At 46.5% G+C, this 144,179-nt stretch overlaps 1 long non-coding RNA gene across 1 annotated transcript; it reads left to right on the plus strand.

Moving 5' to 3' along the window:
- Positions 1-7,654: 7,654 nt before the first annotated feature.
- Positions 7,655-107,918, plus strand: LOC146869976 (uncharacterized). The gene is made up of 3 exons (XR_014968438.1): positions 7,655-7,788; positions 106,656-107,039; positions 107,312-107,918. It is a non-coding gene; the product is annotated as an uncharacterized LOC146869976 (long non-coding RNA).
- Positions 107,919-144,179: the final 36,261 nt, after the last annotated feature.

A 144,179-nucleotide genomic window follows, 5' to 3' on the forward strand; every position in this document is an offset into this window, starting at 1 on the left:
AGAAGGGCATCCCCTGGAGGTGAAGAGGTGCAGTTGCATGACAAGTGCCTTTACCAATGTTATTTCTATGGTGGGACTGTAATTCACATGTGTAATGTGATTTCATAAGCAAAGTTGTGTTACGTTGCTGGACATTCCTGCCAGGGTGTCTGGCTGTATATGCTTAATCCTGTGATTATAACTGTGATGACTTTTAGGGGCTGTGATTGCAATACCGTACAACTGTTATCAGCAATGATAAGTACCTCATTTAAAGTGATCCCCAAACATGTATTCTTGCTACTGCGTTAGAGGAAGGACAACCCAGACTGTGAGCCACTAAGATGTAGAGGTGCATACTGTATGGTGAGTATAAGATACTCAGTCGGGGTTAGGTGTCCCCAGGGCAGGTGTACCTATTTTTAATGCTTGTTGAGATGATGTGGTGGGTCGCCACTGGGATTGTGCTACTTGGTAAGGCCCTCGCTCCAGGTTGTGTAAACCCACTACATTAGGGGGCAAGATGAAGTGCATACATAGGAGTGGTGGTAGTAGACCCCACCCCCTCTGCGGGAGGAGTGATGTTATGCAATGTCACAAAGTAATTTCAACAGCTTATGTATATTTGTAAATTGTTGCATAGTATGGAGTAGTGTATGTGTTCAATAAATGTACTCCTACTTTTATATGGCAAAGTACAGACTGGACAATCAATTATTGAGTGTTATTCCTGCGTACAGGTAAATGGCGATTACTAGCCTACACCACCTCCCTTGAGTAAGCCTTAGACTGTTCTGTAATGCTACCCTCTGAGAGTCAAGCGCTACAATAGGGTGTTTGGCTCCCAGTGAAGGACAAATGTGGCATGATATTTGTGCAGGCCTCACAGCTACTGTCTCGTTTTCCAACAGACACCCATTTACATACCCATTCAGACACTGTTCTACCCATTCACATACCCATTGAGATACTCATGCCCATTCACATACTCATTCAGACACTGTCACACCTATTCACATACCCATTCGCACACTGTTGCCCCCGTTCTCATACCCATAGACACTCTCACACCCATTTACAAACCCATTGAAACACTCTCACACCCATTCACATACCTATTAATTCACTCCCACACCCATTCATATACCTATTCAGACACTGTGACACCCATTCACATACCCATTCAGACACTGTCACATCCACTCACATACCCATTCAGACACAGCCACACCCATTCAGATACCCACACAGTCACTCTCACACCCAGTCACATACCCGTTCGGACAATTAAACACCCATTGAGATACCCATTCAGAAACTGTCACACCCAGTCACATACTCATGCAGAGACTATAACAGCCATGCTTGCACCTACACAGACACTTTCACACTCACTCACATACCCATTTAGACACTGCCACACCCTTTTGCATACCCATTGAGACAGTTACACCTATTTATATACCCAATCAGACAATCTCACACCAACTCTCACGCCCACTCACATACCTATTCAGATACTGTCACACACATTAACATACCGATTCACACACTGTCACACCCATTTGCATACCCATTGAGACACTGTTACAACCAATTACATACCCATTCAGACACTTTCACAGCCATTCACATACCCATTCAAACACTGTCACACCCATTCACATACCCATTCAGTCACTGTCACAGCCATTCACATATCCATTGAAACATTGTCACACCCATTCCCAAAGACATTCAAGCACACTCACAACTATTCACATACCTATTGAGACACTGTCACATTCATTCACATACCCATTCAGACTCTGTTACACCCATTCACATACCCATACAGACACTGCCACACCCATTCACATACCCATTGAGACACTGTGACACCAATTCAGACAGTGTCACCACCCATCAGAGCTGCAACTACCGCACCAACCCTCTGGCCAAGTCCAACTCCTGGACAGTGAAGGTGGCACCGCTGGTGGACTTTGAGGAACTACGTTTATTAATGGTACATATTTCAAATACAATAAAAATGCAATTTATGTATTCCGATTGTGCTAGCAGCTGTCTGATTTAAGCAAACGGCACAGATACAGGAAAACTGCAACATGGCACATATAACATTGTGTGAAAAAATGGTCTCATAAAATTAACATGCGGGGCACACAGGAATTGCTACAGCAGCCCATCCGGAGCCCCAAGTTCCGGATTTAAACACAGAATATGGTCCCCACGTCCTGCCTTGTCTGTCTTTATGGAAAATTAGGGGTTGTCTCCAATCATGGTCACAGCAGGACTGTTTTACAAATATGCCTGCTGCAAATAATTGTTTTACAAACATTCCTGCAGCAGTATTATTTACCAGCATATCACAGGGTTGTTTTTAGGTTTTGCCTCCACAGGGCTTGCCTGTGCTTGTGAAATCTATTGTTTTTAACAAACTTAAAAGGGGCTTGCATCCCACCTCCTGTGTGTGCCACTTACTTTTCCTTCATGTTTTATTGGCTGTAGCATATATTCCTGCATTTACCAATGCTTGTTCCTCATCTGCTTCTCTTATCAGTTTCCCGTAGCCGAAATACTGTTAACATCTGCTTTGTTGGAACTATTTTTTAATAAAGTTTTGCCTCTTTTTACATTTCTGTTTTACAGCAGATTTATATAGCAACTTATGGAGAGATTAAGTGATTTTTCCAGAATCACAGAATGTTGGGCAGCCGAGACTCGAACCAGGAGCCCCACCTCTCGAGTCAGCAGCTCTGTGCGCTGCGCCACATCCTCTCCACTCCTGTTTTACTTTTTAGGGAGCTCTTTCTTTCAAAACAGCTTTTTATTCATCACATAACAGAAACCGATGCATTACCAGTGCTTGTTATGTATTCTGCTATCCTTTTGGCCATGAACACCTCTATTAATTGTTCATATGTGGTCCTTTGTATTTAATTATTATTCTTTTTTCTTTTAATTCATCCCTGTCTCTTTGTCATTTCCTTTCGCTTTGATTAGGATCGTTTTTTACGGTTTAGAACCATCCCCACCCTCGCCCCTCCCGTTCCTTCATAGCCCATTGTGCATTTTCCCCCCATCATGTCCGATGTTTCTTACCCCATTGCACATCGTGACTCATGCGTGGTCTAGTGACCACTGCTCAGCGGGCTTTTTAGCTGCCAGCACGAGCCAGTCACCTTCTATTATAAGTAGACTTTCCACACAGGCCGTAGCTTCCGGACGGGCTCTGGCACTCCGTTATCATGGATCACTTCTACTAAGTAAGCGTGAGAGTATCTTTCACCCATTGTCCGCCCCAGTCTTAATTCACCGTTATTGGATTGGCGCCTCTGTCTCCACACAGTGATTGTTACGCCTGCAGAATCCCTCCCACTTTCAGCATCCTGCACTGCCCGCATTCAATTACCGTCTATCCCAGGTAAGCTTGATGGCACCATGTTTTGTTCGTACACAGGTTCTGCTTCATATTGAATTAAGGAGCTTATTAATTGTTCATTCTTGGTCCTCCCACTTTGCAGGAATTTGTAATGCTGAGCGCCGATACTGCACCTCATTGGCTGCCATTACTCGTGCCTCCAATGTCCTGCGTGGATCGTGCCCTGCTTACTGGCCTCACTTTACATTAAGAGGTACACATGGTTTATATTTCTGCCTCACTTCGGCCTACCTTCAGCTTAATATACCCACCCATCAAATGTCCTTGCACAATATTTATTCACATGTCCTCACATTTTATCCAGCTCCTTAAAGAACGCTGGGCCACCTCGACACATTGTGGATGCTGACTGTCATTTTCATTAGACTACCAGGAACGTACCCATAGCACCTTGGATCCCCTAGGTACTTTCAATCAACAGCCTCCTTTTTAGGTTTCTCCTGCACAGCACTTACACTGTGCTTGTGAAATCTTTTGTAGTCAATATAAATCTTAAAAGGGGCTTACATCCCACACCTTACTTTCCTGGCTCTTCATTGGTTCCTATGTTTGTCACTTACTTTTCCTCTAATTCTATTGGCTGTAGCATATTTCCCTGCATTTACCAATGCTTGCTCGTTGTCTGCTTCTCTTATCAGTTTTTTGGTGCCGAACTACTGTTGTCATCCCCCTTGTGGGACTTTTTTAGCTGGAGCCTAGGCAACGCTTGTGCTGTTTCGAAGATCTGCAAGTACCACTTAGATCAGAGGTCTTCAAACTTTTTTACTCTGAGCCCCCCCTAAGCAAAATATTTTGAGGTCGGGCCCCCCTCCAAAACTTTATGACAAGGATTGGGGGAGCGGGAGGGACATGGCTGTGTGCAGGGAGCAGGGCTTATGAGATGATTTCAGAAATATTTTTTCGATAGCTTATGAATTGCACCAAATATGAGACTTATAAAACAGCAAAACCATCAAACAAAAACGGATATCCCAAACAAACTGCTCCACATAATTGGGGTGTTGTGAGCCCCTCACACTCTTTGACTCCAATGCAACTATACCTGCTGCACTAATGATAACTGCAGTCCTGAGTATCAGGCTATCTCCTTTGCCTTTTTTACCTCTTCCCCTTCAGGATGGATCATCACCTCTGTCCTAATGCTTGAAAGGACAATAAGCTCTGATGCCCCTTTTTTTTAAAGGTGGACAGTCATAATTGTGATGCATATGTGGCAAATGCGGGAAAACCATAACTATGCGTTGTGAGTGCAGGGTGAAAGGGAAGGGTGGGAATGAGGAGTGAGTTGTCTGAATGCAGGGTGAATTCCCAGACATTTGAAGTTAATCAGCATGTTATTGACGGGGCATAGGGTTTCAGATATAAGATAAACTATTGCTATTATGGAATTAATCAGGGAATCGAGGGTGAAGGAAATAAATAATGTGCTGATCCTGCAGCAAACTTCCAGTCTTATGATTAGGGTTGCTAGCTCATTATTTTGATGTTGCAGATGGTACAAAAATAAACAGTCACCTAAAGTCCTATTTTCAGAACTTAGCTGTGCGTACTCCGAGAAGCAAATATAAAGCCCTTTTAAATGTGTTCTAGGGCTGCCTGAATGTTTCATGACTGAAAATAAAGGGAACAGACAGAAAGTCAAATTACAAATTAATACATACTTTTTTTATTTAAGACCCTATTTAGTATCAAAGCAAGGTCTTTGCAGGCTCTTTAAACATACATGGCTGGCATTTTTTCTATTGGCAACCCTTTTTTATATTCCTTTTCATGAAATGCATTTTCACACTACAGCAGTAAATTTACAATACAAATGTAAGGAAGAGGCAGGGCCCAGGGGGTACTGGAAAAAGAATAAAACTAAGCCTCTGTAACCAGTTTCCAAAGGTGTGCATATGGTCTTTAAAGACCTGTGAAAAACTTGCATGCTGGAGTCTTAATAAGACTCCAGACTCTGCCCAGCTGAGCCCCCAGCAGCACACCCACTGACCTCTGGCCCCACAGCACTCTGAGGGCTTCAGAGAAAATGAAGACAGCCTGGAAATGCAGCAAATAAACATCGCTGCACTTCCAGGCGTCTTCCTCTAGGAACCCATCCACGCCCCCCCCCCAGGGGGGCGCGCCCCACAGTTTGAAGACCTGTGACTTAGATCATGCTCTAAAGACACAGTAACGGTAGGAGGAGGAACAGGAGCCCTTTTGCTCTGCCGAGGTCTTCACTGCTCTCAGAAAGATACAACAGCTCACAGTTCAGCTGCTCCACTGACTCCACAGCTTTCTCCCACCACCTTCCTCCAGGCTGTAGGCATTGTGCAAAGAGGGCATTAACCACCGTGCAGTGCGCTTCTCCTGAGCAACTCGTGGAGCACCCTGGCAGTAGTACCACCGCTTCCCCTCCCCAAGCAGGAAGTCTCCTGGCCGTCTCGTCTCCCTCACACACACGATATTCTTGCAGAACTATAACAAGCATTGGCATAGCCAATAGGTCTTGCCTTTGGGGCGTTATAAGTGTTTAGATAGAGCTATTGGCTTTGTTAACGTTTTTAATATCTGTTGTAGAGCAATGTGAATGTTGTGCAGCATGTTGAAAATGTATAAGCTATAATAAAAATAGTGTTATAACCATTTCTGGCAACTTATATAGAACATAAAAAATATTAAATACAACAGAAGTATCCTACTAAAAACCAGAATTGCACCAAAATTGTGTTGTAGTTTATCTGTTTATGCAATGCTGTCAATTTTACCTTGCTTGTTTTAATTTTTTTGTTATAGTTTTTATTGTTAGGTGCGGGATATAAACAACGGGAGGGTGGATGTTGTGAAATAGTACTTTAATTAGACAGGAGTAGTGGGAAGTTATTGTGAAAGCACGAGGCACTATGAACGTCCGCCACTCACAGGTAACAAACAGTGAGATTAGCCCGGGCCACAATAGCCTCAGCTTTGGAATCTGCTGTTTGTACATCCCAGGTTGATGTGTAACGAGGGACAATCAGCGGGAAAAAAGAAATCAGCCTGCCTGGGCGCCCCAGCATATAAATACAAACGTGCTGGTGGATTGTAGCGCCCAGCCTCCACATAGTGCTTAGAAACTAAGTAGGCCAAAGGTCTAGACTCCTATTTATAAAGTTATGTAGCTCTGCACAACTACACAAACTGGCACCAGGGCTGAGCACAAAAAGCCGCATGTTCAAGACACCCTACTATAATTTACTGCCCCCACCCCCACAAAAAAAAACTGTTCACCATTCTACAGCTATACACTTGAGAATTAACAGCAAAATAAATATGAACCTTCTTTCTGGCACCCTCGGTGCCTGGAGATTGTTGGTGGTCACCTAAGGTATGTATGCCAGGGCCCACTCGGGCTTCTAAGCCGTACAGGACCAGCAGGGCCCGGCTACAGACACAGCAGGTCCGGTAGAGAGGTCATCATTCAACAACTTCAGAGGCCCAACGATGCCACTTATCGGTAACAGCACAGCATCTTCATAGCACTTAGAATGGGCTGAAGTGCGTTTCAAACAAATAAAGCCAGCAAATAGAATGCAAGCAACTGCGAGTCACAAACCACAAAGCCAATAGTAAGCGAGGGGCAAAATGCATTCCCAGGGAAGCTTTCACCAGAATGCCCCCAAAATGTCCTAGGCAAGGCTTCCACCTAAACATCTGTGATTTGCGTGTTACCCAGTGTGCTCTGCAGGAAATGCATTAACCCTCTCTGCTACCTCATGAGGCACAACTGTGATTACTCACCAGCAAGCGCATTAACCACCAGTGCTATCTTACCATTATTATCCTCTGACATTTGCATGGCACACAAATATCTCTGCAGCAGGTACCAAAACACCATAAACTATTTTAAAATGCAGCCTTTGAAACAGATAGTTACATTCACTTTGTCACACCTTGAACTCCAGTTTAAATTTTAGTATTAGTTTCCAATACCGTGCCTCACGTGTATACTTCAACAATGTTTGTTCGGTTTATGTTGCCAATAAAGCATTTTTGTATTGAACAGCGAGTGGACAGGCCGCGGGGGTTGGACTAGGAAGACACGGGACGTGCATTGTAAGAAGACCATTCTGTGAGTGAGAAGGCAGGAGGGAGAAAAAGAGCAGATTGGAGGTGGGGCTTGGAGAAGGAGGTGGTGAGGTGGGTTAGACTGCTTAGTGCCGGAAGGAGGCGCAAGGAAGGGAGGAGGGAGTCACTCCGCAGAGAGGCTTGCACAGACTTGCACTGATTATACTGCGACAAGCTGCTTTCCTGTCTCCTGCGGCTCCATCGGCCTGTCAGACGCAGGCGGCAACAGCAGGCTTCCCGGGCTTGGCGCGAGCGAGTCTTTGTAACGGAGCTTCAGACTGGTGAGTCATTCCTTACGCCTCTCCCTGTTTCATTTCCTTCTGATACTCTTGCCTGCTGTTCCATTCATTTATCATGGAGAGCTATAAGATATAAATAACACGCTGCCGACGCCAGGGTTTTTCAAGGTGTAGCAGCACTTCGGTTACAAAACTGTACGAGTTTTTCACTTTCCCATTGAAGAAAATGTCATCCCATAGCGCGTGTGCCAGCGGAAGAGGGAGCTAGAGTTAATGCTGCATTCAAGCTTCTCCGATCGGAGTTCTCAGATGTTGGAAAGTGGGGCAAAGGACAGGAGGACTGGCTGTGGTGTGTAACTGACTCCTCTCCAACCCCGCTGGCCTCTCGGAGGCATCTGAATGTCAGGAAATCTCGCAGGTGTGCTGTTCGTAGTATGGTTTGAGCTGCCACACGTACTGGCCAAAGAAGAGTGTGCAGGGAAGTGCTTGCTCACGCAGCTTGGCATCCTGTCAGAGTTTCAGACCTCTTAGGATCAAAAGCACAGCAGCCGCAAAAGGAATGTGAGGTATGCAGCTGGCACCCGACCACACTGCTGCTCGCTCCCTAGGCCAGGGGAGAGAGAAGGCGGGACATGCACCTGCCTTTGGCCAATTGCGTGCTGTCTTTCTTAGAAAGACGCACGCAAAGGCCAATAGCGTGGGAGCAACAAAAAAAAGCACACGCACGAGGGTGTGGTCCGAGTTGGAAGTTCTTACTAGAAGCCTCACAGAGCAACCCATGTGCGCTGGCTCAGGCGAGACCTAAAAAGCACCCACAGTTGGAGAGGCTTGGATGAGAAGCTCTCTGTGCTTTCATGAGTACAGATAGCTGTGCGGAGCCATAGAGACAGCAGGCGCTATAGCAGTGGGGCTGCACATATGGAGTGCCTTTCTAATGGAGCCTACACAGTGCTTGGGCTGTTCTTTTTTAAATCTAATCTCCCCTGCATAGTAGTAACATAATCATTCTACCCCCCAGCGGATTTACATATTTATTTTACTCCTTGCTGCACACATTTTATGAAGTGTGAATGCCAGATCCATTTATTTTTCTTTCATTTATTACACGAGGCTTGAAACACCCCGCGTTCCAAGCCTCGCTTTCAGCTGAGCCCCCCTCCACAAAGCCTGCAAGTTCACATCCTATCACCTTACCATTTACTCATTTGAGTCAGCTTACAAGGCATGTTTTCTTTGTAAACAAGCACTTTCTGCTAATGCATGTTATTTCGTAGCTGTGCTTCTTCGCCTCTTTGTGTTTATGCTTTAATTCCACTTTTTGTCATCTGTGCTTCTTGTACTTTTTATGATCTCTACCTGTTTCATGGACTTTTTATTGCGAGCACTATGCTGTTTATGTTTTATTGCCAATTGTTTTGTTAGCTGTGCTTTTTATTGCAGGCTACAGATGGGGCTGGGCTGCCTAGCTGTGCTAGAGACCTCTTTCTGGCTACCCTGCTCCCACCACGCCAGATACTTCCCCAGTCCGAATTCAACATCCCACCTGGCCTCTCCCAGCATTGCCGAGCCTCTGTGCTTTGCTCGTCCTATCCTGCAATCATCCATCCCTAGAGAGGACAAACCCCCAGACTCAAGAGCTCTGGACAACTCACACCCAAACATGGTGAATGAGGGACTTGCATTGATTGCCTGTCAGATCTTTCTTTGATTCCTTTGCACCATGCAGTTCCCCAATCAGGAACACAAGATAATAGAGGGTTGATCGCAGGACAACACCGCCCGATCCTCCGGTGCCTTATCCATTTGCATCCAGACAAATGGGTGTATTTATACCCAACTGCTTTATACATGCTTATACCCGGTGCAAGATCCTGAGCTCCAGTAACTTCTGCATGCTGCCCCTTTCCTCAGGCATACAGGTACTGCCCCTGTGTACTCTGCCTCTTTCAGCCTTCCCAACTAAGTTATGGTGGCTCCGGGTGTCCATTTATCTCCCACTACACGAGTGCCCTATGCATGCTCCCTCTGCCATGTGCACCTTTTTAAAAAACAATTTAATATAATAATACACATAGTCAAGAAAAAGATGAAAGTTGTAAAGCATGTCCAAAAGGCATTAGCAATACCTTCAATGGCTAAAACTGTTGGCTTTGCCAGTGCTTGTTTATATGGATAGCTCAGTGTGTTACTGATTTTTTTACAGACATTTGTTCATACTTCTGATTCCCTTGCAGCTGTCACTGAGGTGCAGGGTGTGCTTATTAATAACTTAGGGGTTTAAAAGCACTTGCTGTACAGTACCTTACTTACAGCAATGTTAAAGCAATTTAAAAAAATCAAAGATAACTGATTATTAATTTTGCTCCTGCAGAGAGATTGTACTTTTTACTGCCCATAAATTAGCACAAATGGCTAATGTGCCTGCAAAAAGAGTTGGTGTTTTCCATCAGATGCAACATCTTCTTAGAGTTTCTCATTGCTCAATTAAACTTCTCATATTTATCTGTTTAATGGACTATATTTTTTGGGGAACTAGTCTGGCGCTTGGGGAAGATTGTAAGGTAAGGAATCAACAGCTAGATGTCTCTATCAGATGCACAAGTTACTTATCTGGTAGAGACATCGCCTAACCACAGATTGCTTATCACTCAGACACTTGCACACCTACTCACAGATTCACACAGGCACTCCTACACCCACTTACACACCCATGTACACACAGATACAGTTACTCACACACCCACTCAGTGACCCATACAGCCACCTACACACCCACTCGCCTACTGTCCAGCCACTCACACATCTACTCTCAAAGGTTACAGGTTAGGAAATAAAAATGTAAACAACCTTAGAAATTCACTGAAAACAACAATGGTTACAAGGATGTTATAGTTAGGAAATATAATTTTTTTAAACCGTAGAAATTCACTGAAAAAAACAAAGGTTACAGGGACTTTATTGTTGGGCTCACACTTCACTTGTATAAAACCATAGAATGTCAGCGGTTATAGTTACCCCCGCACCTCTGGTGTGTTTCAGTGAATTTCTAAGGTTTTTAAAATTCTGTTTCCTAACTATGACGTCTCTGTAACCTTAGCTTTTTCAGTGAATATATATATATATATATATATATATATATATATATTCCATCATCCTTGTCTCTGAATCTCCTGCCTCTTATGACGGGGAGCCCGTGGCAGGGTAACAAACCCCACAGTCTCCTCACTTCCCTCAGAGAAAGAAAAGCCACGACTGGATTCCTTCAGCTTGTGTTTATTTCAATAAGCAGCAATAAACACCCAACGCATTTCAGTGCTCTCCGCTCCTTGCTCGTGGGTTCCATGAGCAAGGAGTGGTGAGCTCCGAAATACGTTGGGTATTTATTGCTGCTTATTGAAATAAACACACACTGAAAGAATTGAGCTGTGGCTTGTCTTTCTCTGAGGGAAATGAAGAACTATGGATATATATTACACTGCCACAATCCCTTACATCTTCACCGCAAGATTGAGGCAGACACCAGTTGCAGTTTACGTTACTTTATTTTCCTTTGTTCACCATGACGAGTTTCGAACGTTGCTGCAGTCTTGGTCACATGACATGGCTGCGCTACCAACAATGTTTATACCTCGTCACATCATTTTCACACCATGAACATAAAAGAAATTTTATTATTTCTGATACTTTAATTTATTTGGTATCGTAAACATCACCATTTATCTAACACTCGAGACTTTACAATTCTTCATGGATACATTTCATTATATAAGACAAATGGCACTTTCTGCCGTTTTTCATTTTTAGTTAGACACATTTTGCCTTATATGATATTTAGTATGTTGAAACTTAAATACACAGTCGCTTGGCAGTCTTCAATTATGTCATTTATACAGTCTGCCACAGTGGCTTTATCTTAAATTTACTCTATATTTTTTAAAACATGTCTTCACTGCCAAAGCACTGAGATCATATATTCACACATTGCACACTTTTGTTACACCCATGTGGGTAAATAGTTTGTGCATTCTAATATCATATATATTCTGCACATATAGTATGTAATACTTGCAGGTGCATATTATTAATTTATAAGATGATTGAAATAAAAATCAAGAAGCAATCAACGGTATGTACAATTACTTATATAAAAATCCTCATATGATCGCAGTACGTGATTATCTTAAATAATATCTTTACACCAATACATAAAGCAAATCAGGCCCATTTCGGAGGGCGGCGGCATTCTGTAAACCTTTTGCAATTATCCATTATGGGCTTGAATATTATTCCTCATTCATATTTAGGCCATTCTGTGAATTACAGTCCAAATTAATGATATATTTCATTTCCAGCTCCCTCAGCTTCTCTACTCTGCCCCCTCCTTTTCTGTTGGGTAATCTCGCATTGGTCACAAAATATGTAATCTGATTTGGATGATATACTGCACAGTGCCTTGCCACTGTGTACGATGGATCATTGTTTACAATGGCACGCATATGCTGTAAGATTCATTTGTACACTGGTAGTGTAGTGCTTCCAGTGTATCTTAAGCCACATGTACAAGTGAAAACATAAACGGAGAATTCCGTTCTGCACTTATAAGTACCTCCAGACTACTATATACTACTGCATCTGAGTGAGTGAGGGAGGGAGCGCATCTGTAGGTAATTGATGGCCACCTGGGTCATTTGTGGCCATCTGGGTACAAGGGTGCCTATAACAGGGTCTGCCTTTACTACGGCAGTGCATTGTGGGGGCGTAAGTTATAGTTAGCTCAGGTAACTGTAACTACTGGATTTCTATGGTTTTGTACGAGTGACATGTGAACCTAATTATAACGTTCCTGCAACACTCAGTTTTTTCAGTAAATTTCTAAGGTTTTTTAAATACTATTTCCTAACTATAACGTCGCTGTAGCCTTTGGTTTTCCAGTGAATATATAGGATATGTATATATAAATATATATATGTGATCAAAACCGCGCTTGAGTGGTCGAAACGCGTCATGTTAGGCACTGGCCTGGATTAGACTATGTGCTAATCTTTGTTCTGAAATAAAGCACTTCAACATTTGACAACAAACGCCTTGTGGTCTGTGTGGTATCATCAAGGATATGTGGTGAGCCAGGATTGTGAGTGTGTATATATAGATATATATTTTTTTCATTTTGACATTGATAAAGTGAGTACCATTGAGATGAGCGAAATTATGAGCATTTATAAGCCATATCCAATTTACTTTCTCAGTATGATGTCCTGTAAGATGTCATCCGTAGTGTTATCAATGATATCATTTAACATGACAGAATTGATGTAATATGTGTGGTTATAAGCAGTGTATTGCGTGGGTGAAAGTTATAGTTAGCTCAGTAAACTATAACTGGTGAATTTCAGCATTTTCTGGGTTATTAAACAGATTTTATTACCATATGTAACTATAATGTCACTTTACCTTCAGTGAATTTCTGAGGTGGTTTTTTATCATATATTCTGAGCTACCTGACTGAGCATAGGTTTTTACCATGCGCAGAGTGGGGTTGGCTGCTGGATCTGCCTACGACCAGGCCCTGAACCCAGCCTACCTTGGGGGCCAACCTTCCTGCCACGCATGTCCTTAGGTGTGGCGTTGGCTGCAGGGCCTGCAATCAATGCCCCATTGTAGGCCAACGCCCCTCAGATCTCCGCCCTACATTTTCCTTTTTTCCTTGTTTTTTTTTTTTATGTGTTTGCAGTAAGGCAGCTGAAGGGCCACCTGTGATACCACCAGGGCTGCACAAGATTCATGTGTTAAAGCTTTGTGGTTTCATGGTACCATGGCTTCTGCGGTTGTCCTGTGGGACCAAATAAGGGCTGCGATTAGTCTGCCGGAACTAGTGAAGTAATGTTTCCTTTTAGAAGAAATTGTAATTGAAAACTATAGCAATAAAGATTCCAGTTGTGCACCAAGAGTAGAGGCAATGAGCAAAAACATCCAGGAGCAGGTGATAAAAGCAGTCTGAGTTACTGTGCTTCAGCATTGTCATAAATGAGTCAAAAGACGCATGTGATGTGGCCCAGTCATTAATTTGGGTGAGGTATTTGGAGCAATCATTTACTTCAAAAGAAGAGCTCCTGTGTATTTTACCACTGCAAAGGCACATAAGAGGAGAAGATATACTGAACTTCTTTGAAACGCATCAAACTCTATTTAATAATCTTGTCAGCATCACAATAGATGGGGTTCCTGCCATAGTAGGCCATGAGAGAGGATTTGTATCTGTTTTAAAAGAAGCTCACCGGGAATATCGTCATAGACTTCCCCTGTATTATCCATCAAGAATTTCTGTACACAAAAAATAAAGTAAAGAGAACTGAAGATTTTAAAAGTGAATATATAGACCTCTGGCTGCACACTGAAGAATGGTGGCTACGCAAAAAAACACTCTAGAGCAATTAATAGCTTTGCTTCCTGAAATGTAACCCTTTGTAACCAGTCAAAGTCACTCCTTCCCAGAAATAAAAGATATGGAATGGCTCACTATGCTCCTTTTTCTTTTGGATATATTCACACATTTCTGGCCTGATACGACGGACTAAACAGGGCCGGACTGCCTACCGGGCGTTTTGGAATTCCGCCGAGCAGGGTGCTGATTTCACTGCGGTGGGGGCTGATTTCGTTCATGGAGACCTGCGTGTACTTCGAAATAATTAAAGCAAAACGAATTTCGTTCAGTACACCAGGTCCCCATCAACGAAATCAGCCCCCAGCTCAGCAGCATTCCAAAACGCCCGGTTGCCAGTCCGGCCCTGGGACTAAACGAGCAGTCTCTACCACATGTGAAGAAACTGACCAGGTGAGGCATAGGGTGAGCGCACGGGAGCACGGACGGCTTCCCTGCGGCACAGCGTGGCCTCACGGAGAAAATAGATGAGGGGCTAAGACTGCACAACCTCCCGTGCACACTGCAAATATTACCCTGTATGGGTCGGACCTGGTTGCACCCCCTGCTCCCATGTTGAACATTGGGGCGAGCAAGCCACATCCATTCAGGGCCGGACTGCCTCCCGGGCGTTTTGGAATTCCGCCGAGCAGGGGACTGATTTCACTACGGTGGGGGCTGATTTCGTTCATGGAGACCTGCGTGTCCTTCGAAATAATTAAAGCAAAACGAATTTCGTTCAGTACACGCAGGTCCCCATCAAAGAAATCAGCCCCCAGCTCAGCAGCATTCCAAAATGCCCGGTAGCCAGTCCGGCCCTGCATCCATTGCTGAGGGGGGTGCTGCGGGCGCACGCATGCTGGGGACCTGACTGCCTTCCTGTGACTCAACACGGCCCCACCGAAATAGACAGGGGGCGATCTGGCCTGTAAAACTCACCCGCATACACTCTTGGAATTTCCCTGAGTGGACCTGGCCTAGTTGTGACCCCTGCTACCTCCTAAAACGCTGCGCTGGCTGGGCTCCGCTCGTCGCCGAGATCGGGTGCCTGTAGGCGAGACGAGAACAACGCAACGACGTGGTGCTTGCGGTGACTGGGGCCGCTGCTACAGACGAAGAGCTACCATCCCCATAATTGCGGTAAGGAGCCAGAGACCCCCTGGGAGAAACACCTAGTACACCACTCAAAATGCGCTGGGCGGGGGCGGCAAACAAAGCGGCTGCAAGATATGAACATGTAAATAATATAGTGAACAGCAGCAGGCTTAGGGAGAGATCTGAGCCATTTCGGACGCGGGGGCGGAGTCGCGGGCTGGACCGCATCTCAGCCAGACCGTTAAATGTGGAGGAAGAGATAGTACAAAACAAAACAAGCATTTGCATTGCAATGCAATAGGTCTCGCATTTGCCAAAGTTTGAGCTATTGACATTATAAATGGCAATGCCTTTTATTTGTGTTTTGAAAACCTGCAAGCGGTGCATAAACGCTCTCTTTGTACTTATAGTCGTTGCTTATGAGAAGCAAGGCTGGCAGTAAAAGAATGTTACTGCAGCCTTGCTTCTCATTGGAAAGGACTATAAGTAAAAAGTGTGTGTTTTACTCACTGCTTGCAGGTTTTCAAAACACATAAATAAAAGGTGTTGTCATTTACAATGCCAATTGTCTCTTGCAAATGCGAGACCTATTGCATTGCAAATGCTTGTTTCGTTCTAGGTATTGTAAATCCACCAGGGACCTCTGGTGACACCAGGAATTTGAGTGGACCTGGTCTTGCCAGGGTTCAGACCGAGCAGCAATTAAAAACTGACTTTGAAAAGAGTCCCTTTTGGGGTCCTACATTCAATCATGACCATCATTTCAAAGGAAAAAAACATTCACTGATTTCCCAACAATGACTGTAAAAACCCTTAAGGTAATCCAGGTCAGTCTTTGTTTACATATTGGTAGGGTTTACTACATCTTGCATTCCCTAAGAGTATTTGTTTTTCCCATATGTTGTGTTTCTTTGGGTTTCTTTCAATTACTCGTGCATAGTGCATGCAGTGAACTCCATCTCCTCCCGGCGAGTTCAGGCAGAGGGAGGCGGTTTAACTGGGCTTCATTAAAAGCTTAAAACCTGAGGCTTAAGGCATTCAGACTACATGCACATCCTACCTTTGGCCTCTCTACAGAGCAAGACAGCGTTGGCCATTTCTAATTGTGTTTCTATGGGAAGGTGTGGAAGAGGTGCCTAGCTGTCCAAATATTGACAGCATCAAAGGAATAGAAAATGGAGTTCTTACAGCTGAGTGAGTGGGTTGTGTGTGGGGAGATGGTGAAGTGGAAGAGATGACTACTACCCCTTCCACAGACCTCAGTCACTGCTTTAAATGGGCGGGTTCTCACCAGAACTGAGTACCGGCACTTCTCAGTGTTATCCCCTTGAGCACCTGAACTTCTCCTTCTGCTAGGAGAGTATCCGTACTCGGAGTGGCCGCTGGGCTCAGACTCTGAGGTATGGATATGTGCAGAGCAAGTGCTGCTGAAAACGAGGTTTAAGGAATGAAGAGTGTCTATGAGCTGCTCTGACTGTCATTAGTCAGTGTATTCGGGTGCAGGGTTGCTGCTCCAGCCTTACATTCTAATTGGCAGTTCATCAGGAATGTGGAAATGTGGTCTAAAGGCAAGAGGTCCCGACACTGAAACTGTTGCGCTGCCAGAGTGTAAGGTTGCAGTTGCAACCCAGCGCTGGAATACACTGCTTGGTATTTGTGCCGAGATACCCCTCTGAGGGTGATTCGCGCGCGTTTAAATTAAAAAAACATAACTGCTATTGACTAGGTCCTAACACCCTTCAGCCAAGATTGAGTTACATATGGAGTACGTAATTGGTACTTTTTTGTAATTTTTTTTTAGAGTGAACTTAACCCGACAGCATTAAAGCACTTTACGAGAGAAGAAAATTTCTACATGAAAGCATTCTTTTTTTGTTTTTATGGCATGGGGAGGTCAAATCCCAGTGTCGGGTCAACATCCTGTGATTCTGGACAAATCACTTAATCTCCCAGTGCCATAAAAACAAAAACAAAAGTATGCTTCTGTGTAAAACTTCTGCTTTGTATGTAAAGCGCTTGAATGTCCTCAGGCCAAGTTCCCCCTACATAAAGCTACAAAAAGCATACCAAGTGCGTCCTGCGCACGTGAGTCCAACTTGGCCGAAGGGAACTACAGCGCTTTGCATGGTAGAAAAATATGCTTATATTAAATATCTGCTTCCCAGCCACGTCCCCTATCGCCATCAGACCGTCCCCTATCAGAATTCTCAAGACCCACCCTAATCAGATTGGCATTTCTCTTTTTCCATTTAAATCGCTGACCTCGGTAATGTTTAGCTCACAGCAGACTCATATTTTCAGAAATGAAAACATTTCAGTCGTGATCATTCCCAACACTGTTTTTGCTCATTTCATTGGTATTTCCAGCAAGCACTGACAGACCTAAAAAAAAAAGGTCAGGTTTATGATGTCCATTGCTCAGGGGCGGCAGGTAGTGACAAGTGTAGTGGGCGTTGATCCACCAACAATGTACAGTAAGAAAAAAACCACTGAGCTGCTTTAACAAAAGGCTCGGTGGGTAATCAGTCTCCAGCAGTAACCGAAACTCTCTTTTTTGGAGTTTGAAAAGGGGATGCAGCTGCGCATGCGCAAGGTTGGGTGAAAGATTACTTGCCCTGGAGGTACAAGGTGGTGTGATGACGTCCGGGTGGTGGGCACGGCATTTATTAATGCCAGTGTCTTTATTTGTTTCTGGGCGTTAAAGTCCTTTGGCCTGGGGCAGGGTCCAGACAGCATGAGGGGCAGTGCTGACCAGGGGCGTAGGAGACGCTAAATTTCTGGGGGGGGACAAGGACAACCTTTTGAACTTTCCATTGACCCTATACAAATCGCCCATTGTCTGAGAGCCGTACGCTCCATTAAACTAATACAATTGCATAGTTTTGTATTGAAACATTGATAAAGGCAGGCATGTAGTCACAGTTTGCGAATATGCTTTAATTGTTATTTACATTCCCAAAGTAATTAGACCAAATGTGAAAAACATGTTTTTATATCTTACATTTTCATGCACCAAGCAAACAAAGGTGGGACGAAAAAAAGGAAGAATAAACTGAATGCTCTTCGCGACATTCCTAAACCTCAAAATGCAATTTGGACTAATATTGGAGTGTATTGGAGAAAGACTATAGGCACCGAGAGTTGTAAGAGCAGAGAAATGTCCACTTTGTAAAAGTAGCATATCTAAAATAGTAATATGAAATCCAACCGCACCAGTAAAGAGGATTTATCATTGCCATTCAAAGATGTAAAACATGGGACAGCTACTCCTTTCTAATCAGAAATTACAGCTTAAAAGAGTGTATTTAGGAATTCCCAATATTAATCTATGAGAGGAGTATACCTCATAGTAGTGAAAAATTAATGTAGGTGTTTTTCACTACAAGGACATGCAAAACTTAAAAGTACATGTCCTATCTTTTAGTACCATAGCACACTGCCCTATGGGCTCTAGGGTCCACCTAGGGCCCACCTTAGGGGTGACTTACGTGTAATAAAAGAGAAGTTTAAGGCTTGACAAGGAGTTTTTTACTACCGAGTCGACATGGCAGTAACACTGCACACACAGGCTCTGCAGTGCAGGCCTGAGACATGTTTAAAGGGCTACTTGTATGTGTGGCACACTAAGTGCTGCAGACCCACTAGTAGCATTTAATTTACAGACCCTGGGTATATGGCATACCACTGTACCAGGTACTTACAAGTAAATTAAATATGCCTGGTGTGTATATACCAACGTTACCATTTTTAGGGGAGAAGCACATGCACTTTAGCACTGGTCATCAGTGGTAAAGTGCTCAGAGTCCTAATGCCAACAAAACAAAATCAGCAAAAAGAAGAGGTAAGCAGGTAAAAAGTCTGTGGGAAGACCACCCTAAGGATGGCAGATCTAATAGTATAGTATAGGATTCTGTTTGTCTGAGTATTGAAGTCAGTCGAATCCCTTGCGGAAACCCCTGGCCTAGCGGGGCACAAGAAGGAGAGCGAGAATAGTTTCTGAAAAACTGGAAGTTTATCACCTGCATTCTTGTGGCTGGAGGGTGGAGAAACCCTCAATGCATCACAAAGTATACAACACAATACAGAAACGTGTGTTGTCTAATCTATGAGAAGCGTTATTGCAGATGGATGATATGAGTGTAGAGTGCACTCAAACCACATTATCTTGCACAAAAATATTAAAAGCTCCATGAGATAAATTAGCAATAGGAATTAGCCTTGTGTGGGATGCTAAATGAACAGTGTTTGTGTGGAAGATGCTTACCAATGTAAAAAAGCATGCTGTGTGAAACACATATGAGATGCTCACAGAAGATAGGTATAGTGAGATATGCAGAATGAGGTGTGAGGAAAAGCTCAGATATGAGGTGCTAGTGAAGAACACCAGAAACATAGTGTTTGTGTGTGAAGCTTACAAATGAAAACAAAGGGTGGAAGGTCACAAATGAGTAGTGCGTGAGACGCATTAAAGCACAAAAACGTTGTTATATGGGAGGCTCACAAAAACTATAAAATGCTCAAAACTAGCAAATATGCCTTGTGCTAGGATTGTTTGAGCCAAAATATTGAGCATTTAATTGAAACAATGATTGAAGGTGTGGAGGCCGTGCTCAAGACTATGATGATTTATTTACAAGTGACATTTGGAGAGTTGCGTATTAACAGTGAAGTAATCTTTGGTGGATAGTTATTGTTGTCAAAGAAGGCAGATGGGTAGGATAACTTGAATATGGGCGGTGATGCTCCAGAAGATGAGCCAGGGGTGTCCAACACCCATGACTCTGCTTCGGGTTCAGGGGAGGTCCAGGTCCTCCTCAGTTAGTTCTACCTTCTAAGCCTCTTCAATACGGACCTCCATCTCTAGCAATAGGGAAGATTCTTTAGAAAGGGGATACCACCTGCTCAAACTTGAGAGAGCCAAACTCAGAATCAAGAAGCAACAGTTCACCCAAGATAAGGAAAACCTAGAAGTCCATAGGGCTAGGAAGAATTTGGGATTAGAATCCCATGGTGGCAGCACTAGTGGCAGCACTAGTGAACCTAGATTTAGAGAACACTCCTTTGACACTGGGAACTTGAGCAGGATAGTCCCTCCTAACCAGGAGGGTGATGAAATTCATAAGTGGATCACTGCTTTAGAGAGGGCCTGTAAAGTTCAGAAGGTTCCTCAGGAGCAGTGGGCAGCTATCCTGTTGTTCTCTTTTGCTAACAAAGGTAGAGACAAACTCTTGACTGTAAAGGAAGAAGATGCAGACAATTACAAAGACTTGAAGATTGCACTCGTAGATGGGTTTGGGTTAACCACTGAGCAATACGGGGTTAAGTTAGGGACACGCATCCTTAATAACTGTCAAAATCAGCAACTGCACCAGTATTTGGTGGACTCGGATCTGACCTCTACCCAAGATTTGGGAAAGAAGGCAGACGAGTGGGTCCACACCAGGGTGAAACAAAAGTCTCATGTGGGGGGGACCAGAAGAAGCAAGATTCTTATAAGGCCCAAGAGAAAGGTGGGGAGAAATCTAGAGAAGAAAAGAGTCTCCTGAAGGTCACCAAAAATCTTCCTCTGGGGGTAATACCCAATCCTCTTCCTCCTCTAACATGAAACCTTGGTACTATTTTTATAAGGAAAATGCCATTGGGCAAAGGATGCCAATTGCTCTAAGTCTAGCACCAATACTGCTACTAGTACTCCTAAACATCCTAGTGCCCCTAGTAATAGCATTGGTAGCAGTAGTTTTTGTTTTGTTATGTTTTATATAGTGCACACTAGACCAGAGACATTGGGTATCGAGCGCTTTACATAGCACCAGTTTCGTTACATAAGGAAGGACACATTCATTTTTGGTAGGCACGGGGAGATTAAATGACTTGCACAGAATCACAGGATGTTGAGTGTAGTTGCCGAGACTCGAACCCGGTTCCTCAGCTTCGACGTCAACCGCTCTAGCTGTGAGGCTACATTCTCTCCCCAGTAGTGTTCCCAAGAGTTTAGCTGGGTTAACCTTGGGTACTGAAGTGGGTTCTGTCCCAGTCAGTTAGTCTGTGATGGTGGCACTGAGCTTGTCATCCTTATTGTAAGTCCCACTAACTTGGGCAAATACAGACAACAGGCTCTCATCAATGGCCAGGACAGATCATTCCATGGCAGTTGTCAATCTCAGCTGGGGATGGGTAACTGGCGCCAAGAGAGTTGTGGTATCCTCAGACCTACCTGTGGACTGTCTACTGGACAAAGATTGGGAAACGTCAGCCTGGCCTGAAGGGGAGTAATAGACTCATGCAGAAATTATGGGAATTTCAGTCAGTGTGTTGTCCCTAGGTCTAAGGCCAAGAGGTTAGACGCTAGGGGAGCCCTGGATCTTGAAAATAATGGACCAGCCAGCTCCCAAGAGATGGGGCAGGAAAGGTAAATATGTATCCTCCTCTCAGTCTCCTCCAGAGGGAGATGGATCTCAGAACCTGTGGAAGAGCTGTCACAGAGGAGCTTGGGCCTGACAAGGCAGAGCTACTGGGGCCAGGGGTCCTTCCAGGGAAGACTTGAATCTGGAGCAGAAGGCCTGCCCCTCTTTTGAACAACTCAGACAGTAAGCTGCTGCTGAGGAAGCAAGGAGTGTCCGTGGGTCCCACAGGACTTACTGGGTAGATAGGCTCCTGTTTTCTGAAAGTAGAGGCCCAAGCCTAGTACCACCAAGAGGGTGGTCATACCTCAGAAGTTCAGGGGTTTCCTATTAACCCTGGCACACAACATTCCCCTTGCAGGCTATCTTGAGCAAAGCAAGACTTGGGACAGGCTTGTCCCTCACTTTCACTGGCCCCACATGTCTGAAGACACCAAGGAGTTTTGTCGCTCCTGTGTCAACTGCCAAGCCAATGGTAAGTCAGGTGGCACACAAATGCCCTCTTAATCCCACTACCAGTGGTTGGGGTTCCCTTTGAGAGGGTAGGGATAGACAATGTAGGTCCCTTAAACCTTCCAACAGCATCTGGACATAGTTGTATCTTAGTGGTGGTGGACCATACCACTAGATATCCAGAGGCAATCCCCCCCCCCAGGACCACTACAGATCCTGTAGTGTGTCGGCCCTCCTGGGAATCTTTTCCAGAGTTGTGTTCCCTAAGGAGTCCCAGTTTTGAATCAAAGTAGCATAGAGGGTTAATATGTCTCCCACAAAGCACATCATGTCACACACAGGTGACAGATTTGTATTTTATGTAGATGGGTAAGTGGGTTACTGCTTTTAAAATAGTGCTTGTGATTCATACATTGTAATCCTTCTAATTTAGCACAGTGAACTATGACGTAATGCACATGTGACTCCTACACCTTGTAACCCTCACTATCGTATGTAACCCATCCTGTAAGTTTACACACACATGATTTATTGTCAAAGTATAATGTGTATGAGTGATGTAAAGCACTCTGACAGTCTAGATGGGGTTGAGCAGGGCTATAAAAGAAATAGACAAAATAGTGGTATTTAAAATGTTATTTGTGTAAATATTAGGACAGACCAACACACCTGACACAACATAAGGCAAGATGTGTGCTTAGACTGAGGCTGATGCTAATTTGTTCTCATGTTCCTGGGTGAGCTTCAACTGCTTAAAATAAACATGTTATCAAAACATTAGCCTTTGAGTGGCTGAATTGTGCAGACAGTGTGAAATAGTCAAATAAGGTTGGGTCAGGGCCAGAGCCGGTTTCTTTATTGGAGCGTGGGGGGGCGTTGTCCCCCTGTTCGTATTGTTGCCACCCGGACAGTGACCAAGCCCCATATTAAAGACGGAATTCGTTTTCCTAAAAAAAATGTACCTGTGCATGTGCAATGGCTTGAACACAGTTTACTTTTAACGGCAGACAAACGTGAGGGAAGGGGGCAGACTAGGAGATTAACAGGCTCCTAGTGTTGAAGTGCGCATGTGGGGTTGGACGGGTGCCTTGCTCTGTCCAGTCCGACATGCGCACTTAAACCCTCGCCTACCTAAACTATTGTAGTAGCGCTGGGGACTGCTACCACAGTCCCTAAGTCTCCTAAGGAGCGCTGGCAGCGCCTGACCAAGCCAATCAATGTGCTGCACTAATGTTGTTTCCTAACATAAACAGCAAGGGAGCAATGAAATGATTGGCTCAGGAGTCGGGAGTAGGACTGATGACCGAGCTGGTAATCAGAAGTTCCATGCAGCCTGGAGGGAAAATCACAAGACAAGTGTTCTCTCTGCGACGTACCGGGATCGGACAGTAAGTCACTCTTGTTTTGTGTCGTTGTCACGTGAGTACTTGGAAAGGGGAATCCACAAAGACAGTATGTTATTTTTTCGTTCCTTCTATCTGTGTGCTTCCCTTTTGGTGGAGGTCAAAAAAGCAAGATTATTAGAATACGAAAATAGCTGCTGGGGCACAAGAACACTGTGTAATGGTGTAGAAGAGGCGTGAGTGTGAAAAGCATCACCGTGAATAAATGCAGTGGGGGCTTGGAGTTCGTATAAACTCGTGAGCCAGCTGATGTGTGACCTGTTACTGGGCAATGCATGTACACGGTATGTGGGTTCTAAGTGCACCCATGGCCTTTGGGATCTGAACACCATCAGGAAAGGCTGGCCCATCTCAAACCGTAGCAGCACTAGGGTTCAGTGGTGCACAAGACATGTGCTTGGATAACTGTGCCTGCACCCCACTGCTGTAACCCAGGAATGGAAATGTATACACAGAGAGCCCTACACCAGAGGGCAGGAAGTGAGGGGCCTCCCCTGCTAGATGCAGTGAAAGTGGAAAGTGGGAATGGGCTGTGAAAAAAAGGAAGGGAGAGTAAGAGAGCACGCTTGTATGTTTTTGTGTGGAAGAGGCGGCAGAGTGAGGAGGGGGAATGATTGAAAGGAAGAACTAGTTAAGAGGGCGACAGTATGGAGGGCATCAGAGAAAGGTCTCAAGTCTGAGAGGAAGAGAGTGAGAGTGAGATGGGGGAGAGACTAGAGGGCGGGAGTGAGGGAGCCAGAGATATATTCATTGAGAGAGAGAGAGAGACCAAGTACAGAGCACGAGAGAGGTAGCCAAACAGAGAGTTGGGGATAGAGACAGAGAGGGAACGAGAGAGCTTGTAGAGGGCACGAGAGGGAGAGAGGACAGAGATGGGGCAGAGCGAGAGTGCAGAGGGCAAGAGAGGCAGCCAGAGAGAGAGATGGGGATAGATACTGTGCCTCGTTAAATCACATTGGCTCCAGTCTTTTGGCACAGTGTTCAGAAGCTGTCCTGAAGGTTTGCTGTTCCGCAATGATGTGTGTTGAAACGGCCGAGCACGCATGCAGATGGAGATCTGCAGTGTAACTGAAAGGCACTTTCTCCACTTGGTGTTTACAGACTATCATAGGCCCCTATGTTTTGCTAAATCAGGTGATTAAACAAGGCTGAGGATACTATCAGTTAAAGCATGATTTTCAAAGCGCTCGACTGTTTTCAAGGCGCTAGAATTGGGTCACGCAGCAACCTCATACGAAGGAGACCCACTGTCCCACGAGCACCACTGAAAGTGTGCACTGCACAGCAAGTGTTCCCAATGCTTCCACACACACTTTTCTATAACCGGTCACAGCAAGTTTGGATTGGGATCAACAGTTTGCCTGGGCTAATGGGCCAGTCCAGCGAGAAACATAACACCTCCGCCCGGTTAGTAAAAGGGAGATAAAAACAGAGGTTCTTCTGCCTCTGGGAAGGCTGTTCAGGCGCCCACGCTGAGCTGATCAGGAGTGGGGAAGGGCAGGGTGCAGACAACAATCAACAAGCGACCTCTCTCCCTTTGTCCTGGAAGTGCAGGCTGCGGTGGCAGCCAGAATGAGGTATGAATTCATTCCTGGAGCTTTGCAGCACAACAAAAGGGAAGGTCACAGGTCAAGTGCCGGGCCATTGGCATATCAAAGCACTAGTGATTTGATGTGCCAATGACTCTGCCACTAATAGAAGAGAGAGGGGAAATTATGTTATCCCCTCGTCCCCCCCACCCTTGTCCCCCGTGTCCCCCACAGTAGAAAATCTGGGGGGGGATATATCCCCCTCGTCCCCCACACTTCCTACGCCCATGGTGCTGACTCGTGTCACAGTGCCCGCCCCTCCCTCCCTGATGCTGCTGTGCTGCTGCTGTGTTGGTTGGAAGAGGATGGGTTGGGGACGGAGTTCACACGCAGGGTGAGATGCGATCTCAGAGCCCTGGCGCCCAGTGAATGTTAACTCAACAGTAGATGCTTTGCTCCGTGGGATCGCCCTTTCCAATTCTCGTTCCTCCTGGCTCCGTCTGTCCTGCACAGGAGCAGGAGGATTCCAGAGGTGCCGGTCAATGTCCCACTGTTCTGCAACTACGTTCCTGGAGTGGACCCTGGCAGTTCCCTGACCGCCAGAAGTTGTGCAGACGTAGGTACAACAAAATGAATCTGTCTCTTGCAACTATGATAATCAAAGCAGTGCTTTAAGTGGGCTGGGTCTCACCGGTGCTGAGCATCGGCAGTTTTTTTTCTAAAGGGGGTCTCGAAACGGGTCTCCATCGGGCCATGTTTTGTGCCCAGAGTTATACAATAATGGTGTTAACCCAGAATGTTACTGGGACCTGGGTGAAATGCGGTACAATAAGGGGGTGGGCCCAGTGAACGCCTTATTGTACTGTTTTGTACCCTGGCACAGACGGTCCGTTTTTTCCGGACTGCAGTGAGAGAAGGCACATCGCAGTGCCCGTGCTCACACTGCTCACTTCTCACTAGTGGAGAAGTTACGGCATGACATCTTGCCAGGTGAGCCTTGTTGTAGTAGGGGAAAGGGAATCCTTAAAGAGTCATTTTCTCCCTGGATTTCCCTTCTCTTTTTGAGACTCAGGAGCAGCAACATTGTCGTGGTGTCACCAGGGCTTTAAGTGGAAGCTTTTTCATTATATACAAGCCATAGTTGCTGCTTATTTAACTTATGCAACTAACAACCATTGGCAAAGCCAATAGTGCCAATATCGGCAACAGTTATCACAAAAACATAAGGACATAAATAAAACACACGACACTGAATGTAAGTGGAGAAATATTGCTGCAGGTTTATTAGCATAAGCAATATGCAAACATGGTGGGTTATCTTACGGGCGATCCCAGGGCAGGCCAGCCCCTATGCCGCCTGCCCGTCTGATAAGCCTAGAGTCACCATGGCAACGCCAATTGGTGTATACCAAATGTTGGGAGGGTCCCCCCCCTCCCATCCGTGGACCACCAGTCCACTTGCTTCACACGCCCCCCCGTGATGGGTGGGCGGAGCATACATGGCAGACCCCGGTTGCTCAGACCCACAACCGCCTGTCGGATAGCGGGGCGCCGTCGGTCTTCCAGTGGACACGCTAAACATCCCTGGGTATCCTGGCTTAGCACCACGCGGTGCTGCTGCATGCTATACCCCTTGGTATGTGCAGACCCTGGATCGCCCTGTAACTCCTCCACAGCCTTGGGAGTGGCCACCGTCACTACCAGGGCCCCCCACCAAGGTAGACCTATTTCCATACAACCTGCTGCAGCCAAAGCTTCCCCTAAGTCCAGTAGAAAAGATCCATGCCTAAACTAGAGAGGAGCACCCCATCTCCCTCTAGGCACCCTGTGGACTTGCGTGCATAAGACCATGCCTGATAAGGCCAAGACCTCTTTGCTCTGCACAACCGCGCATGGCTCCAGGTAGTCCTTTTTCACCTACCGAATGCTGATATCGGGCTTCTCCCAGGTCCAGCCAAAACAAGTCTATGCCCAACCGGGCCAGCGGCCAGCATGCACCATCCGGACAGGTTCCCTCATCCTTTCTAGATTCCACCGGGGATTTAACTGAAATGACCTTAAACCTAAAATAGGCGATGGTCCCAAGTTGCCTTTGCATGGCTTGCAATTCCCTTTGACAAGACACTCCTGCCTGGCAGTGCCAATGCGGGAGGTGGTAAGCGTTGCAACCCCCTTACTTCCTCTTTCACTCAGTTGGAGTACGCCCATCGTATTCCATCAGTCACCACCAACTGTAAAGCCTTGCCCTCCCAAAAATCTGCTAGTATGCCAGGGAGAGACAGGACAGAGTGACCACGGAGGAGAACCACGTGTAAATTTCTTCTCTATTTTGAATACTGGGAAAGCCAATTAGTCTCCTGCTAATTTGTAGCTATAGAAGTGTTACCCCTGGGTTTCCCTTAATCATATGGACCGAATCTCCCCCGTTGGAAGGCCACTTCCACCACCTGCATAGCTGCCAGCCAGAGCTGGAGGGCGGGAGAAGTTACCCGGTACCGATTCTCGCATCAAAGGTACCTGTTTCGTCGAACTCAAGGGCGGGCAACTAAGTGAGCAACCAGGCTCAGCCCTAGTATCCAGAGGTCAAACCCAAGCTCCTCCAAGTTCTGCTCCTTCACCTGCCTGTTAACACGAATCCCAGGGCAGACCACCGGCCTATAACCCATGCTTGGCCATGCCTGAGCTAAAATACCTCTGAACAGCATGACAACAGGCTAACCACCAGCATTGCGTTCTGAATGTTTCTGACACTGCCAAGAAACATGCGCATAACTAAAACCACTGGCCCCATGCCCTAAAGCATCAATTCAGCCTTCTATGAATGCAAAATGTGCCCTTGTGGCGATCCGAGTAGTGCTCCCTCCAAGCCAGCAGCCCTACCCAGGCAACCCGCACCCTCTTGGCACTGGCACACCCCCGCCCTAGCTGCCCTAGAGTGCCTGGTAGTGTGTAGCCACAACCTCCGTTTCATCATTGACGTTATATCGGGGTATGATGACACATCTAACTCTACTGCTGAGTGCCCGTTGCACCATCGCAAGTATGCCTTTGCCTGCTCAGAGTCTGGCTGCAAAGTTGGGTGACATAGACACCCCAGCCCAGGGCGAAAATGGCAGCTTTACAGTTTCTGGTGCTATAGACGGTCCCTGTACCCTGATGGAACAGAATGCCATTCCCTTGCTCCTGATGAGCACAAACCCAAAACCAATTGCTCACCATAGTTCAATACCTTCCTGGGGCTAATCATTTCTTAGCAGAATGTTGACAAATCTATGTTCTGCAATGGCACTACTTCGCAGCCTGCACCATTCTGCCAGTGCTGACAAGACCTTTGTCCTGCTGCCTGGCCTAAGCAATCTTGCCCTGTTGTAGAAGCGCCCGCTTCAGCCCTAGAGCAAACAATTCGCCAGTAACCCCAAACTGGCCCTGATGCGAGCAAACCATGCCAAGGCACACAGGTGTGTGTAATAACTAATAGCAGGTCAACAGGGTCAACAGGCATCCTCAGCTTACAATAGGCGTGATGGAGTAGGGGTTTCAGTGAGAATAAAGATGACCGCTTCCCATCTGACTCACCGTGGAGGGAACCACTCCTGTATGTTCTAGCACAAATGCTCCCAGTTCACTAGTCCCTGCCTGATGTACGTGACCTAGGGGCATGGTCCCCTTGCAAGCGGCATGCCATTGGGACCAACATCAAGTCCCCGATAAGTACCACTATCCGCCTACACTACAATCTTGCCTTGCGTTCCTTCATGCCCAGAGGTCTCATGCGAAGAGTGCTCTCCATCAACACCATCCCGCATACACCCGAGGATGACCCAGGAAGTAACCAATCGTGTAACAACCGAGTAACTACCCACGGACATCCTTTCCGCATCTGAAGGGCTAGCCATTTCAGAAGTAACCTGGGACCCCAAACCCAAGCATCACAGCAGGCCTCGGCACCTGTGGCGTGTGTGATCATGGCCCACTTCCGTGTGAGCCAGGGCCCGCGATGCATACTTATTTCCTGATCGCTGAAGCACACGTAAACCACCCTCGCTGTACCTTGCCGCTAGGTCATCCTACCCTAAGGGGCCCCAATGAACGACCCAGGCATATTAACTCACACTCAACACAGGAGAAACCCTATTCTTAGCCTAGGTGATGGATGCAAAGTGACACCTCCCCCTGCTCCCGACCATAGTGGTGAAGCGTCACAGGAGTGCCCGGCTAATATACCAGACCCCGACAGGCCAAGGGAGCCCTGCGCAGCTACAAGTGTTTGCCAGAGTACAACTGGTCTGAAGGGCTAACCAGCATGCTCAGGCACTGGCTATGGCAACTGACCGGCCACCAACACACCGCGCATTTACTATGTGTTCCAAGTACACTCGGTCTCATAGCCAATGAAACAAAGCATCGAAACCAAGCCCCTGAGACGGGTGCTGACCCAAGCAGAGTAAACCTCCCGCCTCACCTGTGAGGACCGCACAGCCAATCCACTCCCGCTGTGCTGACCAGAGTACGCGGATGACAGTCTCAGCAAGACGCCCTGACCATCTATGTACGCACGCCCCATCAAATTAATCTGGGATTGGCCGTAAGCGACAGAACAACAATCAACAATCTTTGCTGATGCTGAACTGTGTCAAAATTCCCCCGATATGGGTGCTGACCCAGGCAGATTACGCCTCTCGCCGTATCTGAGAGGACTGCACCGCCAAACTCAACCCACTGTACTGCCCAGAGGACATGGTTGACAATCTCTGCCAGGCACCCTGCACATATATGAAACGCACACCCCCACGCATAGTCTGAGATAGGCCGCAAGATGACAGAAAACATCAACACCATATCTAATGTCGCGTTGACCGCCGACTGCGAGGAGACACGCACGCGGCAGCCCGGAGGACACCACACCTCAAATCGTTCCAAGACCGCGAAACATAGCCAGACAGGAGCATGTTGCACCCGCTCCCCATGCTCAATATAAGGGGAATCGGGAACACAAATTAATGACTAGTGTAGCCAACCGAGTCGGTAGCTGTGCTGAACACCCAAGGCCTCCCCCAGGGCAAAGCCGGTCCTCACCCCGGAAGCGTGCTTTGCTTTGCAGGCCGAGGCACCTTGTGCGTGCTTGCACCCCGTGACCACACCCGAGTGATGCACCCGGTGTCCCCTCTTGTGTCGCTGCAACCATAAAACATCATGTAAACCTGTCCCTGGTGACACCCTGAGTACCTGCACCCGGGTCCCCCTGTGCTTGAGGAAGCTATTCTGTGCCTAGGTGACGTCCCTCCCGACTGGTGATTTGCTGTTTCTGTAATTGCATGCCGATATATGATCCAGCAAGACATCCCCGGCACGTCAGGGGTGTAGGCTTAGTCAATGGTAGTTAGTTGCCTAAGAAATCAGCAGCAACTGGGCTAGTGAATAAAGTTGCAACGTTAGCTTAGAGCGCTGACTGTTGCTTAAGATGCAGGCCCCTGCCTAATATTGCTGCACATACCAAACATGATACCCCTAGCCATACATATAGCAGCCGGGCCGTTATGCCACACCCCTTCCCCGGCTGCATACCTAATTTGTCTCAAGTGCAAACCTATTAAAGACAAGAGCCTTCAGAGTCCAGGGTCTATAGAAGGATTGCCTCATATGCTGTGGCAACAGACGAATTTCCCCCCAAACAGTGTGCCACCCAAGAGAAAACTACAGCACCGCCCAGCAGCACTACACTCCTAGATAAGTTGGGCAAATACTCCATTATCTTTAGCTTAATAAGGCGGTGCAAATATAAATTGAAGCACGCATAATGTGGCACCCTTGTCACGTACTAGCCCTTAAACCCTAGCTTAGGCGCTGCCACCCGTGAGCTGTGCAAAACCACCGATCGATCCCCGTACCGGCTGGCCGTAACAACCGTATCACTAAGAAGGGATGGAAACGGAGCGCTTTATATAATCGTGGGTATTCCCTAATGCCCTATCCATTCTTCAATCTCCAGCTGGACTCGTTCTCTTTCCGAGCGAAGGTCAGCAGTATCACCCTGACCTATAATAAGAGATACAAAGAAAGCAAGTAACACGATGTGCACGTGCTGGCTCAGACCCAACCTACACCAGAGGAACACAGGAGCCTTGCACCAGGTCTGATGCTTCTGATGTTGGTGTCTGAAGACGTCACCATGCCTCCCGCTACGGTCTGGCCAGCTCCCCACTCCGAAAACGCCGGCTGACTTCACCGGATCGTGCTACCCTATCTCGGCGTGTACTACAGGACACCAAACATTCCTGCTTTATCATCAGCCCTCAGACGCTAAACCGACGGTGGAGCCAACATTAACCCCGACCGTGCCCCATGCCTGCCGCACCCGCCTATGGGAGCGGCCTCCTAATGCCGGAAGTTCTTAATTGCATACTCCCCCCTCATACTAGAGCGGATTCCTTCCAGCGTGGCCCCATGACCGTATAAATGCCTGAAAACCAAAACTAACTGCCATTGCAGCGGCCCCCCCCCTATATGGGAGCGTCCTCAGTATGCCTACAATCTATATCGCGCCTGACCCAATGGGGACTGAATACCATACCCCAGCGGCGAGGCTTCCGTGCCGTGCGCTAAACCATTGGAGTAATTCTTTATCTGAACGAAGTTGCAAGAGAAATCAGATTCAACGAATGAAGTATGCCTCCATTACAAAAGATTCGCTGTACACTACCTCCTGCGGCACACAAGCGCCGATCGCACCCACACATCATGGCCACTAAATGCAAGCATCAAAAGCTGTTTGTTCCGACACCCACTCTTGTCTGCATCAGCGACTTACGTCTTGGGCATATAGTCACCATCCATTCGCACACAACATGGTTGCCGATAGTTTACCTGTGCCCTGAACTCTGCCATGCTTTGTACAGCTAGCCTCCCGAAACTCTAGCGTGCGGCCTAGAGATAATAATTTGCCTTCCCTGCAACCAAGCACCACTGTAGCCGCTGGCACCGGCCCCAACTCCTGCCGCACAATTCACCTGGCTCACCCATCCCGGGCAAGAAGCACGCCGTCGGACCCACCAGCAAGACGCGACGCTCCGATCCCGGCACAGAGGAGGGAGTAGCGCCCCCTTGCCAGTTCCATACCCATACAAGAAACCAAGCGGGGCGCGGTTAACCCGCTCTATCTTTGTGAGGGTCATTCACCTAGGGGAACCGAATGAGGACCAAAAACCATGGGGACGATGACATGCCTTACAAAGGAACCTGGAGGGGGGTCGCAGCCAGCGCGCTACCAGTGGACATAAATTTTAATCTACATCATGTGATCCGCGTTTGGCCAGTGATATACGATTACTTACAGTACGCGCTTCGCTACTCGAGCATGCGCGACCCAAACCCTCGGTTTTGGTCAGCATCCAACTCACCCTTCCCCCTCAGGCCCAGCATGGTTCGGAAGGAGTGAGCCCGGGATCATATATGGCGCAAACCGCCAGAAGATTGGAGCGCTTACCTAGCTCCTTAGTACATTAGCCATTCAGTGCGGGGAGGACGAGAAATGCCCGGAGGTGGCAGAGGAGGGAATTGTATTGATGGGTCTCATGCACGCACAGCACGAGCTCTGCCACTGAGCTACCCTGCATATGGCAGGGGGGTGGAGGTGCGGGTAGCCCCCATGGCGACTCTCAGTAAAGGCCCTGGCAAGACGTGCTGGTCCACCAGAATGCGTGCATTCAGGGACCACCCTTTGCAGCATCGGTACCTAATCTGCGGGTTACTTGTACCCGGAAGGCGCTGCTGGCCATGGAGCTGCACCACATCTCCCCCCCCCCCCCCCCACTGCATCCGCGATCATCGCTAACACCCGAACCGCCACCGCATTGACACCGGACGGGCCAGGAACCAGGGGAAAGGGCGCCGCACGGTGCTCTCCGCACACCCCCTTTTACAGAGGCGGTCTAGCGTGCCCGAGGCCCTCCACTGCCAAATGGGCACGGCCTCTCGCGCCTTTCCCCGAAAGCCATATCTCGCCTCTCATGCTGGAAGAGGGGGGAGCGTCACGCAAGCCCCCCCGCAATGGAGGGTGAAGTGACTGCGGGAAGGTTCATCCCTGCTGGCTACCTCCTCCCTAGATCCCCGTCAAGCCCCGGGGACCCGTCGAGCTGGTACCTTGCCAGCGCAGCCTGCTGTGTTCTCGGAGTGCGCCCCCCACCCCCTCACCACCGAGGAGGATCGCAGCCATGGCCAGGCCGGCCAGTCCCAGATACTACCCTGAAGCAGGGAGATCGGGGACGTGGCGTAGTGCCTCACCGCGATAATTATGCACAGCAGCTCTCACGAAGAGGACGACAGGGAGGTTGGAAAGGCGAGAGCCTTGGGCTGTATTAAGCAGCGCGAGACAGATTAATTTGTAGGGGGTGCTACACTAATCACACCACCCCGCACACAAACATCAGAGCACCAACATGCCCAGTATATATGCCCACAATGAAATTGGAGCGCTGCACTAGAGCCCCGCGTTTTCCCTGCGCAAACGGACTCACCGATGTAGACGCGCCCTCGAGGCTAAGGGGCGTTCAAAATTCATCCTACCCGCCCTCACGCAAAACCTGGACACCTGTGGTACCAACGAACCACGTGAAACGATACGGCGTGGAGGCTCTGTGAAAGGGACAAAACACACCCGGACTACTCGGACTGTGCTGAACTGCTACACCCCGCCACCAAAATCCCCAGCAGGGGCAGGGCATGCGAGACGACCATACCAATAACATATCCTCCGAGCTACAAGCTCCACGACTCACCGCACACAGAAGAGGCGCACCAGCCAGACCAGCGGGCCACCCCGTGGCATCTTGCCAGCAAACGATGGACGGCGAGCTGGGCCAAGGCGCGTGAGTCACGACCAGGCCCGGAGATACCAGCGACGAGACGACGCAAGCCCTTCAAGGCGAACGGGCGGACAAGAGGGCGAGGAGGGGGCGGAGACAGAATATGTACCCCCGACTCCTCCCCGCCGGAAGCAGCTATCTGCTGGGGTCTCCCTTGGTCTATCCCAGGGACTCGACCTCCCACCCCTTTGCCTTCCTGTGGCACTAAGGCGGCCGCCCTCCAAGGGGCGGGCCGCTGCGCAACTCCCCCCCGGGCAGCCTTACATAGTCCGGACTTGTTGTAGGTATGATGTTACTTGTTGTACCATATATCTGGATGCAATGACAGAAGCAGCAAAATACCAGTCGGGCGGCACACTATGCTAAGCAGTAAGCACAGATGTTTAGCTTACGTGTTTTAAGCCACGCCCTTCATTACACAGGCCAAGCCCATTTGAGGCCCCCTCCCCCAGTTTTTTTATCCCACTTAAAGCCCTGAATCACGGTGATATAGTTCAGAGAAGAGTGACTCCTTCTTTTACAGCACAGGGATTACTTTCTAGTAAATGTTGTGCCGAGGTTTGCAAATGAGTGCATTTTAAGGTGCTCATAGAAACGCGCAGACTCAACGCTCTTTTCTAGATATTTAAACCACAATTTTTTAATGGGAAAGAAAATCAGGGAAAACATTTCCTAAAACCCTCTCACTGCAGGTAACAAAGTAGAAATGAAAAGAAGTAGGGGAAATGGAGGCACCTGTCTTTACGACTGGCAGACTAGGTTAATAAGGCCCTCCACTGATGAAATACCCAACGGGGCACAAAACAAAGAAACAGAAATAAAAAGATGCTCGTGAAATGAGTTGGGAGGAAGGAGCGTCACAACACGTTTCCCAAACCACCTCCCTGCCTCTGTATTTGAGCGTGTGTTTTTGGCCTCTTTTGGTTACCCAAAATTGTAAATGCGTCGGGAAAGGTGGTAACCAAGACACAGTATGTTATTTTATACGTCTGGGGAAGATTGGCCCTTTCTCACTGGGAACATGTTCAGCTTGTTGAATTCCAGTCCCACTTTGTGTGAAAACATGGAAATCACCCCAAAAACTAATTTTGCCTGAATGAGGACTGATGGGTTGGGGGCGGGGAGGAAGCTGCCCTCTTCGCAGCAAGAAAAGCTGAAAGGGCTGTGCTGCTCCTGCAGCACAGAGGCTCTGGGGATGGTGCGACTCCTGGCCGGCCTTGTTTCCGAGACATTAGGACCGAGGGGATACACTCGCCCCTGTTAGACGTATACCAAGGAATAGCTGCGCATTGGCAAGGCGCACAATAGGAGAGAAGTGTGCACACCATCAGGAACTCAACTCATGGGGAAAATGTGCACATCTGTGAATCTTAATCCCGGGGAGGAAGGCGCACCTCTAAAATATTACATACTGGGAAATCCCGAATGCCATAGGATATCAATAATGTGCGAGAAATGCGCACCTCTGCAAGACGCTACTAATGCTCACCTCTATAGAACAGTAATAATGAGCGAAAATGTGCACCACTGTTAGATGAATGCCAAGGAAAATATTGTCATCTGTGGGATATCCCGGGAGAGAAATGTGCTCACTGGAGCGACAGACACTGAAGGACATTTGTAAATCTGTGAAACATCGATACCGTGGGAGAACCGTGCACAGCTGCATAAAGCTACTAATTGGAGAAATGTAAAAAAAAAATTTCCTTGCTGTTTCTTGCCCTTCGGCTGCGATACACCGCACGTTCGGGTTGTCAAGACAGCCTCATATTGGCTGCAGAGATTGAACATGATCATTTAATTCAGAGAAACGTGTGAGGGGATATGATCTGGTGTGGTTGCTAATATTACAGTGACTCCAGAAGAGACTATTGTTCTTCACACCAGAATATGGACCATTTGTGACGAGAGCTTATGTAAATACCCTCGTAGTCTACATATACAAAAATCCCTTTCTTTCTGATTTGGAGGAAGTGGATGTGCAATTCTGATATAGTATAACCCCGTTGCAAAAGGGGAACTATCTAAAAACTACGGATCTGATTACCCACTGGCTCTTTTCGAATAGGATTGATCCTGTTTTCTTATTAAGCGCCCTGAAGAAGTCCGCTTCAAGGACGAAACGCGTCGGCTGTGCTGTTGAAAACAATGATGCTTATGATCTTGTTTTTTAAAATGAATTACTGAGTTTTGGAATAAATAAGATAAAAAATCTTTTTCACAAGAACACTGATGTCGGAAATAGATTTTATAATTGTTCTTCTTTACTTTTTGACATGTGGTGCATCTGTGCTTGCGTTTAAAATATAATTGGAGACATTTGTGCACAACCATCTCCCTCAAACCGGGCTCAGCCTGAGTGAGGTATCATGCCACCGGTGGTTAAAGCCTCGCTTCTACAGTCTCCCATTATCTTACAAGGCAAAGCTGTGCATCTCTGAGCACAGGGTGAGAGGAGCCATGTGTCTGCATGAGTATAGGGAGGGTGGTGAGTCATTGTGAGTTCATTTGCTCCATCGCTGCATTCGCTCGCACGTTAAATTCATCTCAAAGCTTCTGCCTCACCACTTTTAGAAAGCACCAGCCGCCACAGCCATTGTTGTGTTAATGTCTGGATGCAATATCAGAAAACTGACAGAAAGGCACTCAAATACTTTTCACGTGGCACACTGGAAAACAAAGGATTTAGTTGACCCGTTTAGGCCATGCCCTCAACCTACCCGGGCTACGCCTCGTGGAGAGGATTCCTAGGTACACTTCTTTGGTCGTGCTACTTTTGGAACTCAATTCCCCAACCTTTTACATCCACCTCAAAGCACTGGGTGACTTGGTTTTAATCCTCCATATTTCGTCTCCTATGTGCATCTCTATCGCCTGTCTCGCCAGCTCAGCTAATAGCTGTTTAGTGCCACTTGTCTACTCTTAGCCCCTGCCATAACCCACCCTCCCTCCTTACATATCTCAGCCCCACACTCTGTCTGAAGCACTCCTGTAAAGAGAGCATCACTGGCCCTCATGTTCCCACCGACCCTATGCACTAAGAGCGCCCCATTGATTTCCCGCCGCTCTTTATCGGGTATTCACCTACTTAGTCACCGATCACCGCTTAAGTACTTTGAAATCCCACCCGGTCTCTGGCAGGATCAATGGCATTGATTGGCTGCCACAGCCTAATCATGTAACAAGACTGCGAGGGAACTCCGCGCGTTGCCAGGGCAGGGGTTCACCAGGGATTCCCCTCTCAGCCAATAGGGATCCAGCTTTCCGTCCAATGTGGGTACTGGACATCCAGCCTGTGGGAGTCGTACGCTTGAGTAACAAGTCTGCGTGTGTGCTCCGCGCACACAGAGGCCACGGGTTCTACAGGTGGAAATGCCGCATCCAGGCCGGCTTTCCACCCACCAGGGTTGCATTTTTGGCCTTATAATTGGATTCTCATGCGCGTTCTGTGCATGTATTCACATATTACTAGAGGGTTAAAATCGGACCTCCTCTAGGCATTTCCATGTGACACACCAAAAATCAATCTCTTCACTGACACTGTTGAATAGTTATTTGGCGATTTTTTTTTTTACGTATCTGAAAATATAAAAAGACAAGCGGCACTGAAGAAGAAAAAAAAAACACGCCCGCGAGTGGTGCGCGCGCGCCACTGCGAGGCATATGTTTTCAATTATCGCGCCCGTGTCTGGGCACGATAATTGAAAACATATGGGCTTTGGTGCACGTAACAGACACCAATAGGCCGTGGGCGGAGCAATGCGCCCGCCTTTGGCCTATTGCGTGCTCTGTTGAAACAAAACACGCACTCAAAGCCCAATTACAGACCCCAAAACAGAAAACACATGCACGAGCGTGTGCGATTCCAGGGTCCATTTCTGAACCCCGGACAAAAGGACTCTCGCCTGCGCGAGCACTGCTCGGCAGTGCAACGCAGGTCACGAGACCTAAAAACGCAAGACCGTGAAGATCCCCTTATACATATTGAGACTGTATAGCGCCCCCCAAGACTTTGAGAGGGGCGCCAATATACTCCTGAACAACTGGATCCAGTACATGAGACGACATAATCAACATCCACACAGTTAAGGATGTTGGAGCGGGAGGAAACCAAATCTGGATACTAGCAGAGTGCTTCCACACAAGGCGTCCAAACCCAAGACCCAGTCCGTCGAGCCAGTGGCTGTGGCCGGTAGGGCGAACTGTGCAGCCCAAAAATTGGGAGAGGGCGCATAAACACAGGTCTGTGCCAAAGAGAAATACACTGATAACTAGAACCTTACGCTGTACAACCACCAAACTAAGCAGCTGGCAAAGATTCAACCAAAGAGTGATTAACATAGTTCAGGTACGCCTGGATACAACTAAAAACTGTGCTACAGAACCATAAATTAAACTATCCCTGCATCATATCTCTCTCCTCTATACGGCCACCTGAGTGACTCACTATTTTCTTGACTGCAACATGGGAAAAACAGACAAAATGCAACCCTAGCTCCACTTTGAATAGAAAAAAAACGCTGGGAACACACTCGGACAATCAAGACGCCACAGACGCGCCCGTAGCTACTACGGCTACCAAACTGAGTGGCGATCTCAAAGAAATCTTGACAACCATGCAGAACACCTTGTCAAACATAAATGGCAAAATAGACGCGCTAACGTACAGGGTGGATCGCATGTCAGAATGCTTGGACAAGCATTTCGAAAGAATAGATATGATGGAGCGAAGAATATCTAAAGCAGAATATACACAGCAAAAGATGTGAGTTAACCAAAGGAAAATGGAAAAAAACCCTCTCAGCCCTCCAAGCGAAGACCAAAGATTTGGAGGCGCGCTCGTGCCATAACAACCTGAGGATAATGGGAATAGCGGAATCGACAAACACAGGGAGCATGGAAAGATACGTTGAAAACTTACTAATAGACCTCCTGGGCAGAGAGACATTCTTAGACGTTTTCATAATAGAGCGAGCGCCCAAGACCCCAGCACCCCCCTCCACCACTGGGCGCCAGACCACGCCCAATCATCGAAAAAGTACTAAACTACAGGGACCGTGATGCAGCGCTACGCAAGGCCCACGAACTGGGGCAGCTGAGACTGGAGGGTATAGAAATTTCTATCCTCGCCCCAAGTTCAAGAAGCGAGAAAGAAATATCTGGAGGTGAAAAAAAAAGCTGCAAGCCCAAAACGTTCCATATGCAATGCTCTACCCCGCTCGCCTCACAGAATCACAGATGAGGGCAAGACCAAAATCTTTAAAGACCCCAACGCAGTGCTTCAATACTGGCTGAAAAGAAGCTCCCAACAACCACGACAAAGATCACCTCGAGGAGACCCGGACAAGCAGGATCTGAAACTGACGACCAAGATTGAGTTTTGAACTGTGAGGACTGGTAATGCCTAAAGGCACGAGACAATGCAGAAATAGAAAAACTGGCAAACGCAGATAAGTGATACTGTATTAGATGGTTATATTATTGTTTAAACTAGCAACGCAGGTTTTGGTTATTGCTTGGTCTTTATGCAGGATTATACTAGGATGTGACTAGGCTGTTGAATGACTTTAACATCTGATGTTATACAATCAGTAAGATAGACGCAATTATATATTTTAACAAGCGGCCCCCGTGTTTCTTTACACCGGGGTATTCGGCTGGCAGCTACCACCAACATGTGTGCACCACACCAAGCTATTGTTTATATTGGGGAAATGTTGGGGAGGTGGTGGGATGGAGTAAACAATTGGGAAATGTCTCCGCTTTAATTGGGGCAGCTGTGTGGGTGGGGGAGGACAGGGCGGAAAATTTGAAATTACGGTCGAAAAACACGGTTGCAGATACGTCATGCAACATAAGAGTCGGGACCACATGGCAATGTAATTGTTTACACAGCAACCATGACACACAGCTTGTTCTATGACACAAAGCACTAGATCCCTAACATTTATGACATGGAATGTGAGAGACCTCAACAACCCGCAAAAAATTAGAAAGGTTCTCGCCTACCTTGACCGTCATAAAGTGGATGTGGCCTGCATTCAGGAAACTCACCACATCCAATCCTCAGAGGGTAGGGAGGGCGCACGCTGGCCGTCGTTACACATAGCTTCCTCCTACTCCACATACGCTAAGGGAGTATTAATCCTAATTAAGCGCTGTGTCCCATTCACACCACTTAATACCATTACTGATGACCAAGGGTGCTATGCCATAATCCAGGGTAATTTTGGAGGGACGGTTTTGACCCTTGTAAATACATATGATCCAAACACTGACAAATCGAAATTTTTTGGGCAAATTTGGGCCAAATTAAGAACACTGACACGAGCAGCAATCATATGGGCAGGCGACTTCAATACATGCATAGACCCTTCAGTGGACAGGTCCACCTGTAATGATAAATATGGAAAACAGGCCACATAAATAATCAAAGAAGGTATGGAGGAATGGGAGATGGTAGACATATGGCGCATGCAACATCAAGGGCGCAAAGGGGGAACCTGCGTTTCCACGACACGCAATACGTGGTCTAGAATAGACTATTGGATAGCAACATGTGAAGTTAGCACATGGACAGTATCTATCGAACACATGTCCAAAACGTTGTCTGACCACGCACCGGTCCGCCTAGTAATCTCACTCCCCACACACACCCCTATACAGTTCACATTGTAATTGTAAAAATATTTATAGACCGCATGGTTACCAAAGGCATCCCCGCGCACATTGCACCTTAAACCGACTGCGATGCTTGATCAGGTGTTCAGGACAGAACTACGACAGGCCATCTCAGACTACTTTGAGCATAATGTGGGAACAGTGGATAGTACTCGAACTTTGTGGGAAGCTTTAAAAGTTACAACCAGGTGATATTGCATAAGTAAACATACGGGAATACTGAAAGATATCCAGCAACAGCTCTCCAAGGTCAAAAAAGAAATTAAACAGCTAGAAAGAGAATACACACAAACCCAGACTCCCACGCTTTTAGCAGAAAACAGAGACGAACTGAACACGTAACATGAGTTTGCGGACAGTGAGGTGAAATACATTTCACGTAGATACACGGCGCAAAACTATGGTGAAGGCGGTAGACCTAGACGCTCACTATCAAGTAGAATACACCCAGCTCACACCACATCCCATATAACCCAAATTTCAGACACACAGGATAGGGCACATTATGACACTCGATCCATTATCGAATGCTTTTCGGAATGCTATACAAGATTGTACTCCACTATGACGACTACATCCACAGCAGAGTCTGACAAATACTTAGATGACATTGCCCTGGCCTGGCTTTCCGATGAACACCGCGAGTATTTCAGCCATCCTATAACCGAGAATGAGCTAAAAGAGGTGATCACCTCACTCCCTAATAATAAAGCCCCTGGAATGGACAGGCTACCGGGGGACTTCCACAAAGAATATAGAGGTTTAATAATTCCCCGCTTAACAGGAAGCACTGTTAATTACACTTCTCAAGCCCGACAAAGACCCCACCAGATGTGACTCCGATCTCCCGCTATCACTAATAAACATAGATGCCAAAATACTAGCAACAATTATAGCACTAAGGATACAACCCCTAATGCAAAACCTGGTCCTACCAGACTGTTAGACCTGGCACCTTGGCGTGAGTCTCCCTTCCACTTTTTGTCGCTGTGCCTCATGTGTTTTGCTGGTGTTAGCTGCTCAGAGCACTGTGCCACTGCCAACCAGTGCCACAGTGCAAGTGCTCCCTATTTAAAATGTATATGTTGGTTGGATTCCATGATTGGCTTATTTGGTTTACTGTCAGACCCCAGTAAAGTGCACCAGGAGTGCCCAGGGCTTGTAAATACAAATGCTGCTGGTGGGCTTGCAGCACTGGTTGTGCCACCCACAGAAGCGGCCTAGTAAAATGTGTCTAAGGTCTGCCATTGCAGAACCTGCGTGCTGTCTGGTACTGTCATGCTGACTGGGCAAGTGCACCCACTTCCCAGTCCCTAAACCTTCCCATAACTTCATATTAGTCACCCCTATGGTAGGCCCAAGGGCAGGGTGCATTGTAAGCATAAGGTAGGACAAGCCCTGATGTGTGTGGCATGTCCTAATAGTGAATTACAGCCATTTTCGTTTTTCACTATTGTAAGGCTACCTGTTCTCCATAGGCCAGAATGGGCTGTTAGAATTGTTACATCCTATGATCCTAACAGACCTAGGGAACATGGTAGAAAATCGAGTTTAGTATGCCTGAACTCAGAATAATAAAATACATCTTTTAGTAAAGTTTATTTTAATATTCTGTGTTTGCAAATACCACTTTTAGAAAGTTGGTATTTGCTTGCCTAACCTATGATGTGTATCTGCCTGTCTGGTTTGTGTGAGTGACAGGGCTGGGGAAACCCAGAGGGGCAGGGCTAGGTAGCCTGGTGGTGAATAGAGAGATTGACATCCAGATGGGTGGGAGGAGTGCACCTGGACTCTGAATAGGGCTGTGCTCTGCCACCACAATGATGGCTCCACCTCCTGAGGAGCGGCTGATGTCTCTGCCCTGCACCCTGAATAGAAAGGCAGAGTCATGTCAACAAAGTGCTCAAGAACTGGTTTGGACAGGGCAAGGGCCCCTCTACCCCAGAGGAACAAAGGAATTAGGGGTATAAGTATTGGGACCCTGCTCCCAAGAAATTAGATCCTGCTTGACAAGAAGAACCTCTGCCTGAGGAGAAGGAACTGGGAAAGCTGTAAGGAGGAGTACTGTTCCTGACCTGGGGGATTGGCCTGCAGTGGTTGCCTTGCTGCTGAAAGGAGAGGAGAAAGACTACAAAGACTTTATTTCAACTTGTGCTTAAAAGATCTCCAAGGGCTTGTGCTGAGCTTGCCCCCTGAACGAAGTCCCAGGACCAGTGGACTTCACCCCCCACCTCCCCAGAGTCTTTTGGAAGTGCCTGCTGCTGTTGTTGGGCCTTCTGAGGGACTGCGTGTCGCAAGGAGCTGGAAGCGCGACTCAAGAAGGAGAAGCGTGCCGCCATCGGAGCTGTTGTCGTCGCATCTCGCAAAGGGTATTGCCGCTGCAGCATCGCATCGAGCGGAAGCGTCTCGCATCATTCCGGAAGTGTCTCGCAACGCCGAAGAAGCATGTCGCCATCGCAGCCATCGTAGCTGACGCATTGCACCGCATCAAAAGAGTCTTGCATCGAGGAAGAAGCGTGTCGCCATCGCAGCCATCGTAGTTGTCACATTGCACCGCATCAGGAAAAGCGCCTCGCATCCACGGAGAAGCGTGCCGCCGTCGGAGCTGCTGTCGTCGCATCGCGTAAAGGGGTGATGCCGCTGCAGCATCGCATCGAGCGGAAGCGTCTCGCAAACGTCGGAGAAGAGTGCCGCTGCCTAGGCCGCTGTCGTCGCATCGCGTAAAGGGGTGACGCCGCTGCAGCCGATGCATCGAGACGAGTCTTCTCGTAATATCGGAGAAGCGTAACGCATCTGGAAGATCTTCACGTCTTTATTTCTTTGCACCAAAAACTTCATCACATCAGCAACGTTGCAACACTTTCGTTGCCCTGCGTGTCGCATCTAAGGTACATTGACTTAAAGTGTCACATTTAAGAACTTAAGAGAGCTAAGCAAACTTCTACCATCTAAAGTAACAGTATTGTGTATTTTTGTCGTTTAATGGTCTTGTGGTAACTCTATATAAAGAATCCTTATTTTTAATATAAATACCTGTGTGGTGTCCATTTGTAGTGTTGTCACTTGGTTACTGTATGTGTTCACAAATGCTTAACCTATAACGCTCTGAGATAAGCCTTGTCTGCTCGCGTCAAGCTACCTAGAGGGTGAGCCGGGGTTATTTTAGGAGTGTAACCCCTTACCCTGACTAGAGGAAAGGTTCCCTGCTTGTCACAAGTACCTACCTGTGCCAACCAGAGAACCCGGATTCTAACATTGGTGGTCAGCGGTGAGGATTCTGGACTTGCATTTGTGACTCATGTACAGTGATTGGTGAACACCAGGGCCGGACTGGCTACCGGGCGTTTTGGAATGCTGCTGAGCTGGGGGCTGATTTCGTTGATGGGGACCTGCGTGTACTGAACGAAATTCGTTTTGCTTTAATTATTTGGAAGTACACGCAGGTCTCCATGAACGAAATCAGCCCCCACCGCATTGAAATCAGCCCCCTGCTCGGCGGAATTCCAAAACGCCCGGTAGGCAGTCCGGCCCTGGTGAACACTACTTAGTGAGTGCAGACCTTAAACGCAACCAATACTTGTTGGTAGATTTCTTTTTGGGACGGTCTATTTTTGAGCACTGCCAAGCTTAACCACGGTGGAGAAAGCAGCATCCATAGTCTCTGTTAATACTGAATTTGAATGGGAAGAAGAGAAACTGGAAAGCTACAAGTTATCACAGCTGAAATTCTTTTGCAAGAAATTTAATGTTTGCACTACTGGATGTAAAAACAAGGCAGAGTTCTACAAGGCGCTGAGGGCCTGGGTAGAAGCAAGGAATGCCACTGATGATAACAATGCAGAGGAGCAGCTGGATGGGCCAGTGCGTCCAAGAGGAAGGAGAACCCTTTCCCCTGCAGGTAGCAGTGTTTCTAGTAAAGGTCTATCTCCAGAGGAGTTGGCAGACAGGAAGGAAACCAGAGCTCATGAGATAGAGATGGCGAAACTAAATGGACAACTGGCAATGGAACAAAAAAGGCTGGAAATGGAAGAGAGAAAAAGCAAAATGGAGCATGAGATGAAAATGAGTGAGCTGGAGTTGAAAGCCCAGGGCTTGGGAAGCACTCCCTCTGGTGGCAGCACACCCCCAGTGCAGGTAGAGTTCAGAGTGTACATACCCAAAGATGTAGTGAAGGAATTTTTTTAAAATGATGACATAGGGCAGTGGTTCAAAGCCTACGAAGTAGCCATGTCCTCCCACCGGGTCCCTGAGAAGGATTGGGGAGCGGGGTTGTGGGGGCGGTTCTTGAGTGAAGGGCGGGACACACTGCTAGATTTGCCCTCAGATTCGCATAACTCTTACCCCCATATGAAGGATGCTTTAATGGCTAGGTATGGGTTAACCCCTGAAATGTATAGACAGAGGTTCAGGGGTTGCACTAAGATTCCCAAAAGTACGTATGTGGAGTATGTGACTTTTTTTTGAAGAGCACTGGATGGTTGGGTGAAGGGTAGCAAGGTTGATAATTTTCAAGGGCTTCTTGATTTAATGGCATGGGAGCACTTGTCCAGTAATTGTTTTCCTGAGCTATGCCAGCACTCGATTGATAGTAGGCTGACTAACCCTAGGAAGCTTGCTGAGGAGGCGGACCGCTGGGTCAGTACCAGGGTCCACAAGGGTCCCGTGGGAGACTCCGCCAAAGGTGGGCAGGGTCCCCAGCAGAAGAGCGGGGGGGACAAGGGTAAACAGAGGGAGTTCCAGAGGAGGCCCCAAAGTAATCCCCAAGGGAACCAAGGGAAAGGTTCTCAGCCTCCCCCACCCCAGAAACCGACTGAGGCCCGACAGGTACCCCTGTTCAAAGAGGGCCCCCAACCTGTTACAGATGTGGTGAGCTGGGTCATTTTGCCAATGATCCCAAGTGTAGCCAGTTTGGTAAACCAGCACCCACTGGTGCAACCCCCCGTCAGACGGCTAGTGTAGCCCTTGGTGGAGAGATAGGTGTCCAAGGTGGGTGGGGTTCAGTAGAAATGTCCCTGGTCTCATTAGGAGACCGTGAAGTGGTCCCCAAAACCCAGCTGCCTGAGAACACTAAAAAATACAGGCAGTGGGTGACCATAAATGGGCAGAGGGTGGAAGCTCTCAGAGACACAGGAGCCAGTGTGACGGCTGTCAAGCGCCACCTGGTGTCTCAGGAGCAGGTTGTCCCAGGAGCATTCTATCCGGTTGTTGCCGCCGACAACACCGAGAGTCACTGCCCGGTGGCTCAGGTTCCCTTTGAGTGGCGGGGGGGGGGGGGGGTCCTCTGGTACTCTTCAGGTAGCTGTGAGGCCCGCCATGCCGGTAGACTGTCTGTTAGGGAACGATCTGGAGAGCTCACCTTGGGCTAAGGTGGAGCGGAGTGCTCACCTGGAGATGTTGGGTATGCCAGATTGGGCGTGTGTCACCACACGGTCCATGACAGCGAGTAGAGGTGCTCAAGAGGACCTGGAGCCTGAGAGAGAGGCCCAGGAACAGGCCTTAGGGAGAAGAGGCAGGGGGCACTGGAAACCGGCCCCTGAAGTGCCCACGGTCCAGGAGGAAGCAGTCCTTGAAGGGGATGCCCTGGAACCTACAGGGGAACAGATAGCTGAACTGGGGGACCTGCCTGAGCTGACCCATTGGCAGCAAGAAGGAGGACCCTCCAGGGAGGAATTCTGCAGGGAGCAGAAAGAGTGCCCTTCTCTCATGGGTATGCGGCAGCAGGCTGCAGACCAGGCCAACGGTGATCAACCTGGAACACATTTCATTTACTGGGAGAACGACCTCCTGTATTCTGAGCCTAAGGTTGCTTAGCCTGGGTCAGCCCATGTGCTGGTGGTACCCCAGCGCTTCCGAGCTTTCCTACTGGGGCTGGCTCACGATGTGCCATTGGCAGGACATTTGGGGCAGGACAAGACCTTTGAAAGGCTTGTCACCCACTTCTTTTGGCCCCAAATGCGCAGTAGTTCAGACACTCACTGCAGGACCTGCCAGACTTGCCAGGCAAGTGGGAAGAGTGGAAAGAAGCAGAAGGCTCCACTCCAGCCATTCCCTGTGGTCGGTACCCCATTCCAGCGAGTGGGGATTGACATTGTAGGGCCACTGGACCCCAGAACAGCGATGGGCAATAGGTTCATCCTGGTCCTGGTGGACCATGCCACCCGGTACCCGTAAGCCATCCCTCTGAGGACAGTGACGGCCCCCGTGGTGGGACGTGCGCTGATGGGAATTTTCTCCTGAGTGAGATTCTCTCTAGAGGTGATGTCTGACCGGGGCACCAATTTCATATCTAAATATATGAAATCCCTTTGGCAAGAGTGTGGTGTAACCTACAAGTTCACCACACCTTACCACCCCCAAGGAAACGGGTTGGTTGAGAGATTCAACCGAACCCTAAAGGGCATGATAATGGGTCTTGAGGAACCCATGAGGCGTAAGTGGGACGTCCTCTTACCATGCCTTCTCTTTGCTTACAGAGAGGTGCCACAGAAGTCTCTAGGGTTCAGCCCCTTTGAGCTTCTGTACGGACACCCAGTGAGAGGACCTCTAAGTCTGGTCAAGGAAGGCTGGGAGCAATCTCCCAGGAAACCTCCCCAGAATGTATATAGCTACATGCTGGCCTTCAGGAACCAGACTAGGCGTTTCAGGGAACTTGCCGAGGCAAACCTGGAAGCCAGCCAGGAGGAGATGAAGCGGTGGTACGACCAGAATGCCACTCTGGTAGAGCTTCAGCCTGGACAGAAGTTATGGGTCTTGGCCCCAGTGGAGCCCTGTGCGCTCCAGGATAAGTGGACCGGTCCCTTTGAGGTGGTGGAGCGCAAGAGCCCTCTCACCTATTTGGTGAACTTGCGGTCTCCAAGGGACCCCTTGAGGGTCCTTCATGTCAACCGCCTCAAGCCCCACTTGGAGAGGTCCCAAGTGGGCATGCTCTTAGCAACAGATGCTGGGATGGAGGAGGAGACCGAGCCTCTTCCTGACTTCCTGTCCGCCAAGGAGCAAGATGGGTCAGTGGATGGTGTCATCCTCTCTTCCAACCTGACCCCTGAGCAACAGAACGATTGTCGCCAGTTACTGGGACAATTTTCTGACCTGTTTTCCCTGATTCCCGGTGTCACCGATTGGTGTGTCCATGATGTGGACACTGGGGATAGTACACCTGTGCGGCACAAGGCCTACAGGGTGACTGACAGGGTAAGGGCCTGCATCAAGGAGGAGGTCTCCAAGAGGTTTGCCCTTGGGGTAATTGAGTCCTCAAGCAGTCCTTGGGCCAGCCCAGTGGTCTTGGTCCCAAAGGCTGCAGCGCCGGGAGCCACACCCAAACTCCGGTTCTGTGTGGACTACAGAGGACTCAATTCGGTCACCAGGACTGACATACACCTCATCCCCAGAGCTGATGAGCTCATAGATCGGCTAGGGGCTGCCAACTACCTCAGCACGTTTGATTTGATGTCTGGGTATTGGCAGATCGCCTTGACCGATGGGGCCAAAGAGAGGTCAGCATTTTCCACCCCTGATGGGCATTACCAGTTCCGGGTTATGCCCTTTGGGATGAAGAATGCCCCTGCCACCTTCCAGAGGTTGGTCAACCAGGTGTTAGTTGGGCTGGATTCGTTCAGTGCAGCCTACCTGGATGACATCGCAGTGTTCAGCTCCACGTGGGAGGAACACCTGCGCCACCTCTGGGAAGTGTTGATGGTGCTGCAGAGGGCAGGCCTCACGATCAAGGCGAGTAAGTGCCAGATCGGGCAGGGTTCAGTGGTGTACTTGGGGCACCAAGTTGGGAGTGGCCAGGTGGCACCCCCTCAACCCAAGATAGAAACCATCCTGAATTGGGAGTCGCCCAAAACCCAGACAGAGGTGAGAGCCTTCCTAGGTCTCACCGGGTACTACAGGAGGTTTGTCAAGGGGTATGGCAACATTGTTGACCCCTTGACAGCGCTGACTTCAAGGAAGCAGCCCAGGAAGGATGATTTGGACTGACACCTGTCAGAAATCTTTTGAGGCCCTGAAAGCTGCTATGTGCACGGCGCCCGTGCTTTTGGCTCCCAACTTCTCCAAAGAGTTTATTGTTCAGACAGACGCTTCAGAGCATGGTGCGGGGGCTATTCTTTCACAGATTAATGAAGAGGGCCTAGATCAACCTGTAGCATTTATTAGCAGGAGGTTACTACCACGGGAACAGAGATGGAGTGCTATTGAGCATGAGGCATTTGCTGTGGTCTGGGCGCTGAAGAAGCTAAGACCCTACCTGTTTGGGTCTCACCTCCGAGTTCAGACAGACCACAGGCCCCTCAGATGGTTGATGCATATGAGGGGTGAGAATCCAAAGCTGTTGAGGTGGTCCATTTCCCTACAAGATATGGATTTCACGGTGGAACATCGCCCTGGTACAGATCACGCCAATGCTGACGGTCTGTCCAGATTTTTCCGCCTTAGTGAGGAGGAACTCCCTGGGGTAGGGTAGTTCTCCCCACTTTACAGCTGGAGGGGACACGTGTTAGACCTGGCACCTTGGCGTGAGTCTCCCTTCCACTTTTTGTCGCTGTGCCTCATGTGTTTTTCTGGTGTTAGCTGCTCAGAGCACTGTGCCACTGCCAACCAGTGCCACAGTGCAAGTGCTCCCTATTTAAAATGTGTATGTTGGTTGGATTCCATGATTGGCTTATTTGGTTTACTGTCAGACCCCAGTAAAGTGCACCAGGAGTGCCCAGGGCTTGTAAATACAAATGCTGCTGGTGGGCTTGCAGCACTGGTTGTGCCACCCACAGAAGCGGCCATTGCAGAACCTGCGTGCAGTCTGGTACTGTCATGCTGACTGGGCAAGTGCACCCACTTCCCAGTCCCTAAACCTTCTCTTAACTTCATATTAGTCACCCCTATGGTAGGCCCAAGGGCAGGGTGCATTGTAAGCATAAGGTAGGACAAGCCCTGATGTGTGTGGCATGTCCTAATAGTGAATTACAGCCATTTTCGTTTTTCACTATTGTAAGGCTACCTGTTCTCCATAGGCCAGAATGGGCTGTTAGAATTGTTACATCCTATGATCCTAACAGACCCAGGGAACATGGTAGAAAATAGAGTTTAGTATGCCTGAACTCAGAATAATAAAATACATCTTTTAGTAAAGTTTATTTTAATATTCTGTGTTTGCAAATACCACTTTTAGAAAGTTGGTATTTGCTTGCCTAACCATTTCAGCCCGCCTCTGCTATGATGTGTATCTGCCTGTCTGGTTTGTGTGAGTGACAGGCCTGGGGAAACCCAGAGGGGCAGGGCTAGGTAGCCTGGTGGTGAATAGAGAGAGTGACATCCAGATGGGTGGGAGGAGTGCACCTGGACTCTGAATAGGGCTGTGCTCTGCCACCACAATGCTGGCTCCACCTCCTGTGGAGCGGCTGATGTCTTTGCCCTGCACCCTGAATAGAAAGGCAGAGTCATGTCAACAAAGTGCTCAAGAACTGGTTTGGACTGGGCAAGGGCCCCTCTACCCCAGAGGAACAAAGGAATTAGGGGTATAAGTATTGGGACCCTGCTCCCAAGAAATTAGATCCTGCTTGACAAGAAGAACCTCTGCCTGAGGAGAAGGAACTGGGAAAGCTGTAAGGAGGAGTACTGTCCCTGACCTTTGGGATTGGCCTGCAGTGGTTGCCTTGCTGCTGAAAGGAGAGGAGAAAGACTACAAAGACTTTATTTCAACTTGTGCTTAAAAGATCTCCAAGGGGTTCTGCTGAGCTTGCCCCCTGAACCAAGTCCCAGGACCAGTGGACTTCACCCCCCAGCTCCCCAGAGTCTTTTGGAAGGGCCTGTTGTTGGGCCTTCTGAGGGACTGCGTGTCACAAGGAGCTGGAAGCGCGACTCAAGAAGGAGAAGCGTGCTGCCGTTGGAGCTGTTGTCGTCGCATCTCGCAAAGGGTGTCGCCGCGGAAGCGTCTTGCATCATTCCGGAAGTGTCTCGCAACGCCGAAGAAGCGTGTCGCCATCGCAGCCATGGTAGCTGATGCATTGCACCGCATCAAGAGAAGAGTCTCGCATCGAGGAAGAAGTGTGTCGCCATCGCAGCCATCATAGTTGTCGCATTGCACCGCATCAGGAAAAGCTCCTCGCATCCACAGGGAAGCGTGCCGCCGTCGGAGCTGCTGTCATCGCATCGCGTAAAGGGGTGACGCCGCTGCAGCATCGCATCGAGCGAAAGCGTCTCGCAAACGTCGGAGAAGAGTGCCGCTGCCAAGGCCGCTGTTGTCGCATCGCGTAAAGGGGTGACGCCGCTGCAGCCGACGCATCGAGACGAGTCTTCTCGCAACATCGGAGAAGCGCAACGCATCTGGAAGATCTTCACGTCTTTATTTCTTTGCACCAAAAACTTCATCGCATCAGCATTGTTGCAACACTTTCGTTGCCCTGCGTGTCGCATCTAAGGTACATTGACTTAAAGTGTCGCATTTAAGAACTTAAGAGAGCTAAGCAAACTTCTACCATCTAAAGTAACAGTATTGTGTATTTTTGTCGTTTAATGGTCTTGTGGTAACTCTATAAAAAGAATCCTTATTTTTAATATAAAAACCTGTGTGGTGTCCATTTGTAGTGTTGTCACTTGGTTACTGTATGTGTTCACAAATGCTTAACCTATAACGCTCTGAGATAAGCCTTGTCTGCTCGCGCCAAGCTACCTAGAGGGTGAGCCGGGGTTATTTTAGGAGTGTAACCCCTTACCCTGACTAGAGGAAAGGTTCCCTGCTTGTCACAAGTACCTACCTGTGCCAACCAGAGAACCCGGATTCTAATACAGACCAATCAGGTTTAATTCCAATAACCCATAATCTACGGACCATTTTTGCGATGTTCCATCACCTAGACCCAGACTTGCCGGCTGCTACTGCCCTATTGGACGCAGCGAAAGCTTTTGACTCAGTGGAATGGCCCTTAATGTTCTCTGTATTGCGCATGATGGGGTTCCCTGAACCTTTCTTGCCCTGGATAACGCTACTATACACACAACCATGCGCACGATTAAGGGTGAATGGTAATACATCGGACCCTATCCCCATATATAGAGGGACGAGGCAAGGGTGCCCGCTCTCATCGTTACTATTCACTCTAGCATTGGAACCCCTAGCATGCAAAATTCGGCAAAAACATGCTGACACAGCTCTGCAGTTCAAACTTCAGCCAGTAAGCATATCACTTTATTCTGTCGATATGGTCATATACACACACGACATCCAGCAGAAAATCTAAATAAATTAATCAGAGAATAAATTTGCTTCGAACACCACTCAAGCCTGAGTATCAACTGGACCAACTCTATAGTGGTTCCATTGACTCCAGCTACACTGCAACCTCTGGTAGATTACCCCCTGCAATGGCAAACAGACCCGGTGAAATACCTGGGAGTATGGGTTCACAGACACCCGGAGTGAATAATACGCGACAGCTTTGGTAGAGCCCTTACCAAACTGGAAGATCAAATAGACAGGTGGATTAGGCTCCCATTATCGCTAGCTGACAGAATAGCAATACAGAAGATGGTGGTGCTCCCACGGTTTCACTACCTATTCACAAATATACCGGTGCAACTCACACAACAGTTCTTTACAAAACTACGTACTTATATGACCAAGCTAACATGGGCAGGAAAGCAGACAAGAGTAGGATGGAGGGAACTGACTAGGCCATATTCACAAGGGGGGTTCGGAGCACCAGATCTACAAATTTACTATTACTGCGCACAGGCACAACATGCACATTATTGGATACACCCGCATGCCCACATACCTCACATAGCGGTGAAATATGAGAGCGTACACCCGACCCCACTAATTGCATATATCCTGGAGCCAAGACAAAATACCCGGAGAGCAGAAATTAACCCAGTCTGCTGCACATCAATGGCATGGCATATGCTGGCGAAGCGTGCGCCCAAACTACCAACATATGCACCAGCGCTGCCCCTGCGTCATCATCCGAACATATCTGTAACGTATGAAAAACACATGCTAAAACTACTAGAAGACATGGGCTTACGCATTATGGGAAATATATTTCCAGAGGGCCAATTCATATTACAAAATGACACCTCGCTAGTAGCACACCGCACACCCTTAAAGATATTTGCATACCTTAGATTGCGAGCGGCCATAAAGGAACTCTATTCTACATTCCCCAGCGCACCACTGACACATAACGCGCTCCAAATACTTTTAACAGTACCCACACGCCAACGACTAGTAACAAACCTGTATAATGCAGCCCAGCGAGAACAATTTCGAGAACACAAACAGGCTTTACAGAGATGGGAAGACGCACTGGGCAGCTCAATCTCTAAGGAAGACTGGGGGTACAGCTGTGTAATTACAAACTGCTCACGTCCAATTGCAACTTGCGAATCATACATTTCAAATTCCTACAACAAGTGTACTATATGCCGACCCAACTATATAAAAACGGACTTCGGGAAGATGACAAATGCACAAGGTGCAGAGCCCAACAAGCAGATTTTCTACACATGGCCCGGGCATGCCACAGCTGCACTCATACTGGCAAACAGTTACCAGCACTCCCACAGCAATGCAAGCTGAGCAGATTCCTAATCTACCCCAAGTCTGTTTGCTAGGGATCTATAAAATTAAACAGGTCAGAAGGCGCAAATTCTTAGCTGTGGCATTACTACTAGCTAAGAGAAGAATAGCTTTGAAGTGGGGGAGCAAACAGATACCACAAAGCAAACACTGGATCACAGACATGACATTTTGCAGGGAACAGCCACAAACTTACGCAGAGGTAATACCCGGCCAAGGTCATCGAGAAGATCGTCAACAGACAGCTAACCCGATACCTCGAAGAAAACAGAATCCTGGACCCTTCCCAGTCAGGGTTCCACAGCAACCACAGCACCGAGAACGCCCTCATCGCCGCCACCAACATCAGGATACTGCTGGACAATGGTGAGACCGCAGCCCTCATCCTCCTGGACCTCTCCGCCTCCTTCGACACCATCTGCCACCGCACACTACACGCACGCCTCCACGCTGTAGGGATCCGAAACAAAGCCCTGGAATGGACCACCTCTTTCCTCTCCGGCAGATCACAGAGCGTCCGCCTCTCCCCATTCTGATCCAAAGCCTCCGAGATCATCTGCGGCATAGCCTAAGGGTCCTCCTTCAGCCCGACACTGTTCAACATTTACATGGCCCCGCTTGCACACGTCGCCCGACAGCATGACCTCAACATAATTTCCTACGCCGGCGACACTCAACTGATCCTCTCCCTCACCAAGGACCCCATCACCGTCAAAACCAACCTCCACGAAGGAATGAAGGCCGCCGCCGACTGGATGAAGACCAGCCGACTGAAGCTGAACTCTGACAAAACTGAGGTCCTCATCCTCGGCTCCAACCCTTCAGCCTGGGACGACTCCTGGTGGCCGACGGCACTGGGGACAGCCCCGACACCCACCGACCACGCACGCAACCTGGGAATCATACTCGACTCAATGCTCTCCATGACTAAGCAACGCCATCTCCTCCTCCTGCTTCAAAACCCTCCGCATGCTCCGCAAGATCTACAGGTGGATCCCGACAGATGCAAGAAGAACAGTCACCCATGCCCTTGTCAGCAGCAGACTCGACTACGGAAACACCCTCTACGCGGGAGCCCCGACCAAGCTCATTAAACAACTGCAACGCATCCAAAACGCCTCGGCACGACTGATCCTCGACGTACCACGCCATGGCCACATCAACCCCCACCTGAGAAACCTGCACTGGCTGCCCGTCAACAAGAGGATCACCTTCAAGCTCCTCACCCACGCACACAAGGCACTCCACAAGACCGGCCCAGCCTACCTCAACAAACGACTTTCCTTCTACACCCCCAACCGCCAGCTCCGCTCCGCCGACCTGGCACTCACCACCGCCCGCGCATCCGAAGAACAACCACCGGCGGGAGGTCCTTCTCTCACCTCGCCGCCAAGACCTGGAACACCCTGCCACTGAGCCTACAACAGACCCAAGACCTGCTGACCTTCAGGAGGCTACTCAAGACCTGGCTGTTCGATCAGTAGCGCCCCCCCCAGCGCCTTGAGACCCTCACGGGTATGTAGTGCGCTCTACAAATGTTGTTTGATTCATTGATTGATACCAGAGGCCTCCCGACCAAAAGATTTTTGGGACCCACTCATGCAATACCTAAGGTCTATGCAAACTGACGAATAAATGTACACCACTGAATAAAGCTATGATAACTGTATTGTTTTCTGGGAACTACACTATGGAAATATGTTAGAGCTGTAACTAATAAGCTCGACACTGTTATGTACATGTTATGAGACTTGTAAACTTTGACATGCACATCATGCTGTGGACCTCTAAACAAACACATGTAAAGCAATCGCATAATAAATGTGGAAACTGTATACTATGCCTGACGTTTAATAAATAGAAAAACAATTTAAAAAGGTAATTTGCTCAGCGGGCCTAACTGGGTCCCTGTAGCTGGACCACGATCCATTGCTGTTGGTCCGAACTTGAACATTTGTCCCAGTCCATCGTGACCAGATATCCACAGTTGGCGCATTGTGCTTTTTGGTGGTAATTTTACGGAAATCTTTAGAATTGCACTTCTGCGGCTCTACTAATTGGAGTTTTGTAATTTTGGTCTTGCTTTATTTATTAAAATTTACACTATTTTTCTAACCTGATGTGGCATCCCTTTTGTGGTGTGTTTCTCACTGTGTTACTGTTTGAAGTGTTGCACAAATACTTTACATATTGCCTCTAAGTTAAGCCTGACTGCACTGTGCCAAGCTACCATAGGGTGAACACAGGTTAATTTAGGGTTGGCTTATGCCTCACCCTGGCAAGGATTGGGCAACCACCCCAGTCAACCAATAACTCAAAATGTACAATTGCCCAAAAAGGCTGTCAATACTAATTCTTGATGCATGCATTTAGGACATTTCTGGGGAGTCAAAAAGCCAATTTTCTCAATTCTGAGCCCTCACCCCCACGTTCAGGCTGAATGAAAACCCCTAGGTCGTGAGTGCAAGAAATATTGCTTTGTAGTGCTTATTTGCTTGAAAAAGGGTTCAAGCTGATAGATATGCAGTACAATGAGTTCTCAAAACATCTTTTTCTTGTTGGACATGGCCCTTCTTATGGGATGTGCCTAAAACGTTTTGTTTTTTTCCTCCTGGTTTTTGCTGATTCTCACTGTAATGCAGTGTGAATGCCATGTGCACTTCCTACACATGCTAGGAAGTGCTGCTTCCCTGATTGGTTAACGCCTTCGCTGCTAGGCCTTTCCCCCCCCTGTGCTAAGCCTTTTTTTGGCTATTTGGGGTAGTTCACGCTTAGGCCCCTGTAACATTTTGACCACAAACGGTATCCACGCCTAATTTGCGTCCTTTTTTTCCAACATCATGGGGATTCTAAACATACCCAGCGTTTGTGGATTCCCCTTGAGGGGACCCAGAAATTAGCCAAAATACAGCTAAATATTTTATTTTTGGGAAAAATGGGAAAAAAAGGCTCCAGATGAAAGCGTCTGTTTTTCCCCCTGCAAATGGTATCAAAAAAGGGGTTGTGGTGCTGAACTCACCATCTTCCCAGCTTTCAGGGACAAGCAGACTTTTGTCAGAAAACGAAAATGTTTTACACAGTTTTGGCATTTTTTCTGGGACATAGCCTATTTTTGTTATTTTTTGTGCTTTCAACCTCCTTCCAATTAATGGTAAAAATGGGTATGAAAGCAATAATGGATCCATTATACATTTTAGAAAAGTAGACAAAATTCTGAATTCAGCAAGGGGTCATTTGTGTAGATCCTTCAAGGTTTCTTCATAGAAACTAACAGTTGAATATAGGAAAAATTGGAAATTAGTTGAAAAAAACAGCTATTTGTCTCAAAGTTTTCACCTGTAACTTCTTCTAATCATGATAGCTGTTCAAAAGCAATATACCGTTACATTTACCGGATTTTTCTGGTTGTGGGAATATATAGGACTTGTAGGTTCACCAAGAACCCGACGAACCGGGAGCCAATAACTGAGCAGCGTCTTGCAATGGTTTTTTATTATGTACCGGGTATATAGCAATTTTGGGGGGAAAATGTATACATGGAAAAATCAGTATGAAAGACACCTATGTTTTTCTTAAATGGGAACAAAATGTAGAGTTTTGAAACAGTAGATATTTCCACATTTCCGAAATTGGGAGTACCCATAATAGCATGAGAATTATAGGTCATTTTTCAAAATGACTTATTTTTTTACACATTGTCTTTCATTTGGAAGGCAGAAATTCATCGAAAGTCAATAGGTAATAAAAGTTGCTCTACAATTCTGTCTTACCCTAAGTCTCCCGATAAAAATGGTACCTCACTTGTGTGGGTAGGCCTAGTGCCCACGCAGGAAACGGCCCAAAACGTAAGGTGGACACACCACATTTTCACAGTGAAAAATTACCTTTTTTTGCAAAGTGCCTAGCTGTAGTTTTTTAACCCTAGCTCTGCCGGTACCTAGGGAAACCTAGCAAACCTATACATTTTTTAAAACTAGACACCCAGGGGAATCCAGGGTGGGGTGACTTGACTGGCTCTCACCAGGTTCTGTTACCCAGAATCCCTAAAAAATTGTCCAAAAAATTACATTTTTCTCACATTTCTGTGGTGGAAAGTTCTGGAATCTGCGTGTATCCACAAAACTCCACCCACCCCGCATTTGCCAAAGTATTCAGAGAAAAATAATAACTCACTTGTGTGGGTAGGCCTAGGGCCCGCGCCAGGAAAAGGCCCAAAACATATTGAGGCGACATCAAAATTGCCTATCACAAAATGTTTTGAGCCCTTGCCAGTCGCGGGTACTTGGGCCTCCCACACGAGTGAGGTCCCATTTTTATCGGGAGACCTGGGGAATGCTGGGTGGTAGGAAATTTGTGTCAGCCTGGTGAAGCCACAACTTTCTCACACAAAACTGTGTGGAAAAAGTTATTTTTTCAGCTAAATTTGAGTTTTGCAGGGGATTCTGGGTAAGAAAAAATAGGGGGATCCACGCAAGCCATACCTCCCTGGAACCCCCTGGTGTCTAGTTTTCAGAAATGTGTGGGTTTGGTAGGTTTTCCCAGCTGGCCGCCGAGCAAGGGTCCAAAAACCCAGGTGATCCCCCTTGCAAAACCAGGTTGTTTTGTGATAGGCTATTTTGATGTCGCCTCAATACTTTTTGGGCCCTTGCCTGTTGCGGGTACTTAAGCCTCCCACACAAGTGAGGCACCATTTTTATCAGGAGACCTGGGGGAACGCTGGGTGGTAAGAAATTTGTGTCAGCCTGGTGATGCCACAACTTTCCCACACAAAAATGTGCGGAAAATGATTTTTTCAGCTAATTTTGAGGTTTGCAGGGGATTCTGGGTAAGAAAACGTTGGGGATCCATGCAAGCCATACCTCCCTGGAATCCCCGGGTGTCTAGTTTTCAGAAATGTGTGGGTTTGGTAGGTGTCCCTAGATGGCCGCCGAGCTCAGGGCCAAATACTCATGGGACCCCCTTGAAAACCAGGTTGGTTTGTGATAGGTAATTTTGATGTCGCCTCACTAGGTTTTGGCACCCTGCCTGTCGCGGGTCCTTGACCCACCCACGAGAGTGAGGTACCATTTCTATTGGGATACTTGGAGAAAGGCTGGGGGGGTAGGAAATTTGTTGTTTCTTTCTGCAGCGTGAACATTTTGGCACAAAAATGCAAGGAAAATGTAAGACACATTTAGAGGTTTGCAGGACATTGTGGGTAAGATAACTTGTTGGGATCCACAAGAGAGACATCACCATGTACTCCCATGGGTTTTTAGTTTACAACAATATCTACAGCAGGTAGGTTATTCTTAGATGGAATGTACACCTTGGCAGAGAGACAGAAAAGACAAAGATTACTGCACAGCCATCTATTCCTCAAGCACACACACATACTGGTTGGAGTTGGCACGAGGACGAGTGATGGTTCAGTATATAAAATTTTATTAACAAGAGATGTGCCAAAAATGAAATGCACGGTCAATAATTGAAAGGACAAAAAACTGAACCAGTGACTCGCAGCTTGTGAGCTGTAAAGCCACGTTGAGGCCCCAACCGCTTTACAGGCCATTCACATACCTTTCATACGCGATACACACAAGACTATTCACACCACCAGGCACGAAACCAACACATTAGAACATTCACAAAAAGTGACAAGGTACACTCTGCTTGAGAAAGACAGAAAAGACAAATATTTCTGCACAACCACCTATTCCTCAAGCACACAGACATACTGGTTGGATTTGGCACGAGGGTGAGTGATGGTTCAGTATATACACTTGTATTAACCAGAGATTTCACAAAAATGAAAAGCACTGTTAATAATTGGAAAGACGAGAAACTGAACCATTGACTCATAGCTTATGAGCTGTAAAGCCACGACAAGGCACCAACCTCTTTACAGGCCATTCATACACCTTTCATACGTGTGACACATACAAAACCATTCACACCGCCAGCCGCGGTCCCAGCACATTACAACACTCACACCAGCAGACAGCGCCATTCAAGGGTCCATCACTTTCACACACCCACATTCCTGACACAGTAACCACACCAGCTCACGGATTGCGTGGAGTGGCGTTTGGCTAGCAGTGTGTGTAGTGACCAGCAGAAAGTCACTACTCACACACCGCCATCCAAGCGCCAGTTCACATACACCACCAGCTGAGCACTAGTCCACACACACCGCCAGCCAAGCGCCAGTCCAGGCACACCGCCAGCCAAGTGCCAGTCTAGGCACACCACCAACCAAGAACCAGGCCACACACACACCGCCAGCCAAGCACCAGTCCACGCACACCACCAGCCAAGCGCCAGTCCACGCACACCGCCAGCCAAGCGCCAGTCTACACACACCGCCAGCCAAACGCCAGTCCACGCACACCGTCAGCCAAGCACTAGTCCAAACACACCACCAGCCAAGCGCCAGTCCACGCACACCACCAGCCAAGTGCCAGCATACACACACCGCCCTCACATTTAGGATTTTTTTATACAAAAAAGAAAACACAAACAAGTTGCAAATAGATACAAATCTACTAACACAAAATCTGAAACCAAATACATTGCACAAATGCCAACCTTGAAACTGAACAAAAAATATAAAACAATAGAGACCAGGCATTTCACTTTACCACTCATGGATGCTCCCAAAAATTATTTTGCGAGTGGTACATTCTAAAACAAGCAGGCACACACAGCCCAGGGTTAGAAGGACACTAGGGGCAGTACATACGAGTCTCCTTCCGCGTACCTCTTCGCCAACAGACTCTACATCTCCTACTGGGAAAGTCTTTTGAGGGTGTGGGAGGAATGTGATCAGGAAAGTGGTGATCTTTCAATCTAGCCACATCCTCCACCACTCCAACTCTAGGAATACTTGCCTGTTCCACTAAAACAAGGCTGCCTATTACAGACTCCTGAAACTTAGCAAAAGTCATCTTTGACTCAGGGCAAGAATCCTTGAATACAACAAAACCATTAAAGGTTGCCAAGTGGAAAAGATGGATAGCCAACTTCTTATACCAAATGTAAGCCTTACAAAGAGCAGCGTAAGGTTCCAACCTCTGATCTACTCTGTCAACACCACCCATGTGCCTATTATAGTCTAAAATGCACACAGGTTTCAGCAACCTGACCCCAAACAGTCACAGGTGAAGTGCTTTCATCATGGATGGTAGTCAGCATGTAGACATCTCTCCTGTCTGAAAACTTCACAGCGAGAAGTTCCTTGCAACGCAACACACTGCACTGTTTCCGCACAAGCTTTTGACAAACTAGTTCTTTTGGGAAACCTTTACGGTTAGAGCGGATTGTGCCACAAGCAACAGTGTCCACTTTGGCCAATTCCCTGAACAACCGCACACCAGTGTAGAAGTTATCTACATATAAATGGTGACCTTTGTTAAAAAAATCCTCTACCAAGTTCCCACACAATTTTCTCAGTCACTCCAAAAGTGGATGGACAACCAGGGGGGTTAATCCTGGATTCCTTACCGGTGTACACCCTGAAATTAGAGACATATCCATTCCTACTGTCACACAGCATATACAGCTTAATTCCATAGGGTGCCCTATTACTAGGAATATATTGCCTAAAAACCAAGCAGCCCTTGAACAAGACCAAAGACTCATCCACTGCTATTTTTTTCCCTGGAGCATAGATCTCAGAAAATCTATCTACAAAGTGATCAATGACAGGCCAAATCTTTAAAAGACGGTCTCACTCAGGGTGATCTTGTGGCAACGCTAAAGCATTATCGACAAAATGCAGCATCCGAAGCAGAAGCAAATACCTATCACGACTCATGACTGCTGGAAATATAGCCGCTGCCATCAAGGGACTAGTAGACCAATATGAAGACATTGATGGCTTCCTTAGCAAGCCCATCTAAAAAGCTAAACTCAAGAACTTCTTAATCTCTTCCAGATTTGTGTGAGTCCACCGGGTAGCTCTAGAGTGGGGCTTAAGGCTGGCACGGTTGTCCCTCAAAAACTGTTCGGCATACAAATTAGTCTGCTCAACAATCTCTGCCATAAATACATTGTCCATAAACAACTGAAAAACAATTATCGGCAAAAATGTTTCTGTATTCACTCTACAACCTGGAACACCAGTAAAGTCTGGCAATGCCGGCTGCACCATGCCTGGGGTAACCCAGAGGTCATCACTTACAACTGGAAGACTTGCAGCCCCAGGCTGCAGCCCAGATGCCTTTTGCTGCACTATCGGCACATCAATGTCCTCCTCTAAAACAGGCGCTTCATCCGCACTAAGAGTCGCTTCATCTTCCGATGATTCCATGTGGAGAGAAATTTCACTGTCTGAATCTTCCCCTCCCTCCTCTGCCTCAGATACAGAGCCAGTCTGTGAACCATGGTCAGAGGAAGACTCAAAAAGCATGCCAACAACCTGCTGAGCAGTAATCCTGCGGCTAGCCATTAGCCTTACTAAGAAAGGAGACTTCAGAAACAAGTCAACAACAACCAACACTGTGCAAAATAAGTAAAAAATGCGTACCTTTATCACAAAGATCTATATACTCAAAAACTCTACAATTCACTTGGAAGAGACAGCTACACTCACCAGCACCTACTCTGCAGAGAGACAGCAAAAACCAACAATATCCCACTAGTAAGATAAACACAAAACCAATTAATCACAAGACAACAAAATACACATCGAGCACAAATGCAAAAAGTTTTTGACAATCAAAATACAGAAGCCAAACATACTGCTATTATTACACCATTTGCAAAAAACACATTCATGCAGAGAAAGGAAACTCATTTACATTGTACAAAAAAAGTCTCTTACCAAACACATGCAACTACACAAACAGCAGAACCACCAGTAACGAAACCGCAACCTGGAACAGTCTAAAGAGCAAAATCCTTGAACTAGAACAAAAAGGGAGAAATAAAGCATTACAATTCACAAGAAATAAAACAATTAACATTATAACACACTATGTCACTACCCAAATAGTCAATCTGCCAGATGGGCCATTAAATAGGGCTGAGAAAAATGGGGGGTGATCTTGCCCAAGGGATCGGGTGAGGTTGTCTGCCAGGCCGATCTGTCCCCCCGGTGGGGCAGAAAACAGCAGACAGAAATGTGCCCCCTTGCGAAATAAATAAATCCCTGGTGCCTAGTAGGGATTTCTGCCTCCCCTCTCCCACTTAGGGCAGAAAGGGAAAAAAAAGGGGCAGATCTGTCCCCAGGAGGCAGAAAGGCCAAAAAAACGGGCCGGAATACGCATAGAAAAAACAAAATGCCCCCCCTCGGAAGTGACCCTTGCCCAAGGGGGTCATATCCATTTCAATTTTAAAGAACTCCCTGGTGTCCAGTGTGGTATTCTGGCTCTAGTGGACTTTACTGCCCCCCCCCGGGCCAGAAACACAAAAAAAGCAGGTGGTCTGTCCCCAGGGGGGCAGAAAGGTCTTAAAAATAATGTGCCCCCCCAAGGTCGCTTGCTTTAAATAAATAAAGAATCCCCTGGTGTCTAGTGGGGTATTCAGGCCAAATAAATAGTCTTCCCCCAGGGGGGCAGAATACACATTTTAAAAAAATATGCCCCCTGGAAGCAATCCTTGCCCAAGTGGTCGCTTCCACTTTAATTTTTTTTAATATCCTTGGCTCTAGTGGGCTTTTCTATCCCCCCTGGGGCCAGAAACGCCATTAAACCCAGGCAATCTGTCCCCAGGGGGGGCAGAGAAGTCTTTTAAATAATTGGCCCCTTGAGGGAGCGGCCTTTGCCCAAGGGGTCGCTTCCTTTACAAACAAAACACATCCCTGGTGTCTAGTGGGTGCATTCCTGCTGCACGATCGCGAAGCTGTGCGCGATCGTGCAGCAGGAATGCCCTGCATTGAGACATCAGGGGAGAGGAAACACTCTTTCCTCTCCCCCGATGCCTCAATGTACAACAAATCCCCCCCCCCGCCCCACCGGAGTAGCAAACACTCAACTTGCTGCCTGGAAGCAAATGGCTTCCAGCGCGTCCGGGGCTTCCTGATGACGTCGGCAAGCGCTGTGCGCGCTGACGTCATGGGATTGCCCGGGGCGGTCGGGGGTGGCAGTGGAAACTCTTCTGCTGCCATCTCACTTTGTGGGGGCTAGATCGGCTGCCCATGGGGAGGAGCGCTAGCGTTTCCCCCATGGGTGGGTGCCATGACGGAACGCCGAACGTGGCCCATGACGGAACCACTCCGTCATGAGTACGCAAAGGGTTAAGTGCTGCATCTGTCAATACCCTGTAATGAAGTATACCACATACCCAGGGCATGTACTGCACTGGCTACTAGTGGGCCACAGCATTGATTGAGCCACCCACAAGAATAGCCTTTCAAACATGTTTCAAGACTGCCATTGCTGGCCTGTGTGTGCGCAGTTGCACTTATGCTCACGTTGGCATTTCTGAGTGGGCCGTTCACTACCACTAGGGCACCCCTAGGGTAAGCTCTGAGTGGTGGGGCAAGTGTTAGGATAAATCAATCAATCAATCAATCAAAGACATTTCTAGAGCGCACTACATACCCGTAGGGTCTCAAGGCGCTGGGGGTAGGGGGTGTGCCGCTACTGCTCGAACAGCCAGGTCTTCAGCTTCTTCCTGAAGGAGAGGTGGTCTTGGGTCAGGCGCAGGTCGGTCGGGAGGGAGTTCCAGGTCTTGGCGGCCAGGTAGGAGAAGGACCTTCCTCCTGTAGTCGCTCTTCGGATGCGGGGGACCGCGGCGAGGGCGTGGTTGGCTGAACGGAGGTGGCGTTTGGGAGCGTAGAAGTTGATTCGGCTGTTGAGGTAGCTCGGGCCTTGGTCGTGTAGGGCTTTGTGTGCGTGGGTGAGGAGGCGGAAGGTGATTCTTTTGTTGACGGGGAGCCAGTGTAGGTCTCTCAGATGTCCGGAGATGTGGCTGGTTCGTGGGATGTCGAGGATGAGTCTGGCTGAGGCGTTCTGGATCCGCTGGAGTCTCTTCTGGAGCTTGGCGGTGGTACCGGCGTAGAGGGCGTTGCCGTAGTCCAGTCGGCTAGTGACGAGGGCCTGGGTGACGGTCTTCCTGGTCTCGGTGGGGATCCACCAGAAGATCTTCCGTAGCATGCGTAGGATGTTGAAGCACGCCGAGGAGACGTTGTTGACTTGTCTGGTCATGGAGAGGGAGGAGTCCAGGATGAAGCCCAGGTTGCGTGCATGGTCTGTCGGTTTGGGTGCGGTGCCCAGGGCGGGAGGCCACCAGGAGTCGTCCCAGGCGGAGGGTGAAGAGCCCAGGATGAGGACCTCCGTCTTGTCTGAGTTCAGTTTCAGGCGGCTGGTCGTCATCCACTCGGCTACCTCTTTCATCCCTTTGTGCAGGTTGGCTCTTGCGGCGGCGGGGTCGTTGGTCAGGGAGAGGATCAGCTGGGTGTCGTCGGCGTAGGAGATTATGCTGAGGTTGTGTTGGCGTGCGATGGCCGCGAGGGGGCTCATGTAGACGTTGAAGAGGGTGGGGCTCAGCGAGGATCCTTGGGGGACGCCGCAGATGACTTCGGTGGCCTCTGACTTGTACGGTGGTAGGCGGACTCTCTGTGTTCTTCCGTCGAGGAAGGAGATGATCCATTCCAGAGCCTTGTCCTGGATTCCGACGTTGCTGAGGCGCTGTACTAGGGTGCGGTGGCAGACAGTGTCGAATGCCGCGGAGAGGTCTAGGAGGATGAGGGCCGCTGTTTCTCCGTTGTCCATCAGGGCTCGGATGTCATCGGTGGCGGCGATGAGGGCGGTCTCGGTGCTGTGGTTGGCTCGGAAGCCAGACTGTGAGGGGTCGAGGGATCCATTCGTCTCGGCAGGGGAGGTACAAATGCGAGTTCCCTGCCCATATAGTGAATAATCTCCATGTGTGTTTCCCTACCTAGGAGGTCTGATCTGCCCATGGGTCAACATGGGGGAATTGCCAAATTACTTTTATACAACAGTTTTAGCTTGCAGCAAGGAGTAGCCTCATGGTGTTTTCAGCATGTCTTAAGCCTGCCATTGCAGGCCTGTGTGTGCACATTTGCACTTATGTTCAGGTTGGTCTTTCTAAATAACTGGCCAATGCTGAGGGTGACTTTCACTACCTTTAGAGCACCACAATGGTGAGCCTTGTGGTTGGAGCAAGTGATAGGTGAAAGAAAGGCATGTGTGTTCCCTGCCCCAGTAGTGAAGAACCCCCATGCGTGTTTTCACTACCTGTGAGGTATCCTCTCACATAGGTTAACTTGGGGGAATAGCTGAGATTACTTTAAGCTGCAGTGGTGGCTAACAGTGGAGCAGCCTCATGTTGATTACTATCATTGGATTCACAATGACAAATCCTCCCTTGTGGAAAAGGTGGATTTGTCATTAATAGCTTAGACATGCCACTTCTAGAAAGTATCCATAAACATCACACATGCCAGTACTGATGTCCGCTCACATTCATACTTCCTGATCACACCACACATTTGATATGACCAAATATTTTTATTTTTTGATATTGTATTTTCAAAACATTTTGATCTTTACAAAAGTTATAAAGACATGAAAAAATGTATTAGAAAAGTTCCAATACACCTGAAATCATTAACAATACTAACATGTATGACAAAAACACTTGTAAAGAAAGTTTTGGAATAGCTCTGGTTCTGCAATTTTACAAAAACAATAAGGAAAACTAAAAATAAAAACAATATTAGACTGACACAATGCCCTTCTTAACTACTCAAAAAGCATGAGCAAGAATCAAACAGTGTTCCAATTCGGCTCATTCCATATTATCGCTCATGTGACTTGATTTCCTTTTAACGGGCCACCTTGGTACAAATCTACAGTACAACACTTGTTTGAAAGGATCAACAGTCGATGCATTTCAAACCCATATATGTTTTTCTCAGGTTCTTCTCAGGACTCAGAACAACAAAGAGCTAAAAAAAAAAAAACAAGAAAATGTATTAACAATCATCCTCCAAATGACTCACAACATTCATCAAATGCACCATCTTCCACATATTTACCTCATATCTACAAAATAAATGAATTGGAAATCCTCTTTAAGTTGAACAATGGTCCCCTATATCCTATTTTACTACTACATTGAAATAGATAAGGAAATGCCAACACTCAGCAAAATTCCACTACCCAACTTCTTTTTAGAGAAAAACATCAACGTGATAACAGACCCAGGCACTTACTTTTGATAAGTACTTTCTTGCCACTAGGAAAAGACAACCAATGCTCCCTGGCGGCGTGCACTTCACTACCAAACAAGCTGAAACAGAAAAACGGGAGCTGCTATCAACGAAAGTCCAAGCAACTCACGTCAAAGGCCACACTACTGTTTCTCAACATAGAAGGCAATCTCAGTTTTTTACGTACCTTCAGAGGTCGCAAGCGTCGTTCGGGACCATTCTGCTCGAATGTTTGATGTGTCTGTACATATTCGAGACGCCGATTTTTGATCCAATGCTGTCGATAATTACTTCCGGGTCAAAATCGGTTGAATCCGGGTCATGGCCAGTATGAAACTATTGTGTCGCAATGAAACAAGTTTTGAATAACTTCAACGTAATACATACAATGTTGCAGAGTAGCCGGTTATAAAAGCCATTAGTTGTATAAATTCTGTGCGTGCTACCGGGTACTTCCTGCTTGCGAGAAGTCACATGAAATCTTGTGAAGTGTAGTTCAGAATATCGTACATATACTTTTGTTCAATCCAGGTTGGGACCACTGTGGACCAGTTGTCATATGTTTGGACATGTTGAAATCACCTTGAGCCTTTACAATGTGACTAAATAGCGCCTGAGGAATCTCACAGCCATTTGTATAAAAACAACTGTTTTTACTACCGGGTATTTTTTAGCCACATAGACTCCTGGAGGATGTAGTTCACGGATATTATGCGTCATATTAACAGTGTATCAATACTCATAAAGCCACTGAGAGGCTAGAATTAGTGGCATGACATGGTTGTGACTCAGATGCCGCCATCAAGAGTGTTAGGGTCTTGCCAAATGGGTCCGTAGATTTAGCAATTTCCGTCATTTTGTTCAATCCATCAATCGCAGAGTTGAATTTCATTATTAGTAGCGCCTCCCTCTCAGTCAGTTGTTTCTCTAGGTCACCCCCCTCGGATGCCTAGTTCAATTACGGATAATACAGTCCATTGTAGATCACTCGCTATATGATTTAAATCAGTCCAGTGGCTCACCAAAGGGGCTGAAAAAACCTTTTTTATTAATTCTGGATTTATGTTGGGAAATTCGTTGCTGCACTTTCTGGCTGGTTTTTCTAATGTATAGCTTAGGACAGGCACAGTATTCCATATACAACTGTTTTAGATTTACAATTTGAAAAGGTGTATGTTTCCAATTGATGTTCTTATGGGTGAATAATTGACCTTCAATCGTTCGGTTACAGCACACACATGTGCCACATTTATGAGAGCCTACAGTAGGTGGTAAATTCAGTAGTTCACGTAGTGTCGTTTTAGCTAATGTTGTAGGAAGAGCTTCCCTAACTACTTGGTTTGCTATGCTTTTATCTGTTGTAAGTGCAAACAAAGGTTTTGTGAAGGACGCATCTAAATTTTCAAGCAGAACAAAATGACGGAATTGCAAAATCTACAAACACATTAGGCAAGATCCTAACACCCTTGATGGCGGTATCTGAGTCACAACCGTGTCATGCCACTAATTCCAGCCTTTCAGTGGTTTTATGATTATTGGTAAACTGTTAATATGATGGATAATATCTGTGAACTACATCCTCCAGGAGTCTCTGCGGCTAAAAAGTACCCGATAGTCAAAACAGCTGTTTTTATACAAACGGCTGTGAGATTCCTCTCGCGCTATTTAGTCACATTGTAAAGGCTCGAGGTGATTTCAACATGTCTAAGCATATGACAACTGGTCCATGGTGGTCCCAACCAGGATTGAACAAAAGTATATGTACGATATTCTGAACTACACTTCACAAGATGTCATGCAACTTCTCGCAAGCAGGAAGTACCCGGTAGCACGCACAGAATTTAAACAACTAATGTCATTTATAACCAGCTACTCTGCAACATTGTACTACGTTGAAGTTATTCAAAAATTGTTTTATTGTGACACAATAGTTTCATACTGGCCACGACCCGAATACAACTGATTTTGACCCAGAAGTAATTATCGGACAGCATTGGTTCAAAACCCGGCGTCTGGAATATGTACAGACACATCAAAATTCGAGCAGAATGGTCCCGAACGACGATTGTGGCCTCTGAAGGTACGTAAAAAACTGAGATTGCCTTCTATGTTGAGAAACAGTAGTGTGGCCTTTGATGTGAGTTGCTTGGACTTTCGTTGATAGCAGCTCCCGTTTTTCTGTTTCAGCTTGTTTGGTAGTGAAGTGCACGCCATCAGGGAGCATTGGTTGTCTTTTCCTAGTGGCAAGAAAGTACTTATCAAAAGTAAGTGCCTGGGTCTATTATCACGTTGATGTTTTTCTCTAAAAAGAAGTTGGGTAGTGGAATTTTGCTTGAGTGTTGGCATTTCCTTATCTCTTTCATTGTCATAGTAAAATAGGATGTAGGGGACCGTTGCTTAATCCAAAGAGGATTTCCAATTCACTTATTTTGGAGATATGAGGTGTATCTGTAGAAGATGGTGCATTTGATGAATGTTGTGAGTCATTTGGAGAATGATTGTTAATACATTTTCTTGAGTTATTTTTTTAGCTCTTTGTTGTTCGGAGTCCTGAGGAGAACCCGAAAAAACGTATATGGGTTTGAAACGCCTCGACTGTTGATCCTTTCAAACAAGTGTTTTAATGTAGATTTCTATCAAGGTAGCTCGTTAAAAGGAAATCAAGTTACATGAGAAATAATATGGAATGAGCCAAATTGGAACACTGTTTGATTGTTGCTCATGCTTTTTGAGTAGTTATGCAGGGCATTGTGTCAGTCTAATGTTTTTATTTTTTGTTTTCGTTATTTTTTTGTAAACTTACACATCCAGAGCTATTCCAAAGCCTTCTTTACAAGTGTTTTCTGTCATACATGTCAGTATTGACCTCTGGGAAGCAGGTCATGGCCCCACTAAAGATTAAGATCCGCATTCCAAGGCCTCGTGGCAGACAGGACTGACATTTAGTGGAGACATCTGTGATTCAAAGGGGAACCCTATGAACCACCCCCTATGAACCACCCCCAACTTCAAAGGCAAACTACAGATAACTACTGGTACCATACGTCAGCAGGGCAGAGATATACTTGTGGGGACATGGGACCAGACAATCTGGACTGTGTGGTGTACATTGCCAGAGGAATCTGTTCTGCACAAGTTGGGGGGACTGCCATTGGAAGGGACTGTGCACGCTGCCTGAATAGTGGCTGGTCTGGGCTGAGAACCTGCTGCTGTGTGGCACCCTGAATTGTGCTTTCCAGGGGCTTGTTGGCTTGCCCCTTATTTTTTGTAGAGGTCTCAAGGACATCAAAAACCTCCCTTGAGGTACCTACACCATCTATGTGTTTCACCTGGAGAGCAGTGTCCTCTCAAATGGCTACTTTGTCTGATGGATCCTGACTGCAGAGCGGTATAAGTGTGTAACTAAGTATTGTGCCTGGAGAGCAGATTGCCTAGTGTGGAGCCCCCATACCATGCCCGCATCCAAGTAGTGGGGCCCCTGCATTGTGGGTCCTCAGCACGCACAAGCGTCTTGTTGGTGGTGAGCGGATACACCAGTTGCGGGACTCAGCATGGCCACTTCACTTTCCATGCCGCATCTCTCTTGTGTGACATGCCTACTGCATGTTCATTGCCTGCAGTGACCTATTCACAGGTTGCAACCCTCGGAGGGTGCATCCATAGTAGTCCCTCATTCTACCTCATGCAGTACTACTGAACTTGCGACTATGTGTGTGGGAATGGATTGTCTGGTGTAACTCATATAATTGCGCACCAGACATTGTGCTTCATTCCAGGGAGGTAGAGCAAACCCGGCTAAGGTGTATTGTAACCGGATTGTCTGGTGCGACTAGTATCATCCTGCACTAGACATTGTGCCTCATTTTCAGGGAGGAACAGCAAAGTCAACAGTGGGTTGATTGGGACTGGATTGTCTGGGCAAGTTGGATCATCACACACCAGATGTTGTGCCTTACTTCCAGGGAGGTATGGAGAACCCAACTTGTGGTTAATTGTGACCGGATTGGCTGGTATGACTCAAATCAACGTGCACTAGACATTGTGCATCACTTCCCGTGGGGTGTGGGGACAGCTGCACCCCCCATTCACAGAGTGTTCCATCTTGCCCTCAATGCCGCAAATCAACTGACCTCTCCTCATCCAGCCCCACAACTTTGTGTTTCCAGCTAGTATCACCCAGATCAGGCATGGGTGGTGAGAGTAAGTGACTGGGCCGAGGAACACTTCCGAGAGCGATTGGAAGCGGGGCTGGTGCTTGAAGGCGAATTGAGGGACCTCTTTATAGAACTGGGACAGCCTCTAACCCCTTTCTGCTCTGCATAAAGTGGGTGAACTTCCTGAGTGTTGGCCAACCCCTCATTTGTCAACTGTTGCCTGGTTACCCTGATAGTTACCAGTTACCTTTTCCCTTCTGGGTCCCTAACTAAGTGACTAAGTGTGACACCGTCCTTAAACCAGTATAGTTAGGGGTGTTTTTTTTACTCTAACCTGTGGCCAGACTAGTGGGGGGGGGGGGGTAACTGAGAGGTGGGGGAGGGATTTTGCCACAGGGTCTACATTCATGTTATCAACTGATCTGCCAGATATAATTTGCACCGTGTTATTGGGTGTGCCAAGTGTGTGTGTGTGCGAGTGTGCTTTATAAAGACTTACCTATATCCTTTGCACCATGTTACGGTGCTGTGCGAGTGTGGGAGAGTGTGCTGCATGAGAAAAGCCTGCTAATAGTTGCACCACGGAGTGGTGTTGTTTTGCTTGTTTGTTTCATTACCCAACGAATACTCTGTTTTGACATTGGTTTGACTCGTGCTGCTTTGGCTCATGGTGCTGCTGAAAAGTATTACAAATTCCTGTTTGTACACATTCCTGATATCATTGTGACCTAGGGTGCACCCTAGAAATGTGTGGTTTTGAATTGTGGTATTTGCCAGGGTTGGCCCTGTTCTGACAATGTATCACACCCCATAAGGATGCTGGGGTAAAATAGGATTTTTCCCAAGTGTGCATATTACTGATGCCATTTTAACACTGTTGGGCTTAGTACTGCTAGATATACTTCCAAGTGTGCACTATGCCCAGAAATACATGATGTTCGTATTGTGTTAGTTAATGTATATGTTGAATGCAATCTTTATTTACATCACCATGTGTTGAGTCTCTTTTGTGATGCTCAGTGTATTTATTGTGTGAGCGCGGTGCCAATGATTTACACATTGCCCTATGATAAACCTGACTGCTCAGTGCCAAGCTACCTAAGCGTGAGCGCAGCTTATACTGTGAGTGTAATCACCTAACCCCTACAGGAGTAGTAAGCTCTGCCTGACTTAGACATCGCCTCAGCCAACACCTCTGATAAATTTCCTCTCTCTGTTTTAGACTGGCTGAGAAAGTAATTTGTATGTTTGAGTCAACATGCGTACATGAAAGTTTGTTTTCCACAATTGGTATGTTGAAGAGTAAACTCGGAAATACACTTAATAACTTACATCTGGATAAACTCTTGAGGCTTACAAATTACAACACATTAATAGGAGGCTTGAAATGTAAAACAAATTAATAATATAACTAGCTCTAACTTATTTAGCTATCTAGCTTAGGGACTTGTTAAACCTCTGCTGTATTGGGCCCATGTTGAATATCAGGTTAATAAGCATTGCCATGCAATGCCTATTGATACTGCTATTGTAACTGAAAACACAATTGCATTATCAAAATGTCCATTGAATATGCTTTTTAAAGTGTAAATTTTTCTGTAATGTCAACCAAATCTATTCACGTCAGCCTCAGGGGTTGTTTGAAAAGGTCACCCTTGTAATTGTGCTCCATATAAATAAGGTGTTGAAAGACACCATTAAAGAAGCTGTTGTCCCAAAACAGACTGCACTTTTGGCACCATAGAAAATGTTAGTGAGCACCCAGGCTTTAGTAGATACAATAGATATCTTCAAGGTACATAGATGTGGAGTTAGGAATAGTAAATCAATACTTCCCTAAATGCAATTACTTTTCGACATTTTGTCCCTCGATATTCCGTCCTCAATATTTTTATTCTAGAATATTGTTGGTGTTGATATTCAGCAGTACAATCATTAGTGTAGTGTTCAAATTTCCTGTCCAGCATAGGGGCTGAGTAGGGATTGTGGACAGGTGTTATCTGCATTATAACTGTCCACTAACCACCCTTGTATGTTCCATTTTAACTTGCTGGGCCTCATGGGGTAGAATATATAGTGCACACACTCGCAAAATAGCTTCTCATAGTAGGTGCAGACTCTTAGATATGACCTGCTGCAGAAAAAACACAGGAAACATAAAAGAGGAATGGAGAGGGCACCAATATTCAAACTATAGATGAAAAAAACGGGTAAGAGAAAAGGGATAATAAAAGCAAATAGAAAGTGGGAGGTGTATAAAAGTAGAAAACATCAGGACAGTAGGGGAGAAAAAGGTGTTGGGGAACGTGGAAAGAGGTCATATAAGTAGAGACAGTGAGAAAAAAGAACATATAAGCAGAGAGACAGCAAGCCAAGAGGTACATACAGAAAGAGAAATAACAATGGGCATCATTACAATGCTGCGCGGTCAGACTGACGACCGCCTTCGCAGCAGTCAGGAGACTGCCCAGTAGGCAGTCGGCGGTGAGACCACCGAATTAGGATTCGACCGCGTAGTTGGAAAATTGCTCTTTAACATCGCTGCTTGTGCTGCTGTCCAGGAAAAGGGCCACAGCACAAGCCACAGTGTAAAAGAAGACTTTGGGCACATCCATGGTGCATGGCACACAGCGCATGGAAGTGCATGGGGGCACTACATGTGCCACCAGGGCCACTTTGTAGTGTCCCAAGAGGAACGGAGACCCAGTTTAGGGCCCCCAAAGTCCATTCCCGACAGTCAGTCCATGGTGGTCAGGCCGCCATGAAAAGGCTGTCGGAAAGGGACATCGTAATCCCGATGGCTGTGCCTGCCTCAGCACCGCCGCCATTCCAGGGGGTATGACTCCGACAGCCACTCCATCGGGATCTCCAATCCTGGCAGAGGCGGCAATCTCCCCTCCGACAGACAAGGGTCAGACCACCTGCATCATAATGTGGTGCTCGGCTAAACGGCTATATGTCGGTGGGACAACCACCAACAGCCTGTCGGCGGCGGTCCCACCGGCATCAAAATCAGCCCCAATGTTATTAGGGCAAAATGCACAGGGATATCCAAGAAGGGGAGTAGCATGCAACCAACACAGAGACAAGGACCATACACAATGCAACATACCACTTTGTAACAGCAATTAACAATTCATCAGAACTCAATAGATTACCAGATACCAAACTCATGCAACCATCATAGTGTCATGGCCTATGCACTTACCAATGTATCACTCGTTACAAGAACCCATTAGATTAACTAGTGATACACTATCATGCAACCACACAAAAACAAGAATCAATCTGATGGCAATGTGTTGTTCATGGCTTCTAATAAAGTCAGGTCAACATGGGACCTACAGTGCAACTCGAAACAATCTAATGGAATCCTCTAACCTTACCTATGCACAAAATTCACCCAGTGCTAAACACATTCAGAATTTGAGCAATCCATAGCTTGAACAAACAAATCCCATCTATTTAACCACAACAAAGCCAACATTTAAACCCTGCAGCCCACGCACTGTAATAGGCCGAATCAGTGGCCGCCACATGCTATACAAATGCTGGTAACATAATAAAACATATAAAGAGAAGACATTTGACTCCAATCTCCAAAATAATGACAATAATACTAGTGTGCCACAAAATCAAGTAATGACAATAATGCTAGTGTGCCACAAAATCAAATTATGACAATAATGCTAGTTATGTTATGTTATAAAGGTTTTTAAAGCGCACTGCTACCCTGAGGTGTCCTGGCGCTATGCACTACCTGCCGGAGAAGACAATTGAGACAATGGGTCATAAAGATCGTTTAAGAAAATAACCACGTTTTTAATCCCTTCCTGAAAGGAAGATGTTCTCTAGAATTCCTAAGATGAAAAGTAAGGCTGTTCCAAGCCTTGACGGCGCAATAGCAAAAGCTCCTGCCGCCCAAACTGGTTTTGTAGTAGCGGGGGAGGACAGCGAGTTTGGAATGCAGGGATCGCAAGGCTCTCCCAGGCACGTACCACTGAATGGAATGTTTTAAAAAATCAGGGCCCATGCAATTGAGAACTTTAAAAACTATACACAAGGCTTTGAACTGAATCCGTGATGCCACAGGTAGCCAATTAAGGGATCTGAGTCCCGCCCTTACTGAAGTGAACCTGGGTGTGCCAGTAAGCATTCTAGCTGCAGCATTCTGCATGGTCTGGAGTCTGGACAGGTGTTTTTTATGGATATTAATATAAAGACTGTTACAATAGTCCAGCCGCGACAGAATGAGTGCAGTAACAGCAGTTTTCAGGCAGTCTTCTGGGAGGCGAAATTTGACTTTACGTAAGATTTTAAGCATAAAAAAGCAGGATGAAACAACCCTGCTAACCTGGTCATTGAAAAACAGTTTTGAGTCTATGAGCACTCTGAGATTTTTTGCCTTTGCCACTGGAACTGTGCCACAAAATTCCCATGGTCTACTGCCCAGAGGGACAACTAATTTCTAAACTGGTTAACCCTCACCTGGCTGGCACTAAATGTAGAAATTGACTATTTTTGGATGTTATTTCCAGACACCAATATCGATCCTGAAAGGGTGCATGAAACATTATTAGTTATCTGTGAATTTGAATGCTTCAGATCTCAAGGGGTGTGGCTGTGCTAACATTTACTTAGGAGTCCTGACCAGGCAAGGCTGCCAGTCCATCATGCCTAGCGATTGCTATTCTTGTGAGACAGCCTTTCATCCCCTGTTCCTATCCACCACATCTCTCCAAACCATATAGAGCTGTGTCTCCCTGTTAGGAAGTGTGCTAAGTGAGCCTTCTAAGAGTCAACCTGCTACCCAAGGAAGAGTCTTCACCTTCTCCTTCCTACCAGGGTGGTAAGTTCAGCAGAACTCTCAGTAGAGAGCCCATCCAGTGAACCCAAGAAACATTGAGCATCCCAAAAAGTAGGAAGACCTTCAGTCGGAAACTTATACTTGCGGGACTGACCAACAACCTTTACAAACCTGAGCTTAGAGGCTCAGTTTTCGCTGCTACGCGCTGGTCAGGCGTTTTTTGCATATTTTGCACATATTGTATTGGTCCTCATACTTACACTTTAAAACTAATAAGAATCATTCCATGACCTTTTAGCTTTTTTAGATTGTAGTTTTACTGTATTGGAGCTTACGTGGGTTATGGGGATTATTGACTTCCTGGTTTCCCGTGGTGCTGCCGAGAGCCGCCATCTTTTGTTTAGGGGCGGTCTAGCTCTCGGGCACACAAGACTATTTAGATGCGCGCCGGACGGACGTGCAGCGGACGCGCGCAGCGGGCGCGCCTAAGGCAAGCCCGTCTGCGCCCGTCCGCTTCCCGAACGTGGCCAGTGCCAGCCATGCTGTCTGCGGCCTTCGGCCTTTGGTGGCTCCGCTGGCATACAGCCGTGGGGATTTGATGCTACTTAGACCTAGCATATGTATAGTAAACCCCAGTTGGGACGTGGGTTGCCTCCGGCCGTCAATCTGTCCGGAGTGCCAATTCCACCTGAGCTTTGCTCAGGGAGGGTGGGAATTTTGTAATGGGGGCCCGACTAGAATCAAAGTCTGCCCTGCCATCAGAGCCGGGCTGATAAACAGTCGGTCGCTGGTGAAACACTACCAGGACATATTCGATCTTATCCTGGATCAACATCTCAAGCTCCTGTTTATCACAGAGACCTGGATGAATGATTCTTCCAATTCGTTCGTCCAGATGGCGATCCCGGTGGGTTTTAAGATTTCCCGGGCGGACCGCCCTTGTGGCAGGGGGGGTGGGGTTGCCATCGTCTATAGGGATGTTTGGGAGGTGACTCAGGGACACAATATTGTATTGGGGCAGGGCGAATTTCTGGACTTCACCATTGCTTTTTCGGCCCACTCCACGCTGGGTGGGACGTTAGTTTACAGGCCGCCCGGCTTTGCTGGTCCTTTTCTAAGTGGCCTTGAAGATGTTATTGTTCCTCGTGCTCTGCGCTTCTCGCAATATCTTTTTTTGGGAGATCTTAATATTCATTTGGATCAGCGGGATTTGGGCAATACTTGAGATTTTTTAGACTCCTTGAATTTGGCCCAGCTTACTCAATGGGTCAGTCTTCCTACCCACTGTGGCGGCCATATCTTAGACCCTATCTGCTCTAACTTCCCTATTTCCATCGAGAACCCCCTCCAAGTCTCCTGGTCAGATCATTTTCTATCCTGTTTCACGTGGTCAGTGAGCGATGGGGTCGCCGACCAGCAGGTTAGTCCTAGCGCCCCGACGGCCAAAATTGATCCGGTAGCTTTTAGGGTTTTTTAGAAAACTCCAGGGTCATTCTCCCTGCCGATTTGAAAGGGGCCTTAGCCTGTTTTTCAGAGTGGATTGGGCGGGCAGTGGAGAGTCTTTCCCCTCCGATATGTCGTCGGCGCTACAGGAATTCCCCCTCGAAACCTTGGTTTTCTGCCTATTTGAAAATGCTTAAACAGCATTGCAAAAAGCTTGAACGTCGCTGGCGCGCTGACTTCTGCTCAGTGGCCAAGAAGGCACTGAGAGAAGCCCAGAAGGTTTACTACCTGGCCATTAGAAAGGCTAAAAGTCTTTATTATGCTGATTGGATCGTGTCCGCCAGCAATAATTCCAAGGAGATAATTTCTATTGTCCAGAGTTTCTTGGCCCCCGAAGCCATGGTTACTAAACTCCCAGTGTCAGCTGCCTGGTGTGAAAAGCTGTCTAACTTTTCATCGTTAAGATTCGGGCTATACAGGCGACGTTTGCTGGCCAGAGCCTTCCTCCGGCTGTGGGTCCTACTGCTGCTTCTTCGCTGCCAGCCTTTGCCTCTGTTGACCTCTCGGAGTCCCTTAAAATACTGAAATCTATAAAATCTGGGTCTCCATCGGATCCGTGTTCGGCCAGGCTTTTGGCCTCTATTGCCGATACGGTTAATTATGAGGTCAACGTACTTATTAATCTTTCCCTCAAAGAGGCAGTCGTCCCGTCGGAGTGGAAACAGGCTAAAATCATTCCACTGCTAAAAAAAGCCATCCCTCGATTCGGGGGATCCGGCGAACTATCTCTTTATTCCCCTGTTTGGCGAAAATTTGCGAAAAAGCAGTCAACAAACAGCTTACCGATTTTGTTGAGGGCTTTAGTTTACTTCATCCAGCACAATCAGGATTTCGAGCCGCCTACAGTACTGAGTCCGCCTTAGTCGAGGTCTCGGAAGCTATTCGAGAATGTTTGGACTTGGGCGGAAGTGCAGCCCTTATAATGTTGGATTTGTTGGCTGCGTTCGACACTGTTCCTCATGCACTGCTTTTGGCTCAGCTAACGGATATTGGTATTACGGGACAAGCCTGGAAGTGGCTGGAATCCTTTCTTGCACGGCGTTCGCAACAGGTCTGGCTTCCGCCTTTCTCGTCTCCTCTTCAATCTGTTACCACTGGAGTTCCGCAGGGGTCTTCGTTGAGCCCCCTGCTTTTTAATATATATGTTACGCCTTTGGTCCAATTGGCAGAGGAACGAGGTGCCAAGATCGTTGCCTACACCGATGACACTCAGCTCCTGTTTACCTGGGGCAAATCAGAATTCTCCACATAAAGAGTGCAGGAGTGTCTGACAGCCGTTTTCCAATGGCTTTCTGCCGCTCAATTGAAATGCAACGAGGACAAGACTGAAATTCTCCTTTACAGTAAATTTCCTCCTCGCTTTAGGGATTCTCTTTGACCATCTGATTATCCCTTGCCATCTTGTACGGGCCTCCCAGTCAAAAATGTGGGGGTCTGGTTTGACGAGCAGCTGTCCTTCTCAACCCAGATTAAAAAACTGACGGGGAGTTGCTTTGGGATACTAAGGTCTCTCAAGAAGTTCCTGCCATTATTACCGAGATCAGCGAAGGAAACAGTGGTTCGGGCACTGATCCTAACTCTGGTAGACTACGCTAATGGGCTGTATCTGGGCCTTCCTGATTATATGTTAAAAAAACTCCAGGTGGTTCAGAATGCGGCAGCTCGGCTGGTGTTGAATATTCCTATTAGGAAGAGCATTGGGCATTATCTGCGCATGCTGCACTGGCTCCCGGTTAGGAAACGTTTGGAGTTTAAGGCCTTGGTCTTAACGCATCGCGCTTTGTATGATAGAGGTCCCCCTTATCTTAGAAAGCGCTTTGCTTTTTACCTGCCTACCAGGCATCTGAGATCGTCGTCTCAGCTGCTTGCATTAATTCCTCGTGCACGTCTTCAACGGATGGGGGCAGATCTCTGGCCTTTAGGGCAGCCACGGCTTGGAATTCGCTGCCTCTTTCTCTGCGTGCTACTCAAGAACCGGGTCAGTTCAAGAAGCAGCTCAAAACTTTCTTGTTCTAATCCTTATCCTTGCTTTCCTGACCTTGAGGCTCGCGCCGGGACACTCCCAGGAGTAGCTGTGCACGTTATAAAACACAATAACATAACATAACCATAACTGCTTATGCCAATCCATCTTTGCAAAAATACTCCTCCTCTGTTTCACCAGGATTCTGCCATGTTGTATGTTTCCAAGACATTTCAGAACTGTGCTCACGTGGGCCCACCTCCTTTGAGTCTGTGTTTTTCCTCTGTGTATGGTGTGCTGCCAGCTCACCTTTGCACTTACTGGGCCATCCTCAGGTGCTTTTTTTAGTTCTGATCTGCAATGGGATAACAAAGTCTGCATAGATAATGTTATCCTCATTTCACTCTATAGAGCACTGAATTTTTAGCTTTGTCCAGCTGTTTGGGGTCCTAGCTCAAAAGCAGTTATAGCAAGAAATTGCATATCATTTGTATTGTGGAAAAAAGAGATATTGCCTTACACAAAGTTAACACTTCTGAATGGATGTCCTTATATACTTACTTTGGTGAATAGAGAACTGTGTTATACTGCACGTAGTTCCAACCATCTCTGGCGGCTGGCACATGGAAGTGCATGGGGGCACTACATGTGCCTCCAGGGGCACTTTGTAGTGGCCCAAGAGGAACGGGGGCCCAGTTTAGGTTGTTAGCGGTCCCACTGCGGTGCTTATGAAAAAAGCACCACAATGGGAGCGTCAAAGGCAGTTCCTGCAGGGCATGGACTGTCAAGTTCATGCCCTGCGGGAACTGGAGGTGCATGCACACAGGGGAGCACAACATGTGCCCCCTGCATGCACCCCATGGCGCAGAGACAACAAGGGGCTCTTTGGGCCCTCTTTCTTTCCTAACCACTACACTTTCCCTGGTGATCACACTGCCTTGAAAAGTGTGGTGGTGAGGAAACTCCTAATATGCTTTGCTGCATTGCATTGACACTACCAGCATTTTAGAGGCCTGAAACTGCTGCGCCACCACTGGGGATCATGGATCCCTGGTGGTAGCAGCAGTCCCGTGGCGGTGCAACCGTCACAGTCCTCATGCGGCAGGCGGACTACCAGTCTGGTGGTTCGCAGACCACCTGCACGGGTTTGGCGGTCCATTGGCCTAAATCTTTGTCACCATGAAGCTTCAAATGACTCCATTGATTAAAGGATATACAAGCTCCCAAGCAGCCTTTTCATTTGGTCATTAACCAATTGCACATACTTACATTTCTTTCAGGTAGCAGGCACTTTTGTGAGAAATGCTTGTTTATGATTTATTTCTCTGTCCGTCTCTGGACTTCACAGCACAAGAGAATCCACCGACGCCTCAATCCCGACCTCTTTTTTTTTTTTACTTAAATGTATGTGAAGCATTTTTGTAAAATATAAAAAGCGTGGGCATGTCGGTCCTCATAGGTTCCGTCCACTTCGACCTCTGTTTACATGAGGATGTCCTTTATGGTGAGTTGAGGTGGTGACAGAGAGGAGGCCCTGAGGGTTACGTTCAGACACAGAGCCCTGATTATCTGGACCACCTGAGGCCTCAAAGTAATGGCCCAGGAGAAAGACGAAAAGCTCCTTGGATATCATCAAAGAGATGGCCCAAAGAAAGGAATGCTACACGAGGGTAATTTTTTTATTTGCAAATTGGCTGAGACAGATTTTTAAGAGAGATATCCTGGGGACGGTGGGCAGATATTTGGACCTATGGCCTCGGGTGTGAGGGGCCACTGAACCCTAATTCTGACTCTTTTAGTAGCATAAGGCAGGGTGGAAAACCTTTTTCCTTGCCAGCATTAGGGCCAAGGTCCCACTTTTGCACAAGGAGCAGGACCCGAGCAACAGGGGGTGAGAGGTTGGACTTTTCCCCCTATTAATTATTATTTTTGTTTACACAAAGGGGCAGACACCATGCTTTGGGCCAAAAGCCTACGAGCAATGGGCTAGTGCTGTGTACAGTCTGCTACGCAATATTTTACTATTCTTTATATTGGAACAATTATTGGTTGGTTCTTGTTTAGAGCGATTCAGGCTGGACACTTCCCCCAACCCTTCCCGTCGCACACAACCTTAGCCCAAATACCAACATAAGTTTTTCTTAAGAAAAATAAACCAGCTGCCAATGGAAGGTCATATTGTCGAATATCATCAATAAATAGCGATATGAAAGTATATTCAAAGATATTGGCCATGTGCTTGAGTGAGATCATTGCCATGATCGTCCCCTTCTGGCAGCATGGCTTTGTACCCAGCAGATGATGTCAACAGGGTAATAGCAATATTTGGCCTAGAAGCCGGACTAGAGACACCAATAACGATGGTACGCTCAATGCGGATAACCATTGTGGGCCTGGGGACGCTAGGTGGCGCACTAGCGAATGGTCGCCTTCGTGTAAGGCTCCCGCAGTCCGGCGACACTTATCCTTACAGATCTCCTTAATTGGCGACCCAGAAGGCTGCGACCCCACCAATTGCATCCTTGAGAGGTCCGGCGTGGACTGTCCAAGTCCGGTCCCGCTAGCTACTACCGCGAGGAAGATAGGCGCCTTGGAAGCTCCGGCGCCTGCTGCGGCAGGAAGACGGGTACCGGCCCGCTGGGAGACGTCCGCTACGCGAGGCCGAGGCTGCACTGACTGCCGTGGGCCGCTGCCGGCTGAAAAGTGGCGCAAAGCGGATTTTTGATTGCCGACGCAGCGGGAGAGGCCGGAGCGAGCCCCCCCCCCCCGGGATCGCAGATCGGAGGCCCTGTCCCCCCCCCCTCCCGCCCCACCGGAGCTGCGGGGGAGCCGCGGACGCTGGCGACAGGGCCGGGCAGGTCGTGAGGGGCCCCACTGCGACTCACCCCTTAGGCGGACCTGCGGAGGCTGACCGGGAGATCGAACATTATGTCCGGAAGGGGCTCGCAGGGCGGAACTGACCGCCGTATCTGATCGGGCTGGACAGTCGGCGAGAAGGCGCTGCTCGCTGAGACAGGGGGCCTGCACGGCGTGTCCCCCCGACTGACACTGCACTCCAGCAGAATAGTGGTGCCGGGGGGAGCAGCAGCAGAGGCGGCCCATATCCCCCCCCTTGGGAGCGGCGACAACCGCACCAGCAGAAGACGTCGGCCGGACCGGCCTAGGCATTGGTGCTTTTGTCGGCGAGAGCAGGACGAGAGGTCATCCCTACCCCTCTCACGAGTCCTCAGAACAACGTGAGCCCAGACCTGCTGCGGAGGGGCCTGCGAAAGGGCCGAAGGAGCGGCCTGACCTGCCAGCAGATCGCGATGGGCAAGCCGGACGCGCGACAGCCCAAGCTGTCTTTCGATACCGGTAAGAAAGGGACCAAATCATCGGAGGTGGTGCAGGCCCCGGCTGGAGTGAGTGGAGCTGCAGTGGATTCCTCGGCTGCCTCGTCGGACATGCAGGAGATGATGCGCGAGATGCGCCAGGGATTCGCGACGATCGCAGACAAAGTGGACAGGATCTCTTCGAGAATGGACGCTGTGGTGCATAAGCTGGATGCGCATGAAGAGAGGATAAAGGGTGCGGAACAACGGATATCAGACGCGGAAGACACGGTCTCGCAGCACACCTCACAGCTTACCAGGATGGATAACTTACTGCGTATCATAGCGTCCAAGAACGAGGATTTGGAGGCGAGAAGTCGGCGCAACAACGTTCGCATCCTAGGGATACCGGAGACGACCAACGTAGGCAAAATGGAGGAATATGTGGAACGAATGCTCCGCACAGCGATTGGCTCTGACGTGTTCTCGCCTCACTTTATTGTGGAGCGAGCGCACCGCTCCCTGGCCCCCAGACCGAAACCGGGGGCGACTCCCAGGCCCATCATTGCCCGGTTACTAAATTACCGAGATCGGGACGCAGCCCTGCGAGCGGCGAGGAGCACCCGGTCTCTATCGTATGAGGGCAATGCATTCACATTGTTTCCAGATTTCACGCCGATGGTCCAGGAGGAGCGCAGAAAATTTATGGCGGTGAAAGCTAAGCTGCGGACACTGCAACTGGACTACGCACTGCTCTACCCAGCGAAACTACGGGTCACGTACCAAGGCCGTCAGCGGTTCTTCACGAATCCGCAGCAGGTGGAGGACTTCCTCAAGCACTACAAACGCTCCCGCAACTCGGGGGCGGAGGTGGACGATGAACAGGCACTGCGGCCCGGAGAGGGGCCGGACGGCGAACTGTAAGTAGTGTGGATGCACGTTCACCACTATCCCCCGGGGTTGAAGAAGTGAACTGCTGGCGCAATTGGAGAAAGCACAGCTTTGGACTGGTGCTCGGCGGCCCTCCCCGGGGCTGCGGGGCGGGAGGACATTGGGAGGACCATGGAAGGGCTGTAAGTGTTTGCTCTAGCACGAGATATTTGGGGATAATACTGGACGTGGTTACGCCTTACGTTGTGGATTGCGGGGAGGTGGGGATAGCATGCTGGGGTTGCCAAGGTTTCTAACGCCGGACACCCCCTCTCGGACCTCGTGCTCGTCTGCCACATTGGTGGACGACCGGGGAGAATGAGGGGGAAGTAGTGAAGTCACCTAGGCGAACTCCCCGAAGGGAAATACCCGAGAACTTATGGGGAGCTCTGGGGATAGTTTTCGCCCCTGTTCGGGGGGTGGTTGGGGGAGGGACGGGGAGGGAACATGGCTGGCAGATTGGGGTTTGCTTCAGTGGGTGGGGGGTGAGGGGGGGGGGTCGTTGGGGAGCGGGGAGTTCGGAGTTTCAGGTTGGAGGAGGGAGTGTTGGGGGGGACGGGTGTATGTTGTTTGTGGAGAGTACTTGGGATGGAGGGATTGAAGTTGACTGTGCTACTGCCTCTCTTGGGGCTCCTGCCGCTGCTGCGGAGGTGTGATCGGCTGACCGCAGGACTGTATGTGAAGGTGAGGGACTGGGAGATGGGATGCTGCCGGTAAAACGAGAGTGGGCCGAATGATGACTGAGACGCCCAGGAGAGAACGGATTACGGTGCTCTCGTGGAATGTACGGGGCCTCAACGACGCTAGAAAATGCAGGAAGGTGTTGGCGTACCTAGACCAGCACCATATACAGATAGCGCTGTTGCAGGAGACACATCTTGCCCCCCGAGCGCACTATGCGCTGGCTGGTAGATGGGCGGGGGTACGCAGTTTCTCGTCCTACTCAGGGTATGCTAGGGGGGTAGCGATCTGGATCAAGAGGACTGTGCCGTTTGTGAGGCTTGGTGAGCGTGTGGACGCGGAGGGTAGATATGTGCTGCTTTGGGGTAGGCTGGGCACTGACACCATCACGATCGTGAACTGCTACGGCCCCAATGTTGACTCGCCAGGGTTTTTCACGCACCTATGGGGACAGATGCTCCACATAGGCTCTATGCATATCTTATGGAGAGGTGATTTCAATGTGGCTCTGTCCCCTGGATTGGACAGATCAGATAGTGGTGTTCACTACAATAAGAAAGCGAGAGAGGCGCTGGCGGGTATCTTGGAGGAAGGCCACTTCATAGACAGCTGGCGCTTCGTACACGGTGGGTTACGGGAGGGTACGCATTTCACAGCTTTTGCCAACTCCTGGGCTAGACTGGATTATTGTTTCGTGTCTCGGGGCATAGCGGTGGATCTGGGGAAGGTTGTGCATCTACCAAGGACATACTCAGATCATTGCCCGGTGCTGGCCCAGATAGCACTTCCGGGATATGGTGTAGCGCCCGCAAGATGGCGGCTGCAACCCACGGCCCTTCTGGACCCGCTATTTCAAGCAGAGCTGGGGGAGGAAATCGCAGAGTTCTTTCCCCGCAATAAAGACTCGGTAGATAGCGTAGAAAGCATCTGGGAGGCATTCAAAGTGACGGTTAGAGGCTACTACATGGCGAAAAGCTTTGGAGTCTTGAAAAACTTACGACAAACGCTCGCGAAACTGGAAGGGGAACTTAAAGGGTTGGAGACTAGGTTGAGTCAGGGACAGATGGGCCCCCTCCACGCAGAATTTAGGGAACGTCTTACGCAGTACGAAAAAGAGGCGGAAAGGGAGGCCCGGTTCTGTGGCAAATATTGGCAGGCTCGCAGGTATTGCGAAGGGGAGCGGCCTGGGCGCGCGCTGGCGGAAATCACTCGGCCGCCACGCTACAACACCCACATACTGGAGTTGAGCACGTCGGAGGGAGGTACTAGTCGAGATACCCATGGAATCCTGGAGCAATTCACTGCACACTACAAGGATCTATATACCGCGTGCAGTGTAGGCGAGGTGGACTTCGGGGGGTTTCTCGACGATGTCGCCCTGTGCTGGTTGAGTGACGACCACAGACAGTTCCTAGGGGCACCGTTCGCATTAGACGAAATTCGGGAAGCCATTATGTCTCTTAGCAACGGAAAGGCGTCGGGCCTGGATGGGTTGCCGGCGGAATTCTATAAAAGCTACGTGGATATTATGGCCCCCGTTCTTAAGGAGGTCTACGAGGAATCTTTGGAAGTAGGAAAGTTGCCTGGGTCTATGAGAGAGGTGCTGATCACCTCGTTGTTGAAACCGGGCAAGGACCCTACCGACTGCGGTGCGTATAGGCCACTATCGCTGTTAAATTGCGACGCTAAAATCCTGGCGAAGGTGCTCGCTAATAGATTATCGCTCCTAATGCCCCTAATAGCCCTCCCAGACCAATCCGGGTTTATCCCGGGGCGCTCCACGGCCGACAACTTGCGCACTCTTTTCTCCCTAATGCATACCATTGCGCCGGAGTTGCCGGTGGCGGCCGTATTCCTCGACGCTACCAAAGCATTTGACTCCGTAGAGTGGAATTATCTATTTGCTATCCTATATAGAATGGGGTTTCCGAAAATCTTTGTTGCTTGGGTGCGCTTGCTGTATACGGACCCGAGAGCGAGGGTCTTAATTAATGGTGAAATGTCGCGCCCGATCTCCTTGACCAGAGGTACGCGCCAGGGGTGCCCATTGTCCCCGTTGTTATTCGCTATTGCGATCGAACCACTGGCCTGCCGGATTCGACAATTGCACAAGCCGAGCGCTTTCAAATGCGTCCAACGTCAGATAGACGTGTCATTATATGCTGACGATTTGACGCTGTATGTGGTGGATCCGGAGACGCATCTTCACCCATTGCTCCGGGAATTCTTGGTATTCGGCCGGATATCCGGGGTGCAAATTAATTGGCAGAAATCGCAGTTCTTTCCTCTGACCCCTGCAGTACGTCGCTTCCCGCTGGAGTACCCACTCGATTGGTGTGATACCGATCTGCGGTATTTGGGGATACAGATCTCTCAGACTCGGGAAGAGACTGTGCGGTTAAATTATGGCACGGCGGTAGCAAAGTTGACGGAGGATGTGACAAGATGGATTTCCCTGCCTTTCACCATGGCTGGGAGGGCCTCACTCATTAAAATGGTAGTGCTGCCCCGGTTCTTATATTTCTTTCAGAATATCCCTTACTATCCGGGTGCATTTTTCTTCCGTACACTCCGCACGGAACTGATACGGTTGTTCTGGGCTGGAAAGCAGCCAAGATTAGCATGGTCTATTATTACCCAGCCTTATGAGACAGGGGGGTTTGATGTCCCTGATTTTATGGCATACTACATTAGTGCTCAGGCCCAATTTGCGTACCACTGGTTTGCGCCCACGCCCTTTATGCCGCAGCTGGCTGTGGAGGACTGGATAGTTCGGCCGCTGCCACTGAAGGGCATTATTTACGGCCCGGTCGGAGCGCTCGACACTCCGGCGGCAACGGTTACAAGCACGATGGACGCATGGCAACGGATTCTCCGCAAAGTCGCGCTCCCCCTCTTATATGCGCCTAGACTGCCCCTAGCTTATCACCCGGAGCTCTCCCTGTTGCGGGAGAAGGGGTTCCAGGAGATGTGCGCTGGATTGGGGGTTAAGACATGGGGGGATCTCTTCCTGGACGGGCGGTTTAAAACGCGGGAGCAGTGGTTCCGGGGGGCCCAGCATACCCCGCTGGAGATCTTTTATTATCTTCGTCTGCGGCAGGGGCTGAGGGTCATTCTTCCACACTTCCCAGAGGAGCCTGAGGTGGTAGTGCCTCTACAACTAGTGCTCACATCTGCGGATGGCAAACATCTGGTCTCCCGCCTCTGCCGCAGTATTCGAGAGCATAGTGGCGATGGGGGCGGCAAAGCGCTCCGGCTGTGGAGTGCGGATCTAGGAAGGGACGTAACGGAGGACCAATGGGCGTACTGCTGCGGGATGACCTCGCAGATAGCGGCTAGCTGCAGGCTACGGCTGATCCATTATAAATTCCTGCAGCGCATGTATTATACGCCTGCGAGGAAGCTGCGGTTTCGCTTGGCAGAGGATGACAGGTGTGAGCGTTGTCACATGGAGGGGGCGGACTTCTTGCATCTGGCCTGGCTCTGTCCGACGGTGGCGGAATACTGGACACATGTCCACAGGGCGCTGACGACCATGATTGGAGACGCGGTTGAATGTGATCCGCTTACGATGCTGCTGGGCTACACCATGAAGATACCCAAGGCGCATCGGAAGTTTGGAGACATCGCCCTGTTGATGGCGAAACGGAGAGTCGCTTGTCGGTGGGGGAGGGGCCGGGCCCCGAAGTTTAAGGAGTGGATTGCTGACTTATTACACTGTCAGGAACAGAACCTAATCTATGCGGAAACACAACCAATGCGTAGTAGAGCCAAGGATATTTGGGACCCGCTCAGAGCATATTTAGGGGCAGAGGGCACTACTGAGCTGGACGGAACTCAGGGGGCGGGCGGGGGCGCGACTAGGGACTGATGTGGGTGGGGGGCGGTAGTATGACCTGGATTCGATGGAATGATGCGCCTGAGAGTGTGGCAACCGCCGCGGGAGTGGGTTATGCTTGTAAGGGCAGGCCGTGAGGCCATGGATGGGAGGCGCTGCTGTGGAGATGGCTTGGAGTGCTGGCCAGTATGGAGACGCCTTAGAAATAGTGGGGGGGTGGCCCCCCATACGCTGTCGGGACAGAAGGTATGCTAGTTTGCTGGTCTGGCTGGTGCGGGAGGCAGAGCAGATGGCGGTGATGGTGGGTGCGCGGCGAGCGGGGAGGCCCTTCCCTGCGACTCCTTGCAATGGCCGCTGTGGCGGAGGCTGCGGAAGAATCTACTGCCACAGGGCATACTCTCTCGGGCTCGGGGGAGGGCCCTGCTATACCTCTTACCTGCCTATGACGACGGGGCCTGCTGGGGGCCACTGGACTACTGCTCCGATATCTCTGTGAGGGTCTATACCTGCTCTGTACAGAATGGACATGCGAGTTGCTCGGTCAGTGCACCGTAATGAACATACGCTCAGGGTGCACAGATCTGAATTAAGGCGGAAGAAGAGGGATTACTCCTCGCCACCGGGCCTCCGGGCTGTCGGATATATGGCTGTGTACCATACAGATTATAGCAAGGATTGTGATGGACAGTGGCCGGCCCGAGAGGTTGTAGGCGTGAGGCTGTATTGTTGATGTACTCTCTCAAATAAAGGTTTTGAAAACTTTAAAAAAAAAAAAAATAAAAAAATAACCATTGTGGGCCTATTTCTGACTGATCATGAATAGTATGGGCTCCGGAACATCTTTTTTGATGACTATATAGGCTTTGCAACAAAAGTTGCAAATTATAGGCTTGGAATCCTCAAACATTTAAATAACAAGGGGAACACACAAGGGCTGCCTGTGTTAACTGCTGTTATTTGTTGCCTGTGTTAACTGCTGTTATTTGCAATGTATATTGATCCATTCATACAAAAACTATTTAACAATCGCAATATAAAGTCAATTATTTTTAAACACACTACGAACCTAGTAGCATATGCAGATGTCATTTCTAGCATAACTCCCTCTCCTGATATGGAAATCCAGGTACTAGATACCGAGGCACTCTGCTTTGGGTCTGTCTCCTTTTATTTGTTAAATAAAAGCAAGACACCAATTTTAGCAAATAATTTTTCCAAAGTTCAGGACTCCATAATTGTAACTATTGCCACCAATATAGGAGTCAATCTTCTCCCTTATGTCGATAAGATATTTTCTGTCAATTATGCTCACCTTCTGCTTCGAACAGAATGCAAATTAAAACATCTGAATAATTTGCATTTAACTATTATGGGCCGATGTAATTTATTTATTTATTTTTGCATTTATAATACGCATGGCTGCCTCAGCAACGATGCGTCCCAGCGCAACCCAAGGTCCAGCCAGCTCAAGCCACGGAGGGAGACAGAGTGGTTAAACCGCAGATGTAGGGAAAAGCCAGGTCTTCAAGGCCTTACGAAATGTCAAATGGCACGAATGTGATTTTAATGTGTTAAAAATGATGATCCTGACAGCTTTTTAATGTTTTTTTAAGACCAATTCTACTTGAACTAACTCTCAAGTGCTTTAGTAAGCTAGATTCGATCTGTTGAAGCGCTTTTTTTTTTTTAACCCAGAAAGGCCCTGAAAATCATGAAGTTCCCGACTGATAAAGGGGGGAAGGGATTACCGCACCTTAAATATTACAATTATGTGGCCACACTAACACATGAAAATATTGATGCATTTTAAATCAAGTCAACTCCCATCCATATATGAGTTGTATTTGGGTAAGGAAACCACACATCCTTCCTATGAAGAACTAATTTTAACCACTTCAAAAGAGTACGGTTTGTGTATCTGGCATGCTAGCAAGCTTTGGCCGCGGTGGAGGAAGGCGTTTAAAATTAAGAAATTTAATAGGTACAGCCCATTATGGAACTTTAAACTATTACCTACAATCTTAAGCAATAATTACTGTAAGGTTTAAAAAGCAGCTGGCAACTTTTGGGGATATACATTGCAATAAGGTATTAACATTATTTGAAGGACTTCAAAAAGAGTACGCTTTGCCGATACAATTTGTTTCTTATACTCACAGTAAGGGACTTCATTGGACAAATAGATATCTCAGAGAAGTCTATGTCAAAGATTGAAATATTACATAAAGTTAACTGCCACAGAAAAGGTATCGTCAAAGAGGATTCCAAATTATTTATGTATCTTGAGGTAAATGAACTACCTAATCAAAATCAAAACTGGGAGAGAAGGCTATATGAAGTCAGAGTCAGCCGACATTGAAAAAAGCAATCTGGCTGGGCAGTCAGCTATTATTGTTTGCAAAGTGCAGAACTCCAACACAAGTTTCAGTCTATATAATACACCTGCTAGGTTATGGAAATTGGTGGTGTACACCTAGCTCCCGGTGTCCCCACTGCAAACAAGCATTTGCAATGCATCGGTCTCACATTTGTTAGAGTTAGAGCTATTGGCATTGTAAATGATAATGCCTTTTACCAATGTGTTTTGCTTTGGAGTGGAGTGAATGCATGTGGTTTGGAGTGGATTTTTGTGGGTTGAACTGGAATTGTTAGCTGTGGAATTGTGTGGGTTGGAATTGTGTGGGGTGTAGTGTATTTGTGTAGTTAAATTATGTGAGTGTGTATCCGTAGAAGTGAAAGATTGAAAAAAGTAAAAGTGCTTGTAAGAAACAGAAGAAGAGAGGGATATGAACAAGAGAAGGCACAGTGTATAGGAGATTACATGTGTGTGAAGGACAAATAAATGGGAGTTGCCAGGGAAAGAGAATTTGAAATAGCAAAAGTAATGTGTACATGTGTGTGTGAGGAGCATTTCTTGTGGAGGTGAGGGTAAGAGAGTGCGTGTGATAGAAAAAGGGGTGGCAGGAGGAATATGTGGGAAAGCAAAGAAGCTCTTGGAGAGAGGAGTGTGAGAAGAAGGTCAGAGTTGGAGGTATGCAAAAGGAAAATGTGATGAAGGAATGCATGAGGTGCAAGAATGAACTGTCAGGAAGAGTGGTGTGGGTGTGTGGTTAGCTTGAGTAAAATGAAAAGGATAGAGATAGAAAAGTATTGGAGGATGGACAAAAACGGTGTTTAAATAAAAGTATAAGAAAAGATGTTATGTTACATCAAGGAAGGGAGGTGGAGGGGTGAGACAGGAAACTTGTGAGGATTATGCTTGTAAGAAGATGGAGAGAGATAAAAAGATTAAGAGAGTAGCTGTGAGGAGAGATGGCAGTGCGAGAGATAGGAGAGAGCAGAGGCAAAGTTTGGAGAGGAGAATATTAGGAGGTTGCCTGGCTACCACCAGCAGAGAGTATTATATTGCTAAGAAAGCAGAAAATGTGTCATTATTGATACAGTGGGGGATATAGAAACATGTAGCTTGAAATGAAATTAATAGGTTTGTGATGCGAAGCTAAAATTGTCTTCATTGCACAAACTTTTTGGGCTAACATAGAGACTGGTTGCTTTAACGTAGTAAACAAACATTACTGGTGTTTTATAACATGAAGTATGCCTGGACGCACTAAGCACGGACACTAAACACAAAGCCATAAAAAACGCGTTCCCCGGCCAAGGTAGAACCACAATGGTAAATGTGACAACAGCTAAAAAGTCAAGGCGGCAACAGCCGGGAGACCTATTACAGGGGTCATAGTTGGTAAGAATAACATTTTCAGTATTTCTTTGAATCGGTGCTTTTTTTAGCAACAGCCATTTATATGTGAAATAAAACAGGTTATACTGAACTAGAGATATAAACGCACAATGCAGACAGCGAATGGAGTCGAAAAGTATCTAACCATTAAACCCACCTCACAGGAGGAAAACAGAACAATTTATCCCTGCAGGAAGCGGGATATAGGAGGTCTAGAAGTCCGTTTTTTACGCACAAAGTCTAGGGAACAGTTAGCTCATTGAGATGTACGCTCGCATTGAAATATGTGAAGGTCTGGAGCGCAAAAGGCAAGGCCTACACAGACATCCATCCTTCGGAAGTGGATACATGGAGTACATCGGGTTACAGTAAAACCTGCTACTTGCCGTGCTTAGAATCAGCAGAAATACGGTGTAAAGCACTATATATCAATACAGCAAACCCTTGTGTAGCAATAAACAAGGCCGGTTTAGCCACGCAATTGTCTCTAATACTAGATGACGATTGGGAAGATTGTGAATACAATAACCACCCCCGTGCCAAAGAGGCAGTAATGAACTAATACAAACTGCAGTTGGCCCAGAAAGTCGAAAGGATAAATCGGCCTTCTCTGACTTGAAGCTGTTGTTTTGTAAAGAACGCGTTTATAAATACATGTCTGTACACCGCCGTCTCTACAGCACAGTGCACGCCGGCGATGCTGCCTTTATTAAAGCGACTCTAACCACCCACCCATACCTGGAGGCGAATTACACGAGGTGCTTGCCTGTCATAGGAATATGCAGTTGTGTTCTTCATTTTGTGTAACTGATAGAGCGCCATGTTATTCTGAAATTGTAGGGGTGCATCATAATCACAGGTAGTCCGCACTCATATATTTAGTGGAAATATATTAACATGTGGTATTAGAAATGTAGTACTAAAGTAGCATATAATAGTGCGAATAGAAATGTAATCATGTCATTTATGAAGATCAATGCAGTGTTTAATCGAAAGTGTACTTTAGATGATGCATAATGAATTAGTTCGCGTATAATGGGATGCATTAGGTTTAAACGTGCACCATATTAAAGTCTGTATGTGTAGTTTGTTTATTCATGTATGGAGAGTAATGAAATCAATGCATTTAATGTGATTTTAGAAATGTGTGTTTAAATGCCGAGGCCTGACTACATATACATTTAAGAGAAAGGCCTATTTGTTCTTATGTTAGCTGAATATTGTAGGCCGAAAATAGTTTCCCTTGGAAAGGCTTTGGGTTTTAGAAAAGTCAGCAGATCTCAGACAGTGGAAAGTTTCTCGTTCCCATGTTTCTGTTGCAGGTGCAAGAACACCTAGCTCGTTAGGAAGACTAACCCTTTGTTTTAGGAGTTAGGACGGTAGGAGAAGCAACAATGGGAGTACACTGAAATGCAGATACGATACTTTCAGCGGAAAAGGTGCCTGGGACCCAAGGTCACTCCAACGGTTTTTGGATGAAGTAAGAGTTTAGATGGAAAAACACAGAAGGAAGACCTGGCCGAGGAGGTGTGACGAGGGTGTGTTCTACTATTTTGTGATTTTGAATTAGGGACAGTGCCCCGAGGGTTGAGCAGTCGAGAATTAGGTGGAAAGCTAGAAAGAGCATCTTAGAACGCGCTCTATAGCTTTGGCTACTGATTTAAGCAAAGTGAGTGTACTTCTACGGAAGTCTTCACTACTGACACCTTTTACACTCTTGCCTGGGAACAATGTTAAGTAGGGATGTCATTTTCGAGATAGTGTAGGGATAGACTAATTGCTTTTTCTTTTTAGGTTAATGACTTCTAACATAGAGATTGGAGCAGTTATTGGTTGCCTAATGCTTCTGGAGGTAACTATTCTTCTTATTCTGAGTCGGATGAGACTCCTGCGTAGGATATTCTTTGTATTAGTGCCCATTTATTTTCTTAACCTCGTGATGAGGTGCTTGTGCTACTATTTTTGGCTTTGTAATAAACCCCTAAATTTTGGAATTCGGAGTCAGTGATATTTGAAGTATAAAGCCGAATTTTAATTAGCTATATGAAGAACCTGAATTTTCTTCCCTTCACAATATTCAGCAGGTAAAAAGGTCTAGTCTACTTAGAGTCTACTTAGAGATGGTAGATACGATAAGATAAGAATCCAGCTTTAGCTTAACCCCCCCAAAGTACAGGGACACGTTTAAAACAGTTTCTAGAAGGCAAATCCTTGTTACCGAATTGTGGATGTAAATATACGGCATATCAGCGTCCCCATGTTCCAAATCACGGAGACAAGACTTGGCGCCTCCGTAGCGTTTTAAGCAATTACTGGATACAGATATTTGAATTTATGGTCCTTTTGTATGGAATGAACCAGCAAACCCAGTCCACAAATTATTAGTTTAGGGTACGATGCTGCTATTGGTAGACTTCCTTCACTTTTTGTGTCATTATAATTGATCGTATTTGCATAGCTACTGGCTGGATGAACCCAGAACCTCCGTCAAGATAAGCACTGGTTTAACCTATATTTACAGAGTTTTTAGCGCGAATCAGAGCGCTTTACAAAGCACCAGTTGCATTTACATGAGGACACATTCATTTTTGTTAGGCACGGGGAGATTAAGTGATATGCCCAGAATGACAGGATGCTCAGCGTCATTGCCGAGGATCGAACCCAGTTCCCCAGATTCGAGGTCGCCCGCCCTAGCCGTTAGGCCAACTACTCTCCCTCCTCCTCTCCCTCCTCTATTTATCTAGCTATCATTCAAAAATTGCACTGCATCAGTGTAAGGAAGTGAGGGCAAATGAAAGAGGATGTGCTACTGGGGCCAAGAAGGAAGATGGATGGATAGACGCCCTGGGGCAAATACAAACCTCCAAGACCATTAGGGGTCGATTTTTTACAATACCCTTAAAATGAGGCTTCAACTAGCTGTCTCCATCAGTTGTAAGCTTTTTTTAAAAACTTAATTTCAGTTATGAAACCAATATATGAATATAACATACACCTTGCTCACATTATCAGTTATACGAATGTCGTAAGTTATACGCATCACTCCCGACAGTTCGATGAAATTTTCAATTATGACAATAACAATGCTACCTTCACACATGATCTCGTAGTCAATGCATGAGGGCTTGACCCCAGCTTGCCCGCGTGGTTCGGCCCTCCCGCTCGCTTTCTCACAGCCAGCATGGCAATCAATGTAAATACAAAAGGAAAAGCTGCAAACACAGAAGGAAAACAATCCCCTTGAATATCAATACTGGCAAGTCTGTAATTCTGACCCAGGTCCATCATCCCACACCCTCCGGTACAATGCCACTCGCCGCCTGCGAGCCTGACGATAGCGTAGCCGTCGCAACATATTCCCTAAATGGACACCAGATATCCTTGGGTCGAGATGTAGTTGGCATAAGACAGGCGTAGGCCTCCGCGTTTACATTGCAATAGGCTAAACTGTGCAACCAGTCCTGTGTTTTGGGAGCGGTCTTCCTACCCCAGTGTATGGCCACCTCTCTTTTGGCTAATAATAGGCCTAGTGATGCAAACCGTCTGATTTCTTTCGGGAACTGCACTGTGTATCCCAACAGCGCAATTTCCAGGATGGGATTGAGGGGTAAGTTGATCATTTTCCCCAGGGTCGTGTGCAAGTCAGCCCAGTAAGGTTGCAAGCGGGGGCAAGACCAAGCCAAATGTATGAAGTCTGCATCGGGTGCATTGCATTTCAAACATGTGTGGGGCTTAGCGGGGTCTATCTTGTGCGCCTTGGCAGGCTTGAAATGAGCACGGCGGAGGAATTTAATATGGAACAGCTTGTGTCTGCTGTTAAGGAATATGTTTTTAGTGGCCGTACAGCATTTTGACCATTGCTCGTCCGTTATTTGCCCGCCAATATCTGCCTCCCAGGCTTGTCGTAGTCTGTCATCAGACACTGGTTTGATGCGCACGCTAGCTTTTTACATTTTAGAGATGAGGCGTGCTCCATTTGAATTCTCAATCACTTCGAGCGCAGTCACAGGGTGGAAGTTAGTCCAATATGCATTGTTTTTCAGTTGCGGGGGGGGGAGGCTAAATTCAGGAGGGGGAGTGGCGAGTGGGAGAGTGGAGGAATGCGGAGTCAGAGTCGCGATGGGAGGATCATTCAGTGTGGGGTTAGTGACAGAAGAGGAATTGGGTGGGATCTCAGTTAGATGGAAGGAGAGATCGATGTTGGCGATTTTATCAGAGAAGAAATTGGCAATTTCCTCACATTTATTAGTTGAGGCAGTAAGTTTAAGGGGGGCTATGGATGTTTGGTTGCGAACAATGTTAAATAGTTCTCTGGGTGTGTTTTTGGCGCGATCGAGTTGTGTTCGGAAAAAGGAGGCCTTTTCCTTGAAGATGTGTTTTTTTATAGGACGATCTAGCGGTCCGGAGGTGGGCAAGGTTGGCGGGGAAGGGGTGTTGTCTCCAAGATCTTTCAGTCAGTCTCCGTGATCGACTTTCGTCATTGAGGTCAGAGCTAAACCAAGTTTTGGATGGAATGGTTCTTTACTTTTTTAGTTTGGGAGGGGCTAAGAGGTCCACGACCTCACTGGCGGTCTTGTTGAAAATTTTGGTGAGTTCTTTTGCATCATGGGAGAGAGGGGTAGGCGAAGTTGGGTTTGTAGCTTAGACTCGAGTTCACCAGGAGGGATTTGATTGAGGTTTCTGGTCCATTTCATGGGTATGTGATTTTTAATATGGGGTAGGAGGGGAGTGGATTCGATCTTGAACAGGATGAGGTGATGGTCAGACCAGTCAATGGGAATAATGTTGTAGACGGAAGCCAGGTCATTATTGGATATGATGGCATTGAGAGTGGCACCTTTGGTGTGAATGGGCGAGTGACAAAGTTGAACAAGGCCATTGATCTCAAGGAGATTGATGAGATGGGTGACTGTGGGGTCAACAGCATTGTTCCAGTGGATGTTAAAGTCTCCTAGGAAGGGGTTTTTTGAGTTGGAGATAGAGGATTGAGAAAGAAGGTCGGATAGTTCCTCAGCGAAGTTAAGTGGGTGACCCGGAGGGTGGTAGATGTTATGTAGGCGAATTGGGGGAGAACACTGTATAGTGAGTTCAGCGCCAAGATATTCAAAGGTTAGGTGGTCGGAGTTTTTGGCACAGGAGAGTTGCAGTTCACTTTTGTAAATAATAGCTAGGCCACCTCCGATTCTGTCTGGTCTGTCCTTCCTAATGATAGAGTAGTCAGGAGCGGTGAGTAGGTCAAGGATGGCCGTTGAGTGGTCGTTAAGCCAGGTTTCTGTCAGGAAGGCGATGTCGATGGATTCACTGAGGAGGGTTTCGGACATTTCAGTTGCGTGTCGGATGGCTGAGCGGCAGTTAACAAGCATGCAGGAGAGGGGTTTAGGGTTGGCTTTGGTGGCCGGGCACACTTGTGTGGTGGTGAGTTGGGCTGGTGGTCTGGGTGAGGTGGGAGAGGAGGGGATTCTGCTAGTTCCCAAAATCACTGAGATGCTGGAATAAGGGAGGGAATGATCGGGGATCGGGGGTTTGCAGAGGTAAGAGTTGCATAAGCCAGTGATGACCGAGGAGGAGAGGCCGTTCATAGCGCGGAGCGGCCTAAAAGATCTGTTGTGGAGGGGAATAGTTTTCCAGAGGTTGGGTCGGGAGGGGCGAGTGAGGCAAGGGTAGGCGGAGCCATTATGATTGAGGAGGGTCTTGTTGTTAAGGGCGTTGAAATCTCCTCGGAGTCTCATAAGCTCCGTCCGAACGGTAGAGAGATTAAGTTCAATGTTGGAAAGAGCCAGGGCGATAAGGTTGAGATTTAGCTCGGGCAACGAGGAGGGGGCGGAGCATGGTGGTTCAATGTTGGCCAGAGACGAGAGCCTGGTGGGTGGAGGGGAGGAGATGCAGCGTGAAGGAGTCAGAGGGGAGCTAGGACATGGAGGTGGTGAGGTCCCTCCTGCAGGAAGGTCATGAGGCAGATGGAGGGGATATGCTGGCGAGAGGGGTTGAGGGTGAGGTAAGATCATTATGAGGAGGAGGAGTGGAATTCCGTGGTGGAGATATAAGTGTAGTGGGGGACGCGGTCAGGGGCAGTGTGTGGCGGGGCCGGGAAATAATTACCTCCGCGTGTGTGGGAAGAGGGTAGTTAGTAGAGGGTGTTGTAGGCGCAGGGGGGAGGGAAGGTGGACATTCGGGGTGGAGGGCTCCGGGAGATGTGGAGAAGTAATCAGCAGTGGGGTGGGTTTGGGGATGTCGGTCGTTAGATGAGGTGTGGTTTATGGTGGTGGAATGCGCATTAAGGGTGTCTTGGGGGTGTGGGCTACAGGTTGGGGGAGTGGGGATGTCATGGAGGTGTCATACATTTGAGAGGGATTGGGTGTGGGATTGGATAAAAGGTCTGTAAGGGAACTGTAATGGTGGTCAAAGGTGTTGAGGTGGTGTTCGGATGCTTGGATGAGAATGTTGCCGGTTTTGAAAACCAAGATGTCAGTTTCTCTGCTAAAAGCTGGGGATGGGGATGTAGAAAGTTTGAAACCATATGGGATATTGCCAGATTTAGTGATTGGGAGATGGCCCAGGAAGATGCTTTTCCATTTGGAGGGGCGTTTGAAATAGAAAATAAGGTTAGTTTTTATAGGCGAGGTGAGGCTATGGTAGGAGTCAGCTATGAGAGTTTCGGGGGTGGTGAGTCAGTATTTTATGCTTAAAATTGTCCAGGGTCCGCAGAGTCTGTCCGCGCACCCTTGGTGAACCAGATACTAGGGTGCTTCTTGTGGCCAGTAAAATCCCCCTCGCTCCCCTGAGATCCACCCGCCACCCCCCCGGCACAGTATTTTACCACTTATCTGACCCCTGAGTCAAATCAATCGCTGTCTCTGGAGCCAGGTTCGTTGGACAAAGAGTCCAGCATGGCCTGCCTCTCTTGCGCGATGATCTCTGAACTTGGTTTTGATAACATTCTACCTCCCCGTATTCGGCACCACCTCTCCTTCTGTCCTTTATTCTCTCCAATCCCTGAGTCGTCTTTTTGAGGGTCCTCGATGCCAAGGACAGGGCAGGCTTCCTGCAAGGACCGAAGTTGCTGCAATTTACCATCCCATCTAAAGATTATGCGAAAGTGGTGACGTCATGAGTATGTGACGCCTTGATTACGGAGGTGTGCCGTTACCGGACGAAAGTCTAGCCTCTTCTGCAAAGTGATCGCCGCTAAGTCTTGGTATAGGGCAATTGCCTGTCCCGGATATGTCAGTGGCTGAGCGTCCCTTGCTTTCTTCAGAATAAGTTCTTTAAGTTGAAAATCCAGGAGGAAAGCTATGATATCTAGGGGAGGTGCTAGTGCTTTCCGCTGCAGACCTACTCCATGAGCTCTGTCGATTTTGATAGCATAGTCCAGAGGTTCTTGCAATATATTTCTAAAGAGGCCTTGCAGGTAGGCAGTGATGTCCGCTCCTTCTTTCTTAGGTGGCATGCCCCAATACAAATATTGTTCCTGCGGGATCGGTTTTCTAAATCCTCTGCATGTGCTTGGAGGTCTATCTGTTGCTCCTGTAGGCGAAGCACCACTTGTTGCAAGTGCTCCACCTCATCATCCCGGGCATTTTCATGCTCCTCCATGGTCGCCACTCTCTCCCCTATAACGTCTACATTGTGTCGCACACCTTTGATTTCCTTAGACAAATCCTTTCTGAGGGCCTGTAGATCCTCCCGCAGAGTAGAGAACAGTTGCGCCAGAAAAGCACGCGTGACTGGTTTCTCCACATTCTCTGTCTCTTGCCCTTCTGACGCGGTTGGCGATTCACGCCCGTCAGCTTCACTCACCCCGGCCATTTTGGTAAACATGTCCTTCACATTCCTGTCTTTCTTCCCACGTGTTGTAGACATTGCTGGGGTGTGGCAGCATGCTGGGGGCCTCTCTATGATGGTGGGGCCCGCTTCCCTCGTATGGGTGAAAAGACTAAGCCACTGGGTCAGCCTCCTGTGTGGGTGGCAGGACTAAGTCACCAAGCAAGTTGCCCCAGTTGCGCACCCGGTTAGTCATTTCTTCACGCTCCCCGTGTAGCGCACCCAGCGCCGATATGTCCAAGGTGCTCCGCATCCACTTGCAGTGCCCCTACAGGCTGTGGCCCAACCCGTGCTATGCCTTCTTGCCTTCCTACAGATCGCACCCAGCCAGCGCAACAGGAATAGGAAGACGTCTCGTGCAACCTCCTTTAGTCCATACACACCACTAACCTCTTGGTCATAGTCTCACTCGCCACACCCGGATGAGCCACCTAGCCCCAGCTCCCTGCGACCGCTATTGCCTTCCAGCGCTCAGGGGCCGTGTTCTGTGCCAGTGGCTGAGCCGTGTTGTGTATTCGGGTGGTAATTCCCAAGGGGGTCAAGACCGCTGCTTTCAAGCACTTCCCCACAGCAGTCCCCACATCGAGGCCAGTCTGGAGGGACCCTCGTCGTGTTGCGCCTCTTAGGGACCTGCAGACGGTGGTGGGGCATAAACTCCTCCAGCGCGCTGGCTCCTAGTGAAGCTCACAGCGCTAGTGTGCTCCGGACTCAACCACGTGAGCGCCTGATCCAGTCTCACCGCGCACCTAGCCCACTTCTGCGTGCTCTGATCACAGGAGGTGCCACTTGCCAGGTGAGGTTAAGTAAATTCCTCCAAGCATGTGGGGTACCTCAAAATCCGCCATCCCTCTTGAGCAGGCGGCGAAATCCGACTCAGTGCAACCCATCAATCCAGGATCACAAGCGATGCTGCCATCTTAGGACTCGCTGCTCGGCGGCCGTCGCTTCGCCGTTCGGAGAGTGTCTCTAAGCGGACCTGGGTTCAAAGTACTCCGCCACCACCATCAGGGGTCCGCAGCACATCGGGAAGGCCAGGAAGCGGTGCGGTGGGCGGACGGATGCGGGGAGACGATGAACACACGTCTTGCATGCTCGCCATCTTGGCCACGCCCCCGGCCTTGAGTTTTTAGAGGGGGTGGCAGTTGTAGATGTCATGGCTGGGGGCTGGGTTGACTCTTTTCTTTGGAGGAGGTTTGGATGGGTCGTAGAGAAGAGGCCAAGGTCACAAAGGAAGATTTTCTGGGTAGAGGGGGGGAACTGGAGAGGAAAGGGTAGGGGTTGTGGAGGGAGAGGGTTGTGAGGTATGTGGAGTATCTGGGGATGCATATGTGTCGGTCGTCAGCGGGTGTGTCTGTGATGGTGAGTGTCCTGCCTGTCTCCGGATGTGGGTTTGCTCTTCTGTCTGTGTGTCTGTTGAGGTGTGTGCATGTGCGTGTTTGAGGTGTGTACATGTGTGTGTTTGCGTGTGCTTGGGACAGGTAGGGTAGCTGGGACTGTGGATGGGGAAGAGGTGGGAGGGGTGAAGGACTGCTGGAGCTTGGATACTGCTGCTGTCAGTGTGGAGGCATGTGCCTGATTGGATCTGTGTAGGGAAGACAGTTCAGAATGATTGCCCTCCATGAATGACAACTTTTGTATCAAAATACTGGTATGCGCATGGAGGACATTCAGCACTGATATCTGCCCTACAGAGATCCTGTCTCAGGATGTCTATTGCCTCCACCCCAAGGGCATCAGGGGAGACAGGGGCAGGGGGTGAGGTGCCTGGCCCAAAGGAGACAACTCCCCTGCCACAGGAGCAGCCACAGATGGGAAGCAGCTGGGAGGATAGCGATGGGAGTGGACATGGATTCAGATGTTGATTAATCATTTCCTCGCTCCACCACCAGAGAGTCATCACTTGAGCTTGACCGGTCCTCAGATGTGTCACGTTGAGTTGCTGAACTGCCCTCAGTGTGGCTATCCTCATCCTCCCAACCAGTGGATGCCTCGCAGTCTGATTCAGCACAGGTCCCAGACTGACGTTCTGCTCCCCCTACATCCGCGGCACTGTCTCCTCCTGTTGCCGCTGCTGATGCTGGGAATAACAATGTAAAAGACTCACATTAGACATCTGTATGTACTTGACACATGGGTGGCATCACAAATCATCACATTTCAAACTACTACTTCTGTTTCACTAATGCTATCTCCTCTAAAACAATTATATACATGGCACTTTTCATTATGCAAGTCAACCCCTGCCCCCTCACACATGTGGTTTTCTGACACATTTGGGTGTATCAAGATCATTTGCAAGGACCACAATGTCAACTACTTCACTATGTAGCAGGTGATATATCGTCTTTTGCAACTGACGGTCTTGTGTCATGAAATACCGGTCTCATCATCTGCAAGGGAGTATAGAGCTCACAATGGGAATAGGATTCACACAATTGACCTGAGACATGGTATCCATTCTGTGATATCTTGTCATCCAATTGAGAAAAATTGACTGTAATGTCACAGGTTAATCTTGTCGAACTTAAAGCTTTAATACTCATTGCATGGGTCATGTTACACAGATAACAGTGATTGTGCTAATTTTTCCTGCAACTTATGTTCTATATTGTCATGTCACCCATATGACTCTGTTTGAGTTCAACAAGGATCTAGCTAGTGTGAGAAGCACATGGCCCACAGTCTAGTGTCATCTATGCACAGTGTCAGGAGGATGAATCAGAATGTTGTACACGTTGTAAACAGCTCACCATTTTCAGATGTGAACAATGGCCAACACACTTCCAAGTTCCATTGTAAAGCGCATCTTCACAATGCTTACGGTGGAACACAATTCCACTGGCCCATCTGGGTGCCCTGTCTGTACAGACTATCAGTACTGAACCTCCATTCTTCATGAGTCCAGTCAACACTGTGTACCAATCCTGTCTAGACTTCAGAGATCCCCTTTTGTATGTCCCAAGACTGAATGTCCCTCACTTCCATTAGACATATTGCACTCTTCCGGCAGCTTAAATTAATCTTTTGTGCCATCTCAGTGTTTTTAAAACTACTTCAAGATGATGCTTATCTAACAACTCTCATGCTGACAGTGATGCATCATGCACATGGTTGCCAAATCCCAAAGTAAGTATAGTCAACAAGATTTACACACATGGAAACTGTTCTGAATGTGTATCTAACATCAGAAACACATTTTTAGTGTTTGTCAGTGAATGGCATGTGTTGTCATTGTTACAGAGTCAGACACATGGACTTACTCCACTGAATTGAGAGAATGAAATCTTCCACACAATCATGTGACAGGCCAGTGTGACAGATGACCAGAGTTAGCACAACTGTAATTGGCCGATGAGATACATATCATAACACTGAGCAGCACGGCTAGGACCTAACAGTGGCACAATGAGCAAGCAAAAATCACCAAGGCCTCAATCTTGGAGTCAACTGCTGCGGATATGTATAGCATGGCCTATTCACACTTGTTCGCTCCAATAATAATATGCCTCACACGTTTGTATAAACCACGAACAGGTCATACATTTGTCAATGTGCTGCCACAGGTTTGGCATTTGAATTACTACAAAAGGTTACCTTCATGCACAGGTTTCTGTGATTTTCAATGATCAGATGAGCATGGCACTATGGTCACTTCCATGGACATAATAGATTCACATCTCCATGATGATAGAGATGTAATTGGGCATCAAATTATCCCTGTGCAAATGCAACTTACAAAACGGATCAGTGGGTTTGGCTGACTTACAACCAGTAAAAGGGGAAGTATGCTAAGCTACTATAACATGCATGTCTAACAAAGCTGTGCAACAAGGTACATACTCACTCCCTCCTTGCTGCTGTCTGGCTTTCAACTGCCCATCCAGGTCAGGGAAGACCACCTCTAGGATGCGGAGCAGGTGTGGGGTCAATGTCCAGTGCCCACCCCTCTTGCCAGGACGTGACAGGCCCAGCTGGACCTCAGCGATCTTCTTGGCCCAGCCACTAAGGTCCTGCCACTTTCTTGCAGCAGTGATGGACGCGCCGAAGCTCCAACCCCACGAGAGATGGTCCTCCGAATTTTGGCCTTCTCATGGGAGTTGACCTGTAAGGATGACATGGTGACAGAACCTTAATGCACATACTAAACCTTTCTGAGTCAGACACCAACACACACCGTTAATCCTCTGTTTGGCATGAATGTCTAAGGGCTATGCATTTGGCATGGTGTGCAGTTGTCCAGGGTCCTTTGATGGCACCGTCCCATTAGAACAGTGATGAGAAGTTTCCCCCCAGTGCACACACTTCTACAGCAGTGTACCTGCCCAGACCCATTATCTACTCACTGTTATAGTTACAAATAAAATTTCACCTGATTGACAATGAGATTCCTAATGCTAGTATTGTGTGGTGTATGCACATGGTCAAAGAAAATGCATTGTAATCATCACTCACCTGCTCCTCTGGTTTGCCATACAGCTGGCTGTTCAGTGGTAGGAGAGTGTCCAACAGGACCTTGTTCTCCTCCTCACTGAAAGCTGGGGCCCTCTCCACTGTCTGTGCCATTGCAGCTCCTAGAGGATGTGGTAACAGAAGCAGAGAGATGGGGAGGTGCAGGAATGTTGCAGGTAGTGCATGCAAGTGAAGTCTCTGGGGAACAGACAGTCTTATATATGATTTGCAGAGGCAGTCTCAAATCTAGGAAGACAAAGTGATAAGTTTGCATTGTTCGCATTATCCGAATCGGTCCAATGCACAACATTGTTTTGCATACGACATGCCTACCGCGACGTTAAAAAATGTATCATCTGACCGCGATTGACTTTGATACATTAGTGATGGGAGGTTACCGAGTCATGTTCCACGCGATGCTGACACAAACAGAAACGTGCGTCGTCCCCATAACAACCAACAGCCAATGGCTGTGACCGAATCAGTCCGGATGCAGCCTCCGCATCCTTTGAATACTCACCCTCATCGGTCCCCATAACAAACAACAGGCAATGGCTGTGACTGATCGGTTCGAATGCGGCTACCACGTCCTTTGAATACTCACCCGCATCAGTCCCCATAACAACCAACAACCAATGGCTGTGACCAAATCGGTCCAAATGCGGCTATCGCGTCCTTTGAATACACACCCGTATCGATCATCATTACAGCTTGCTGCGTTTATCCCAGTCAGAATCGGTTAGGATGCGGCTACCGCGTCCTTTCGGTTATCGGTCTTCAGGGCAGACACTCCTGTGATTGATTTGTTTTTGTGCATTACATGTGTGTAGACAGTTTTCCCATGATGACATAGCCCTTACAATATATATCTCTTACTCCCATGAGGAGCTAACCGTGAGGGGCACATGAGGTTCATACCAACATTATGCCAAATGTATTCCTTTTACCCTCCAAAGCTTGATCACAGTGCCAATAACTTTTGGGGTATACACATGTGCTTAAATGACACGTTCACCGCTTTTGGTGACTGTGTGAACCCAATGTGCATTCTGCGAGATTCCTGACAGTCATGTATCAAGCATAAATATTTGAATGAGTATACTGTGACATTCATCTGCCAAATCAGCTGGTGTTTGTTATTTCAGTTACTAATGTATATTTGTCTCCCAGACTTAAGTGGACGATGGGGTAAATGATGCACCACCAACATTGTTCATGTTCTATGTATGTGATTGTATGTGTGTGGCAGACATGACAACATAGGCCTAGTAGCACCCTCACTTTTGTGGGGTGTGTCCCCAGGGCACTAGTGCTGGGAACTCGTGAAGAGGTTAAATTGGTGTTCCACGGTTTTTTCTCAAAATATTTTGATCAAATAACGATTTTCATTATTCAATTGTCTTGACTCATCAGTCTTTATATTATGACTTTATATCATGGTTACAGTTAATTCACTGCATGTTCCAAAATTGTATTCATGAAATTCTTTACTGGTCCCAATGCATTTCGGCCGTCCTGGCCTTCATCAGGGGTCACTCTGTAAAATGATAATATGAACCATTGTTCACTATATAAGAAGAAAGACGAAACGGTAAACAAAAATATACTCATTGTTGATTCATTAATGTAAAGGATGTGATTAGCCAAAGGTGCTGTAGCGAACCAAAAAGGCGCGAAGTTGCTTCTTAAGGGTGACAGTGACGTGCACACTATGTGCAGAGTTCGCTACAGTTAATGAGCACCTTTTCTCATCACAAGTAGATTACACGGATAGATTGTACAATCACCCCCACGTTAAAGCACGTCACTTTCCCCTGATGAAGGGCAGGACGGACGAAATGCATTGGGACCAGTAAAGAATGTCATGAATACAATATTGGAACATGCAGTGAATTAACTGTAACCATGGTATAAAGTCATAATATAAAGACTGATGAGCCAAGTCAATTGAATAATGAAAATCGTTATTTGATCAAAATATTTTGAGAATAAACCGTGGAACACCAATTTAACCTCTTCACGAGGCCCCAACACTAGTGCCCTGGGGACACAACCCATAAACCCATAAAAGTGGAGGTGCTACTAGTCCGTTTATACATTCACTCGAGTTCAGTGAGTGAAACCCAGGAGGCACATGACACTGTACTACAAAGTGTAATTCAACATAAGGTTGTGCACGTACTAACAAATTTGAGATATGACAACATGACAGTGTCCTCCTTGTGACAGTTGTGAGCAGGATTATGTATCATGTGTCCCACATATATGGCAGTCCATGATCCTATTGTGGGTACCTTCAAACCATGTAATTGTTGTCGCAAACCTATATCTTGGGTAATTTGGTCTGGAGGTGTGGAGTATGTGATGCACAATCAAATGAATGTTGACATACAGTAGAGGATCTTTAATGTACAGCACTCTAATTACTGTGTCACTATCCCTTGGAAACGACCCACAGACCATAGAAGAACATGATACCATCAGGCGATATCGTTTCACCAGTCAAATTATTCAGTATTTGTCCACTCAGTTGGCACCACTTCTGCAGCCCCAACGCCCATATCCTTTAGGGCTGACCCCCAAGGTGAAAGTGATGGCAGCCCTCTATTTCTTTGCCATGGGGTCATTCCAATTCACAGTGGCTACAGCTGGTGGCATGTCCCAGATCATGTTTAGTCATGTCCTGCGTGATGCGTTGGAGGCACTGATGCAGCACCTGGACCAGTACATTAATTTTCCAATAAGAGGGGAATTGGCTGACATCAAGGGTGACTTTTTGCTGTGGTGAGGATACCATATGTCATTGGCCTTATTGATGGCATCCATGTTTCCTTGGTACCACCTCAAGCACATGAGCAGACCTACCGCAACTGCAAGCACTATCATTCACTCAATGTGCAGGTAGTATGTCTGGCTGACATGTTAATATCCAATGTCTGCGCAAGATTCCCTGGCTCGGCACATGACACGTACATCATGAGAAACAGTGTTATCCCCCACTTGATGTCACAGTTGCACCCTGACCATGCTTGGCTTGTTGGTAGGTAATGTTGTATGTTTATGTTCTAGTGTGTGCTGTTTGTACATCAGACAGTGCTCTGTTGACTGACTACTGAAGTTTTTTCTGTGTTCAATGTAGGAGACTCTGGATACCCCAACCTTCCTTGGTTTCTGACCCCACTCCGCAACCCTGTAACACCTGCGGAGGTTCGGTTCAATGATGCCCATGGAAGGACTAGGCGCATGGTGGAGACGACTTTTGGTCTCTTGAGAACATGATTCCGCTGCCAGGATCGTACAGGAGGAGCCCTTCAATATGCACCGTTGACAGTGTGTAACATCATCAATGCATGCTGCATGATTCAAATCCTGACAATCAGGAAGGCAATCCCTCCGATCCAGGAGGACGAAGACCAGCATCCGCCTGCGAGGGAGGATCCTGGACTGGGACATGTTGCCAGTAATGATGAGGAGGAGGCTTGGATGTGCGACGAGACAAAATCAACAACATTTTCACATGAGTGTATGTATGCAATGATATGAGGTGTCAAAGCCCATTAATTTGCTTGTGTGTCGCTGGTGTCCAATGTGTATGTATGCGTGTGAGTGTATAATAATTAACAATAGGTTTTCAAAAGTAATGGTTCAATTAATGTTGTATGTCACCTAGTACAGTCCTGACATGAATCCTACCTATTGTTCACACAGACAAATGTGTGCATTTGATGAAACTCTTGTAAACTTGGTCAACTAGTTCATGCTTTCCTGACTCTGTGCTATGTTTCTCCTTACCAGGGTACTTTGCCTTGTCTCCTGCAGACTTGAGACCTCCAAGACCCATGATGCAGAGACAGATTCAATCTTTCAATATTATTTGGATTCCATGGCACACACTTACTTCAGACCTAATGCAATCTTATTTTGTGTGAAGTTGCCGGGTTGCATCTGGCAGACATGTGCTGCACATTGAGGTGTGCATTGTCTGTTTTCACAAATCCAGATATTTGTTACAAAAGAAAACATGTTCCATGATGATCTGTTTTGATGACAAATATTGTTGATTGTGCGTGCACTAGGTGCTATTTTCTGGAGACATCAGTCTTCCATTGATCCTGCAACATATCCGACGGATTGTGTGTTGACCTGGATGTGTCTACCTACCATGCTGAGACAAGGTACATTCACTCACAATTCAGTGATATTTTTCATCAAGTGATTTGTTACCAATGTTACTGACACTTTTTTGCTTTGTGATTTTGTGCGTCATTTAAATTTGTACAATTGCAAATCAAAGTCACAACATGAACTAGTATTTTATGCCAAGTGATGTATTTTAATGCATGAGCTAATGAATTTGTTCCACACCATATTGTTGTTATCATAAAAATACAAAACAAAGTGCAGATAGGAGTTGGTAGTGTTTGTAGATGAAATATTCCAAAGTAGATCCACAGTTATTTGAGTCTATTGTCCAACTTTGACCCACCATCCAATGTGGGACAGTTCAACAGTCAACAAAGTGAACGCTTGGCACACAATGGATGATATCTTGTACAGATTGTCACTTCCTGGGGGTGATGCGTAGTCTCCTGTCCCTCAGTGATCCTTCTTTGGACGACCCCTCCTACGTTTGTTTGGGGGAGCCTTAGGTGCAGGCTGCAGTGGTGCTGGGGACTCTCTGCCAGAGTCCACATCCTTCACAGTGCCTTGTGCAGACGTTGATGTACTAGATACTGTGGGCACACAGGGAGGCGTGGACATGCTGCTGGCAATCTGGCAGAGGCAGGTGACAATGTCCCGCTGCCCCGCAGCAATTTCATCAATTTTTGAGAGGTAACTGTCCATTTTTTCATAGTGGGCTGCCTGCTGTTGTTGCATGGTCCTGAGGATCCCAACGACCTGGCCAAAATCTCCAGTACAATCCTCATATGCGTGGAGGATTCTGGTTAGCTGTGGGTGCTCTTCCTTATCAGCACTAGCTGCATGATGGGCCTGTTCCCCACTGCCCCTCCCAACACCCCAACCCACCGAGCAGGCCCAGTTGTTGCAGGCACAGTCAACACTGAGCTTCCTTCTTTATTGACAGGGATGTTGTTGTCCACCAGCTCAGGAGTGCCCTGTGTTGCTGTGCTGTTGGTGGTGGATAGGGCTGCTGTGACCGGGGGGGGTAGGGGTCATCTGGGTGTTGTCAAATTATGCAGGAGTGGTTGCAGAGGATCCGGAGGTAGTCACTGCTGGTGCTGTGGGGTGACCCTCACCTGATGGGCCAGGTCGTTTATTGTCATCCGAAGAGGGTTGAGAGACCTCAACACCGGAGAGCTCCTGGTCGAGCAGAGTCTGGGACTGACTGTCCAGGCTGCTTCAAGTGGTGTTTCCAGCTCACCCAGGGAGGACATGAAAGACACAAAGATTGACGTGAATGTCCACTGCCCCACATTTCACACAAATGACATAGGTCACTGAAGACAATAATGTGTTACTGTACATAGATTGGAGTCCTGCATCCATGATACAGGACTATGGTTGGGGGATACAATGACATTTTGTTTTCATATGTGGATATGTGGATGAATTGACATGTCCAGCTTTGTGCATCAATGGGCATGTTGTGTTCTGTTGACATTACATGACCAGAGACATTAACTTGTTTGTAATACCCTGTAAATGACACAGATGGGTTGTTGTTCACATATTTCAATTAAGAGGGACATACCAACTCTTTCTCTCCCAATGTATGCTTTTTGTGGCCAGGGTACTTGGCTTAGTGCATATCTTTAGCAGTCACATTTGTGTGACTTCCGACACACTTACAGTCTGTTGATCTTCCATGATCTTATTTCTGATTGAGTGATCTGCATCTTGTTCTCATCTCATTATATGTATGTGAATTGGCTGTGAGTACCAACATGTGTGACTGCTTACCTTAGTGCATACACAACTCATGTATTTTATACATTGACTCCAAAGTCTGAAGAGTTCTCACACTTGGCTTTTGGCCACTTTGTGTCACTGAACTTTGAAGAAGTGTGGTTTATGTGCTTGTGCTGGAGCAGAGTTTTCAGTTTGAAAATTCAGTGGCTTTTGAAGCTCTGGCATGTCTATTCGTTGTACTAATTTATTAATAATTAATTATTTGTCTTGTGCAAGTGTGTTTATATTAATCAATCCGTTTGTCCTAACAAGAGAGAGTTACACGTGGGTGTGCATAAATGTGCTGTTTAAAAAATAACGTGCGTGTTTTCATGTTTAAACGTTGCTATGTGCTGTTTATTTTTGAGCACAAAATGCTTTTCGAATTAATGCTTTCCTATGTTGCAAGTGCTAGATAAATGCATACACATAAGGGTATTAGTGGGGTTAACACTGTTTAATCACTATGCTGTGGTAACGTTGTTTTTGTCTCTTTTAATTAAGATGGTCTATTGAGGCCTATGTTGGCCTAGAAAAGATGGCCGATTTATGAGCCTGGCTGTGATTTATAATATGAAAACTGTGACGAGGGAGACCCCTGCTGGAAATGGTCTTGAAGCTAACTGACCATGGTCCTTGCTTGCTTGTTTGAAAAACTTTCCATGAGGACAGCAGCAGTTTTTGGGAAATCTCCAAGTGAAATGAAAGTGTCCTTGGCAGCCTTGGGAAACAAAGGAGCCTTAGAGAGAAGCTCTGAACTGTAGCTCGATTGCCGAGGAAAAGTAGAACTAATATGATACATGTTTTATTTTCTTGGTTCCTGTTCCGTAGTTTTCATTATGTGTACTTTTCCTGAGCGGAGATTCTCAAATGTAGCGATGTTACATCCTTTCCTTCTCGCTCTGCTCAGCAAGTCCGGCGGACATTACAGTTTTTTCTATGTTCCCAATGTATCTTTCTATTGTTTAGAAACTATAAGAAATGTTAGCCTAGAGAGGGTTTTTTGCCACTTGCCATTTTGCCTTTGCCGCGTACCGAATCTGCGTTGCTGAGGATTGATGCTGAAGGGACTTCGTCTTGAGAGACATTTACCGAGAGACTTGTCCTGACCCGTTCTGACATTTAGCTAGAATAGGTAACTATGAGAAATGATTTACTCTGATTGATTTTCTTTGACTAATTTTAGATAAAGCAATATAATTTTAAACATGGTGTTGGATATTCTTTCTTGTCAATTATTGGGTTTGCATTATTGATTATTGTTGTATATATTGTATAGATTATGCTTAAGGACAGTCACAAAAACCAGGTCTTATCGACCTCGGTATAGATGCAGGGTGTTTAGGAGTTTTCCTTCCACAGGTTTATTGCTGATAGAGTATTTGAGCGTATGTTAGTGAAATGGGCCCTAGCGTATGATGTATGCATGTGCGTGTAACTGTAAGATTACTTTATCCGTGGTAGTGGGAATATTATACACACCCTGATCTCTATCAATTTCCTGGTAGCAGAGATGGATGGTTTTTGATGATTGTCTTGATCTGATAAGATTGCTTTTATTGATTATTGATTATTGGTTCATGTTGGTATATGTACTAATACTATATGTTGGAGTCGTAATGTTGAGTTATATGTAGTGCTTCTGGAACTTGAAAGCTGTAGCAGTTCCGTAGTAGGGCAGAGGGAAGTATATGCTGCTCTCAGGAAAGACGGAATTGTAAGGAATAACGTGTGACAATCGAAGTTGCGCGTCACATTGTCTGGGTTCGGAATCAGTGACATCGTCGTATGTTACTATTAGATATTTCTGGTATATAAGGAGTGTGTATGATAGTGAAGGTTATCTGTGAAACTCTGGTCTTAAGTCCCAGGGATCCGTAAGGATTTCCGTTAAAGCTTATCGCGGGAGAAGTAATAGGTATTCTCTGAGCTTGTTTGAAGAACTGGGCAAAGAAAGCTTGCTTAGTTGGTGTATGTTATAATTCTGTAGTGGAACAGATTGTCTGTTCTCGGGAAGCAGGATTCTGTGCGTATGTACTATATTTCCTTGTATGAATGTGCGTGAATGTTTGTACATTTAGTTGATTGTAAGACTCTTTGGACAAGTCCTAGAGGAAACAGTTAACGAATGTATGTTAGTAGGGCAGAGTAGAAGAAGTGCTACTGTGTCAATGAAAGGTCTCTTATGAAATAGACTCTCTTTTACTATTCTGTGGTTAGCGAAGCAGACAATGGAGATGTTTTTATGTTGTAACTAATAGATTTTGTAGAAATTTTGACACGAAGTCTACTGAAAAGATTTTGTAAAGGAGGGGTAGACGAGTGACAGAAGACAGGAGACAAACTGCAGCGACTGTTGACGTCAGAAAGACCGCGCTCTGATTGGATGGTAGATCAGAATAGTGCTCGCGCTAGGATTGGTGCGTTAGTGTGAGCCGCGCAAGGATTGGAAGGGCTATTTAGTGACGTAGACGTTCCAGGATTGGTGCGTTAGTGTGGGTCGCGCTGCAATTGGTTGAAAATTCGTATTGTATATTTATAATACGGAAAGAGTAGAGAGTTCTTTGTAAACGCTAAAATGTATTACCAAGAAGAGAAAAAGAAGAAGACATTTTTTGGTAAAATTAAAAAAGTGATTTAGCAAGGATAAAGATGTTAAAACAAGAGAGGGTGAGTTGTTGCCTCCACCGAAAACACCTGCATCCTTTATGGCTGCAAGACATGGGTTTCATACCTGTATATGGTTGGAGAATTGGGTTAGGTATACTAAAGAAGATGGTGTTTTAGCATTTCCAGAACATGGTTCATTTAATCTGGCCGTGTTGAGAAATTTACGGGAAAAGATGCTATGTCTTGACCCGAAACCGAGACCTACACAGTTCGAGGCTTTAGTGGAATGGGAAGAAGAAGTACATGAGAGAGAAAAACAAAGATCTGGAGGGTATTATAGGTATATGTTTGGGAGGAGACATGATCGTGAGACTCATCATGATCGAATGAAAAGGTGGCGAGATGTTAGTATGTCAGAGGGATTATATCCGATGAGAACAGTTGAAGGAGGAGCAGAAAGGGTTCCTGAGTCAGAAATGAAAAAATATGGAGTTAATGAGTATGAGGATGAGGTCTTGAATGACATGATTTACAAAAGTCCACCTCCATATAGACCAGAACCGGACAAAAGTACACCAGTTGTTTCTCCGATGAGAGATACAGTGTGTGTTAGTGAGACGGAAAATGAGACACCTGAGGTAAGGAGTGATCATTACCTTGATGAGAATGCCAGACAATTAGCCAGAACTACAACAGAGTTGACAGAGAAGATTAGGGAGTTAACGAAGAATCTAGAAGCTGTTACGGTGCCTGTAACAATAGGTCCGGTTATGCCTGTGTTTGACAAACAGAGGACAGGTGAGAATGGACTGGTGATTCCATATGTTGGAAATAATCTGACAAATTCAGTTGGTCCTTCAGGAGATTCAGGCAAAAGAGCAGAAAGAAGTGACCTGAGACAATCAAGACATGACACATGTAGTGAAATATTGGATGCTAGTGAAGCTAGTTGTTCAGGGATGCCAATTTTAGAACTGCAAAAGAGAGTGGTTCCAGTGAGAAAAACTGCTGAAATAACAGTTGATGATTTGAATGATTGGATGAAGGTTCTACAGAAAAAGGATAAAGATTCACAAGTAATTGATGTAGCTAAGTTACGTGTAGAACTAGAAGAGCTTGTTACAGGAACAGTTCCAACAGAGATTCTGAAGAGTCATCATGATGGTGAACTAATGTTTATGTGCAAGAGTGTTACCTGGAGAGCAAGAAATACACATGACAGGCTAAGAGCAATAGCAAATGAGCAGGGAGTTGACATTGATAAAGTGAAAGCTTTACAAAGAACTTACAGGATGGATTTTACAGAGAAGGATATTGAAAATTTGAATGCTACTGGTAGAACAGGACAGATTAAGGAAATGGTAGCATTATTGCGAAGATGGGGTGATGTAGAAAAGTGGAAGGATAGGTGGTACAAGAAAAGAGATGAGGCTGAAGATAGAACAACTTATTCAGCATTTCCAGTGAGAGAAAAGGAGAAACCAGTGGATAATTATCCTATGAGAGAAATACCTGGAGGAGGATATGTACATGTTCCATGGACCAGACAGGATATTTTATCATTCACAAATGATTTCCCTCGATTGAGAGAAAAGCCCGTCGAGTGGTATAGGCAGGTAGATAGGTTTGTGAAATTGTCAAAAGTGCTGTGGGTTGACCTGAATAGTCTGTTTGATATAATTGTTCCAGCAGACTTGTGGACTGAGTGTAAAATAGTTGTGAGTTGGCCTACTGAGGAATATCCAAGAGACCCAAGAACAGGGGCACCAGATCCAGAGGTAATGAGGAAGTATGATCAGGTGATGGTATACCTGAAGAGTAAAGTACCTGCAAAAGAGACAGACTGGGTAAAGATAGATCGAACACAACAGGAAGCGAAGGAATCAGTTCATGCTTTTTACGAGAGGCTGATATTGGCATTTAAACAATTCAGTGGAGATGAACACCTGGGTGACAAAGATTTGAGTCATTTTGTATACAGATTTGTATATGGCCTTAGACCTGAAATTGGTGAGAGAATTCGTGAGCACACAGTGGATTGGCAGAGTAAGAAAGTAGATGAGATCCTGAGGCATGCAAAATACTTCAGTGATGAAATTGAAGCAAAACAAAGAAAGCTGAAAGAGAAAGCAATGTGGGCACAAGTGAAAGTTGCGGAGAGACAGGAAGCACAGTTAGTGGAACAAGCGAATAATCCAGGAAATAATGCAGGGAATAGACCTAAATATGCAGGGAAAGGAAAAGGAAGTCTTGAGGAAGCGAAGAAAAAGTTTCCTTGTCACAACTGTGGCCAATTGGGGCATTGGAGATCGGAGTGTCCTAATCCACCATTAGTAAGTAATGAAAGTAAATCCTTAAATCAACAGGTGCAGAACGAAGGAAATAATCAACAGCAGCAACAACAGAAAGTTGTGAGACAGCAGAGTCAAGAGCCAAAACCGCCCTTGCCGCAGAATAGAGGGTTACAAAAGTATAATCAGGATTCTACAATGATGAGCAGGTAAACAAACCAAGACGTTCTAACAAAGTACAGCAGTACTTGTTAAAGAGTGAAGGGAGTGAGTCTGAGGGTGATTGACGGTGCCGAGGAGAGGAAGAAGAGTGCATACTTGGGGCAACTCTAGAAATAGACCAGGCAGGACCATTTGTGGATGGGAAAATAAATGAGGAGAGTGTTACTTTTTTGGTAGACACAGGTGCGACAAGATCAACTGTCAGGTCAACAGATGTTAGAAATCTTCCTCTCTCGGATGAAGCAATCCAAGTAGTTGGTGTAGCCAATACACAAATCAAAACACGTCTTACTGAACCTGTAAGAGTACAGATAGGGAAATTTTCAGACATGCACAGATTTATTGTCTGTGACACGAGTCCAGTGAACCTATTGGGTAGGGACTTGTTGTGCAAAATGAACTGCACAATTTTTTGTACACCGGATGGAATAGCCTTTGAGACACCAGATGAAGATGTTTTGTACCGAGTGACTCTAGAGAATAGAGAAAGTGAGTTAATTGGTGCATTTGCTGTGTTTAATCCGGAGGATTTGCCTCGAGAGCTGAGAGACACAGTGAAAAGGACAGTTTGGGATTTTACTGGAGAGGATTTGGGATTGATGAATAATGTAGATCCAGTGAAAATTGCAGTAAAAGAGGGAATCACATATCCTAACATTCCTCAATACAAAATGACACCAGAAATAATTGAAGGGATAACTCCTATAATTGAGAAAATGATTCAGCAAGGAGTCCTGAGAGAACTACGGAGTAGTCCGTGTAATTCACCGATAATGGGACTAAAAAAGCCCAATGGGAAATTTAGGATCGTACAGGATTTGAGAAAAGTTCATCAAATTGTGGTGGCATGTTGTCCTATTGTGCCAAATCCATCAGTGATTCTGTATCAAATTCCACATGATGCTGAGTGGTATACAGTGATTGATTTGTGTCATGCGTTCTTTTCAATTCCATTGCATCATGATAGCCAGCCGATTTTTGCATTTAGGTTTGGCCAGCGTATCTTAGCATGGTGTCGAATCCCACAGGGGTATACGGAGAGTCCTTCGATATTCAATCAGTTATTGAAGAAATCGTTGGAAAGTTTGATCATGCCCGAGAGTTCAGTGCTAGTGCAGTATATTGATGACCTACTGGTGGCATCAAAGACACGTGAAGCTTGTGAAGTAGATACCATAGCTTTACTGAATCATCTGGCAGATGGAGGGTTAAAGGTATCTCCAGCCAAATTGCAATTTTGCAAGAAAGAGGTGCATTATCTTGGACACAATATTGAAAAGGGTCTGAGAAAAGTGACTACTGACAGGATCAGAATAATCAGAGAAATGAAAGCTCCAAAAACCCAGAGAGAAGTGAGAATGTTCCTGGGTATGGTGGGTTATTGTCGTCAGTGGATAATTAATTTTTCCTTGATAGCAAAGCCACTGATTAAATTGACAAAAAGTGAAATGACAGATCCATTGGATCTAGATGCAGAACAAATGGCAGCATTCGAAGAGCTCAAAAGTAAAATGTGTGAGGCTCCAGCTTTGGGTATGCCTGACTATGAAAAAGAATTTGAGTTGTACTGCAGTGAAAGAAATGGATGTGCACTTTCAGTGTTCATTCAGAAGCATGGATTACTGAGAAGGCCTATTGCGTATTTTTCATCGACACTTGACCCTGTAGCTGTGGGTTTACCAGGTTGTCTGAAATCTGTGGCTGCAACATGTAGGAGTCTGGAACAAAGTGAGGGAATCATAATGGGATATCCTGTAAGGGTATTCGTACCTCACAATGTGGCAATTCTTTTGACAAGAAGCAGGACTCAGTACATGTCACATAGTCGATTGACTAAATATGAAAAAGTGATTCTGGGAGCATCAAATGTGACTCTTGAGAGATGTGTGAATGTGAATCCGGCGACGCTTTTGCCAGATATTGAAAATGTGGGTGTGAAGATGGAAGATGATCATGATTGTTTGGATGTGCTTGAGTACTGTACAAAACCAAGACCAGACATAAGGGATCTACCCTTGAATGAGAGTGATCATGTGTTGTTTGTGGATGGATCATGCCTGAGAAATGATGATGGTGTGCTATGTGCAGCATATGCGGTATGCAAAGTTTCAGAGGTCATGGAAGCATCACCATTGAAAGGAGTGAAATCTGCGCAAGTTGCTGAATTGGTGGCATTGACAAAAGCTTGCGAAATTGGGAAAGATTTGAGGACAACTGTATTGACTGATAGTCAGTATGGATTTGGAGTGGTGCATGATTTTGGCCAACTTTGGCTACAAAGAGGTTTCTTGACATCGAGTGGAACTCCGATAAAGAATGCTGAAATGATTGGTAAATTGCTTGAGGCGATACAGCTGCCTAAGGAGTTAGCAGTTGTAAAATGTGCTGCCCATGGACTAGGGGAGGATTTTATAACGGTCGGAAACCGTTATGCAAACGATGTTGCGCAATACTGTGCCAAAACAAATCAGTCCATCAACAGGGACAGAGAAGGGGAAATGTCTTTACTCTCCGTGATGTTTACTAATGTCTTAGAAACCTGGGATGAAGTGAAACAGTTGCAAGATGAGGCAGGAGAGGAAGAGAAAAAAGATTGGATTAAGGCAGGATGTGCTCCAAGAGAAACAGACCACGTTTGGGTCTACAGAGATGGCAGACCAGTGATGCCCAACTCCATCTTGTCGTAAATGGCAAGGATGTATCATGGCCAGGGACATTTGGGGAGGGACGCGATGGTTAGGTCGTTCAAGCAAACCTGGTACAATGCAAAGTTCAGGACAATTGCAGAAAGCATCTGTCAGAGGGGTTTAGTTTGTCAGCAATTTAACACTGGGAAAAAGACAGTGGTGAGTCTGGGGACAATAGGCAGAGAAGGAGGTCCTTTTACAAGAATGCAGATTGATTTCATTGAGATGCCCCAAGTAAACAGACTGAGGTATGTTCTAGTGGTAGTCTGTTTGTTTTCAAGGTGGGTGGAAGCTTACCCGACTAGAAGAAATGATGGATTAACAGTGGCAAAGTTACTGTTAAGGGAGTTGATTCCTAGGTACGGGTTTCCAGTAACAGTTGAGTCTGATGGAGGTGGACACTTTCAAAATGAGCTTATGGGTTTGATTTGTGAAGCATTGAAAATACAGCAGAAGCTACATTGTGCATACCGACCAGAGGCTTCTGGTGTGGTTGAGCAGATTAATGGCACAATCAAGAATAGAATTGGAAAAATGTGCTTAGCCACTGGCATGAAATGGCCAGATGTTTTACCTCTAGTTCTGATGACTATGAGATCTACTCCAGATAGAACTACTGGTTTGAGTCCGCACGAGATAATCATGGGACGTGCAATGTGCCATGCATTCGTGCCTGTCAATAAATTGGTGACAATAACTGATGACATGATTTTGGATTACTGTAAAGGCCTGGCTGACGCAGTTCATTCTGTGTTTCACCAGGTTGGAGAAGAAGCTACCACACTTGAGAAGAAGCAAGCCCATGATCTGAGTCCAGGAGACTGGGTGAGGATAAAGGTACACAGAAGAAGAAATTGCTTGATTCCAAGGTGGGGAAGGCCGAGACAAGTTATTCTGACTACGACGACTGCAGTAAAGTGTGCTGGAGTGAAGCACTGGGTACATGCAAGTCATACTCTGAGAGTTCCAAACCCAAAAGAAGGGACTGGTAAAGAGTATTTTGAAGAGTCAGATTCCAGTGATGATGAAGATACAGAATCAGTGGGGAAAGAAGTAGGAAGAGCTTCGAATGAACCACTGCGAGTATCAGAGAAGAGATCAAATTCTGTAAAAGAGCCTGAAGTTTCAAACAGCAGTGAAGGAAAAAGAAAAGAAAAGAGAAATCACACAGAGACTACTCCTGAATCAGAAGAGGAGGAGATTGAAGAACCACTTGAGATTATACTTGAAGAAGTAGGGTCGGAAGAAGATAGAGAGGGACAGATTGCGGAAGACCCCCGAGGAGGTGTAGGGAACATTCTTGATGAGCTAGGTGAAGGGACAAGTAGACAGCAAGAAGATTGCGTGTCGGAGACCCGAGGAGGGACAGGAGTAGGGAAGTCTCAAACAGTGGTGAAAAAATCTGTGGAAAAGAAGAGAGCTGCTGGAAAACGAAAACAAGAGGCACTTGAAACAGATGATGAGGATGAACAAACAGAGGGTCGAGTTCTGAGAAAGAGAACTTGGATTGGAGAAAGAAGTAATAAAGAAATAAAGCCGAAAAAGGTGTTAAGAGGAGATCGTTGGCCTAACAACAGAGTTAAGAGGCTGAGATACAAAATAATAAGAGCAAATACATCGAAAGCTGAACAAGTGAATGAAGTTTCGAGTCAAAGTTCAAAAGCTGAAGGAGAAGAATCAAAAGAGTCAAACGAACCAGTAGAAATAAAAAGAGTAAGAAGACCCAACCAAAAGTACAGATCACCGGAATGGTCTTATGTGGCACTGTCTGAAGGAGGAAAAGAAGAAGCAGTGACTCGAGATAATCCGGAAGAGATCTTGAGAGAAGTGGTTGAGGAAGATACTGGTGAAATTCTGAAAGTACTCTTGACTGACATTGGAGAAGAGTCGAGTACTGAGGATTTTGATGTTGGAGATCTAATACAATTTGATGTTGAAGAAATTGAAGTGAAGAATGACAAGTATCCAAACTGAATAAAGGAAGGATTCACTTGGATTAAGTGAACGAAAAGATCATTTGGAAAAACTGAAAGCTGAAGAATTGCTGAAGAATTGAAGAAGTTCAAACAGTAGTGGAGTAGTAGAGGCTAAACTAAAATGGCTAACATAGAGGATAATAGAAATAGATGTGCCTTCTTTAAAAGGTGGTGTAGGATGTGCTGCTGCTGTACTGGATTATTAATGCTTCTATGGGGTGTTTTAGTTTTATTAGTGACTTTTAAAGTAGAGTTTGAGATGCATACAGAGAATGTGACAAATGTAGAGAAGAATTCGCAAAAAGTAGTTCCAATTAGAATTAGTAATACTTACATACACAAAGATAGGTCAATTAATAACTTTTCTAGTAATGTTTTTTCGAAACTGTTATATGAATATGTGAAAACAATGGAAGTAAGGGATTGCTACGTCTGTATGCAATTACCTGCATCCGTTTCAGAGGGTGTTACTTATCATCATTTACCAGCTACATATGGTATTTCCTGTAGTATTTTAAGTAGTGTTTTTTATTTGTTAGGGAAAGTAGATTATAAGATGTCTAACAGAGATAGTATTTTTGGGCATTTGCCAATGAACAAAGAGCTGAATCCAGCTAAAGAAGCTAACACTTTTGGTGAAATTTTTATTGAAGAAAAAGGATTAACATTAGATTACATTTTTAAGAATAATTTAACTTGCAGTTTGAAAGGAGAGGAGAAAGCTTTCCTGGATATGGTAGAAGAAAGGAGATTGAACATGCATGAGAAAGCAGGAAAATATAAAGTGGGTGAGACAATTTGGGACATTGAGATGGGAAAAGAGTTGAAGAATGGGGCTAGTCCAACTTTAGCTCTAGATGCACCACAGAAAGGTAAACTTTGTATTACAAGAAGGAAATCCCAATATGATACATATTTTGTCAGGACTAGTGAGTGCCATGATACATACTTCATTGCAACAGGTTGGGGTTTCAGAGGTGGAGAAGATACAATTTTTCCAGGAGTATATTATGTTTGTGGGAATAAGGCTTATTACAAGTTGCCTGACCATTGGTATGGCACGTGTTATGTGGGCCTGGTTTTTCCAAAGATTTTTCATATAGATAAAATAACAGATGTAGAACATATTAACTTACTAATGCGTTTTAAGAGAGAAACTTGGTCTGAAATAGTGGGTGATATTTTTGGGGTTTTGATTCCAGCAGTGGGAATTTCTTTGAATGCTTATGGAATTCGGAAACTGTCCACAGTGGTTGATCGCTTATCGACAAATACCGCTGGAGGGTTTCTTTTGGTGAATACGGAATTAAGTGCCGTACGTGCCATGTCTATGCAAAATCGACTTGCCCTTGATATTCTATTGGCCAAGGAGGGTGGAGTCTGTGAAATGCTGAAAGTTCAACATTGTTGCACTTACATTCCAGACGAAAGCAAAGACCTGAAGGTCTATATCAAAAATATTACTGATTTGCATGAAGAATTAGTACCACTTGAAGCTGAGAGTTTATGGACTAAAATAGCTAATAAAATGATAGCTGTTAAGGATTTTATTGCAAAAATAGGTAGTACTATTATAGGTAGAATACTGTTTCCCTTAACTTGTATAATTGTTGCTTTATTGATAATAAGATTGGTGTGTGTGTGTTGTAAAAACAGGGGAGGGAGGAAGAAATTGAATAAAGAAAAGAAAAACAAGAGGTTGAAAAGAGAACCTCAAGAAATTGAACTAGAAGAATTGAGGGAGAGTGTTTACTTAGAGACAAAAAGGGATGATGAAAGAGTGACTGGTGTCTAATGTTGTGTAAAGGGGAAAAGACATTTCCGATTTCTCCTAAAATGGGACTAAATTTTCACTAATTTTTTTTTGGGTTTATTTGGTGATAAAATCACCAAAGGGGGGATTGCTGGAGCAGAGTTTTCAGTTTGAAAATTCAGTGGCTTTTGAAGCTCTGGCATGTCTATTCGTTGTACTAATTTATTAATAATTAATAATTAATTATTTGTCTTGTGCAAGTGTGTTTATATTAATCAATCCGTTTGTCCTAACAAGAGAGAGTTACACGTGGGTGTGCATAAATGTGCTGTTTAAAAAATAACGTGCGTGTTTTCATGTTTAAACGTTGCTATGTGCTGTTTATTTTTGAGCACAAAATGCTTTTCGAATTAATGCTTTCCTATGTTGCAAGTGCTAGATAAATGCATGCACATAAGGGTATTAGTGGGGTTAACACTGTTTAATCACTATGCTGTGGTAACGTTGTTTTTGTCTCTTTTAATTAAGATGGTCTATTGAGGCCTATGTTGGCCTAGAAAAGATGGCCGATTTATGAGCCTGGCTGTGATTTATAATATGAAAACTGTGACGAGGGAGACCCCTGCTGGAAATGGTCTTGAAGCTAACTGACCATGGTCCTTGCTTGCTTGTTTGAAAAACTTTCCATGAGGACAGCAGCAGTTTTTGGGAAATCTCCAAGTGAAATGAAAGTGTCCTTGGCAGCCTTGGGAAACAAAGGAGCCTTAGAGAGAAGCTCTGAACTGTAGCTCGATTGCCGAGGAAAAGTAGAACTAATATGATACATGTTTTATTTTCTTGGTTCCTGTTCCGTAGTTTTCATTATGTGTACTTTTCCTGAGCGGAGATTCTCAAATGTAGCGATGTTACATCCTTTCCTTCTCGCTCTGCTCAGCAAGTCCGGCGGACATTACAGTTTTTTCTATGTTCCCAATGTATCTTTCTATTGTTTAGAAACTATAAGAAATGTTAGCCTAGAGAGGGTTTTTTGCCACTTGCCATTTTGCCTTTGCCGCGTACCGAATCTGCGTTACTGAGGATTGATGCTGAAGGGACTTCGTCTTGAGAGACATTTACCGAGAGACTTGTCCTGACCCGTTCTGACATTTAGCTAGAATAGGTAACTATGAGAAATGATTTACTCTGATTGATTTTCTTTGACTAATTTTAGATAAAGCAATATAATTTTAAACATGGTGTTGGATATTCTTTCTTGTCAATTATTGGGTTTGCATTATTGATTATTGTTGTATATATTGTATAGATTATGCTTAAGGACCGTCACAAAAACCAGGTCTTATCGACCTCGGTATAGATGCAGGGTGTTTAGGAGTTTTCCTTCCACAGGTTTATTGCTGGTAGAGTATTTGAGCGTATGTTAGTGAAATGGGCCCTAGCGTATGATTTATGCATGTGCATGTAACTGTAAGATTACTTTATCCGTGGTAGTGGGAATATTATACACACCCTGATCTCTATCACTTGTGCTCCGATTGTGAAACTTTTCTTCTCCTCCCAAACAACTACAAGAGGCCACCATGAAGAGTGTTGTCCAGACAAATTTGGTGAGTGTAGTTGCATGTTTTTTGTCACTGTTGGCTGGTGTTTGTAGCCCAGAGGCAAATGTGGTAGTTGTGAGAGGTTCAGACATCAGACCCCAGTTTCAGCCATCTTGCTAGTACACATCCCCTCACTGTCATGTAGCTATAGTCCAATATTATGTGTATCTCAATGGATGCCTCACATTCTCCCAGCAGGTGTCATGGGATTGAATACTCACCTGCTGCGAAGTGGACAGTCAACCCACACAGGTATTGCTACATCCAAATGACCATTTCAGACTGTTTGCCAACGACATTATATGGTTTAGTGGCCAGAGAGTAAGCCCTATGATCCGGATGTACTCTGGTGCAGGTGTTGATTGGTCCTTTTACTGTTGTTCATTTCCCAATGCTGATGAGTGAGATGTCAGGTTATCTACTAGAATATGTACTGGTCACGAGAAAGACCTGGATTAAAGCACTGCGAGTTGGAAATCACAGATTTGTGTTTATGTCACAATTACCGGTTTTGGCTACTCTGGACATGCAATGCTTTATGATTGGCTGAGGCGCGCTCACTATTCCTCACTAGACTCTGAGGCAGTGTGCGGTTTGGCTCGGACTTTAAAGATTCAAGGATTTCCTCACTGATTGAAGAGTAAGCACCTCGCATGTTTGTTCTATGCAGGTTTGATCCAGTTGGATTGCTAAACTCTGAAGAATTAGACGAGCTATACCAAAAATCTGAGGTATTTTTGGGCTAGAGGAAGTGCATCACTGACATTTGTAAAGTCTATTCACCGTCTAGCATAGATACAGTGCTCAAAATGGGTGAATGATAAGAGGAGGACCTGGTTGCCTGTGTTGTGTCAAAGACATTTGGGGACTCATTTACAAGCCCAGTGTGCCGCCGGTGCATCATTTTATTTTGACGCACCAGCGGCACAGTGTGCCTGCCCATATTTACAAGGCCACGTAAAGTCACTCTGTGTGACTTTTCATGGCCTTGTAAATATGGGCCCCTTTCATGCATTACTCTGGGTATTTCCATGGAACCTGACTCATTCCCAGATTTACAAAGTTTTGTAAAGTTGGGAATGCATCAGAATCCTACACCACTCCAGGGGAGGAGTAGGAATGGAGCAACGAGGAGAAATAGTTTTATTTCTCCTCATTATTTCCTCTTTCTATGCGTGCTGCATTTTGCAGCACACATAGAAAGAGGAAAATGCCATCAATTATTGTTTTTGTCCAGGAAGGTCTGCCTTCCTGCACTAAAACAATCACCCCCACAATGCAGGTACCCTTGCAACATGATGCCAGGGTGCCTGCATTTGGGCATGGCAGCCAATTGTGTACCAGCACAGGGGAAAGCACACGGATGCGTTGTTTTGTTGTTAATACGATGCAACCCTGTGCCTCGGCGCAGCAAAATGGCTTACAGTGTCCCACTGCATCATTTTATTTGTAAATACGGCCCTTGGTGTGCCCAAAAAATGTGATCTACTAATAAGATCGCAGCACTATTGTCATGTTTCACTCCTTCAAGTGATGAGGTATTACCACTTGACTAAAACTAGGTAATACTGCATTAGAGCATACGAAACCATGACTATTACCACCAGCAAACGGTTTGCTAGTAGCACTTTGGTGATAGTACACAGGACTAACACTGGATATTCTCCATGTATGTACTTTAATCCTAAATTAGGGGTAGTACTACACATTTTGAATGTGGCAAATCATTCCTTTGATTGTGGTGTTAGGCCTGATTTAATGCCTACCTTTAAACGAGAGGCTCAATGGCAGAGCACATTGAGTAATTCCAGAGCTGTGCACCTGATCTTGCTATTAAAGTGTCCACAAGGAACATAAGGGCTGATTACGATGGTGGTGAACCCCCCACCAACAGGCTGTCTGTGGCAGGTTCACCGCCATCAGGGTGTCATTTTCCGCCTGAAATTTTATAATGGCAGGGGGTCTGTGGTGGTCAAAAACTCCAACCGCCATGCATCCGACGGACTCCTTGAGCCCGCCGGTGCTCCGGAGGCCTCCCAATCCCTGAAATGATGGCAGTGCCTACCAGGCACCGCCATAGGGATTATGATGGTCCACCCCCGCCAGCCTTACCATGGGGCTTCACCCGCCATGGAAAGGCTGGCGGGGATGGACATTGGGGGCCCGTAGCGAACCCCCGTTCACCCCGGGCCCTTTCGTTTGGGAATGGGGGCACCTATGGTGCCCCCCAACATTTCCATGTACCATGTGAGAGGCACCACATGGTGCCTGCCACGTACTGCAGGGAAATGGGAAATGTCTTGTTTTTACATTGCGGCAGGGGCTGCTGTAAGCAGCACCTGCCGCAATGTAAAATATGGGAAGTGCGACCACAGTGGTGGTGGTTGCACTGTAATCAGCCCTATGGGACCACCGCCTTGTAGGCGGACAGTCCTACTCCCCGAGACGATGGCGGACGGGGTTCACTGACAGAATATCGACCTAAAAAATATAGATGTAAAAAATATTGAGGTCAAAATATAGAATGCAAGAATATAGACTCCCTGTACTTAAACAAGTAGGTATAAAAATATTGAGAGAAAAAATATCGATGTCAAAAATATTGTTGTACAAATTAAGTATTATATATATATATATATATATATATATATATATATATATATATATATATATCTTACTTTTCTATAACTATAAATTAGAGAAAGAAAGGGCATAGATGCCGTTACTAGCAATTCCGTCCGTCTGTCTTTTCTGTCTTTCTTCTCCTTCTATTAAAATTATGAAGAAAATTAGGTATGACGATTATCGGCATTGCTATGTCAAATTTTGTAAATACACCCAACAAAATTCCAAAAAGGATTGACAATGATTTATTTAAACATAATCATGTATTAAGAATATTGCATGTTTTGTTTTCGTTATCGTTTCTGTGAATTCGGCAATCACGGACTGTAGTGTTTCCTCTATGTTTACTATGACATCATGAATACAAAATGGTGACTGTGGGGTTTTGTAAACAACTTGACAAAGGCCGTTTTGCAGCTGAAACGCGTTGTTGTTTGGTAATTAAATCTACCCGAATGGAATTTGGTGTGCCGCCTCGTTCCTACCTTGTGGAATTGAACCTTTGAGATCTATATATATATATATTGAAATAATAAATGTATTAAATAATAACATTAATCTAAACACACATACATAATAACTAATATATGTATATATATATATATATATATATATATATATATATATATAAATTCACTTACAAAACCATAGGTTTCACACATGTTATAGTTAGGTGGATATTTCACTCGTAAAAAACCAATGAAATTCCCCCGTTATAGTTAGTTCAGATAACTATAACTCGCGCGCCCGCAGTCCTGCTCATGACGTCACATATTACATCACTTATGACATGGTCAGTGGCATCACTCATGACATCATCCTTGTGATAGAGTGGCGGTCGCGCGAGTTATAGTTATCTGAACTAACATAACGGGGGAATTTCATTGGTTTTTTACGAGTGAAATATCCACCTAACTATAACATGTGTGAAACCTATGGTTTTTTAAGTGAATTTGCAAGGTTTTTTAAATGCTAATTCCTAACTATATAACGTGTGTGAAACCTATGGTTTTTTCAGTGAATTTGTACATTTTTTTAAATGCTAAGTTATGTATGTATTATTTTTTTAAAATATATTTATTTAACAATAAACTAAGTATTAAAAATTATTATTTTTTTTTAATGGTTTTTCACCGTGCGCGCACGGTGCGCGCACCCCCGCGATTTAAAAAAAAAAATGATTTAAAATGTTTTTTTCTGCCTTCGGGGTCCTTCAGGGACCACCTGACAAAGGCTAGGGGGTCAGGAACTCTCTACCCTGCCCCCTTTTCACGTTCGCCACCTTCCTTTTTCACTCTCGCACTGAAAACAAACAAAATGGCGGCCGACACTTCCTGATTTCGACCGATTCGAACGTTGACTGACATGTAACCACCAATCAGAATTACGCTCGCGGACGTTAGGGTGCGCGCACGGTGCGCGCACGGTGCGCGGCTATAGATATTTATGTGCTTTAACTGCGATTTTCTCAGGAACTACTGAACAGATTGACTCCATATGTGCAAAAGGCACATCCCTGACCTGAGGACTACCTCTCTGCCAAATTTCAAGTAATTCTGTTCAGCCGTTCGGGCTGTACCTTCGACTAAAGGTCCTAAGGGAAAATGCATGGGGAAAACGTGTTTTGGGACCCCCCTTTGGTTTTGAAAATTTCGCGAAGATTCATCAACCGGCGCCAAAGTTATTCAAAATTGAATTTTGAGATTTCCTATGGAAACACGGTCCTAACTATAACTATCTACTGGCGACCGCCAGTAGATAATAACAATTTACAGATAAATATGTACATACCAATAACCTAAAATCTAATAAAAAAGCATTATATTATAAATTAAAACATTAAAAAATGTAAAAATCTTTAAACTTAAATTTCCCATTCCAGTCAGTGCTACAGAAGGGAAAGTGTTGGATAGCGCAGGGGTAAAAATTACTATTCCCACTCCAATGAGTGCAACAGTAGGGAAAGTGTTGGATAGCGGACAGGTAAAAATTTCTATCATTATTATAAATGTATTACAAATTTTCCATATTTAATTTTCAATTAATTAATATTAATTAATAACTAATTATTAATTAATTAAACATAAATTACTTCCCACCCTTTACCCATATAAATCCCACAAAATGCACCTAAAATTAATTACACAATTTCCATAATTAATTTTCAATCAATTAACTAATGTCAATTAACAACTAATTATTAATTAATCAAAAATTAATCACTTTCCACTCCTTACCCCCATAAACCCCACAACATGCAAGTGGAGCCGCCACGGGCTCCGGGTAGAAAGATCAATAGAAAATTGGTTAAAAGCCTTCAGAACATTGGCTTGCATCTTCATTGAGAAGTTTCCTGAAAGCACAGCGGCACTAATTTTATACCAGCAAAAAGTTCATGAATCGCAGCAGCAGTATCAGGGAGAAGCATGGTTGAGATACGATGAGGGTTTCAGAGAGAAGATGCAAGTGTGGCCAATAATGGGGTGGGATTGCCAGGACATGGAGGGGTTCACGAAACCCATGGTGGAAGCCAGAGAAGGCGTCCGTAGCAAAGAGGGCGATCTTTGCCCTTATGGGAGTAAGGGCAAAGAGGAGGGGCGGGGACAAGGTTTCAGAGGAAAGTACCAAGGCGATGACAAAGCAAGGAAAATCTGCTGGAAGTTCGAAAAAGGAGAGTGTACACGGGGGTGCATCCTGCAGGTTCCGGCACACGTGCGGGGAAAACCACCCCGCCAGCAAGTGTAAGGGGCCCCCAAAGGCAGGGGACCATGAGGAGAAAACCGGCGCAAGGGATTGAGGTACCGGCCCCCCCCAGACGAGGGCAGCAGGGGGTGAGGGCGGGCGGAGCTAGTGCGAGGGGGGGAGCTCCCGCCGATCGTGAAACCGTAGGTAGCGTGGCGGAAGGAGCACAAAAAACATAGAAAAGAGAGAATTACTAAAAGGTAGAGGGGAGGCTCACACAGGTCCTTGGGATGCCTCACGGCAGGGGCAATGAGGGAGCAAAGGGTGGCCTACCGCCATGGAAAGAGTAGATGTGATGCTCCAGCAGGACAGGTCCCTTGGGATGCCTCACAGCTGGGGTTCCGAGGGAGCAAAAAGGAAGGACTCAGCCTCAGGATAGATAGAGTAGATGCTCAACCAAGGTCCTTGGAATGCCACAGGGCAGGGACCCTGGGGAGCAGGGAGGGCCCACGAAAGAGCAGGGCAAGCGGGGTGGCACTTGCAGCCCAGGCACTTCCCAAATCGGTAGCAAGTTGAAGCCTTGACCCGTGCACAGAGGCCCAAGAAGGTGGCCCCTCCCTGGTTTTGATTTAAGGTGCATGAAGGACGCAGGGTTTGAAGAAAGGGAAGGGGAGTGGCAACTCTCCTCCTGTAAGGGGTTTCCGTAGGGGTGGAGTCCAGGCTATTAAAAAAAACCCTCGGGTCTACGGCCGTGCGACCGGTGCCACCGCGTTTGCAAGTTTATTTTGGTTTTAAAAGCACCTGCTGCCGCGTTTTCTTTTGGTTTTAAAAGCACCTGCTGCCCTGTTCCTTGCCTCCCGCAATTGCCAGTCAACAATAACTTCGGTGATTAATGTTCTTCCTGGAAAGAGATAGGAGTTTTGACTAGTTGATGTTTTGACTGATCATAAAATAGCACAGAGGATTATTATGCCTGCTGTAAAGAAGGTGTACAATGCAGCTCACAAAGTGCATATAATGTGAATAGGTCAGTGGGTTACAGCCTTTTGTTACTTGCAGTTCATAAGTTAAAATCCCAATATAGAACAGTGAATTGTTAACTGTCATCAAAGAACTGCATGCACACTGCAAAGTATATATTAGAGCATAGATTATTGTTGCAAAAAGGGTTCATTTGCATAGAAACCAATTCTTATTACTGAAGAGAACCTCCAACTATGGTGTTCAGTTTTCAATTCTGAGTTTGTGCTTTTCCAGACCAAGCACTTTCAAACTGTATTGCCTACCCATATGGATGACATGTCACTGCTATACCTTGTAGTTCTCTGGCTTATGTAACATTTCCAAATTAACTGATTTACACAGGTATGATTAATTTGTCTCTGTGTAATGTGTGTATGATGCAAAGTGCTCTGACACCCTACAGTGATATGAGTGGCGCTATATAACAAATCCAATGCATCTGAAAGAGAGTGGTTGTGGAGACTCGAGGGGGCACTGTTAAAAAGTGGTGGTGAGGAAATCCTCGTCACTGGTGGGGGGGGGCCAACAAACATTGTTGCACCGGACGCCACCAGCGCTAAAGCTGGCCCTAAACTTCTTTCGGCCTGTGTAGCCTCTGGAGTGGCTATCCACCATAAAACACATCCTGGCAGGTTTCAAAAGACAAATTTTGTGTCCCAGCATGGCAGTTTGGGTTGCGGGTTGTGGATTGCTCTCCGTTTTGTGTTGGTTTTTCCAGGAAGTGTCGGCAGCAAACTGTATTTTAATTCCATCTAACAGTAGTAGACCACCTTGGTGTGCCTCCTGGAGTACTTGTCCTGCATGTTCATGCCTAAGGAAATAGGAAATAATAGTTCTAGGTTGCTTATTGTGGAGACTGGTCATAGCCCTCTGGCGAATCCTATGAGCTCGTTGGAATTCAAAATGAGGCAAGAAGCAAATGTTCAGTAATGTCTATAGTATTTTTGCTAGTAATTCTTGCACATCCCCATTCTCCACTTTTTCTAGGACTCCATAAAATCACACATTGTCCCTTTTTGCTTTTTCTTTACAATTTATCATTATTTGTATTATTTGCCAGATGTTGGGTTCCCAATCTTTTGCCAGTATTCAGGCGGACTTCAAGTAGTCGACTCTCTTCTGAACAGTTTCCACCTATCAATAGTAACAGAGTGCCAGTATGCGACCTCAAGTTCATAAACTAGACTTTAGTTTACTCCGTTGACCTTCACAGGTTTCATGTGTTACTCCAGACCCAAATGATGGCCAGTAGGAGATGGGCCCTTTGGTTACAGGGATCTGAGGGTGCTGGGGCCCCAATTTTCTTGTTTCCATTAGTCTCCAAGAACCCACTCTGGTCGACTGAACCTTTTTACTTGCCCAATAGCGTGGAGGGAGCAACCACAATTATCCGAGAATACTTTCCGCAATTTGACATAATTAAGGACTCGAGACCCAATCTCTAGTGTTCTCGGGATTTTATTATCAACATAAACATCTGCAGATAAAGGCACCTCAATACAAGGCACAACAGGTAAATGGTCACTAACACAAATGCTACTCTACGAAGAATCTGCATACGACTAAATATAAACAAAAGTACAAATTCTAAAAGCATGAGGTAGATAACTACCAAGCCAATGTCGATATTAGGAATCATTAAACCCAAGCATCTCTGTCCCTACTCTATGCTAGAGGACATCCCTACTTAGCATTCCCTTGTGCCCCAAGGAATCATGGAAAGGTGTCAGAAGTGAAACTCCCTAAGAAGTCTTCACTTAGTGAGAGTTCGATCTAGAGTTTCCCTTCTAGCTCCTCGCCCACCTCTTCTCTCTGCTCTGAGCTACTCTGTTCTGCCCAACCCTCGGGGCGCTGTCCCTAATACGAAACCCCAAAACAAAAAACACGCCCTCTGGCACACCTCCTCGATCCGGTCTTCTTCCAGTACTTTTCCGCCCCGTGCTGTCCATCTTCCATCGTCCATCAGCTTGGCCTTGAGTCCCAGACACCGTCGGCACGAGGAGTTGCGATTGGCACATTCCAATGCACTCCCATGTCTGGCTTTCTCCATAATTCAACTCTTAGACAAAGACCTTTTCTACTAACGAACCAACTGTCCTTGCACCTGCGGTGAGATCATGGGATGGAGAAATACTTCGCATCTTTTAACTTTTACAATTTACTGCGGCCTAAAACTTCTAACGAAATAAATCATTGCGGCCTACCGCATTCAGCTAACATAAGAAAATACCAGGCCTCTTCTCTAACGATATATGTGCATTCAGGCCTCTACCAGGTTAAACACACTATTAAATCACATCCTAAGCCTTAGTACTTTTACTTTCACATACATGAATAAACGACATACATGAGTTACTTCAATCAGGTTACACGCTTAGCCTAATACATTGCATTAAACAGGAACTAATCGTTATGCATTTCACCGAATATATTCACAATGTAGTTTCACATTTCTAACCCTTCTATGTTACGATATAACTGACATTTGCTTAATACATTGTGCATGATACATCTTATATATGCATTGATTATGTGCGGGTGCCAACTAACAGTGAATATAATGCATCCCTACCATTTCCAAACCTTTAGGCGCTACATCAGTTCCCCCCTTTGATGACAACTGTCATCACCCCATCATTCTCATTCCTCCTGGAATGAAGCTGATCTAAACTGCAGTTGCTATCATCCCACCATGTCGGATCCCTTCCATCCTTTTAAGATTCTGATATTGACGGTCCTGCAATCTCGCCATTCTCTGCTCATTCGCTCTGAGGGCTCTTTCGGCTCTATTCCCTCTGTACCATTTCCATGCCCTTACGAATCCCCACAAACAGATCACACAAACCACAGCAATTATTATAGGCTTCAACACAGATCCAAGAAATCCCATTCCCAAGTTTGCAAACCAAGTTCCCACGCGACCAAATCCTTGACCAATCTTTTCCCACACATTCTCTTCTGTCAGATCTAGTATTTCTTTGTGAATTGTGGTAATATTATCTATGCATTTCTCCAAATCCTTGCTATTGTCTGGAATATACGTGCAACATTCTTGAACCTTCAGCAATTTACAGACTCCGCCCTCTTTTGCTAATAACACGTCTAACACAAGGCGATTCTGCAAAACCATGTTCCGTATCGATAACATTTCCCCATTCACCAACAAGTGACCTCGCTGAATTCATTGCCAATTCATCCACTACTGTCGCCAACCTTCTTATTTTCACGCCATTCAGGACCACGCCCAAACTAGGTATAGTCGCTCCATATATATCACCAATCACTACTCCTGCACTCACAGCTCTACGCACCTTAGAATGACGTCCCGTCTCTAGCATCTTCAAATCCTCAGCATGATAAATCTTTGGGAAAATGATAGCCAAGTAACATGAACCATACCAATTCGCAGGCAATCTCACATAGGCATTCTTCCCACATACATAGTACACGGTCGGAATCACCTGTACCGGAGCTTGCAAGAAATTCTTGGCAGAGTCCTCCATGGTAAAAGTATGATCACACGTACTCTGTCCCACTGGAACCTTCTCATAATAGGTTTGAGGACGAGGAATACACAACTTCCCCTTCTGTACTTCATCTAATGCAATTGGTCCATAACTTCCCTTAGATTTGTGCAATCTCTCCTCATCCGTCCAATCCACTGGACTATCGCCTGTACTTCGTGTCTGAGTCAGTTTTCTGTACCTATCTTCTATCTGAGCTATAAACTTCTTTTCTGTCTCGGACAACCAACATGTCAAATTATGTCTATGAGCATAAGCTGTATCTAGCTTCACAGTCGGTATGAAATACTTCCGAAGCCTATCTTCTGACTTGTAGTAATCATACTTATTCAAATGCGTGTATGCCGGGACTTCAGGAAGTACCGTATCGTAATTTGAAAAGAAATATTCAAACTGTCTTCGGTCATAGAACAGACTAAGCAGTAAGCTACAAGAAATCCCATTTGTCAATGGGAGGTGATGATATCTAATACCTTCGTCTACTGAAGCAGGCAACTGCATGCACACATAACAATCATTCGCATCCATCGCATCAACGTACTCATACAACAGCTTCGCATAAGCATTGAGTTTGAAATCAGCTTGAGACAAATCTATATGAAACATACGACTCTCCTCAAGCATCCGAGCTCTCTGATCTCTACCAGTGACCCCTCCCTGTCTCGGAGTGGTAGGTGTGGGTGTTCCCTGAACCTCCCCCTCCTGTCTATGGGCCACCATGTATGAAGTTACTACTACTGCAAATATAACAGCTATCACTACCCCTAACAATGTGCCTATCACTATTTTGGCTCTACGGTGTGTACTTCCAGGTTCCGCCATCTTGGAAATGTTCTCAATGTTCAGTACAGTCTCTGTTGACACAAGGTTTTTTCTCATCCAGCAATGTTCAATTCAGCTACTCTCTTTAACCGGGGGAACCTCTAGCAAAGTCCAATTTCTTATCTTTTCTGTCTGGAAGGCTTCCCTAACTCTTCTTTGCCCTCCAACGGAAAATCCCTAAATTTATTCTTCTTCCACTCGGGCCTAGGTTATCTTCTTTTCAACTATATACACCAACTTTCAATCAGTCCAGAATAACTGTGGGTCCCAACAGCTGTAGGACCCCTTGCAAGATTTCAAGTTTAAGGGTTGTCAGTTCTTGGGGAGCTGGTATAACTGCAAAAGTTGGGAAGTCCAGCGTTTCCAAAATCAGACCACGGATGATGCTCAGAAGTGGCGGATTCGGAATATTGATGGTCAATATTCCTTCGATCTCCAAGCCTGGGATCTTCAACAACACTTCCACTCTCGGAAACGGAGAATTGCTTGCCAGTGTGATCGATCTCAGCCGTCCTGTGGCCAGTAAACCTGTCATCAGTCACTGAATAAGCCCACTCTGGTGAGGCGTACTTCTGACACGGCACTCTTATTCTTTTCGATCGCCTCAAAGCACCTTGAGGTTGATCTTCGTCCCCTTGCTCTGCTTCAGATTCTTCAGAAACTGGGGCAAGATCTGTTCTTGATGCCGATCTCAAGTTTACTCGTCTCTGACTCACGGGCCAAACCTTTTCTGCTTCGGTAGCACCTCCAGTTTCTCTACTGGTACCCTGTGCCCTGCCTTCTCCGTCAGCAGGATTTAACTCGGTACTGCTCTCTGCAGCCCTTTCTTCTTCTTCTTCCGAGTCAGCTTCTGTGTTACTTTCACGTTCTCTTTTGGCTTGGTTTAGTGCACAACCAGCTGCGTCAGCAACCCCTACAGCTTGACTGGCCCTCTCAGATGGCTCTGACACCTCAGCTGGGTTTTCGTTCTCGAGAGGGGCTGTTTCTTCCAAGGGTGCTGGAACTCTACGGGTATGGGAGGCGTGTATCCAGTTCGGAAGTCCTCCACACTTCACTGCTGTATTCGTGATCAATGTGACCTGGAATGGTCTGCGCCAGCGAGCATCCAGGCAACTCTTCCTCACGTGTTTGCGCACCAAAACCCAGTCTCCTGGGCACAAGTCGTGGCACAGGTCGCTTACAGCTGGAACCGTTGCTGTCTGCACCTGCTGAGACACAGAACGGACCACGTCAGCCAGGCCTTTACAATAGTCCAGTATCATATTATCAGTGATATTAATCAAAGCAGTAGCAGGTATTGCTGGCAAGCGCATCGCCCTCCCCATAAGGATCTCGTGGGGTGATAATCCAGTCCTCCTATCGGGGACACTACGGAGACTCATGAGAACCAAAGGTAATGCATCTGGCCACTTCAAGGATGTCGAAGAACACACTTTCGCCATTCGGGCTTTTAAAGTCCCATTTACTTGCTCTACAATCCCAGAAGCCTCTGGTTGGTAGCTACAATGCAATCTTTGATCTACATTCAAGGCAGCACAAAGCAGCTTCATGATTTCACTGTGGAAGTGCGTTCCCCTATCTGATTCAAAAGAGGTCGGGAAACCGTACCTCGGGATTAATTCCCTCAATAGTAACTTAGCTACTGTGAGTGTGTCACACCTACGTGTCGGGTAAGCCTCCACCCACCTGGAAAAGACACATATTATGACTAATATGTACCTCAACCCATTACACTTCGGCATCTCAATAAAATCCAGCTGCATTCTATTAAAGGGACCACCTGACCTACCTATGTGACTCAACGTCACAGCGGTCCTCTTCCCTACATTCATCTGTTGACAGGTGACACACCTCTGGCACACAGCTTCAGCCACTGTCCGAAACTTCGGATTGTACCACGTCTGACGAAACACTCGCATCATTGCGTCCCTGCCAAGATGCACAGCACCATGTATCAACCTCGCCATGGGGTTCAGCAAACATTACGGTAACACAGCTCGTCCATCACTCGAAACCCATACATCTACATCCCCCTTCTCACATCCAGCTCTTATCCAGCTGTCCCGCTCCTGATTAGGGACTCCATCTTGCAACTGTTTCAGTTCCTCCCATGAGTCTGCCATAGCTAACATCACATCATAATCTGTTATCTCTTCCCTTTCCACAACATAGTTCTCGGTAAAATCACATCCCTGCTCTGCACAAAATCGAGCGACTTCATCTGCGTAATTATTACCCAATGACACAAAATCATTTCCTTTAGTGTGTGCAGAACATTTGACAACAGCAATTTCATCTGGGCCTTGCAATGCTTCCAACAATTGTCGTACATAGTCCCCATTTCGGATGGGTGAACCAGAAGACGTCATAAACCCTCTCTGGGACCATAGCTGTCCGAAATCATGAACCACACCAAACCCATACTGGCTATCTGTGTAAATCGTTACACGGATCTTATCAGCAGCCAAACAGGCACGGGTCAACGCAATAAGCTCAGCCACCTGTGCGAAGTGTACTCCTTCTAGACAAGCGGCTTCAACCACCCCTGTGATGGTACACACAGCAAACGCTGCTCTCAGTCGACCAACACTGTCTCTTAAACATGAACCGTCCACAAAGAAAATCTCGTCTGAAACTGGAAGCGGTTCATCGACAATGTCAGGTCTCGGTTTGGTGCATAGTTCAGTCACATCGAGACAATCATGGTCCTCACAATCTTCATCTACATCTACATTCGGAATAGGCAACAGTGTAGCAGGATTTAAAACAGAACACCTCTTCAGCGTCACATTGTCTGTCTGCAGCAAGGATGACTTGCTCATAGCGAGTCAACCTATTATTCGTGAGGTGCTGTGTTTTAGTCCTAGTCATCAACAATTCAACAGAATGTGGCACATGAACAGTAAGCGGATGTCCCATCACAATGCTCTCACATCTTTCGATACTGACACCTGTTGCAGCAACGGATCTGAGACATCCGGGCAACGCAGAAGCTACTGAATCTAAAGTAGCTGAGAAATAGGCAACTGGTCTACGGACACCTCCGTGACTCTGAGTTAACACTGCTAATGCACAACCTTCCTTTTCGCAACAGAATAAAGCAAATGCCTTGTTATAATCTGGCATTCCCAAAGCTGGTGCACTGCACAAAGCTTCTCTCAGCCTCAAGAATGACTTTAAGCAGTCCTCGTCCCATGGTACCGGATCACTCACATCCTTTCGCGTCAGCCGCTGTAAGGGCTTCGCTTCAAAGGAAAAATTCGGGATCCACTGGCGGCAATAGCCCACCATTCCCAGAAACATCCTGACTTCCCTCTGAGTCGCGGGAACTGGCATTCTCAGAATCGCATCAATGCAATCTGGTGACACCTTCCTTTTCCCTTTCTCAATTCGGTGCCCCAAATACTGTACCTCACTCAAACAGTATTGCAGCTTGTTTGGAGACACCTTGTGACCATTCTCTCCTAGGTAATTCAACAGAGCAACGGTATCTATTCTGCAGGCGTCTTCCGTTTCCGACGCAACGAGCAAATCATCAATGTATTGCACTAAAACAGAGTTTTGTGGCAACACAAGGCCTTCAAGATTTTTCTTCAAGATCTGATTAAAGATAGATGGGCTCTCTGTATACCCCTGTGGGATACGACACCACGTTAACACGCGATTTTCCAGCCGAAATGCAAAAAGAAATCGGCTTTCTTCATGCAGGGGAATCGAGAAAAAGGCTTGACACAAGTCAATCACTGTGAACCATTCAGCTTCACATGGGATCTGAAATAGGATCACAGATGGATTCGGTACCACTGGACAACATGGAACAACTATTTCGTTTATTTTCCGCAAATCTTGCACAATCCTAAATTTCCCACTTGGTTTCTGTAGTCCCATGATAGGCGAGTTACATGGCCTACCCATAATCTCTATTAATATTCCCTGCCTGATCATGGACTCAATCACAGGTTTAATCCCCACAATAGTTTCAGGAGATAACTTATACTGGGGTATCCTCGGAAACTCCATGTTCGGTTTAATCTGGATTTTCACTGGGTCTACTCCCTTGACTAAACAAATCTCCTCTCCACTAAGGTCCCATACGTCAATAGACACTGAGTCCCTCAGGTCAAGTGGAAGCTCCTCCACCGTCAATGCTGGGTACATTTCCATACACACACGCTGATTTGCAACCTTAAAGGTCGCATCATCGTCTCTCGTTTCTACCTCCACTCCTTTCGGGGTACAGTAAATCGTGCATTGAGCTTGCACAATAAATCTCTCCCTAGCAAACAAACCAGACTAGAATCGCACACTACAAACTGATGTCGATCACTGAAATTTCCTATCCTGATCGGGATTGTCTCCGTCAGTGGACTAATCAGTTTCTTATTTGCTACCCCAACAACCTGGATGCTTTGTCCGGAAAGAGCTAAACCCGGGACCACTGCCGACCTTATAGTCGATCTGGTAGCCCCCGTATCAACCAAAAAGGTTGTAGGGTGACCGTCAAGGTCTGCTTCCACAAAGGGTCCTCTCTGATCTACCTCTAGAATGGCTCTAAGGATGCAATCCTTATCTCTCTTTGATGCCAACAGACTAATATTGTTTTCCTCGCTCACTTCAAACATTGGCATTTGCAAATAAGTTCGAGCTCCCTGCTGTACATTCTGTATTCTGGGTGGCTGGGGAACCTGCACCTGCGGAACACCAGTCCCCCCTTTTACCATTCTAGGTCTAGTCACTGTCTGTATCGCTTCCGTCCCAGGGACCTGAAATATCTCTCCTTCCGGCTGTATCTGATTCCATGGGTTCAGGGGACACTCGCGTCTCCAATGTCCGACCTGGTGACACTGATGACATGCTGTAGTCTTTTTCAATGTCACCACATCCATGCCTGTTCTGGGGTCTATTGGCCTTGGCCTTCCCTGCCCCTGAACATTCTGATTTCCCGCCTGATAATTTCCCTTTCTCCTCACCAACGCTCCCCCATTAGGCTGTCCCTGAGCGGTTTGCATCTGAACAAGCAGCAAATTATCTTTCAACTTCTTATGCTTTGATTCGATCTCATCCGTGGAATATCGAGCATACCGCAAAATCTCATCGATGGGCTTGTTCTGCCAACAAATCAAATGCTGCTGTATCATGAGACTAACCTCTGGTTTCAATCCCAACACAAACTTTAAGACAAACTGTCCCATATCCTTAGTCTCCAACACATCTAGGCCACTATATTGCTTAAAAGCCTGTAAAAGTCTCTCGTAGAACTCATGTACCGTCTCCTTAGGTTCCTGCACTGTCCTGTCTATCTTTACCCAATCAATATCTTGGGGTGAAACCTTCTCCTTCAACCAGGCGATCACCCGATCATACATCCTCATTACTGCTGGTGACGGGCCATTTGTGTATTCATTTCTCTCAGGCTCGTAAGTCGGCCAATCAACGGCAATCTTACATGCTGCCCACAAATCTCCCGGAACTACAATATCAAATAAGGTATTCAGGTCAATCCACAATACCTTTGAAATCTTTACAAAGCGATCAACCTGCTTGTACCACTCTTCGGGCTTCTCCCTAAGCCGGGGAAAATCATTCGTAAACGCCGCCAAATCACCCCTACTCGAGGGTACATGCACATATCCTCCATTCTGCACTTCCCTTAAAGGGAAGTTTCCTATCTTTACCTGCCCTCCACCCGGAGGTGGGGTCCCTCCTATCATTCCCCTAGAGCTTTTCTTCCTGGACCATTTTTCTTCCCATTTATCAAGCGTCATCCATATACGCATGGCTAGGATCAAATCTCTACTATGAGCCCTCAGTCCGACGACCCTTTTCTCCTCCAACTCCTGGTCACTATACTGCAACCTATGGCTTCCTTGCAAGGTTTTAGTTTTAGACAAATCTACCTCATATCGCCTAGCCAATTCCGACAATTTCTCATGTGCAACTCGTGCTTTCCGAGTCACATCATTTGCTACAAAGAGTAATTCATCCGGTGCATATGTTACCACTCTTTCAAGGGGTAAGCTTCCACTTATTATCTCGTCCACTTCTGCCTTTAACCTTACTACATCTATCATCCCGGCTCCTAGGGCTCCTTTCAGCACTTCTCGACAGCCCACCCTTCCTCTACCGTCGTCCTCACATTCCTGGTCCTGCGACCTCCTTTCTTCTGATATACCCCTTGAAGCGGATCGATCTCCGAAAATGACCTGCTCTCTCTCTGCTATCCTTACTCTGGGATCTTGTTCTCTCAGGGGCGGTACCCATGATCGTAAATCTGATTCCGACTCTCTCAGAGACCTCAACCTCTCTGTTCTCTGTTCTCCTTGTCCCCTAGATGATTCTGACATGGCTGGCAATGGTGTACTCCATTCGATAGGGTTCGGAGGCCGGGCCATAGCACCCGCTAGGCCACTTTCCGCGACCTCTCTCCTAACCCCCTCGGCTGTCTGTTCTGGGTTTTCGCCCTCCTCTGTATCTGGGTGGTAAATCGAAACAATGGGTCCAATGGTAACCGGTACCTTAAAAGCATCCGGTAACCTCACATCTCTCTCGACCTTTACGCTTGCCTCGGACGGGCTCCTTGTACCCTCTGTTCCTATTATGAGTCTTCCTTCTACTCTCATCTCTGGATGGACTGTTACTCCTCTAGTGTCTTCTATCTGAATCAATGTCCCTTCTGGGACCTCTGGGTTATACGGAGGTGGTCTCTCTGACAACAATCTTACCAATAAATCATCATCTATCTCACTCTCATCCTCCTCTTCTGGCTTTACGTTCTTTACCCCCTCCGATGTGATCAATAAGGGATACAGTCTATCTCCTTCTATCGCCTGCACTCTCCACCTTTTCTCTGCTGCGTCCCATCTGGCATCCTGGTAAGCCCTGATCGACTTTTTCACCCTTTCCTGATTCCTTCCTCTATCCCTGTCATGCGCTGCTCTAATCCACGCATGTAGTGCTTCGAACTGTGTTGGCCTTGGCATAGGTCGTAACCCTGCCATCACAGATTTCAACTGGTACAACACTGCTAGCCTGAACGAGCCATACCTCGGGAATGCTAATTCCCCTTCACCTTGTGTCATTTTATGCCAATTCTCAAGCCAAATTATTGAATGCAATCCCACATTCTTTGCCATATAATGTGCTGGGGTATCCTCAGGAGGAGCCTCTTCCCCCTCCCGAGTAACCACATGCTTGTCGCCCCTACACATTTCTCGAAAGACCTTAAAACACTTCATGATTGACAAAATTCGATCTCGCACACTGTTTTTACCTCTTGGTGTCGAACCCTCCAATTACAGCGCGACTAACACCAACTGGCCTATCACAGCGCAGCACTCTCTGACGTCACCTTCCTTCGTTCGCAGCAGTTCCCTTTCCTTACGCTTAAGTCTCACGCCTGCATTCGTCCCATTCATACACTGAAATAACCGTTTGTCCCAAACAAGTTACTTCTCTGGCTGTCCATCCACAGCCTCTGACTGTTCGTCCACAGTCTCTCGAAATTGTTGACCTCGGTTGGCAACTGTCTGTCCCCGTCCGGCCAGACAGATCGCCTCTGATAGGTTACAAATACTCAAATCCACATACAACAACCCACGACCAGCGTCGAGTTGTCACGCACTCACACATTCGCTCCCCCTATCTCAGTCCAGGTGATCGGTGGTACCTCACGATCTCCTTTGGGTGGTCAACAAAATCTACCACGGGTGTCTTCTACACCACAATTCCCGGGCTGCGCGCGCTCACAGCCTGATCTCACAATCACTCAACATTCACTCCAACTCCGCAAGACATCACACAACAAATCAACACCGCAATCTACAACATCTCATCCTATTCATACTCACTCCAAGGACTGCTGCTTCCTGCCGCACTGCTACTCTCCGTCAATGTTCACCATCTGCCGTCGTCTGCTGCTCACCATCTGATGATTCACCATCTCCTATCATATATGGGTCTCAAGGATCACTTATCTTAATCTAATCGTCCCTCGCTATCGGAAGTAACCATCCGTCTCTGCTACCAACTGCTGGGGCCCAATTTTCTTTTTTCCATTAGTCTCCAAGAACCCACTCTGGTCGACTAAACCTTTTTACTTGCCCAATAGCGTGGAGGGAGCAACCACAATTATCAGAAAATACTTTACGCAATTTGACATAATTAAGGACTCGAGACCCAATCTCTAGTGTTCTCGGGATTTTATTATCAACATAAACATCTGCAGATAAAGGCACCTCAAGACAAGGCACAACAGGTAAATGGGCACTAACACAAATGCTACTCTACGAAGAATCCGCATACGACTAAATATAAACAAAAGTACAAATTCTAAAAGCATGAGGTAGATAACTACCAAGCCAATGACGATATTAGGAATCATTAAACCCAAGCATCTCTGTCCCTACTCTATGCTAGAGGACATCCCTACTTAGCATTCCCTTGTGCCCCAAGGAATCATGGAAAGGTGTCAGAAGTGAAACTCCCTAAGAAGTCTTCACTTAGTGAGAGTTCGATCTAGAGTTTCCCTTCTAGCTCCTCGCCCACCTCTTCTCTCTGCTCTGAGCTACTCTGTTCTGCCCAACCCTCGGGGCGCTGTCCCTAATACGAAACCCCAAAACATAGAACACGCCCTCTGGCACACCTCCTCGATCCGGTCTTCTTCCAGTACTTTTCCGTCCCGTGCTGTCCATCTTCCATCGTCCATCAGCTTGGCCTTGAGTCCCAGACACCGTCGGCACGAGGAGTTGCGATTGGCACATTCCAATGCACTCCCATGTCTGGCTTTCTCCATAATTCAACTCTTAGACAAAGACCTTTTCTACTAACGAACCAACTGTCCTTGCACCTGCGGTGAGATCATGGGATGGAGAAATACTTCGCATCTTTTAACTTTTACAATTTACTGCGGCCTAAAACTTCTAACGAAATAAATCATTGCGGCCTACCGCATTCAGCTAACATAAGAAAATACCAGGCCTCTTCTCTAACGATATATGTGCATTCAGGCCTCTACCAGGTTAAACACACTATTAAATCACATCCTAAGCCTTAGTACTTTTACTTTCACATACATGAATAAACGACATACATGAGTTACTTCAATCAGGTTACACGCTTAGCCTAATACATTGCATTAAACAGGAATTAATCGTTATGCATTTCACCGAATATATTCACAATGTAGTTTCACATTTCTAACACTTCTATGTTACGATATAACTGATACATTTGCTTAATACATTGTGCATGATACATCTTATATATGCATTGATTATGTGCGGGTGCCAACTAACAGTGAATATAATGCACCCCTACCATTTCTAAACCTTTAGGCGCTACATCAAGGACTTGATGCTGCATGCTGTGCTCTGGCCTATTTCTGCCTCTGTCAGGGGCAGAAAACGCCTGTGCATGGTAAAAGATGTGTACCCCTGTCCTGAGTGCCCAACTGTACAGTTATTGGGACCCATAATGCTGATTTTTGTTGTCATAGGCAAACATGGATCATGTGTGTGCGCCATGACATAGGCCTGTCTCATGGATTGTGGTCTTTTTGGACTGGGAGGTGCACCCATAGCCCTACCCTTATAGTGGTGTAAAGCTACCTTCTTCACAAAGAGGTAAACAGCACGAGTGCTGTGGTAGCAGCATACCTTGTGATGATCAGTAGGAGTGAACAAGTCCTTTTCTCCCTGTGCCACTCGAGTGAGGCCTACAGGTTCACTCACCTTTTTTTTTTAAAGTTCAGCTGCTGTGTGCTTAGCTAACCCCTTGGCCTACTTCTATTAGATGTAGAGTACCACGCAGGGCAGGAGTGATGACTCGATGCAGGATGCGTGTGCACCTCAGAAGGGTACAGTATGGGGATAGAGCAGTGCTATGCGGTACAAGCATGGTTTGTGCACAAATCTATGTATATCTGTGAGGTACACATTACATGAAAGTTCTAGTGTTGTGCAGTGCATGCGCAATGAAAGCATGTGTGCTTGTGAGAAGTACGATACATAAAGGGTGGAGTGTTGTGCAGTGTGCAGGGTGAGTGTTTGTTTGCAAATAGCACACCATAACAGAATACAGAAAATATACACTACTAAGCAGGACACATAGAGTGTGCAGGGTGTGCATATGTGCAGGGTCTATGTGCACCTGGGGTGGTGCAATACATGAAGGTGACAGTCCTAGACAGTATATGTGCTGTGTATATACTCTAAGTGCAAGTGTGCCTGCAATGGTTCATTACATGCAATACCCTGGGTTCTATTTTGGGAAGGAATCTCTCCCAGACAGATTTGTGTATTGATGCATTCCTGTGAGCTGGGTAGGACACACTGGAGGAAGGCGGAGAGAAACTCCTCCTATACACTTTAAAAGGGTGCTCTTTGATTCACAAGGAAGGGACCTGGAATCATTTCAGCAAGGAGATGGGCTGATAATGGAATCATAAAGAGTAGGGCCCGGAGTACGGGATTAATCTTTGTAGGTATATATCACTATGGCTGACATCCAAGTGTGAACTTTAGACACTCCCATGGCCTGTGTTGTGGGCTCTCACCTGTTGTGATATACAGCCTTTGAAGAGGAAGAAGGGAAGGAAAATGTACACTTCAAAAGAAGCAACACCCAACATAAAACTCTATTCCCATCCATGAATTGTGGTGCGGGACAATCAGCTTTGGAGTCTTGCCTGCTGTGACAGACAGTCTTTCATGAGGAAAGAAGAACAGAAGTGTCCATTTCAAAAGAAGCAGAAACCCAACTTAACGTTTTTTAAGGACTCAAACCAAAAAGTATATTTTGGTGTCTGGAAATTGACTATAAGAAGGGGAGGTTGAGACACCAACATTTGTCATCTTTCAAGCAGCCAAATCCTCTGAGTGAGAAGGTGAAGCTCTGCAAGAATTCTGTCTGTGACAAGGATTGCTGTCCAAGGCCTGTTAGTC

The sequence above is a fragment of the Triturus cristatus genome, chromosome 1_1 (assembly GCF_964204655.1).
Source record: "Triturus cristatus chromosome 1_1, aTriCri1.1, whole genome shotgun sequence".
Lineage (NCBI taxonomy): Eukaryota > Metazoa > Chordata > Amphibia > Caudata > Salamandridae > Triturus > Triturus cristatus.